General features: G+C 54.4%; 3 protein-coding genes and 1 non-coding gene across 60 annotated transcripts; all 4 read right to left on the bottom strand.

Moving 5' to 3' along the window:
* Window positions 1-17500: 17500 nt before the first annotated feature.
* IFI30 (IFI30 lysosomal thiol reductase) lies at window positions 17501-22134 on the bottom strand. Its single transcript, XM_015123340.3, has 7 exons — window positions 21974-22134; window positions 20697-20879; window positions 20534-20608; window positions 20222-20314; window positions 18327-18479; window positions 17854-17907; window positions 17501-17769 (listed from the first exon to the last, which is right to left on the bottom strand). The coding sequence occupies exons 1-7, from the start codon at window positions 22103-22105 to the stop codon at window positions 17707-17709; spliced, it is 753 nt and encodes a 250-aa protein (XP_014978826.3). The 5' UTR covers window positions 22106-22134; the 3' UTR covers window positions 17501-17706.
* A 3275-nt stretch (window positions 22135-25409) lies between these two features.
* On the bottom strand, window positions 25410-44560 carry PIK3R2 (phosphoinositide-3-kinase regulatory subunit 2). 8 transcript variants are annotated; one of them, XR_013408760.1, is made up of 16 exons: window positions 44429-44560; window positions 41503-42247; window positions 36535-36627; window positions 36128-36178; window positions 35907-36038; window positions 35600-35813; window positions 35050-35135; window positions 34791-34899; window positions 34595-34693; window positions 33953-34133; window positions 33712-33837; window positions 30161-30303; window positions 28703-28879; window positions 27437-27512; window positions 27041-27254; window positions 25410-26929 (listed from the first exon to the last, which is right to left on the bottom strand). XR_013408760.1 is itself a non-coding variant. In XM_077976764.1 (16 exons), the coding sequence occupies exons 2-16, from the start codon at window positions 41822-41824 to the stop codon at window positions 26689-26691; spliced, it is 2184 nt and encodes a 727-aa protein (XP_077832890.1). In that variant the 5' UTR covers window positions 41825-42285; window positions 44409-44560; the 3' UTR covers window positions 25410-26688.
* A 1788-nt stretch (window positions 44561-46348) lies between these two features.
* Window positions 46349-103864, bottom strand: MAST3 (microtubule associated serine/threonine kinase 3). 50 transcript variants are annotated; one of them, XM_077978338.1, is made up of 29 exons: window positions 103811-103864; window positions 94311-94342; window positions 90882-90971; window positions 78901-78989; window positions 78752-78824; window positions 77914-77992; window positions 77279-77436; window positions 77021-77096; window positions 76510-76719; window positions 76292-76393; window positions 75884-76016; window positions 72144-72202; window positions 71651-71736; window positions 69855-70063; window positions 68448-68586; window positions 63573-63705; window positions 63302-63467; window positions 62466-62567; window positions 60921-61043; window positions 59172-59281; window positions 55844-55977; window positions 54173-54417; window positions 53488-53715; window positions 52963-53189; window positions 52326-52448; window positions 51153-51316; window positions 50725-50906; window positions 48434-48852; window positions 46349-46708 (listed from the first exon to the last, which is right to left on the bottom strand). In XM_077978338.1, exons 1-29 carry the CDS (start codon window positions 103847-103849, stop codon window positions 46523-46525), a joined length of 4116 nt encoding a protein of 1371 aa, XP_077834464.1. In that variant the 5' UTR covers window positions 103850-103864; the 3' UTR covers window positions 46349-46522. The 50 variants fall into 50 exon arrangements, with proteins under 50 accessions (XP_077834464.1, XP_077834465.1, XP_014978817.2 ...); XM_077978339.1 differs by having other exon boundaries at window positions 78752-78821; XM_015123331.3 differs by lacking the exon at window positions 90882-90971 and adding an exon at window positions 78547-78567.
* On the bottom strand, window positions 63468-63572 carry MIR1239 (microRNA mir-1239). Its single transcript, NR_032308.1, has one exon. It is a non-coding gene; the product is annotated as a microRNA mir-1239 (primary transcript).
* Window positions 103865-104649: the final 785 nt, after the last annotated feature.

Here is a 104649-nt window from a genome sequence, read left to right as displayed (position 1 = left end):
GGCAACAGAGTGAGACTCCATCTCAAAAAAAAAAAAAAAAAAAAAAAAGGCTGGCACGGTGGCTCATGCCTGTAATCCCAGCACTTTGGGAGGCCGAGGTGGGCGGATCACAAGGTCAGGAGATTGAGACCATCCTGGCCAACATGGTGAAACCCTTGTCTCTACTATAAATACAAAAATTAGCTGGCTATGGCGTCAGATGCCTGTAATCCCAGCTACTCGGGAGGCTGAGGCAGGAGAATCACTTGAACCTCAGGAGGTGGAAGTTGCAATGAGTCGAGATCACACCACTGCACTCCAGCCTGGTGACAGAGCTAGACTCCATCTCAAAAAAAAAAGAGTAAGAAAAAGAAAAAACCTGATTAACTTCAGGTTACTTTTTTTGGTAAGTGTTAAAGCAGAGGGGACTTCCTTATTGGGCTAACTCAGGTAGACTAAAATCAATTTTTAGGAAAGACAGCCGGGCACAGTGGACCCTGCCTATAATACCAGCACCTTGGGAGGCTAAGGCAGGAGGATTGCTTGAGGCCAGGAGTTCAAGACTAGCCTGGGCAACTGGGCAGAACCTCATCTCTACAAAACAAATATTTTTTTTAAAAATAAAAAACTGATCTGTTTGGGATATGTCTGCTTCCTCAAAGTTTCAGTTTGATTATGTGGCACTTAGCACAAGTGACTCCATTCTTATTTCATCTGGTCTGTTGGCGCCTAGTGCAGGAGCTCAGTCCAAAACAGTGGTCTCCCATAGTTTTGTTTGACATTGATCTGAACATTTGGTAATCTATAAATGGATTACTGGTTGCTGAGAGACACTGGTGGATAAATTAAGAATTTATTGCCTGGGCACGGTGGCTCATGCCTGTAATCCCAGCACTTTGGGAGGCTGAGGCAGGTGGATCACTTGAGGTCAGGAATTTGAGGCCAGTCTGGCCAACATGGCAAAAACCTGTCTCTACGAAAAATACAAAAATTAGCTAGGTGTGGTGGTGCATGTCTGTAATCTGAGCTACTTGGAGGCTGAGGCAGGAGAATTGCTTGAACCTGGGAGGCAGAGGTTGCACTGAGCCGAGATCATGCCATTGCACTCCAGCCTGGGCAACAGAGCAAGATTTCATCTCAAAAAAAAAAAAAAAAAAAAAAAAATTTATTGCTTGGCTGGGCTCAGTGCCTTATGCCTGTAATCCTACCATTTGGGACCTGGACGCGGGATGATCACTTGAGGTTAGGAGTTGGAGATCAGCCTGGGCAACATGGTAAGACCAGGTAACATGGTAAGACCGGATAACAAAATCATCTGGGTACGGTGGCGCACACCTGTAGTCCCAGCTACTTGGGAGGCTGATGTGGAAGGATCGCTTGAGTCCCAGAGGCTGAGGATTCAGCTGGCTGAGATGGTGACACTGCACTCTGGCCTGGATGACAGAGCGAAACCCTGCCTCAAAAAGTAAAATAAAAAATAAAATTAAGAGAATTTATGGTACTGGGTGCAGTGAGTCATGGCTGTAATTCCACCACTTTGGGAGGCCGAGGCAGGCGGATGACCTGATGTCAGGAGTTCGAGACCAGCCTGGCCAACAAAGTGAAATCCTGTCTCTACTAAAAATACAAAAATCAGCCAGGCATGATGGCAGGTGCCTGTAATCCCAGCTACTTGGGAGGCTGAGGCGGGAGAATCACTTGAGCCCGGGTGGCAAAGATTGCAGTGAGCCAAGTGTTAGGCAGGGATCTAGACCCGACATGGCAGCGCCACCTGGCATAGCAGGCCCTTTGTTAGAGACTTCCCTTCCTCTTTGAACACACCCGCAGACTTGCATACGTCAGAGGTTCCAGCTGGGCAACCACACTTCCCCATGACCTGCAGCTCACCTGCATTTCACAAGTTCGTAAACAGCAGTTTCGGTTAACAGTTTCCAAAGACCCCTTCCTCATGACCCTTACTCGACTCCTGCCCTAGTAGTTTCAAGACCCCCCAGGCTCTGTTTGTACAACCAGCTTCCCTACCTCTCGGGCTATAAAAAAGACCCTACCCTCCTCCCTCAGAGCGACTTCCTCGGCCCGCACCTTTGGACCGAGGAACCTCGCCCACGAGTCCTAATAAAGGCTATTCTCACTGCCATTTGCCTTGTGTCTTTGTTCCCGGTTTGGCTCCAGCCTCAGTTTACCTTTACATTTGGTGCCGAAACCCGGGAGGAGACCCCTCCCCCAGACCCCTGCCGGGTTGGGCAGGCTCTCCTCTCCCTGAGCCAGGACCTTCTTTCCGAGCCAGGAGCCGTTTCACCAAATCCAAGACTCAATTCGATCACTGCTGGGTAAGTTTTCCCCCGTCCTGTAGGCCCCCTCTGGGAAGTCCCTGTCCAAAACGCGTGGCCATGTCGGGGGCTCCCTCTGGTCAACTGTGACCTTGGCACCGGGGACAAGGAGACATCCAACCTCCCCGGAAGCTGCCGTACCCCGCACTCCGCGTGGCAGTAGGAGGACGCTCCCATTGCCTCCGGACTGCCTGTCTTAGGACCATGGGAACTACCCAGTCCAAACCAGACCGAAAATCCCCTCTGGGGTGCCTCTTGGCGAATCTCCAGACTTTAAGTCTCAGCCAAGACGTAAAACAAAAGCGGCTCATTTTCTTCTGCACAATAGCATGACCGCAGTGTAAATTGGATGATCAGTCTCAGTGGCCTGCAGAAGGCACTCTAGACTTTAACATCCTCATGGATCTGACCAACTTCTGCAAGAGACTAGGCAAATGGCACGAGATACCCTATGTTCAAGCCTTTTAGGACTTGCGTTCTCGCCCAGATCTCTGCGCCCAATGCTCGTTAGCTCAGGTTCTACTCGCAAAGTTTCTTCCCTTGAGCAAGGAGAGGGATGATTCCTCCTCTTTTTCTGAGCCTCCTGACACCCTATCCCGGCCACCCCTCCGGTCTCCCACCCAACCTCCTCCTTACCCTGACCCACCATTATCCCCGTCCTCGTCAACGCCTCCCCTCCCTTCCACCCCTCCTGTGCCCTTACCAAACCTGACAGATTCTGTCTCCCCTACCTCCACCTCCTCCCCTTCCTCGCCTGTCTCAGCCCATACTTGGTCCAGGACTGACCTCCTGTGTCCCTTGTGAGAGGTGGCAGGTGCCGAAGGAGTAGTCCAGGTCCATGTGCCATTTTCATTGGCAGATTTGTCTAAGGTTGAGGGGCGTGCAGGCTCCTTTTCGGCCAATCCTACTCATTATATCAAAGAGTTCAGGTATCTGTGCCAGGCATATGATCTCACCTGGCATGACCTCCATGTCGTTATGACCTCAACCCTGTCTCCTGAGGAGCAGGAGCGCATCCTAGCGGCAGCCAGGCAGCACACTAACCAGGTTCATTTAACTGACCCCGCGATGCCAGTTGGCACCGAGGCAGTGCCCTCGGCTGAGCCCTACTGGGACTACCAGGTAGGGCAGGCAGGCCGCCGCCACTGAGACATGATGGTTCAGTGCCTTCTTGCTGGCATGCAGGCAGCCTCTAACAAATCAGTCAGCTTTAACAAACTAAAAGAGGTAGTCCAATGCACAGATGAAAATCCGGCCGTTTTTCTTAACTGGCTGACTGAGGCACTTATTTGGTACACCCGCCTTGACCCTGCCTCCCCTGCAGGAGGAACTGTGTTGGCCTCATATTTCATTTCTCAGTCAGCCCCTGATATCCAAAAAAAAATTTAAAAGGTGGAGGAAGGCCCTCAAACTCCCATCCAGGATTTAGTCAAACTGGCCTTCAAGGTCTACAACTCCAGGGAGGAAGCAGCTGAGGCCCAACGACAGGCCAGGCTAAAACAGAAGGTACAACTCCAAACCCAGGCCTTGGTAGCAGCCCTGAGGTCAGCCAGCTCCAGGAACTCCCAGAAAAGAGGTACTACCCGCACACTTTTGGTGCCTGCTTCAAGTGCGGCAACGATGGCCACTGGGCCAGGCAGTGCCCTAACCAAAGGAGCCAACTCACCCCTGTCCAAACTGTCGGCAGATGGGCCACTGGAAGTCAGACTGCCCTGACCTAAGGATGGTCGCTGCGCCTCCATGTGACGACCCTCCTCCAGGTATTGGAGGCGCCTTCCAGCTCCTCGACACCGATGAAGATTGAAGAGGCCTAGACTCGGGGACCCCTCTCACTCTCGCCGAGCCCAGGGTTATGCCCCAGGTAGCAGGTAAGTCCATCTCCTTCCTTATGGACACGGGGGCTACCTACTCTGTTTTGCCTTCCTTCAGTGGCCCCAGCCACCCCTCCACTGTCACAGTCATAGGAATTGACGGCACTCCCTCCACCTACCGCCAGACTCCTCCTCTGTCTTGCCGCCTGGATGGCTCCCTCTTCTCACACTCATTTCTTATCATTCCTTCGTGCCCAGTCCCCTTGTTAGGACGAGATCTCCTCTCCAAGCTAGGGGCCTCAGTTCACTTCTGACCCAACCCCTCCCCACACCTCGCATTCCTCTTCCTCCTCTCACCTGACAAACCCCTCCAGGCTGACCCCCCACTCCTGTTTCCAGTCCCCATTAACCCTAAGGTGTGGGACACCTCCACCCCGATCATTGCCCAGCACCACACTCCGGTTCGCATCTGGCTAAAAGACCCTTCCAAGTTCCCCTCTAGACCCCAGTTCCCTATCTCCCTTGAACACCGACAAGGACTAAAATCCATCATTACACGCCTGCTCCGGCAGCACATTCTAGTTCCCGCCAACTCACCATGTAATACTCCTATCCTGCCTGTACGGAAAAGCTCTGGGGCCTATTGCCTCGTACAGGACCTACGCCTCATCAATGAGGCAGTAGTCCCTACCTTTCCAGTTGTTCCTAATCCATATATACTCCTCTCGTGCGTTCCCCCTGACACCACTCATTTCACTGTCCTTGACCTGAAGGATGCCTTCTTTACCATCCCTCTACACCCAGACTGCCACTTTCTGTTTGCTTTCACATGGGAGGACCCAGACACTCATGTTTCTTCCCAGCTGACCTGGACTGTCTTGCCTCAAGGGTTCCGAGATAGCCCCCATTTTTTCAGACAAGCACTGGCACGGGACATCCTCCTCTGCCCCCTAACCCATAGCACCCTTCTACAATACTAGATAATCTATTACTATGTAGTCCTTCCCGGGAGTGCTCCCTTGCAGACACTGCTACACTTTTAAATTTTCTAGGTGACCGAGGTTATCGGGTTACCCTGGCTAAGGCTCAACTTTGCACCCCTACTGTCGCCTACCTAGGTATACTCCTCACACCCACTACGAAAAGCCTCACGGCAGATAGAATGAGCCTCATCAAAACTCTCCAGCCTCCTCAGGATGCAGAAGAGATCTTGTCCTTCCTAGGACCGGTAGGGTATTTCAGGCATTGGATTCCCAACTTCGGGGTCTTAGCCAAGCCCCTCTACCAGGCTGCCAAGGAGACACCCATTGGACCGCTGTCCGACCCCTCCTTAGTTGCCAACTCTTTCAAGAAGCTTCAGGACTGTCTCCTTTCTGCCCCTGCTCTCTCTCTCCCCAACCCCCTTCGGGCCTTTCATCTATTCACCGAGGAGTGCCAGAAGATAGCTACTGGCCTCCTAGCCCAGCCGGTTGGATCCACATACCAGGCTGTGGCCTATTTCTCCAAGCAGTTAGATCCCACAGTCCAGGGCTGGCAACCTTGTCTGCGAGTCCTGGCGGCTGCCACAGAACTTACCCAAGAGGCCCTCAAGCTTACCCTAGGGCATCCTCTCACAGTCTACTCTTCTCACCGACTGTCAGATCTCATCACACACGAGTGTCTCAGCCATCTCACCCCATCCCGGCTTCAACAGTTCCACCTGCTATTCATTGAAAACCCTCACATCACTCTCACCACCTCACCCCCTCTAAATCCTGCTACCCTCTTGCCCACTCTAGGATATTATTCCACCCCCGCACATTCCTGCCCAGAAGTTCTCACCACCCTGCCACCCGCCCGCCTTGGTCTTTCCGAACAGCCATTAGAACACCCAGACCATACCCTGTTCGTAGATGGGAGTTCTGTCTTAACCCCCAATGGACGCCAACAGGCAGCATACGCTGTTGTAACAGCAACCCAAACGGTTGAAACCAGGCCCTTGCCTCTAGGCACCACCTCCCAGAAGGCTGAACTCACTGCCCTTACCCGTGCCTTACTTCTCTCCGAAGGATAGAGGGTTAATATCTATACAGACTCTAAATATGCTTACCTTATTGCACATACTCCCTCTATTCTCTGGCAAGAGCGCGGGTTTCTTACCACCAAAGGGACGCCAGTAGTTAATGGACCACATATAAAGAGGTTGCTTGATGCTCTCCAGGCCCCCAAAGAGGTAGCCATCATCCACTGCAAAAGCCATCAGCATTCTAAGGACCCTGTGTTGCAAGGTAACAGCCTAGCTGACTCCACCGCACGGGCCACTGCCCTCACTTCCCCCGCTCCCCGAGCGCCTTTACTCTTTCTTTCCCCCACATATTCCCCCGACTACTCTTCCCAGGAACTTCAAACCCTGATGGCCCACCCCAGTGTTACCCAAAACAAGGATGGGTGGGTGTTCATTGACAGCCGAATAGCGCTCCCTCAGACTCAGGCAGTACATATACTAACTGACATACACTGCTCTCGCCACATAGGACCCAAGGCTATGTATAACTTCCTAGAACCCATCTTTCACCTTCCCTCACTGCAGGCCCAAATTAAGAAAGTACATCAGCAATGTGCCACCTGTTCGGCCACTAACCCCCAAGGTAGGCTTAGACACCCAGGGCCTACTCATCAGCTAAGAGGCCACCAGCCAGGAGAAGATTGGCAACTTGATTTTACCCACATGCCCCGACATAAAAAATTTCGCTACCTGCTAACCTTAGCTGACACCTTCTCAGGATGGATTGAGGCTTTCCCCACCACTCGAGAGACTGCAGAAGTCGCGGCAACTATTCTCCTAGAGCACATCGTCCCCAGGTTCGGTCTCCCCATCCAATCAGACAATGGTCCGGCTTTAATTTCCAAACTCACCCAGCAGGTGGCAGCCGCACTCCAGATTACCTGGAAGCTCCACATTCCCTACCATCCGCAATCGTCTGGTAAGGTAGACGTTCCCATCTCCCTAGTCCCCAGCCTCACCCCGTACAGTGAAGCTGAGCTATCCTGTCTTCTGTCCCTTGCCCTCCCCCGCCAGGCAAGGGCAGTATTCCTTCCGCTAATAATTGGAGTCTCTTTAGCTGCATCCCTCATGGCCTCTGGCCTTGGAACTGGAGCCTTAACTCATTCTGTCCGATCCTCTCAAGACCTTACGGCCCGATTACAAGTAGCAATCAAAGCTTCAGCAGAATCCCTGGCTTCCCTCCAATGACAGATCACCTCAGTTGCCCAGGTGGCAGCCCAGAATCGCAGGGCACTCGACCTCCTTATGGCTGACAAAGGCGGGACCTGTATGTTCCTTAATGAAGAATGCTGCTACTACATCAATGAGTCAGGACTAGTAGAAACCAAGCTCCTCACTCTAGAAAAAGTCCAAGAAGGACTCCACAAAAACCCTTAGGATTAGAGTCCCCATTCGGGTGGTGGCAGTTGTCCATGGCTGGCTGGGTCATACCCTTCCTAAGCCCCTTACTAATCATTGGCTTCTTTTTTTTAATTTTTTTTTGAGACAGAGTCTCGCTCTGTTGCAAGGTTGGAGTGCAGTGGCACAATCTTGGCTCACTGCAACCTCCGCCTCCCGGGTTCAAATGATTCTCCTGCCTCAGCCTCCCGAGAAGCTGGGCGCCCGCCACCACGCCCAGCTAATTTTTTTTGTATTTTTAGTAGAGACGGGGTTTCACCGTGTTGGCCAGGATGGTCTCGATCTCCTGACCTCGTGATCTGCCTGCCTCGGCCTCCCAAAGTGCTGGGATTACAGGCGTGAGCCACTGCGCCCAGCCATCATTGGCTTCTTACTACTCATAGCTCCCTGTATCCTCCGCTTCATCCAGGACCTCATGAAAGAAGTCTCCCAGGTCACTTTCAATCAGATGCTGCTCCACCCCTATACCCGAGTTCCGACCTCCGAAGAACGCCACGACGACCCATACCAGCAGGAAGCAGCCAGATGAACATGTAGCCCCTTTTTTCTTATTAGAAAGAGGTCGGAATGTTAGGCAGGGATCTAGACCCGACATGGCAGCACCACCTGGTGTAGCAGGCCCTTTGTTCGAGACTTCCCTTCCTCTTTGAACACACCCGCAGACTTGCATACATCAGAGGTTTCAGCTGGGCAACCACACTCCCCCATGACCTGCATCTCACCTGCACTTCACAGGTTCGTAAACAGCAGTTTCGGTTAACAGTTTCCAAAGACCCCTTCCTCATGACCCTTACTTGACTCCTGCCCTAGTAGTTTCAAGACCCCCCAGGCTCTGTTTGTACAACCAGCTTCCCTACCTCTCGGGCTATAAAAAGCCCCTACCCTCCTCCCTCAGCGCGACTTCCTCGGCCCACACCTTTGGACCGAGGAACCTCGCCCGCGAGTCCTAATAAAGGACTGCCATTTGCCTTGTGTCTTTGTTCCCGGTTCGGCTCCAGCCTCAGTTTACCTTTACACCAAGATCTTGCCGTTACACTCCAGCCTGGGTGACAGAGCCGGGCTCTGTCTCAAAAACAAAAAAACAAAAGAGACTTTATTGCTTTCCAGGAAGAACACCTTTTGATACCTGGCTGTGATTTTTATATGTTTCTGTTGATGGTGTTCAGGACATGTCACCCATAACATGCCAACCTACAACTTTGGCATATTGATATGGAGAATTTTGAGTTAAACACATTTGCAAACAGTAGATGCAAGAAGGGCTCTTATTTATTTATTTATTTATTTTTTGAGATGGAGTCTCACTCTGTTGCCCAGGCTGGAGTGCAGTGGCATAATCTTGGCTCACTGCAACCTCCACCTCCTGGGTTCAAGTGATTCTCTTGCCTCAGCCTTCCAAGTAGCTGAGATTACAGCCTTGCACCACCATGGCTGGCTAAATTTTGTATTTCTAGTAGAGACGGAGTTTCACCATGTTGGCCTGGCTGGTCTTGATCCCCTGACCTCAGTTATCTGCCCACCTTAGCCTCCCAAAATTCTAGGATTACAGGCGTGGACCACTGTGGCCGGCCCAGAAGGACTCTGTGATCTTCCCTTTTATTTTCTCTTTATTTTTGAGAAGGAATCTCACTCTGTTGCCCAGGCTGGAGTGCAGTGGCATGATCTCGGCTCACTGCAACCTCCGCCTCCTGGGTTGAAGTGATTCTCCTGCCTCAGCCTCCCAAGTAGCTAGGATTATGGGTGCCTGCCACCATGCCTGGCTAATTTTTGTATTTTTACTAGAGACGGGGTTTCACCATGTTGGCCAGGCTGGTCTTGAACTCCTGACCTCAGGTGATCCCCCAGCCTCCGCTTCACAAAGTACTGGGATTACAGGCATGAGCTACTGTGCCTGGCCAAAATTTTTAAAAAATTAGCCAGACGTGGTGGTGTGCAACTGTAGTCCCAACTACTTGGAAGGCTGAGACAGGAGGATTGCTTGGGCCTAAGAAGTCAAGGCTTCAGTGAGCTGTGATCACGTTACTGCACTCCAGCCTGGGTGACACAGCAAGACCCTGTCTCAAAACAAACACTTCGATCTAGTTACTTTTTTGGGTCTCCATTTTTCTCATGAGGGCTCCCATCTACAATGAATAAGCTTTGTGTGCTATTGTTTTGTTAATCTGTCAGTCTGAGCCAGACACCAGAGAGAGGAGGAAAACTCTAGTCCTGCTACTGTTTCTGGTGACAAGGATGGGTTACAATTGGCTGGGAAAATCTGCTCCCTCTGAGGTCTGCAGGGGAGAAATCCTGGGACCTGACTAAGCCAATGCAAAGTAAGAATTCAACTGAACCCGGTGGCTCATGCCTGTAATCCCAGCTTTTTGGGAGGCTGAGGTCGGTGGATTACTTGAGGTCAGGAGATCAAGACCAGTCTGGACAACATGGTGAAACCCCATCTCTACCAAAAAATAGCAAAATTAGCTGGGTGTGGTAGTGTGTGCCTGTAGTCCCAGTTACTCAGGAGGCTGAGGCACGAGAATCACTTGAACCTGTGAGGCTGGGGTTGCAGTGAGCTGAGATAGCGCCACTCCACTCCAGCGTGGGCAACAGAGTGAGACTTTGTCTAAAAAAAAAAAAAAAAAAAAAAAAGGCCACGTGGTGGCTCACACCTGTAATCCCCAGCACTTTGGGAGGCTAAGGCAGGCGGATCACGAAGTCAGGAGTTCGAGACCAGCCTGGCCAACATGGTGAAGCCCTGTCTCTATGAGACAGGAGAATCGCTTGAACCTGGGAAACAGCTGCAGTGAGCCGAGAAAGTGCCACTGCACTCCAGCCTGGGCAACAGAGCGAGATTCCATCTCAAAAAAAAAAAGTACGAATTTTTACCAGGCTGGGATTATGGCTCATGCCTGTGATCCCAGCACTTTGGGAGACTGAAGCAGGAGAATCTCTTGAGCTCAGGAGTTTGAGATCAGCCTGGGCAACATAGCAAGACCCCATCCCCACAAAAACTAAAAAAATTAGCTCAGCTTGGTGGTTCATGCCTGTAGTCCCAGCTACTCAGAAGTTTGAGGCAAAGAGGATTCTTGAGCCCAGGATTTGGAGACTGCAGTGATCTATGATTACATCACTGCACTCCAAGCTGGGCAACAGAACACGACTCTGTCTTTCAGGAAAAAGAAAAAAAAAAGGTGCTGTATAACACCACCAGCTCACCCTTGGATTCTTTCCTAGAAGAAGCCAAGAGCCCTCCTGGGCTAAGCCCAAAATTTGGGGCTCCCCTGCAATGGACTGAAACTGTGTTCTCAGAGGGCAATTAGGAAACCAGTTGGCAAGTGAAAAATTTTAATAGTCTTCATAAATGTTAGAACAAAGCTTTCATGATCTGAGTAGATAATCGTAACTCGTTTCATCTGGAGAGACAAATTGGATCTCACTTATTTATTTATTTATTTTTATTTTATTTTATTTTTTTGAGACTGAGTCTCGCTCTGTCCCCCAGGCTGGAGTGCAGTGGCGTGATCTCGGCTCACTGCAAGCTCCGCCTCCCAGGTCCACGCCATTCTCCTGCCTCAGCCTCCCGAGTAGCTAGGACTACAGGTGCCCACCACCACACCTGGCCAATTTTTTGTATTTTTAGTAGAGACGGGGTTTCACCGTGTTAGCCAGGATAGTCTCGATCTCCTGACCCTGTGATCCACCCACCTCGTCCTCCCAAAGTGCTGGGATTACAGGCATGAGCCACCGTGCCGGGCCTTATTTATTTATTTATTTATTTATATTTTTTGAGATTGAGTCTCACTCGGTTACCCAGACTGAGTGCAGTGGCACGATCTCGGCTCCCTGCAACCTCTGCCTCCCGTATTCAAGTGATTCTCCTGCCTCAGCCTCCCGAGTAGCTGGGTTTACAGGCATGTGCCACAACACCTGGCTAGTTTTGTGTTTTTGGTAGCAACAAGTTTTCTCTATGTTGGTCAGGCTGGTCTCGAACTCCCAACCTCAGGTGATCAGCCCTCCTTGACCTCCCAAAGTACTGGGATTATGGGCGTGAACCAATGTGCCTGGCTAATTTTTGTATTTTTAGTAGAGATGGGGCTTCTCCTTGTTGCCAAGGCTGCTCTCGAACTCCCTGGCCTCAAATGATCTGCCCGCCTCAGCCTCTCAAAGTGCTAGGATTACAGGCGTGAGCCACCGTGCCCGGCTCCACCATTTTTTTTAAACTAGTGAGTTTTGTATTATCACACCTGTCTCACAGCTATAATTTTAAAATGAAAGCTCTAAGATTTCTGACTGCACCTGTCTATTTATGTTTATATGTGTATGTTATAGGTGTGTAACACTTTCTCCCTCTTGATGGAATTCCTAAAGATTAACTTGTGAAGGAGCTCTATTTCATTGACTTTAGAAAACCACATTCGCTTATGTAAATTAAGACTAGTCAAACAGGCTTATGTTATTTTTAGACGTTGAAGATTATAGAAGTGTAAACTGTAAAACTGTAAATTAAACCTGAGAACAATACATGCAATAAAAATGAATTGCTTCTCCAGGTGGTGGCTCAGCTATGTCATCCCAGCACTTTGGGAGGCTGCTGGAGGCGGGTCATTTGAAGCCAGGAGTTCAGGAACAGCCTGGGCAACATGGCAAAACTCCATCTCTGCAAAAAAAAACAAAAAACAAAAAAAAACCCAAAAATTTACTCTGCGTGCTGGCTCGTGGCTCTCGCCTATAGTCCCAGCTATTCGGGAGGCTGAGGTGGGAGGATCGCCTGAGCCTTGGAGGCGGAGGTTGCAATGAGCCGTGATCACATTACTGCACTCCAGCCTGGCTGACAGAACAAGACCCTGTCTCAAAAAATACATAAATTTTTACAAAGTGAATTGAGGGTGGGCACGGTGGCTCATGCCTGTAATCCCAGCACTCTGGGGGGCCAAGGCGGGCGGATTGCTTGCATCCAGGAGTTTGAGACCAGCCTGGGTAACACAGTGAAAACCTGTCTCTACTAAAAATATAGAAAATTAGCTGAGTGTTGTGGCTCGCACCTGTTGTTCCAGCTACTCGGGAGGCTGAGGTGGGAGGATCACTTGAGCCATGGAGGCAGAGGTTGCAGTGAGCTGTGATGTTACCCCACTGCACTCCAGTCTGGGTGACAGAGTGAGACCCTGTCTGAAAAAAAAAAAAAAAAAAAAAAGGTGACTTGCTTAATGGATGTCAAGCCTGACAATAAATTAATTTTAAAAAGTAAAGGAAGGCCGGGCGCGGTGGCTCAAGCCTGTAATCCCAGCACTTTGGGAGGCCGAGACGGGCGGATCACGAGGTCGGGAGATCGAGACCATCCTGGCCAACATGGTGAAACCCCGTGTCTACTAAAAAATACAAAAAACTAGCCAGGCGAGGTGGCGGGCACCTGTAGTCCCAGCTACTGGGGAGGCTGAGGCAGGAGAATGGCGTAAACCTGGGAGGCGGAGCTTGCAGTGAGCTGAGATCCGGCCACTGCACTCCAGCCTGGGCGGCAGAGCGAGACTCCGTCTCCAAAAAAAAAAAAAAAAAAAAAAAAGTAAAGGAGAGACCCATATGTGGGTTTGTTTTTTTTCTTTTTTGGTTGCTTGGATGGTTATTTTTTTTTTATTTTTTTTTTTTGAGACGGAGTCTGGCTCTGTCGCCCAGGCTGGAGTACAGTGGCCGGATCTCAGCTCACTGCAAGCTCCGCCTCCCAGGTTCACGCCATTCTCCTGCCTCAGCCTCCCACGTAGCTGGGACTACAGGCGCCCGCCACCTCGCCCGGCTAATTTTTTTTTTTTTGTATTTTTTAGTAGAGACGGGGTTTCACTGGGTTATCCAGGATGGTCTCGATCTCCTGACCTCATGATCCGCCCGTCTCGGCCTCCCAAAGTGCTGGGATTACAGGCTTGAGCCACCGCGCCCGGCCTGGATGGTTATTTTTTGAGACAAGGTTTTACTCTGTTGCCCAGGCTGGAGTGCAGTGGCATGATCTCAGCTCACTGCAGCCTCCCAGGTTCAAGTGGTTCTCACGCCTCAGTCTCCCAAGTAGCTAGGATTACAGGTGTGAGCCACCATGCTCGGCTAATTTTTTTTTTTTGGAGATGGAGTTTTGCTCTTGTTGCCCAGGCTCAAGTGCACTGGCGTGATCTCGGCTCACTGCAACCTCTGCCTCCCAAATTCAAGCGATTCTGCTGCCTCAGCCTCCCGAGTAGCTGGGATTAGAGGCACTCGCCACCACATCTGGCGAATGTTGTATTTTTAATGGAGATGGGGTTTCTCCATGTTGGTCAGGCTGGTCTTGAACTCCCGACCTCAGGTGATCCACCTGCCTCAGCCTCCAAAGTCCTGGGATTACAGGTGTGAGCCACCATGCCCGGCCACTTTTTGTGTTTTTTATAGAGATGGGATCTCATTATGTTGGCCAGGCTGGTCTTGAACTCCTGGCCTCCAGTGATCCCCCCCACCATGGCCTCCCAAAGTACTGGGATTACAGGTGTGAGCCATGGTGCTGGGCCCCCTATGTTTAATTTTTTTGGTTCTTTGTTTCTTTGATTTTTGATACTTGATTTGTCAACAAGAAAAGTAACTTAAGATGATGGTGATTTTTTCAATGTTTCTTGAAATGTTCATGAGTAATTAAGCATAATTGTTGAACACAAGTTAAATGAAAGTGAGATGAAAGCTTATAAATAAGCTTTTCAACAATAATTATGTTTTATAATATGCCTGCTTAAATATTGTTTTCAAAATCTTTTTGTAAATGTGTGCTTTGGGGTGGGGTGCAGTGGCTCACGCCTGTAATCCCAGCACTTTGAGAGGCCAAGGTGGGTGGATCACGAGGTCAGGAGTTCAAGACCAGCCTGGCCAAAATGGTGAAACCCTGTCTCTACTAAAAATATAAAAATCACCTGGGTGTGGTGGCGTGTGCCTATAATCCCAGATACTCGGGAGGCTGAGGCAAGAGTAATACTTGAACCTGGGAGGCAGAGGTTGCAGTGAGCCAAGATCGTGCCACTGCACTCCAGCCTGTAGTCCCAGTGACTTAAGAGGCTGAGGCAGGTGGACTGCTTGAGTCCAGGAGGTCATGGCTGCGGTAAGCTGTGATTGTGCCACTGAACTGCAGCCTGGGCAACAGAGCCAGATCCCGTCGAGTAGGAAAGGAAGAGCTGGGCGCAGTGGCTCACGCCTGTAATCCCAGCACTTTTGGAGGCCAAGGTGGGCAGATCGCTTGACCCCAGGACTTTGAGACCAGTTTGAGCAACATGGCGAAACCCCGTCTCCACTACCAATACAAAAATTAGTCAGGTGTGGCTGGGTGCGGTGGCTCACGCCTGTAATCCCAGCACTTTAGGAGGCCGAGGCGGGTGGATCATGAGGTCAGGAGATCAAGAGCATCCTGGATAACACGGTGAAACTCCATCTCTACTAAAAATACAAAAAATTAGCCGGATGTGGTAGCACCCGCCTGTAGTCCCAGCTACTCTGGTTGAGCCCAGAAGGGAGACGCTTCAGTGAGCTGAGATCGCACCACTGCTTTCCAGCACGGGTGACAGAGCAAGACTCTGTCTCCAGAAAGAAAAAAAAAAAAAAAAGGAAGGAAGGAAAGTGAGGGTGGGGAGACAGAGAAAGAAAGAAGAAATGCTCATTAAATGCCTGATGGCTCGCACCATTTAGAGATCTGACTTAGATAGGTTCCCAACTCCCTCCTAAGCCACCCCCTTCTAAAATGAGACACAAGGGCGGGCACACTGGCTCATGCTTGTAATCCCAGCACTTTGGGAGGCCAAGGTAGACAGATCACTTGAGGTTGGGAGTTCGAGACCAGCCTGACCAACATGGCGAAACCCCGTCTCTACTAAAAATACAAAATTAGCCGGGCATGGTGGCGCATGCCTGTAATCCCAGCTACTCAGGAGGCTGAGGCAAGAGAATTGCTTGAACTCCGGAGGTGGAGTCTGTGGTGAGCCGAGACCACAGTCGCACCATTGCACTCCAGCCTGGGCAAGAATAGCAAAATTCTGTCTCAAAAAAATAAATAAAATAAAATAAAATAAAATAAGACACAAGTGTGTAACCAAGCTAACCTATTCTCAGGACAAAGATACTGATTCGACAATATTTGGCATAGTGTGCTTACATTTATTCCTATTTGTTCTAATCTGTCTTTTTCTACCCCTTCTATGGATATCTTACTTCAGAACTTCTACCCTGAATTTCTGTCCACTACCCACCAATTCAGCCAGGGAATGAGGAAGTTCAGGATATGCCACCTCAAAACATGCCACCTTTGCTACTTGATGATTTTTATTTATTTGTTTATTTATTTTGAGATGGGGGTCTCTGTTGCCCAGGCTGGAGAGCAGTGGCATGATCTCGGCTCACTGCAACCCCTGCCACCTGGGTTCAAGCCATTCTCCCATCTCAGCCTCTGGAGTAGCTGGCATTACAGGTGTGCACCACCACGCCTGACTAACTTTTGTATTTTTTAGTACAGATGGGGTTTCGCCATATTCGCCAGGCTGGTCTCGAACTTCTGACCTCAGGTGATCTGCCTGCCTGGGCCTCCCAAAGTGCTGGGATTACAGGTGAGCCACCGCGTCCAGCCTAATTTTTGTATTTTTAGTGGCTAATTTTTGTATTTTTTAGTAGTGACGGGGTTTCACCATGTTGGCCAGGCTGGTCTTGAACTCCTGACTTCAAGTGATCTACCCACTTCAGCCTCCCAAAGTGCTGGGATTACGGGTGTGAGCCACCATATTCTTTTTCACTTTCCCTGTTCTACTCTTTGGAATCTAGTTACTAAATCCAGTTCACTATCAAGGTGGTTGTAGGGCCGGGCGCACTGGCTCACGTCTATAATCGCAGCACTTCAGGATCCTCAAGAAGGATCCTTGAGCCGAGGAGTTTGCGACCAGCCTGGGCAACACAGCTAGACCCCATCTCAAATTAAAGAGAAACAAAGGTATTTGTAGGGAGTGGAATTAAGCCTCACCTCTTTGAAGGAAGAATATATACATCTATGATTTGACCAGTCCATCAGCAGGAAATAATATAACACTGAACATGCTCTTTCCTTTCTTTTTCTTTTAAGAGGTAGAGTCTTGGCCCGGTGCGGTGGCTCACGCCTGTAATCCCAGCACTTTGGGAGGCCGAGACGGATGGATCATGAGGTCAGGAGTTCGAGACTAACCTGACCAGCATGGAGAAACCCCGTCTTTACTAAAAAGACAAAATTAGCTGGGCGTGGTGGCATGTGTCTGTAATCCCAGCTACTCAGGAGGTTGAGGCAGCAGAATCGCTTGAACCGGAGAGGCAGAGGTTGTGGGGAGCTGAATCACACATTTCCCTTCAGCCTGGGCAACAAGAGCGAAACTCCATCTCAGAAAAAAAAAAAAAAAAAAAGAGGCAGAGTCTTGCTCTCTGGCCCAGGCTGCAGTGCAGTGGCGTAATTATGGCTCACTGCAGCCTTGACCTCCTGTGCTCAAGTGATCCTCCTGCCTCAGCCTCCCGAGTACCACAGTTGCTCACTGCCATGCCCCGCTAATTCCTTCTATTTTCATGTTTTGTAAAGACAGGGTCTTGCTCTGATGCCAACCAAAGCTGGTCTCAAACTCCTGTCCTCAAGCAATCCTCCTACCTCGACCTCCCAAAGCACTGCAATTATAGACATGAGCCACCTCGCCTGGCTACAACCAGTCACTTTTTTTTTTTTTGAGACAGAGTTTTGCTCTTGTCGCCCAGGCTGGCGTGCAGTGGTGCAATCTCGGCTCACTGCAACCTCTGCCTGCTAGGTTCAAGCAATTCTCCTGCCTCAGCCTCCCGAGTAGCTGGGATTACAGGCATCCGCCACCATGCCCAGCTAGTTTTTCTATTTTCAGTAGAGAGGGGGTTTCGCCAGGCCTGGGGAAGGGGGAATGGCTGACTTATCAAATTAATTACACCATCCAGAAGGGTTTATTAAACTAGTTTTACTTTAGCACCGTTCTTAGTGGAGCAAGATTCGTGATTATGGGGTGGAATTTTGTGTATCTGGTCTTCATGGGATGCATAGAAATTTTCCAGTTGGTAAGAAGCAGGTGCCGAGGGTCCGGATCAGAAAAAAAGGCAGGAAGCCGGGTTCCCACTTGCCTTGCATCAGCTCTCCACAGCGCACCGGCCATCACTTGAAGCAGACACCCCTGAGGGAGTGGGTTGAGGGAGGGCAGATATCCGGCTTCTCACCCTGGAGGGGAAGGCCACAAGTTGGAGTCCTGGAAGCAGACCCTACCCCCACCACTTGAATCCCACTGCTCCCCTCCCAGCTTACCTGGTACAACTGGCAGACGAGGGTCAGGAGCTGGCTCTGATCTTCCAAGGGTTTCTGCACAAAGCAAGACAGAGGTCACACACTCCCAGCAGCTACCCCAACCCATGCACCCTGGTTCCAGCCCAGAAAGGGCTGCACGTGTTCCCAAGTCTGGCCCCCGCCTCCTGCCTCGCGAATCAGTGGCACACCTGTCCCAGCGGGGGTGGCTATCAATGTTTACCACTTCGAATTAATACATACATTTTTTTGCCTGATGGACTCCTACTCACTTTTCAAAACTCCAGCCCCAATGCCCCTTTTCCATATGCAAAGCCATCAAGTTTTGCTCTTGTCGCCCAGGCTGGAGTGCAGTGGCGCGATCTCGGCTCACTGCAAACTCTGTCTGGGCTCCTTTATCCCTGGTCCCTCTGTCTGGTCCATCCCTGACTCCATGGGACTATGAGTGTCAAGCTGAGGGCTAAAAAGATTCTTACCCCATTGACGGTGACCCAGGGCACATATTCGTGCGGTGGCTGAAGAGCATCTGTCCGCTGGGCATTGGCGTGCATGAGCTGCATGCCGCGGTCCCCCGTTGCACACTCCATGATAGTGTCTGGCGACAGCCCTGGGGCGTAGAGCTGCAGGCACTGGGTGGGTGGGGAGCAGGGGGTTGCCTCAGCTTCCTCCCCGTTATCTCAACGGTCCCCCCACCAGCTCTGAGTCAAGCCTGTTTCGTCACTGAGAAGAGGGTTGGCTTCACAGCGATGCGAAAATGCCCACAAACAGCAGACGCTCAATACATGCTTGAGTGGAGGCCCCTGAGTCAGGGCTGAGGCTGCTCCTGCCTCCTAGCTCCCTTGTTTTCATCCCTAAGACCAGACCCACTGTCTCTGACCCCCATGGTATCTCACTTTACTCAGGGCCTCCACACAGGCTGATCCCTCTGCCAGGAACACCCTTCCTCCTCCGTCCACTGTGTCTCCTCAGTGCCCTCTCCTCCTTGCCACTCTCTCAGCCCTGATCTAACCCTGCAGGACTAGGGTATCGCTAGGTGAGGCCTCTTGGGTGACCCGGAATTTTTTTTTTTTTTTTTTTGAGACGGAGTCTCGCTCTGTCGCCCAGGCTGGAGTGCAGTGGTGCGATCTCGGCTCACTGCAAGCTCCGCCTCCCGGGTTGACGGCATTCTTCTGCCTCAGCCTCCCGAGTAGCTGGGACCACAGGCGTCCGCCACCACACTCGGCTAATTTTTTGTATTTTTGGTAGAGACGGGATTTCACTGTGTTAGCCAGGATGGTCTCGATCTCCTGACCTTGTGATCCGCCTGCCTCGGCCTCCCAAAGTGTTGGGGTTACAGACGTGAGCCACCATGTCTGGCTGGGTGACCCAGATGTTTGATGAATGAATAAATGATTGGAGCCGATGAGTCACTTCTCTGGAAGTCATTCTTCACAATCCCCTGAGGAAGTAGGTGGGGTCTGTCCTATCATCTCCACATCCTATCATCTGTGTCTCTGCACATTCCTGCTCATCCTTCCATGACCAGCTCAGAAATGCCTCCTCCAGTAAGTCCTCCGTGATCACTCATGCTCCTAAGAGACCTGCATTCATTCCCCTGATTCAGAGATGGAAGTTTCAAGAGGGGAGGCTGGGGCCAGGCGTGGTGGCTCACACCTGTAATCCTTTGGGAGGCTGGGACAGGAGGATCACTTGAGGTCAGGAGTTTGAGACCAGCCTGGCCAACATGGTGAATGCTGTCTCTACTAAAAATACAAAAATCAGCCGGGCATGGTGGTGCGCGCCTGTAGTCCCAGCTACTGGGGAAGCTGAGGTGGGAGGATCACTTAAACCGAGGAGACAGTGGTTGCAGTCAGCCAAGATCGCACCACTGCACTCCAGCCTGGGTGACAAAGCAAGACCCTGTTTCAAAAAAAAAAAAAACGGCCGGGCACAGAGCCAGTAGCTCATGCCTGTAATCCCAGCACTTTGGGAGGCCTAGGCGGGCGGATCACGAGGTCAAGAGTTCAAGACAAGCCTAACCAACATGGTAAAACCCTGTCTCTACTAAAAATACAAAAATTAGCCTGGTATGGTGGCACAGAACTGTAATCCCAGCTACTCAGGAGGCTGAGGCAGGAGAATCACTTGAACCCGGGAGGTGGAGGTTGCAGTGAACCGGGATTGTGCCACTGCACTGCAGCCTGGGTGACAGAGCGAGACTCCGTCTCAAGAAAAAAATAAATAAATAAATAAAATAAAGAAGGGTAGTTGTTTTCTTGGGCTGCACAGACAGCAGTGGTCAAGGCTGAGACTTGAATTTGAGTCTGCCTGGGTGTAGGGAAGGTTACCACCCTTGTCCCCCTCCTCGTGGGGAGTGAGGGGCGTCACTCACTAGTGGCAGACTTTTCTCCATGTCGTCAAACTCTTCCATGCAGACAATGGTCAGGAAGGCTAGATCCATGTCAAGCATATCCAACAGGCAGGCCTGGGGTTTGGAGAGGGGGCAGGAGAGGGCATGAAGGGGGCCCAGGGTACCCTGACACCCTCTCGTAATAATCACCAGTACCCACCCAGGAGATAGGGAATAAAGATGTGATTAAATGGGAGCACACGAGGCAGAAGACAGAGCTGGCATCCTCATATTTACCTCCTGTACATCGGACGGTTTTCCCCCACCCCGGTGTGGGGCCCTGGGGATGCTCACCTCCACCTTGTTGAGTTTGCACTCCTCTTCTCCATGCTGGCACTTGAACTCCCATCTGCCGCTGACATTTTGTTCCTACAAGGCAGCAGGGTGAGAGCTGGCTGGCAGGCTGGGTCCCCTGCTCCCCTGCCCACGTGCCTCAGTTTCCCCAGCGCCCATGCACCTGTGCATTTCCGTAGGGCACCAGCGTGACATTGAGGATCTCCATGACCATCAGCCACGTTGGGAAAAGCTCTCGGACCAGGAAGGCGCGGCAGCCACCGCACAGTGCTTCATAGTAGAGGGTCACGTTGACAAGCGGTGCGTTGGACTTCTTGACGGGCCCCCGCAGGTATAGATTGCCCATCTGTGGATTAGGAAGGGGTGTGAGGCAGGTGTAGCCCTGGGCAGTTCCCCACTTCTCTGAACCCCACTTGGTATTCTTGTAGAAAGGGGGCTGTCATAGGCAATTCATCTTGCACACCTTCCAGAACTTGCCAGGTGGAATCTTGACTTTGAGACTTTTTTTTTTTTTTTTTTTTTTTTTTTTTTTTTTTTTGAGACAGCGTCTCTCTCTGTCGCCCAGGCTGGAGTGCACTGGCACCATCTTGGCTCACTGCAAGCTCCGCCTCCCGGGTTCACGCCATTGTCCTGCCTCAGCCTCCCAAGTAGCTGGGACTACAGTCCCGAGTAGCTGGGACTACAGGCGCCGGCCACTACACCCGGTTAATTTTTTTGTATTTTTAGTAGAGACGGGGTTTCACCGTATTAGCCTAGCCAGGATGGTCTCGATCCCCTGACCTCGTGATCCGCCCGCCTCGGCCTCCCAAAGTGCTGGGATTACAGGTGTGAGCCACCGCCTCCGGCCTTGGCCCATGCCCATTTCTTGCCACTCCACCAGGAGACTTTGACTCTGAGCTGAGCAAGGAACCCACGTGAACCCTTTCCAAGTCCGACCAAACAGAGGCGGCACCTAATAGGTGCTGACTTCCGGCTTCAGCTGAGGGGTGGCGGGCGGCCCGTGTCGCTGGATCCCTGAGCAAGTCGCTCAGCTTCTAGGGCATTTGCCTAATAGGTCCCAGAGACACGCAAGCCCTGCCCTGGCTGGAATGAATGCACCAGGGGTAGCAGCAAGAACGCATGCCGGTGGCCCTCGGCCAGCTGCTGAACTTGTGCCCTGGACCATAAAAGGAGACCCCAGCTCCTGCCCCAAAAGTACACAATAGGCGCTCAATGAACCCTTGGGCGGGACGAGGCGGTGGAAGCAACTGCGCGTCTCAGATGCGGGATGCGAAAGCGAAACGGCACGGAGGGACTCTGGCCGCAGTGCCGGGAAATGAACGGGGTTTTTCCAGTCGGGGCCCTGGTCTTCCCCTGTGAAGTCTGGGGAGAAAGAAGGAGCCGCCTGCCCCGACAGGGCGCCTGTCCCCTCCAGTCTGCCCGCCCTGTCGCCGTCCCTACCTTGTAGTTAACTGGCGGCCCATTCCCAAAGATGTCTAACGTTTGCAGAGGGGACGCCTGCACCGCTGCCGTGGGGTCGTCCAGCAGCAGCAGCAGCGGTGGCAGGAACAGCAGAAGTGGCGACAGGGACATCGCTGCGGGGCAAAAGTGTGGCGGCTGGGGCGGCTGCCTGGGAAATGAGCGCCTTTAACCAGGGCCACCCTAACCCGGGCCCGCCTCCCGGTGCCCACGCCCCTGGGCCCCGAGCCAGCGTCCCTCCCTCCTCCACTCCTCCCTCTGGGTGTCCCACCCCCACCCCTGCCAGGTGCTGGGTCCCCAGTCACGAGGTCACTGGGCCCCTTGGCAATCAGCCCTGCCTAGGCATGTGAGCCCTGGCGCAAGAGGACCTTTAGGGGAGGTGAGGTGGGGTCTTTGAGATAGACACAAAGAGGCTGAGAGGAATGGTGGTGTGTCCATGCACTCCTAGACTTTCTGGGGGCGGCTAGGGGACTTGAGGCCTGGGACCCACTCTCAGAGTGGGCCTGTGATCTAACGGGGTGACGTCGGATGGAGGCTGGGGATGGGATGGAGGCTGGGGTGTTGGGGGAGTAACAAATGTTCAGCCCCCTGAGAGTGGGCAAGCCCTGTGTGGCCAGGTTCCCTCCCTCCAGCCTGGCCCGTGACCTCCCTCACGCCCAACCCCCACGTCCTGCCCCTTGATCCTTCCCCCTCAAGCTCCTGAGCCCGATGCTCCAGACCCGGCTCCGTGGTCCCGTGGGACTGACTCAGGCTTGACCACAGCCATGCCAGAAAGCAGAAGCTGGCACAGGGAGCGGCATGTCATTTCTCTAGGGTACCCCCCCTCCAGTCCCACTTCCGACTTGGGGTGAAGAGAACTGGCCTTCCTTCTTTTCACCATCTAAGGCTTGTGGAGGGTGGGGGCAACCTGGCCTTCAAGGGGCACCCATGGGGGAAAGCAGGGGCCTGTGCTGTCTGGGATAGGGGTGGGACGGCTTGGAGTCCGTCTGGCTTTGGATTTGAGTGACGGAGCCTTAGCTTTCCCTTCTGTGTAATGGGGAGAAGGATAAGGTTTGGGGAACAAGAGTCACCATGGAGGGCTCAGAGGCAGGTGGGGGAGAGTTGTCCCAGGTTGGGGCTTCCGGGTGGCATGGTCAGGCCTTGGTGCCTACACAGGACAGTGGCCCCAGCAGTGAAGGCAGAGAGAATAGCCTGGAAAAAAGGCCCAGATGGAGGTTGGAGTGTTGGGGGAATAATTGAGACATTCAGACCCTGCAGGGCCTCACATTCAGGGCAAGACACACCTGATCCTAAGGAAGAAAATGTCCCAAAGACGGCTGGAAGATATAGCTGAGTCCCCAGCTGTGCCCCCTTCTAGCTGTGTGGAAGACCCCGACCACGCACACGGCAGCTGGTTTGGGAGCCGGAGTTTCCCTGAAGTCCCGGGGGCTGGATGGTCCCCAAGCCCATCCCTCAGACAACCAAACCGTTGGCAAAGCCCTTTTCCTTCTCAAAGCCTCCCCAGGACTCACCGCCTCAAGTCTGGTGCTTACCCTATGCCGGGTGGGATTGAAGAAATAACCATAAATATAATCGCTACAATTTTTCCAGTAGTTACCAGCCCAGCCCTATTGGAAGAAATGGTAAATGTAACCCCACAATGTATTGCTGTCTGGCTTGCTGCCAGGCATAGAGTGGGCCCGCAACCCATTTTATCATTGAACCCTCAGAAGCATCCAGTTGGGGCTGCGGGTAGGGGCTGCTGACTCCAGTTGGTAACAAATAAATGGCTGATCAGAGAGGGAAGGCTATCTTGCCAAGGCCACACAGCTAGTGGTTGAGTGTTTTTAGAAGCCACACAGGCAATTCTCTTCCACCCCGCCATGAAGATGGCAACCTTTCTCCTGTGAGAACCTAAGTAGTGAGAGGCACTATCTGGGCTGGAGTTATTTACGGGGTGTCTCCAGACAGGACACATAGCAGGGACAGTACCTGGCAAGGTTGGGGGGCTCTGAGACTAAGGGAGGCAGCTCCTGTCCCAAGGTCCCAGCAGTAGACTGGGTCAGAGGGGAGGTTTGTTTACGCACTTGCCCCAGGTTCAGCCTTGTAGGGCCTTGAGAGGTGGCTGTACAGAACAGACAAGAACAGCAAGGCCCCAGGGTTGGGGAGGGCTGAAGGGACAAGGACATGGCAGTGGTGGTGTGGATTCTGGGTGTGATGGGAGGCTGGTAAACAGGAGTCCAGGTCAAAGATGCCATGAGGCCACACGTGGTGGCCCATGTGACTTGGGGAGGCTGAGGCAGGAGGATTGCTGGAGGCCAGGAGTTTGAAACTCACCTGGAAAAGGGTAAGATCTTTTTTTTTTTTTTTGAGACAGAGTCTCACTCTGTCACCCAGGCTGGAGTACAGTGGCACAACCTCGGTGCAGGGCTTGGTGCAGCGTCGACCTCCCAGGTTCAACCGATTCTCCTGTCTCAGCCTCCCAAGTAGCTGAGATTACAGGCACGTGCCACCAAGCCTGGCTAATTTTTTTAATTTTTTAAATTTTTAGTAGAGACCAGGTTTTGCCATGTTGGCCAGGTTGGTCTCAAACTCCTGACCTCAAGTGATCTGCCTACCTCGGCTTTCTCAAGTGCTGGAATTACAGGTGTGAGCTACTGTACTCGGCAAGATCTTGTTTTTTAAAAAATTTAAACACAATTAGCTGGACATGGTGACATGCACCCGTAATCCAGTGACTCAGAAGGCTGAGATGGGAGGACTGCTTGAGGCTGGAAACCAGGAGTTTGAGGCCGTGAGCCATGAGCGAGCCGTGTTCACACAAATGCGCTCCAGCCTGGGTGACAGAGCGAGACCTTGACTCTTTAAAAAGAAACACAAAAAACCCCACAGGGCTTCTGCTCAGCGTCTCCTGGGACCTGGCGGTCTGTGCACGGGAGGGGGTGAGGAGAGATCAGAGAAGAGCCTCCAGTGCTGGATGGAGGTGCCGACGCCTTGAGAACATCAAAGACACGGGAGACCCCTCCCTGTGGCATGGGAGGGTTGTGTCTTTTGACACCACTTGGCAATGAATGAGGAAGCTGTGGATCAGGGAGGGGATATGACTTTTCCAAGGACACAGCTGATGGCTGCGACAGGATTCAAGTTTGGGGGTGGTGGAGGGGAGCAGCTTGGAAGCACTTGAGTGGCTGGATGGGGTCTGGGGTCCCCTGAGCAGTCGGGAGCTCAGGATTTGAATCTCTCTCCTGTATGACCTTGGGCACTGCCTCAACTGCTCCGGGCTTGAGCAGCTAAACTGGGGGAGGGAGGGGTTGTCGGGTCTCAGAGGTGGCTTGGAGTTAAACCCATGGGCCCGACCTGCTGTGACCCCGTAAACACCACGGTCCCCGACACGCAGAGATGGTACTGAAGCCCAGTCACTGACAACAGAATCACCCACGACGTTTGATGTTTTATATCATATCAATAACAACGTACCGTACAAAACCTGCCTCCCAGCTCGCCGGGCAGGCAGTGTGGTGGCCAAGGGCAGCGTAGAAAACCAGGGCTCTTGTCCCAAAAGAGGAAAGGAAAGAGGGTTTTGCAGTCAAGGAAAAACAGAGTCAAAACCCAACATGATCGAAGAGAAGCCCTGAATCTGCATCAGGCGGAAGGGCCGTGGGCAGTGTCGCAACTTGGCCACTGCGGCGGCACCAGTACGGGGAGCTGTGATTCCTAGCGGGGGGGTTGGGACCAGCTCACGAGTTTGTTTATTTATTTTTTTGAGACGGAGGAGTCTCCCTCTGTTGCCCAGGCTGGAGTGCAGTGGCACGCTCTCTGCTCACTGCAACCTCCATCTCCCGGGTTCAAGAGATTCTCGCGCCTCAGCCTTCCAAGTAGCTGGGATTACAGGCGCCCGCCACCAAACCCAGCTAATTTTCGTTATTTTAGTAGAGACGGGGTTTCGCCATTTTGGCCAGGCTGGTCTCCAACTCCTGACTTCAAAAGATCCGCCCGCCTTGGCCTCCCAAAGTGCTGGGATTACAGGCGTGAGCCAAAGCGCCCGGCCTGCGAGTTTAATTATTTTTTTAGGGGTGGGGGAACTTCTCGCAGTGGCCCCATTTGTGGGGATAACTCGGTGGCGGGTTTCACTTCGGGGTTTGGAGGGGAAGTTGGAGTCTGTGGGGCGGGTCCCGCCCGGCCCCGAACGTCACGGCCGAGGTTCTCGGAAGCAGCGGAGTGAAGTTCCTTCCTGCCCTGACCCCAGGTCTATGGCTTAAAAATCAGGGTGCCCAGGCTGGGGCCGCGCAGCCCAGGGGCCCTCTGTAAACATGGCAGGTGCAGCCAGAAGGGGCTTCCGGGGCCCCAGGGGACCTGCAGTGGGCAGGGCAGAGGGTCAGGGTGACCAGAGCCATGGAGAGGGCAATGCCCGGGGAACAGGGAGATATGGGGTCGGGGAGGCAGGACCCCCAACATGGAGAAAGACAAGGGCCGAGAGAGAGAGAGAGAGAGAGAGAGAGAGAGAGAGAAAGGAGACAGGAGATCTGGAGAATGGGGGAGGGAAGGAGAGAGGCAGGGAAGGAGAGAAGGAAAGAGGGTGAGAGAACCCCAAACAAAAGCCAGAGCCATAGAAATGAAGACCCCTGGATGTGGCTGGTCTGGTCCGTGGCTCCTGCTGCCGCAGCGTCCGGTGCAGACGGGCCCAGGGGCGGCTCCGCTTGGGGGGGGGTCCTCGGCGCTCAGCGGGCGGCAGGCGGCGGGCCGGGGCCCGGGGCGCGTACTGGGTGCGCCAGGGTGACGGTGAGCGCGTCGTTGTGCTGCACGAGCGAGGCGTGCTGGTAGTGCAGCACCAGCTCCTTCAGCGACCCGTACAGGTTGTAGGGCTCCGCGAAGCCGAAGCCGGTGGCCGTGCGGTAGATGACGCAGTGCTTGGTGTCTCCGTCCACCCTGTGGGGGCAAAGGAGAGGGCGGGTCGGGAGGCTGGCCTCCCCGCCAAGCTTTCCCCGCCCCAGGGCCGCGTGCTCCCCTGTGCCCGATGACCCCACCAGGGACTCCTCAAGGCCTGGCACGCGTCAGGCATTAAATGAGAGCTCTGGGAGGGACGCGGGGATCCCCAGCGCTACGGTCCACTCACACCACGGAGCAGGCGTAGCAGCCCCGCTGGCTGCTCTCGCGGATGAGGAAGGTGCCATCCCGCTTGCCACTCAGCATCTCCTCTGCCTGCGTGCGGTTGATCTTGCCCACGTACCAAGTGCGTTCCTCGTGGTGCGGGAGATCGTCCTCGTCCTCCATCAGCGCGTACTGGCTGGGGTCGGGGCGTGGCGGGGGATGGTGGGGAGGGCCCCGGTCACTCATCTGCCAACTTCCGAGGCTCCCCAGCTGCCTGGACAACTCTTCCTCCCTGGTGAACTCCTACTCATTCTTCAAAACCCACCCCAATGGCCCCCTCCTCTGGGAAACCCTCCCTGCCTCCTTCCAGGTGGTCACTCACTCCTCAGTCTCATTTTTGATCCCCAGCCACTCGTTGATTTTCTTCTGCCGGGCGCCTTTCTGGGTGAGCCACCTGAGAAGCAACAGGAGAAAGGTGGGCTTGTGCAGTTGTGTGGGTGCTGAGCCCACAGTGGGCCTGTCCTGTGGGAGGCAGGGTCTGGCTGAGAAGAGAGGGTTCTGGGTACAATATCTCCGGTTGCCACAAGAGGGCAGCGCTGACCTGGCTCAGGGCAGCCTGAACCCAGGGTGGCTCCCCCAGCTCTGCTGGGGAACCCTGACCCACACCCCTCATTTTTCTGTTTCTGTTAATGCTTGTGGAGCCCCCCAAGAAGATGCCAGCCCAGGCACCTCATCGTCACCAGAGGCTCACTCCAGCACTGCTGGCCTTTGCACAGGGCAGCTGTAGGTTCTGCATCTCAGTCTCCCCAGCTGTAAAAGGCAAACTTTACAAAGGGCTTGGAAAGGACCAAATGAACTCATAACAAGCACGGTGCTTAGCATGGCACCTGGCATGCGACAGTGCCTCCCCTGAGGCTCAGGAGGGAGGTGGACACTCTGGCTGAGGTCTTCAGGAGGTTGGTGGGTGGAGGCAGGATTTGAACTGATTTGAACCCAGGACAGGGCTGCCGCAGCCACCCAGCGTGGTAGGATACACAGCAGGCGATTTTTTTTTTTTTTTTTTTTTTTTTTTTGAGGCAGAGTGTTGCTTTGTTGCCCAGGCTGAACTGCATTGGCGTAATCTCCGCTCACTGCAAACTCTGCCTCCCAGTTCAAGCGATTCTCCTGCCTCAGCCTCTTGAGTAACTGGGATTACAGGCGCACCCTGCCATGCCTGGCTGGTTTTTGTATTTTTTATTTTAGTAGAGATGGGGTTCCACCATGTTAGCCAGGCTGGCCTCAAACTCCTGGCCTCAAGTGATCCATCCGCCCGCCTTGGCCACCCAAAGTGCTGGGATTATAGGTGTGAGCCATCGCGCCCAGCCCAGCAGGAATTTTTGTAGAAAGCTCCCAGCTTTCCACAAAATGGAATGGGATAGGAGTGACGCTCCCATTGCACACATGTCTAAGCTGAGGCTGACCTATGGGAAAACTTTCAAGAGGCCCAGGAGGAACCGAGTTTTGGACCTGGTGGAGAGGAAGAGGGCTTGTGGAGAGATAAGGTGTCTTGGGGCCCAGGAAGGGCCACTTGGTGGAGAGGGAGAGACTGAGACGCCTGGAGAGATCTCCAGGTGCCGCAGCAGTCATGGGGGAGCCGCCACTTACACGAGGTACTGGTCTCGGATCTTACGCAGCTGCATGAGGTCTGGCTTGAGGCTGTTCATGCGCTTGTCGATCTCCCGGTTGTCCGAGGCCTGGGCTCGCAGCTGCTGCTCCAGCTTCGTGCGGCTCTCGTGGATCTCGGCAATGCGGGACTTGAGCCGCTCAGAGTTAAGCAGGATCCTGTGGGAGGGGTGGGGTGGCGCAGAGGCCTCAGGGTTTTATCTCAGCTCACTGCACCCTCAAACTCCTGGGCTCAGGTGACCCTCCCACCTCAGCCTCCCGAGTAGCTGGGACCACAGGTGTGCACCACCATGTTCAGCTAATAGTTTAATATTTTTTGTAGAGATAGGTTTTGCCATGTTGCCCAGGCTGGTCTCAAACTCCTGGGCTCAGGCAATCCTCCCACCTTGGCCTCCCAAAGTGCCTGGAGTTGCAGGAATGAGCCACTGCACCTGCTCCAGGATTTTCTCAAGGACCTACTTTGCACCAGACTATGTGCTTCCAGTCTCTGAGCCTAAGCATATGCTCTTTCCTCTGATTCTCTTTCTTACAAAGTCCTATTCATCCTTCAAAACCCATTTCCTTTTTTTTTTTTTTTTAGAGACAGAGTCTCGCTCTGTCGCCCAGGCTGCAGTGCAGTGGCATGATCTCGCTCACTGCAAGCTCCGCCTCCCGGGTTCACGCCATTCTTCTGCCTCAGCCTCCTGAGTAGCTGGGACTACAGGCGCCCACCACCACGCCCAGCTAATTTTTTTTTTTTTGTATTTTAGTAGAGACGGGGTTTTACCGTGTTAGCCAGAATGGTCTCGATCTCCTGACCTCATGATCCGCCTGCCTCGGCCTCCCAAAGTGCTGGGATTACAGGCGTGAGCCACCGCGTCCAGCCTAATTTTTGTATTTTTTTTTTTTTTTTTTTTTGAGACGGAGTCTCGCTCTGTCTCCCAGGCTGGAGTGCAGTGGCCGGATCTCAGCTCACTGCAAGCTCCGCCTCCCGGGTTTACGCCATTCTCCTGCCTCAGCCTCCCGAGTAGCTGGGACTACAGGCGCCCACCACCTCGCCCGGCTAGTTTTTTGTATTTTTAGTAGAGACGGGGTTTCACCATATTAGCCAGGATGGTCTCGATCTCCTGACCTCGTGATCCGCCCGTCTCGGCCTCCCAAAGTGCTGGGATTACAGGCTTGAGCCACCGCGCCCGGCCAATTTTTGTATTTTTAATAGAGATAGGATTTCACCATGTTGGCCAGGCTGGTCTCAAACTCCTGACTTCAGGAGATCCACCCACCTCAGCCTCCTAAAGTGCTGGGATTACAGGCCTGAGCCATCGCACCAGGCCCAAAGCCCATTTCAACAGACTACTCTTCGCCTCCAGGTGGCTGGTCTCCTTCTACTTCCTTCCCTTCCCCGCTTGTACCACACCAGATCCAGGGTGGGGTGGGGCAGGGCAGAGGCGCCAGACTTACCTCTGCATCTCTTTCTCGTTGCCCTCACGCCGGAAGCGCTCCAGGTATTCCTTGCTGCACTTCTCTTGAGTCTGGCCCTGCTCTTCAAAGATCTTGATAGTCTCATTGAAGGCCTCAATCGCGGTACGCTTCATCTGCAGCTCCTGGAGGAGGGGGCGCAGCTCAGCACCTCCTGGGACTCCCCAAAAGGCCCTCGTGAGGGGTAAAGGCACATCTCAACTCTGATATGGAGACTGCTCAAGTTGGTCCCTCTATTGTAGTGTCATTCTTCTAACTCCTGCTGTACCAAATGAACTCCTATTCAGCCTTCAAAACCCCACCCCCTAAACCCTCTTCTTCTTTACATCCTCCTATAGGTATCCACAAACACCTGGACCTGTTAACACTGCTGGGAATGAATGAGAGATCTAGTTGCTACAGCTCACAGTGCTTCTTGGGGGAGACGCTGCACTAGGACTTTCCTTACATTGTCACATGGACCCTTCCAACAACTCCCAACAAAGTAACAACTATTAACAGGGAAACTGAGGCTCAGGGCCAAAGCCAATTCTGAAGTTACAGTGCTCCTAACTGATCCTGGACAGCTGTCTTGTCCATTTAGAGCCTCAGCTAACACATCAGTAAAAAGGGGACAGAGGCCAGGGCTGGTGGCGATTGCCTGTAATCCTAGCTACTTCGGAAGCTAAAGTGGGAGGATCTCTTGAACCCTGAGGAGTCTGAGGCCAGCCTGGGCAACATGGTGAGACCGCACCTCAAAATTCTTTTTTGTTTGAGATGGAGTCTCGTTCTTGTCACCCAGGCTGGAGCAGTGGTGTGATCTTGGCTTACTGCAACCTCTGCCTCTTGGGTTCAAGTGATTCTCCTGCCTCAGCCTTCCAAGTAGCTGGTATTACAGGTGTGCGCCACCATGCCTGGCTAATTTTTTTTTTTTTTTTTTTGAGATGGAGTCTCGCTCTGTCCCAGGTTGGAGTGCAATGGTGTGATCTCGGCTCACTGCAACCTTCACCTCCTGGGTTCAAGCTATTCTCCTGCCTCAGCCTCTCAAGTAGCTGGGATTACAGGTGCATGCCACGATGCCTGACTAATTTTTTGTATTTTTAGTAGAGATGGGGATTCACCATGTTGGCCAGACTGGTCTTGAACTCCTTACCTCATGATCCACCTGCCTCAGCCTCCCAAAGTGCTGGGATTACAGGTGTGAGCCACTGTACCTGGCCCAGCTAATTTTTTTGTATTTTTGGCAGAGATGGGGTTTCACCATGTTGCCCAGGCTGGTCTCAAATGCCTGACCTCAGATGATCTCCCTGCCTCAGCCTCCCAAAGTGCTGGGATTACAGGCATGAGCCACTGTGCCCGGCCCATCTTTTAATTTTATTAATTTTTTTTTTTTTTTAAACTTTAGGAGGCGGAGGCAGCCAGATCACTTGAGGCCACCAGTTCAAGACCAGCCTGGCCAACACGGTGAAACCCCGTCTCTACTAAAAATACAAAAATTAGCCAGGCATGGTGGCATGTGCCTGTAGTCCCAGATACTCGGAAGGCTGAGGCAGGAGAATCGCTTGAACCAGGGAGGCTGAGGTTGCACTGAGCCAAGATCATGCCACGGCACTCTAGCCTGGATGATAGAGCAAGACCCTGTTTCAAAAAAATAAATAAAAAAGAGGACAGAAAGAAAACCCTTAGGGTGCTAGGGAGGACTGAGGAATTCCCAGCTGTTCCATCTGAATCTATTCCCTCTTAACTTGCAAAAGAAGCTTATTAGCACAGTCCTGGAGTGACAAAACCTCTCGCTTAATTTTTATTTTATTTTAATTTTTTTAAGAGACAAAGTCTTGCTATGTTACCCAGGCTGGTCTTGAACTCCTAGGCTCAAGCTCAAGCGATCCTCCTACCTCAGCCTCCCGAGTAGCTGGGATTAGAGGTGCACGCCCTGCACCTGGCATGATTTCATCTTGAATAACATCTTGGTTGAAGGGGACGGAAGTAATCAAGATCCATGGTTCCATTCTGCAGATGGGAAAACTGAAGCCCAGCCAGAGAGAGGCTCATCCTGGACACTCCCCAGGTCCTGGCTCAGCAACTCTTGTGAGGCTGGTTGGGCCCTTCTCATCTGTCCTTTTTTGGTTTTGTAAAAGCTCGTACACTTATTTATTTTTTATTTTAATTATTATTATTATTATTATTATTTTTTTTTTTTTGAGATGGAGTCCGGCTCTGTGGCCCAGGCTGGAGTGCAGTGGCACGATCTCGGCTCACTGCAAACTCCACCTCCCGGGTTCATGGCCTTCTCCTGCCTTAGCCTCCTGAGTAGCCGGGACTACAGGCGCCCGTCACCGCACCCGGCTAATTTTTTGTATTGTTTAGTAGAGACGGGGTTTCACCGTGTTAGCCAGGATGGTCTTGATCTCCTGACCTTGTGATCCGCCTGTCTCGGCCTCCCAAAGTGCTGGGATTACAGGCGTAAGCCACCGCGCCCGGTCTATTATTTTATTTTTATTTATTTTTTTTTTTTGAGACAGAGTCTCACTTAGTCGCCCAGGCTGGAGTGCAGTGGCGCCATCTCGGCTCACTGCAAGCTCCGCCTCCCGGGTTCACGCCATTCTCCTGCCTCAGCCTCCCGAGTAGCTGGGACTACAGGCGCCTGCCGCCTCGCCCGGATAATTTTTTGCATTTTTAGTAGAGACGGGGTTTCACCGTGTTAGCCAGGATGGTCTCGATCTCCTGACCTCGTGATCCGCCCGCCTCGGCCTCCCAAAGTGCTGGGATTACAGGCGTGAGCCACCGCGCCCGGCCTATTATTTTTTTTTAGACGGAGTTTTGCTCTTGTCACCCAGGCTGGAGTATAGTGGCATGATCTTGGCTCACTGCAATCTCTGCCTCCCAGGCTCAAGCAATTTTTCCTGCCTCAGCCTCCTGAGTAGCTGGGATTACAGGTGTTCGCCACTACGCCCAGCTAATTTTTGTATTTTTAGTAGAAACAGAGTTTCAACATGTTGGCCAAGTTGGTCTTGAACTCCTGACCTCAGGTATCCATCTCGGCCTCCCAGAGTGCTGGGATTACAGGTGTGAGCCACCCTGCCCAGCCTTGTACACTTAATTCTGTTTTTATTTGTTTTTAGAGACAAGGTCTTCCCCTGTCACCCAGGGTGGACTGCAGTTGTGTGATCACAGCTCACTGCAGCCTCAAACTCCCAGGCTCAAGGGATCCTACCACCTCAGCCTCCTGAGTAGCTGGGAGTAGAAGCGTGCATCACCACACCCAGTTAATTTTTAAATTTTTTTGTAGAGGGGTCTCCCTATGTTGCCTAGAATGATCTTGAACTCCTGGGCTCAAGTGATCCTCCTGTCTCAGCCTCCCAAGTGCACAGATGTGAGCCACTGTGCCTGGCCTTATTTCTATGTTTTTAGAACAGCCCTTGGTGCTAAGTGCCTGCTCTGTGACCTGCAACCGGATGTTCATCCTCAAGGCCTCTGGGGTTGGTCGTCCTGCTCTCGGCCTTGCCACTGGCCCTCTATGCCTTGGTTTCCCTCATGTGCGGGGCCTGGAGTACCTGGGAGGTCCGTGTGTACTCTTCATAGAGCTGGTCATACTCGCGGCTCTTGTCCTGGTACTGCTGGTGATAGACCTTGAGCTGGGCGCCCACCGCCTCCACGCTGTCCTCCTTGACGATCTGGTCCTGGAGATACATGGGGGAATCAGGGGAGATGCATGGCCTGGTTGGGTCTTTCTAGGAAACTGAGGCCTGGGGCCGGCCAAGTGCTACCCTCCCTGGCTCCCAGGTCAGCACGGACCTGCTGGTATTTGGACACAGGGTAGAGGAGCCGTGTGTCCAGCTTGGCGTTGTATTGGGCCAGCGACTCGTGGCGGTAGTGATTGATGAGGTCCACGACGGAGCAGAAGGTGAGTGGCTCTGAGAAGCCGTAGTGCCCATCTCGGTGGAAGACCTTGATCAGTTTATTGTTCCCGCCTTTCCTGGTGTAGGAGAGGGGGTGTTGGCACCCAGTGGGACCCAGCACCTGACCCTCAATCCCCATCCCCCCTTTTTTTTTTTTTGAGACGGAGTCTTGCTCTGTTGTCCAAGCCACAGTGCAGTGGTGCAATCTCGGCTCACTGCAACCTCCGCCTCCCGGGTTCAAGCGATTCTCCTGCCTCAGCCTCCCAAGTAGCTGGGATTACAAGCGTCCACCATCATGCCCGGCTAATTTTTTTATTTTTTAGTAGAGACAGGGTTTCACCATGTTGGCCAGGCTGGTCTTAAACTCCTGACCTCAGGTGATCTGCCAGCCTCAGCCTCCCAAAGTGCTGGGATTACAGGTGTGAGCCACTGCATCCAGCTCCCCATCCTTGAAACCGCACATGTCCCATCATCCCTCTGAACTCCCAGTCTCCATGACCTGTGACCCCCGGCTATCCTTGCAGGGACAGGTCCCCACCTGAGGGTCAGCGTGTACTCGCCCTGGATCTTGCTGGAAGCATCTCGGACTAGGAAGGTGCCATCGGGAGTGTCTCGGAGTTTCTCGTTCACCTCCTCCCTGTGGGGACATCCAACATTGGGATTGCTGAGCTACCTGGAGACCCTGATTGACCTGTGACACTTCCTTGGTCCCTGACCCCCTGCCAGCAACCTACCTTGAAATGTCCCCCCAGTACCACTCGGCATCCTGCAGGGAGGGTGGACTCCCTCCATTCGCCAGGCCTGCAGGGGCCAGCTTTGCCTTGGGGGGTTTAGGCGGCAGCGCTGAGGGACAGGAAAACAAATGCATCCTGAGCACTGACTGGATACTGTGGCTGCCTCCCACTGCGACCGGCCTGCTGACACCGGCGGCATCCAGGAATCAGCAATCACGGCCCTCAACGGGAAGAAATGACAGCAATATAGGGGACTCACCTGGGGGCGCAACCTCCTGCTCTTCCAAGTGTTCCTGAAGCAGCTTCTCCACCAGCAGTGCCGGGAAGTCAGGACTGGGCTCACTCCTTAGGGGGAAGGGGAGTGCGGTGAGGGCTGGGTGGGGCCTGTCTGCCCACACATGTGCACAGGCGTTTGCACGCCTGGGGATATATACGAGACGGTATGTGCAGGGGGGAGGAGGAGATGATACAGGCACAAGTGCGAGGCCAGCTCCCTCATAGCTGTATGCAGTAAGTGCTCCATAAATCCTCACACAAAGGCGAGCAAGAGAGTAGTACTGGAGCTACAATGAGCAGAAGGGAAGGTGCAGGCTCCACCCACATGCTTCGGGACTAGGCCCCTTCACCTTCTGTCTCATGACTCAGGAGCCCAGGTGCCCTCTCCGTCATCACAAGAACGCAGCTTCTCACTCACTCTGGACCCCCTCCCCTCCCTTCTTAGGGTCCAGACGCTGCTCACTCTGGCCATGCCCCACCCACCCCATCCCAAACTCCACCCCTGCTCGCTCCGGCTGCGCCCCGCCCCTCACCCGTCGGGAGCGCCCCCTGGCGGCGGCGAGGACGGCGGCGGCGCGCGCAGCAGCAGCGGCCCAAAGGTGGCGCCCAGGGCCCGGACCGCGGGACCCAGGGCCGGGGCGCGGCGGGCCACGCGGCCCAGGTGCTGGAGCAGGAAGCGCAGCGTGAGCGCGCGGTGCAGCGGCAGCGTCGGTGGCTCCAGCGCCGGCCCCACAGGCCCCGCGGCCTCTGCGGACAGATGGCCAGGGCAGGGTGAGCCGGGCCTGGGCCCTCCCGCCCGCTACAGGTCCCTCCTTCCCCTGGGCTCATCGCCAGGCTCACCCCGCAGGGCCCTGCGCGCCTCAGCCGAGGCCTCGGGGGTCACGAGCGGTGCGGGCAGTGCCAGAAGGAAGCTCTTAATGCCGTCAGCCAAGGCGGTCACGTCCCACTGGTCCACGTCGCTCAGGGTCCAGTCTGCGGGTGCAGTGGGGGGGGGACATGTCCAACTCACGTATACTGCGGCCCCCAGGCTCCCCCCCCACCCCATTGAGGCTCCCCTTCACCTGTACGCGGTGTGGGCAGCTCCGGCCGGTAGTGAGATTCGCTGTCCAGCCCTGGGGGTGAGGGGAACAGGCGAGTCAGCTCTCAAATGCTGCCCCAACCCCCTTGAAGCCTGGGCTGGCCGCTCAAATCCCCTGCAGTCTCGCTTTGCCGCCCAGAGATAAGGGCATGGGAGGGGTGGGGAGGGAGAGCTGTGAGAGGGCACAGCACATGCAGTGGCCTGGTCGTGTTCACCTTCCCATCTTCCCTTAGGAGTCACTCTGTGCCCTAGTCAACACAGAGGCCCAGGGCATCCATGCTCAGCCTGTTTCCATGCAGCATGAGCTTGGAAGCCCTGTGAGGGCATGAGTCGCCTGTCACTAGAGGTAAGCAAGCAGAATCCAGGGGCTGCAGCCAGACTGGAACTCACCTGTCCTTTCAATGGCCTCCACAAGCTTCACCAGAAGAGGGGGTGCCACATCGGGTGGGGAGAACTGCTCAGGCAAGTCGGGGAGTGTGAGGCCTGGTGGGGGAAGAAGGGAGGGTGGCCTGTTGGTGGGGTTCCTGGAAGGAGCCCTGCCCCTCTCTTGGCCGGCTGGACCTCAGCTAGGGCAGTTTGAGGCAGGGCCCAGCTCAGGCAAGTGCCTGGCACCTTGACTGCCATCTGCAGGAGGCTGTAAGACCTTGGGTAGAGGGGCTAGGAGAGGGCAGAGTTGATGGGACACAATTTTCTGGGTTAAAATACCAGGAGTTCACACAACTTCACAGAACAGGTGGACTGCGCTAAATAATGTCCCCAAAAAGGTATGTCCAAGTCCTCATCCCTGGTACCTGTGACCTTATTTGGAAATAGGTCTTTGCAGGTGTAAGGAAAGCAAGGATCTGTACATGAGACCAGCCTGGCATTAGGGTGGGCACTAAACCCACTGGCTGATGTCTTTGTAATAACAGAAAGCCGGCCAGGATGGGGCTCATGCCTGCAATCCCAGCACTTTGGGAGGCCGAGGTGGGTGGATCACCTGAGGCCAGGAGTTCGAACCAGCCTGACCAACATGGCGAACCCCTGTCTCTACTAAAATCAGAAAAATTAGATGGGCGTGGTGGTGGGTGCCTGTAATCCCAGCTACTCAGGAGGTTGAGGCAGGAGAATCGCTTGAACCCGGGAGGTGGAGGTTACAGTGAGCCAAGACTGCACCACTGCACTCCAGCCTGGGCGACAGAGCAAAACTCTGTTTCAAAAATAAATCCGCCGGGCGCGGTGGCTCAAGCCTGTAATCCCAGCACTTTGGGAGGCCGAGATGGGTGGATCATGAGGTCAGGAGATCGAGACCAGCCTGGTTAACATGGTGAAACCCCGTCTCTACCAAAAAAAAAATACAAAAAACTAGCCGGGCGTGGTGGCAGGTGCCTGTAGTCCCAGCTACTTGGGAGGCTGAGGCAGGAGAATGGTGTGAACCCGGCAGGCGGAGCTTGCAGTGAGCTGAGATCCGGCCACTGCACTCCAGCCTGGGCTACAGAGCGAGACTCCGTCTCAAAAATCAATCAATCAATCAATCAATAGGCCGGGCGCGGTGGCTCACGCCTGTAATCCTGGTACTTTGGGAGGCTGAGACCAGCAGGTCACTCGCTTGAGGTTAAGAGTTCAAGACCAGTCTGGCCAACATGGTGAAACCCCATCTCTACTAAAAATACAAAAAAAAAAAAAAAGCCAGGTGTGGTGGTGCACGCCTGTAATCCCAGCCACTCAGGAGGCTGAAGCAGGTGAATTGCTTGAACCCAGGAGGCGGAGGTTGCAGTGAGCCAAGATCACATCACAGCACTCCAGTCTGGGTGACAGAGTGAGATTCTGTCTCAAAAAAAAAAAAAAAAGAAAAGAAAAAGAAAAAGAGAAAGCCAAGGCAGAGATTGGAATAATCAACCCATGCATGAGACGAATGAATGCCTGGAGGCACCAGTAGCTGGAAGGAAGGAAACTTCAGAGGGGGCACGACCCTGATTTTGGACTTCCAGCCTCCAGAAACCTGACAGAATAAGTTTCTGTTGTGGCGGGGTGCAGTGGCTCATGTCTGTAATCTCAACACTTTGGGAGGCCAAGGTGGGAGGATCGTTTGAGTCCAGGAGTTCAAGACCAGCCTGGGCAACAGAGTGAGACCCTATCTCTTAAATAAAAAAAAAGAGGCCAGGAGCGGTGGCTCACTCCTGTAATCCCAGCACTCTGGGAGGCCGAGGTGAGCATATCACTTGTGGTCAGGAGTTTGAGACCAGTCTGACCAACATGGTGAAACCCTGTCTCTACTAGAAATACAAAAATTAGCCAGGCGTGGTGGCGTGTGCCTGTAATCCCAGCTACTTGGGAGATTGAGGCAGGATAATCAGCATCCGGGAGGCAGAGGTTGCAGTGAGCGGAGATTGTGCCATTGCACTCCAGCCTGGGCGACGAGCGAAACTCCATCTTAAAAACAACAACAACCACCAAAAAAACGAGGAGGTTGAGGCAAGAGGATAGCTTGGGGCCAGGAGTTCAAGGCTGCAGTGAGCTAGGATTGCGCCACTGCACTCCAACCTGGGTGGCAGAGCAAGAACCAGTCTCAAAAAAAATGAGAGGCAATGTCATTGGCCCACTTTTCTTTTTTTTTTTTTGAGATGGAGTCTCGCTCTGTCACCCAGGCTGGAGTGCAGTGGCCGGATCTCAGCTCTCTGCAAGCTCCGCCTCCCGGGTTTACGCCATTCTCCTGCCTCAGCCTCCCTAGTAGCTGGGACTACAGGCGCCCGCCACCTCGCCCGGCTAGTTTTTTGTGTTTTTTAGTAGAGACGGGGTTTCACTGTGTTAGCCAGGATGGTCTCGATCTCCTGACCTCATGATCCGCCCGTCTCGGCCTCCCAAAGTGCTGGGATTACAGGCTTGAGCCACCGCGCCCGGCCCCACGTTTCATTTGAAGGAACTGAGGCCCAGAGAGGGCAGGTCCTGTGGCCAAGATTGCACAGCAGGTTGTGGCAGAGCCCAAACCTGCTATATGACTTTCAGTGGCTGCCGCAAAAAAATTACCAAGTAGGTGGCTTCAAACAAGGGAAATGTATTTATTAATTAATTTTGTTTTGTTTTGTTTTGAGATGGAGTCTTGCTCTGTCGCCCAGGCTGGTGTGCAGTGGCATGATCTTGGATCACTGCAAGCTCCATCTCCAGGGTTCAAGCGATTCTTGTGCCTTACCCTCCCAAGTAGCTGGAATTATAGGTGGGTGCCACCATGCCTGGCTAATTTTCGTGTTATTTTAGTAGAGACGGGGTTTCACCATGACCAGGCTGGTCTGGAACTCCTGACCTCAAGTGATCCTCTCACCTTGGCCTCCCAAAGTGTTGGGATTATGGGCGTGAGCCGCTGTGCCCAGCCCGCTTCTCCCTTCTTGATGCAAACAAAAAAGTGGATGAAAGGAAAGAAAAGGAAAATATACCAGCCTGGGTCAGAACAGCTTCCTTCCAAGGACCATGACCCGTTTTCTTAATCATTTTGCTTCTAAAAAATTATTTTCTCCAGAAGTTAAAATTTAGAAAAGAAAGAAAATTACTGCTCCCCTTTTGGAAAACCGAAACCCCTCCCAGCGGGTGCCGGCGGCATCCTGGGCCCAGCCCCCTCCCAGCCCTGGCTTCCCAGCTCTACAGGGCCTTTTGTGTGCAGCATCCCCGCCTCAGCAGCACGCTGTCTGCCACCATTGGACGCTGCTCTGGCCCTCGGCGGGGACGCCCTGGCACACAGCAGGGGCAAGCTGGGGCCTGTGAGGCCTCCCTGAGTGATGGGCCAGGTGGCGCCTCAAGCTGGAGAAAGGCCCAGCTGCAGTGAAAACGCCAAAAAAAAAAAAAAAGAAAAGGGACAAGGGGAGAGGAGGTGGGTGACATTCTGGCCGGTGGGTTGGGAAACTCAACCCTGAGAGTGGCCTGGGATCAGTTTGCAGAATGGGGAGGGGGTTCCCATCAGAACTGCATCAGCCCGACTTCATAGGTGAGGAATTGTGGCTCAGAGGGGCTGCAACCTCCCCCGTGGGTGCACAGCCAGGTGGGGCTCAGGTGACTTCACATTTCCGAGGGGTTGGGTCCCAGCATCCCCAGGGACCAGCCCTCCTGTTTCCAGCTGAGGAAACTGAGGCCTCGAGGGGGCGGGTTCTGGCCGAGGTCACATAACCCTGGAAGATTCAGAGGGTGGGGCTGGGCAGCCGCCCCACGTGGGGCCGTGTATGGTGGCTGGACAGAGGCCAGGCAGAGGAGGGAGGTGGCTGTTACCAGGGGGAGAGGCAGATTCTGGCTGGGAGCCCGGACGGGGCCACCTCCTGCTCCTTCAGGCTGAGGCAGGACGCAGATCTGGACCCTAGAGATACCAGATGCCGGAGGCCGGGGCCAGTGTCACACCACCTCGGCACCCCCTATTCCGCCCTGCGCTGAGGGACTCTGATTTGCCTTTGGGCAATGTCACCCTGGGACAAAGCAGGCCTGGCACCTCCCGGGGCTTTGGCCTCCCTGGGTGACCAACTGGTTCCAAGTGCAGCATTTGATAGCCAGCCTTGCGCTCAGGCCTCCCGGTCTGCACATAGGGCCTTTTGCTGGGCTGCTGGGAGGGTCAGAGCAGACCCTGCTGGGCATGCAGTACCCCTCCGCCTCCTTCTTGCAACCGAGCCTCAGTTTCCCCGGCCAGAGCCCACACTCCCTGCCCATCAAACAGCAATCACTGAGTGGGCTTGGTGCCCTCGATTCTCCACATCTGGCACATCCCTGGCAAGTGGCAATGGCCAAGGGTCTTTGGGGAGGGATGTGGGGTCCTCATACTCCACTGTGTTACGTGGCCTCAGCTGAACAGCCCACATCCCACTCTCCTTGTGGCTTCATTTTGGAAATCAGGGTCTCCAAAGGGGTTCTTCAAGGGACCCTGTCTGCAAAATGCAGGATGAAGCTAGGCTGAGCCTCTGAATCCTACTGAACACTCTCCATTGTCCTCAAAATCAATCCCACCAACTCCTTGAGGCCGGCGCACATTGCCCTCCCCTTCCTCCCTTCGGTCCTTCTGCTGGCCATTCCGGCCATTAGAGTTCTACTCTACAGGCTCTGCCCTCGCTGCCCTCACTGCCTGGAGTCTCCACTCTCGCATCTTTCCATGCAAGCCCCCTTCCTCATGGTATGTGTCACCTCCTAACACACTCTCATCCCTTCTTGAACCAGAAGCTCATGAGGGCAGGACCAGGCCTTGTGTCCACCGCTGAGCCTAGCACTTGACAGTAGCGAAGACATCTGTCAAATGACCAAATGTCCCTTTTCCTCCTTCCTTGGAGATCCCATTGCCTCACTGGACAGAAGAGGAGACCGAGGGTCCAAGGGGACCACCCCCCTTCTCCAGTGCCCCTGATTGCTGCTCACCTGGCTCAGGGGCCCCATCACGGGGCCTGGCGGGCAGTGGGCGGGGGCCCCGTGGGCGAGGGCCAGGCCGGGCCAGGGCCACGGGCCCCAGGAACTCGACGTAGGTGCCAGGGAAGTCACCTCGCTGCCGTGTGCGCTCGTTGAGGCCGGGCATCCAGCCCACATTCTGTGGGCAGCGCTCGCCACCCTCGGCCACACCCAGTGCCTGCAAGGCCGCCCGGCTCACTACCAGCACATCGCCAGGCAGCAGCTCCAGGTCCTCTGGCCGCTCCCGGCGGAACGGGTACAGAGCGCGGTACTGGAAACCCTCAGGGCCCGCCATGGCCGCGTGGGTGGGGTGGGGTCTGGATGGTTAGGTGGCTGCTTGGAGTCCCACTGGCCCCATTGGCTGGAGCAGGGTTGGGAGGGTCCGCTGGGTTGGCTTGGGGTGCTGGGACCTCTATCTCCAGCAGTCACAGGCGACCACGGGGGCCGCTCATGCCTCGCTTCAAATTATTCCATGACCCTTACAAGGGCCACTCGTCGCTGGGTCCACCATTCGTCAACTGGTGGGAGGGGGTCGGTGGCGTGGTGTCAGGTCACTGGGCCACTGAGTCCTCCATCAGCAGGTGAGGCTGGGGCAGGCCGCTCACGCCCTCACATGGAGGGCCATGGGCGCCCAAGGGTGGCGGCTCTGCTGGCTGCACCAGACGAGGGAGCCAAGGGTGCAGGCTGCCACCATGCTCGGCCCGCCGAGGACGCCGACCTAGGGAGACAGGGATAGGGCAGCGTTAGCCAGGCCAACTCCTCTCACCCCCAACACGGAAATGGGCCCAAATCCTGATTTGGAATTCCCTGAATCACTGAGTGACCCTGAGGTCAGTCCCTCTCAGGGCCTCAGCTTCTCCATGTGTAAAATGGGTCTACTGACAGCCTTCCCTTGGAGCTGCTGGGAGTAGAACTCCCAAGAAACTGCCCCAGGTATACTACATGCTCAGTAAGTCAGTTTTTCTTTTTTTTTTCTTTTTTGAGACAAAGTCTTGCCCTGTCGCCCAGGCTGGAGTGCAGTGGCGTGATCTCAGCTCACTGCAACGTGTCTCCCAGGTTCAAGTGATTCTCTTGCCTCAGCCTCCCAAGTAGCATGCCACCACGCCCAGCTAATTTTTGTATTTTTAGTAGAGATGAGGTTTCACCATGTTGGCCAGGCTGGTCTTGAACTCCTGACCTCAAGTGATCCGCTCGCCTTGGCCTCCCAAAGTGCTGGGATTACAGGCATGAGCCACCTTGCCCAGCCTGTTTTTTTTCAACAGAGGTGGGGTCTTGCTATGTTGCCCAGGTTGGTCCCAAACTCCTGGGCTGAAGTAGTCCTCCCGCCTTTGCCTTCCAAAGTGTTGGGATTGCAGGCGTGAGCCACTGCACCCGGCCAGTAAACAAGCTTTTCATCGCCCCTGTTACAGAAGGGGAAACTGAGGCTCAGAGCAGGGAGGTGTCTAGGGCCGTGCGGTAGGACAGGAGGAAGCCAGGACTTACACCTAGATCTGCCGACTTCAAGGCCCAGTTGGACATGAGGGGGCAGCAGCCAGGTGGCCAGATACCCAGGTGGCCAGATACCCAGGGTAGGGAGGACACAATGGGGCCCACTCCGGTTGCTTTGGGAGCTCCATGGAGGGGTCAGGCCAGCTGAACTAAGAGGTAGGGAAGGAAGTCCAGGAAGAGGCCCCTGCACAAGCAAAGGCCTACAGGTGAGTCCAAGCAAATGGACCTCCAGTCTCTGCAGAGGAGGAGTGAGTGGGCTGGCAGGTAGCTCCAGCCTGGGGCCCAGAGGAGGCGCAAAATGCAGATGGGGAGGTGCTTAGAGGGAACCTTAGCCCCAGGGAGGGACAGGGAGCCAGGAGAAGGTGGGGGTACTGCAGCTGAGGAGGAGGGGAGGCTGCTGGCCGCAGGGCATTGATCATTTCCCCAGGAGCCCCAGTCTGGGGAGGCAGAGATGGGCACAAATTCCCAGCCTAGCCCTGCAGGTTCAGACCTCCTGTGATGGACAGGGCTAGGGTGACGGATGGATGTGCTGTTCTGGAGAATGGATCATCACAGTGGATAGGAAGGTGCGCTAGGCATAGGGAACGGCACATGCAAAGGCTTGGCAGCGGGTAAGCTGCTTGTCAAGGATTCAAGGTGGCTATAAGGATAGGTGCTATCCACTAAGGGGCCCGAGTGTCAGGTGGAAGCTCTGAGCATCCTTCAGTCATGGGGAGCCCCAAGAGGTGTCTGCGCAGGGCGGAGGGGCGCCACATTCTCGGGTGCCCAACTTACCCACTCCCAGGTCTCTGTTACCCTCGTTCTACAGGTGGGGAAACTGAGGCCCCGAGAGGGGATGCCCAGGGAACCGCCTGGATCTGCCTGCCAGCCCGCCCCCACGCCCCGGTGTGCGCGCCCCGGGAGCAGCGCTCCCCGAATCCGGGAGGCGGGAGGGGCGGGGCAGGCAGGGCTGGGGGCTCCGCGGGTGAAGGCAGGGCCTGCGCGCTCACACAGACGCGCACTTGGGTCTGCATGGACCCGACTACCCGGCTAGGGGACCGGAAGTGGGATCGACCTTCCCCCCGGCCCTCCTGCACCCTATCCTGCCCCGCACAATGCCTGGGCGCCCCTCGGTACTATTCGAAGCCCCATTCCAGGCAGGGCCTCCCTTCATTTGGGGCCGCAGCTCCAGTCCGGTATCTTGGACGCGGGGAATACCCCTATTCTGCCCCGACCGTCCCAGGGAGGCTGCACCGCTGCGGAACCGAGCCCGAGGCCCCCCCCTTGCCTGCGGCCCCCCCAGTTCCCGCGGGGCCCGACGCAGCCTGGCGCTTGCGTTCTGGCTTCCACCGGGGCCCCGCACTGTCCCCAGGCGCCCCGCGTTTAAGCACACTCCCAGCCGCCCCCGCCACGAGGGCCAGTCAGGACTCACCTGGTCGCGGCCGCCACCGCCGCCGCAGTCGCCGTCACACCAAACCGAGCCCGCCCCGTGGCTCCACCGCGGCCACCGTCGCCGCAGCCGCGGGATCCCCGCCTCTGCCGCCGCCACGGTTCCGAGCGGCCTGGCCCGCCCCCGGCGGAAATGCCCGAGCGTATTCGGGCCGGGCTGGTGAACGGAGGCCGAGGCGGAGTCTGAGGGGAGGGGGCACCCGAGTGTTTCCGGAAGTAACCGAACGTAATCCCGCGGGACTGGTGGACTAGAGGGAGCCCCGAGTCAGCCGAGCATTTCCGGAGGTAGCCGAGTGCAATCGGGTCGGCGAAGGCTCCGAGGCTAGGCTCGGCTGAGCTCGGCAGGGCTTAGAGACGCCCGAGCACTTCCGGAAATGGCCGAACATTCTCTCCCGCTGGACTGGCACAACGGAGGCCGATCCCCGAGACCGCCGAGCGTTTCTGGAAATAACCGAATGCGCTCAATGCCCAGTGGAGGCCTTGGGAGTTTAGACTCAGAGGGACCGCCAGCTTATGGAAATTGCTGAAGCATAGATGGTTCCGAGGGCAAATGAGGCGTTCTCAAGCTCAGCAAACAGGGGGCACTGGACTGGGGAAAGGGCCTGAGGCAAAAAGCAGAGGTCCGAGACAGCCAGGGTTGAAGGAGTTTCCATGGCAACCCAGAGCGTCCGGAAACAGCCAACGATCTCGACCCTTACGGGCACTAGAACTTAGCGGACTTGAGCCCAGATGCCAGCTGTTTCCGGAAATAGCCGAACGCTCTCGGAGATGGGGGTGTAGCCAAGAAGATTTGCAAACCGGCTGAGCGCCCCGGAAGTAACGGATTGCTCTAGGGCTGGGCTGCGTTCGGCTACAGGAAGTTTTATGGCAGAGCGCAAGCTAAGACCAGGATAGAAAGGACGCGACGATTGCTTATTTTATTATTATTATTTTTTGAGACGGAGTTTCGCTCTCGTTGCACAGGCTGGAGTGTAATGGCGCTTTCTCGGCTCGCCGCAACCTCCACCTCCAGAGTTCTAATGATTCTCCTGCCTCAGCCTCCCTAGTAGCTGGGATTACAGGCATGCGCCACCACGCCCGGCTAATTTTGTATTTTTAGTAGAGACGGGGTTTCTCCATGTTGGTCAGGCTGGTTTGGAACTCCTGACGTCAGGTGATCGGCCCGCCTCGGCCTTCCAAAGTGCTGGGATTACAGGCGTGAGCCACTGCGCACCGCCGCTTATTTATTTTATTAACATAGCTCAGGGCGTCCAGGAGGTCGAGGCTGCAGTGTGCCGTGATGGCGCCACTGTACTCCAACCTGGGTTACAGAGCGAGACCTTGTCTCAAAAACATAAAAATAAAAAACATAGGCCGGGAGTGGTGGCTCACGCCTGTAATCCCAGCACTTTGAGAGGCCGAGGCGGGCAGATCACGAGTTCAGGAGATCGAGACCATCCTGGCTAACACGGTGAAACCCCGTCTCTACTAAAAATACAAAAAAAATTAGCCGGGCGAGGTGGCGGGCACCTGTACTCCCAGCTACTCGGGAGGCTGAGGCAGGAGAATGGCGTGAACCCGGGAGGCGGAGCTTGCAGTGAGCAGAGATCGTGCCACTGCACTCCAGCCTGGGCGGCAGAGCGAGACTATGTCTCAAAAAACAAAACAAAACAAAAAAAACATAGCTCAGGGCCCAGATGTCTGGAGGAAGCTTTTAAGGGCAGAGCTATGATGGAGTACTCATAGGTAGCAGGAGGCCACTACCAGCGATGGCATCAGGAAGAATCTCAACAGCAAACTCCCAGGCAGCCCTCAAAACCCACTTGCAATGACTTTAAGCCATGGGTCTATTTCACTCCCCTCCCCTCCCCACTCTTCCCTTCCTCCTTTCTCAGCCTCACAAATCCAGACGTTGGAGCTCATCTTTGTAAATACGGGCTTTTATTCACTGCCAGCTCCAGGATGGAAGGAGGGGGTGAGTCATGCACAGCCTTGGTCTACCCTCCAACACTAGGCAGTGCTGGGCAGGGGACTCAGAAAGGGACGCAGAGTGGGCTGTTGATGTCTGGAAAGCTCCCTCACCAGAGTGCCCAGTGGGTCACACAGCATCATGGGGGATGAGCTGGGGCTGGAGTCGGCTGTATCTGACACCAGACCCTCCATTCAAGCTCCCTTGATGACAACGCCCACAACAGGGTCTGGCTGATGCTCCATTCTGCCACGACTCCTGCTGGGTGATCATTGGACAGGTTTCCGCCCCTCGCTGGGGTCTCAGCTGCTTTGTCTGTAAAACGGAGGTGATGATGCCACCTCCAGCCTTCTCAAGGCTGGCTGAGGGAGAAGCCACGTAAAAGCGCTTGGCACACAGTAGGTGCTTAATAAACAGTCAATGGGATTAGTCTTGTAAACACAAGGAAACTGAGGCACAGAGTGGGAAAGCCATTTTCCCAGAGCCACACAGTGAAGCTGAAATTCAAACTCGAGCCTCAACTGGGTTTTCTTGCTTGAACTTCATCCCAGAGAGGCTCTGACATATGGAGGGAACCCCTAACAGGTGTTTCAGATACATCACGGCCAAGGGCTCACTCTGCTGGGCCTCAAACACACGGCATCTTGTCCAGGGTAGACTAGACAAAGTGAGGCCGAGGCAGAGCCTGAGGGGAGGGGACACCGACTGTTTCCGGAAGTAGCTGAACATAATCCCGCAGGACTGGCATACTGGAGTGTGCCCCGAGACAGCTGAGCATTTCCGGAGGCTGCCTTGGCAGTGCCAGGTGAGGCCTATGCCTTCCTTTATCAGTGCCCACCTTTGGAGCAGATGACCCCTCTGCCCAGATCCGGTGAACACCTATTCATCCATCAAAGCCCCAGCTCCCACATCCCTTCTCCAGGCTGAAGCCAGGGGGATTGGAGGCAGACTCTATATATATAGAGTAGGCACTGCCTGGGGATGGCAGCTATGACGGTGGGAAGTGGACTTCAGAATCCAGTCCATCGTTGGGATTACATTGTTTTGTGGGTGAGGGGAATCGTTTACGGACACTCCAGGTTGTATCCAAACTGGGCTAGTACAGGTGACTTCAACTCAATCCCCTCAAATGGGTGGGTGTGGGGAAGGGAATGAGACCAGGTAACATAAAACACTTAAAAAGTACAGAAAAACTAGAAAACACACACACAGATGACTTGTCCAAAGTGCTTCCTTCTCAGCCCAGAGGGCAGGGCCTGCAAACAGGGTCCCAGGTGCCTGGGGCAAGACCTGGCGGCCGCCTGCAGGGGGCGGCTCAGTCTGGCTATCGCTTATAAAAAGTAATAAATTAGGCTGGGCCCAGTGGTTCACGCCTGTATCCCAGCACTTTGGGAGGCCGAGGTGGGCAAATCATGAGGTCAGGAGTTCAAGACCAGCCTGACCAACATGGTGAAACCCCCATCTGTACTACAAATACAAAAAATTAGCTGGGCATAGTGGCGGGCGCCTGTAATCCCAGCTATTTGGGAGGCTGAGGCAGGAGAATCGCTTGAACCTGGGAGGCGGAGGTTGCAGTGCGCCGAGATCACGCCACTGCACTCCAGCCCAGGCAACAGAGTGAGACTCCGTCTCAAAAAAAAAAAAAAAAAAAAAAACGAAAAAAAAAGTAATAAATTAGTTGCAGGGATTTGCTGCTATTTACAAAGCTACCCTTATCCCCCATTCCTGCCCCATCCAGCCCCCTGATTGACACCAGAACACAAGGGAAGTGATATCTCCACCTCCCAGCAAGGACCAAGATGGCTTCTTGCTTTCTGGGTGTCAGGCTGGTGGCTCGGTCCCCATCCAGGCGTGACTTTACAGAAAAAACATTGCACAAGGAAACGTGTGACTTTGAGGCCAGGGAGAGACCTGGCAGGGGGATCAGTCTCTCCCGGTGGGCCCGAGAGCTACTGGCACGGCTTCCTCGCCCTCCACGGCAATCTGTGGCACTGAGGCGGGCAGCCCAGTGGCCTCCTCCTGCGGCTCATCGAAGCTAACCTCCTGCACGGCCTCCTGCTTCTTGAAGGAGTCTCGGCGCTCGGACAGGTGCAGCCGTCGCATGACCACGAGCTCGGCTTCTGGCCCACGACTGCGCCGCCCTGCCTCCCCATCCAGCCGCTCCCCTGTGCCCAGCTTGTCAGCTGACTGGCCTCGGCGCAGCCGCGGGGATCGGGCAGGTGCGGGTGGGTGCCCGGGCAGGGGTGAGGGCGAGCGGGGTGGGGGTGCAGAGATGGGCGGGCAGGCCAGCGGGGAGGGTGGGATGCTGCTGGTGGACTTGCGACGGCCCGTCTTGGGGCGGGGTGGCCCAAGCTTGGCAGCCAGGCCATGCAGGGAGCTGGGGCGGGTGTGGCCGGCAGCAGCTGGGGAGGCGGGGCTGCTGGAGCTCGGGGATGCGCTGGGTGGGGATGCAGTGGTATCTGTGGGTGATAAGTATAGGTCAGGGCTGCTGGCCTCAATGTCCCCAGTCCGGAAGTGGAGCTGTGGGACTGATGAAAACTGCTAAAGCCCACATCCTTCCATGTGGCCACCCATCACGCCTGGTTGTTTTTGTTTTTGAGACAGGGTCTTGCTCTGTTGCCCCGGCTGTAGTGCACTGGCTCAATCATAGCCTCAGCCTCCTGGGCTGAAGCGATCCTCACAACTCAGCCTCCTGAGTAGCTGGGACAACAGGTGTACACCACCATGGCTGGCTAATTTTTTTTTTTTTAATAGAGTCTCGCTCTGTCACCCAGGCTAGCGTGCAGTGGCGTGATCTTGGCTCACTGCAACCTTCACCTCCCAGGTTCAAGTGATTCTCATACCTCTGCCCCCTGAGTAACTGGGACTACAGGCATGTGCCACCATGCCTGGCTAATTTTTGTATTTTTAGTAGAGTTGGGGTTTCTCCATGTTGGCCAGGCTGGTCTCGAACTCCCGACCTCAAGTGATCCGCCTGCTTTGGCTTCCCAAAGTGCTGGGATTACAGGCGTGAGCCATCATGGCTGGTTCATACCAGACTTTTCTGCCTCCTGCTCAGGGTTGTTGCCTTGGCCTAGCCCTGGTGAACTACTTACCCATCAAAGCCCCAGCTCCTACTCCCCCTCCTCCAGAAAGCCTTCTCTGTATCCCTTCTGGTTTTTTTTCCCTTTTGTTTGAGACGGGGTCTCAGTCTGTTGCCCAGGCTGGTGCAATCATGGCTCACTGCAGCCTTGACCTCCTGGGCTCAAGTGATCCTCCCATCTCAGCCTCCAGAGTAGCTGGGACCACAGGTGTGCACCACCACACCCACCTATTTTTTTTTTTTTTGAGACAGAGTCTCACTCTGTTGCCCAGGCTGGAGTGCAGTGGCCGGATCTCAGCTCACTGCAAGCTCCGCCTCCTGGGTTTATGACATTCTCCTGCCTCAGCCTCCTGAGTAGCTGGGACTACAGGCGCCCGCCACCTCGCCTGGCTAGTTTTTTGTATTTTTTTGGTAGAGACAGGGTTTCACCATGTTAGCCAGGATGGTCTCGATCTCCTGACCTCGTGATCTGCCTGTCTCGGCCTCCCAAAGTGCTGGGATTATAGGCTTGAGCCACCGCGCCTGGCCTTTTTTTTTTGAGATGGAGTTTCACTCTTGTTGCCCAGGCTGGAGTGTAATGGCGCGATCTCAGCTTGCTGCAACCTCTGCCTCCCGGGTTTAAGTGATTCTCCTGCCTCAGCCTCCCTAGTCGCTGGGATTACAGGCATGTGCCACCACACCCAGCTAATTTTGTATTTTTAGTAGAGACAGGGTTTCTCCATGTTGGCCAGGCTGGTCTCGAACTCCCGACCTCAGGTGATCCACCTGCCTCAGCCTCCCAAAGTGCTGGGATTACAGGTGTGAGCTACCGCGCCCGGCCTCACACCCACCTAATTTGTTAATGTTTTGTACAGATGGGGTCTCCCTGTGTTGCCCAGGCTGGTCTCAAACTCCTGAGCTCAGTGATCCTCCTGCCTCGGGCTCCCAAAGTGTTGGGATTACAGGCGTGAGCCTCCGTGCCCAGCCTCTTCTCAGTTTTCCCGCCCTCCTGTCTAGTCCCATTTGTCCATGATGTTTCCTCTGCTGGGCACATCCTTCCCTGGCACCTGCACTCATCTCTGAGTACTTCCAGGTTCCCTGCTAGACACCAGGATTCTGGAAGATGTTCCTTCTGGTCATATCTTTCCCTACATCGCGTCATTCCATCCCCCATTCCATCCTCCAAACCCCTTCCTCCCTCCTGGGGCCCACCAGCCCTTGCCCCCAGGGTAGCCGGGGCGGCAGGGGGCGGGTGGGGGGGTGTACCCACCTGCTGGGACATCAGGGGCTGGGCTTCGGCAGGGAGTGGTGGGGCTGGGGGAGAGGCTGTGGGTGGGCGAGCCAGGGAGGCTCTCGCTGGATGACAGTGAGTGGTGGAGTCCGGAGGAGAAGCTGCGGCTGGTGTGAAGCACGGAGGTCTGCTTGGAGATCTTCTTGAAGAGCGACTTCCGCCTGGGGTAAGAAAATTGGAGGCTTCAGAACCCCTGCTCCTGACCAGGCACGGTGGCTCACACCTGTAAGCTACTTAGGGGACTGAGGCAGGAGAGTCGCTTGAACCCAAGAGGTGGAGGTTGCAGTGAGCCAAGATCATACCACTGTACTCCAGCCTGGGCGACAGAGCAAGACTCCATCTCAAAAAAAAAAAAAAAAAAAGAAAAGAAAAAAAGAACCCCTGTCCCCAGGGCGTGCCCCGTGTACCGCTCCCTGGTGGCCACTGCCGCGCACCGGTCCTGGGTCTCCCGCCGACGGCTCCGCTTGCTCCTGCGCGCCATGCGGCCCTTGGCCACATTCTTCCGTGCGGGGCCCACCTTGATGGAGGTGTTCTCCAGGGCCGTGGTCCGCAGGGATATCTTGTTGCCGCTCTGTGGGAGGGATGGTGAGGGGTTACCTCGGTGCCTCTCCCAGGGCCCAGCACTTGCCAGGCAGCTGCTATGTCCCCTTCACTCTGGGCACCAGCTAGGACCCACCACCCTAACATCCATTCATCTAGCCAGCCAGTGACCTACCCATTATATCTGGTCAAACAATGGCCCAGGGAGCACCACCCCTCCTGCCAAGATCCTTCCCTCTGTAGTCAACGCCCATCGAAGCCTGCCCTCTTCACTCTCCACCCTCCCGGGGTCTGTCACCCACCTCGCTGGTATCCACCCATTAACCACCCCAACATCTCTCCATCCCCCAATCACTCACCTAAGGGCCCATGAGTTATTAGGCCAAAGACACCTGCCCACTGTCCGTCTATCCAATGAACCACCCATGCAGCTGCCCACATGAGAGCCCTCTTTTTTTTTCAGAACCAGGGTCTCACTGTCTCCCAGACTGGAGTGCAGTGTGGCACGATCACGGCTCACTATGGCCTCGACTTCCTGGGCCCAAGCGATGCTCCCACCTCAGGCTCCCAAGTGCCTGGGACTATAGGCGTGTGCCACCATGCCCAGCTCATTTTATTTTTTAATATTTTGCAGAGATGGGGTCTCGCTCTGTTGCCCAGGCTGGTCTCAAAGTCCTGAGCTCAAGCGATCCTCCCACCTTGGCCTCCCAAAGTGCTGGGATTACAGGCATGTGCCACCACGCCCGGCCCTTCCTCCTGTCTTGAGCCCATCTCCTACCTCCAGGCTTCAGGCCAGAGGGAGGAACAGATGTAAGGGTACCCAGGGAGAAAGGAGGGCTTCTTGGAGGAGGAGTTCTGAGGGGTGATGTTGGGGGCTGAAGAAGGACACGTGTTCTGGGGAGAAGGAAGTGGGTGTGCCAGGCCTGGAGTTGACATTGAATGTAGGGTTGTGTGTCTGGGTGGGGAGAACCACAGGGAACCAGCAGCTGTGGCCAAGGGGTGCCGGGGAGCCCTGAGGGTGGGCAGTGGGGGCGCCGCACCTTCAGCAGCAGCTCCACGACGTCCATGTGCACCAGCCCCAGCACCGACTCCCCGTTGATGTGGGTGATGAGGTCCCCGGCCCGCAGGCCAGCCTCCTGGGCGGGGCTTCCATCCTCCACACTCTGGGGGCAGACAGGGGAACAGTGGGGTTAATGGCCTGGGCCCCACATCTGGAGACCCCAGCCCAGGCTGGGTCTGCTGTGAGACCCCAGCAAGCTGCTGCCTCTTGTGTTGCCTCCGTTTCCCTGATCCTGGGGAATTCCTACTCACCCATCAAAGCCCCAGCTCCTATGCCCCCTCCTCCAGAAAGCCCTCTCTGTTTGTTCAGGGAGCAACCAATAAGGAGGGCATGCCCCGACGCCCCTGGGCTGGGGGAGGGAGGATAACACGCCCAGTGCGTCCCCATATGGAGCTGGGAGGTTAATGTCACTTGGGATCTGTGAGCCTCCATCCATCCATCCCTGTCTCTCTCATCCAACCTCCTCCCTACCAACTGACAGGGACCAAGATGAACTTGGTGGCACCAGCTCTGTCTCCCTAATCCTGCCAGGCTCCAAAATGCAGCTCTGAGAAGGGGCGCGACCGGGCAGAGTCAGACTAGAACCCGGGTCCCTGCCATTCCCACTCGGCACTCACCCAGACGACGTGGTGCACAGCGTAGACGTCGCTATCACCCATGTAGACGCGGATTGCCCGCAGGCTGAAGCCGTACTTCTTGCCGGAGCTGTGGATGACGATGGGGGGCCGCAGGTTGCCACACACGGGGGACGGGTCTCGGCTCGGCGAGGAGTCACGGGACGACGGGTTCGAGGACAGAGAGCGCGGGGACAGGGGGCTCATGAGGGGGCCGCCGCTGCCATCATCTGCAGGGGGTTAGGGAGGGGGTCACCCATTCCCTCGCAGGTCTCCCCTGGGGCCCCCTCTTTCCCACCCTGGCCGCTTTGCTATTGCTTCAATGTCCCAAGCATGGTCGCCCCAGCAGGCCTTTGCACGTGCAGTGCTCTCTACTGGGAACACCGTCCCCCCAGCTCTCCCTGTGTCCTGTTCCTCCTCCCCTCTCCTGGGGCTCATCCCCAGCCTCCCCTACTCAGGATAGGCTCCCACTCTGTAGGTTAAAATGGGTGCGGACAGACAAAGGTGAGAGCGGGCCTTGGGCATTACCTGCCGTGATGATGAGGGACAGGGCAGAGACAGAGGCCGACTTGGGCACACGGCCCCCACCGCCGCCACCACTGCCACCGCTGGAGGAGGCTCTGGACTTCTCAGGGGCTGGGTCTCTTGGGCCCCCAAGGCGGCGGCCCCGGCCGGCATCGAGAGGCCTCGGTGTGGAGTGTCGGGCGCCGATGCTGTTGCTCCGTAGGCGGGCGTGGCTGAGGGCAGCTGTGTCGGCTAGAGGGTCAGCAGGGTCAGCCGGGAGCCCCTCAAACTCACCACGTGGTCCTAAAGAGACCTTAAGGCCCTTCCTCCCTGGTTGCTATTTACACAGGCCAGACTCCTGGCCTTTGCTCGTGCAGTTCCCTCGTCCCGCACACCATTCCCAAATTATTCTCTATGCAAAAGTCTTCAAGCCCCCTCTTCCAGGAAGCCTTCCTCCACACCCATTTAGACCCTTAGTTCCCCCATCTTGGGAGCTAGGGGTCCCATCCCAACTCTATGAAGCTGGGGGCATTACCCTAGACTGGGGTTCCTTGGAGGCTGGATATCTCTCTGGGACCCTGGCTTCTCCTCTCTTAAAGCCTTTGTTGGCTCTGGAGAACTCCTACTCATCCTTGAAAACCCATCTCAAATAGCCCCTCCTCTGGGAAACTTCCATGACATCATCCCTCTTACTCAGGGTCCCACTTACCGGAAAGGCTCGAGGGCTTGGGCATCACTGGGGTGGCTGCTGGGGGTGGGTCAGGCTCCCCTAGAATGAAGACAGGCCTCTTGGGGCCTGCAGGGGCCGGGCCTGCCGCCTCATCCTCTGATGAGAAGGCAAACTTGGGCATTGTGTCCAGGCTGATGGTATTCAGGAGAGATGGGCTGGGACCTCGCTCGGGCTGGGACGAAGATGACTGACAGGAGGATCCAGAGGATGTCCAGGACCTCAGCCTGCAGGGAGGAAGAGCCTGGGTCACCCCTGCCAGGCACCTGCACCCAGTATACTCAGCCACCTTTCATGGCCACATCTTAATTCTCAGTCTGCAGTCAGGGGCAGTTTGCATAGACAAGTTCCCTCTGTCTGCACTGTCCTCTCTGTCCACCTGGAGACTTCTCAGTCACCTTTTTTTTTTTTAAAGACAGGGTCTTGCTCTGTCACCCAGGCTGAAGTGCAGTGGTGCAATGTCAGCTCACTACAACCACTGCCTCCAGGGCTCAAGAGATTCTCCTGCCTCAGCCTCCCAAGTAGCTGGGATTACAGGTGCCTGCCACCACACTGGGCTAATTTTTGTATTTTTAGTAGAGACGGGGTTACACCATATTGGCCAGACTGGTCTTGAATTCCTGAGCTCAAGTGACCCGCCTGCCTCAGGCTCCCAAAAGTGCTTGGATTACAGGTATGAGCCACTGTACCTGGCCTCGTATTCAACTTTTAAAACCCAGCTTCCAGGCTGGCTGCAGTGGCTGACACCTATAATTCCAGCACTTTGGGAGGCTGAGACAGGAGGATTGTTTGAGGCCAGGAGTTTCAGACAGGCCGGGCAACATAAGGAGATTTTATCTCTATAATTTTTTTTTTTTTTGAGACAGAGTCTCACTCTGTCGCCCAGGCTGGAGTCCAGTGGCATGATCTTGGCTCACTGTAACCTCCGTCTCCCAGGTTCAAGCAATTCTCGTGCCTCAGCCTCCCAAGTAGCTGGGATTACAGGCGTGCACCACTAAGCCCAGCTAATTTCTTTGTATTTTTAGTAGAGACGGGGTTTCACCATGTTGACCAGGTTGGTCTTGAACTCCTGACCTCAGGTGATCCACCCACCTCGGCCTCCCAAAGTGTTGGGATTACAGGCATGAGCCACTGCACCCGGCCTACAAAAAATTGTTTAAAAAATTAGCCGGGTGCCGTGGTGCACGCCTGTAGTCCCAGTTACTTGAGAGGATCTCTTGAGCCCAGGAGTTTGAGGCTGCAGTGAGCTATGATCATGCCACTGCACTCCAGTGTGGGAGACAGAGTGAGAACCAGTCTCTTAAAAAAAGAAAAAAAACAAGTCCAGCTTCCAACACCCATCCTCTGGCAGACATTGACTATTTCTGTTGGGTCTGAGCTTTGAAGGATGAACAGGAGTTACTAAGCAAAGGGCATTCTGGACAGAAGGAAAAGTGTGCCTATCAGCATGATGGTGCACAGCTGTTTTATGTTTGCATGGTGAGGAACACAGAGTCAAAGGGAGCAAGGTTGTCAGGGACCTGATAGGTTGGTCAAGATGTTTGACCCTTTTCTACTTGGCCACTAGGAAGCTCCCTTTGCATCAGATTTTGTGTCTCTAACTCCCAGCAGGCTTGGAAGCTGGATCTGCCTACACTTCCCCAGGCCACCTACCGGATGTCAGCACTCAGCCGGCGGCCATAGTCCACCTCGCTGCGCTCCCATCCCTCCTCCCGGTCTTCACTGAAGCTCCTTTCAGCGAAGGTAGGAGTGGGCTGGACGGCCAGGAACTCAGAGCTGCTGTAGACCTGGGAGGCAAGACAAAAGAATGTTAAGCCAGGTGCGGTGGCTCATGCCTATAATCCCAGCACTTTCAGAGGCCCAGCCGGGAGGATCACTTGAGCCCAGGAGTTTGAGACCAGCCTGGGCAACATAGCAAAACCCTGTCTCAAAAAAAGAAAAAAGAAAAAAAGAAAGAAACCCAAACAAAAAAACCAGTAAAAACAAAGGTGGCAAGAAAGCTGGCTTAGACTGGGTGTGGTGGCTCATGCCTGTAATCCTAGCACTTTGGGAGGCTGAGGTGGGTGGATCACTTGAGGTCAGGCGTTCAAGACCAGCCTGGCCAACATGGTGAAACCCGTCTGTTCTAAAAATACAAAAATTAGCTGGGTGTGGTGGCGCATGCCTGTAGTCCCAGCCTCTTGGGAGGGTGAGGCAGGAGAATGGCTTGAACCTGAAAGGCAGAGGTTGCAGTGAGCCGAGATCGTGCCACGGCACTCTAGCCTGGGAGACAGAACGAGACTCTGTTTCAAAAAACAAAAAAGAAAGCTGGCTTAGTTGAGTGATTCCTACGTGCCAGGTGCTTCAGTATGAGTCACTTCCCTAAATCCTCACTCCCCACATCCCTAAAAGAGCATAGACTTTAGCCCATTGTACAGATGGAAAAACTGAGGCTCAGGGGCCAGGCTACCAGGCTGGGTTTTTGCTGCTGACTAGAAAGTCCTGCCTGGGGCCCAGGCCTAAAGCAGAGTGGAGCGTTTTTTGATCAAATCATAAACAAAGTAGGGAATGTGAGTTAAGCTCATGAGGTTATAAAATAACACCCAGGGCCAGGCTCGGTGGTTCATTCCTTTAATCCCAGGGCTTTGGGAGGCTGAGGTGGGCGGATTGCTTGAGGACAGGAGTTTGAGACCAGCCTGGCCAACATGGTGAAACCCTGTTGCTACTAAAAATACAAAAATTAGCCGGGTGTGGTGGCGTGCACCTGTAATCCCAGCTACTTGGGAGGCTGAGGCAGGAGAATGGCTTGAACCCAGAAGGTGGAGGTTGCAGTGAGCTGAGATTGCACCCTTGCACTCCAGCCTGGGCAAGAGAGAAAGACTCCATCTCAATAAATAGATAAATAAGTAAATAAAATAAAAGAACACCCAGCATGGCACCTGTATTCACAAAGTGGAATAGACCCAAACTTGCATCAAAGGATGGGTGGATAAACAATGTGTTCCATCCATATGATGGAATATTACGCAGCCATAAAAAGGAAGCAAACACTGGTCCACACTGCAGCAGGGATGAGCCTTGAGTACACAATGCTAAGTAAGAGAAGCCAGACACAAAAGGCCACATAGTATGAGATCCCATTGATATGAAATGCCTGGAACAGGCAAATCCATAAAGATGGAAGCTGAAGGAGGATGAATGGGGAGTGGTTGCTAATGGCTACAAATTATTTTTTGGGGGGAATCAAATGTTTGAAAGCTAGATAGAGGTGATGGTTGTACAACATTGTGAACGTGCTGAATGCCACGAAATTGTACACTTTATTTTACTTTATTATTATTCTTTTTTGAGACATAGTCTCGCTCTGTCGCCCAGGCTGGAGTGCAGGAGTGTGATCTTAGCTTACTGCAGCCTCCACCTCCAGGGTTCAGGCAATTCTCTTGCCTCAGCCTCCCGAGTAGCTGGGGTTACAGGCACCCACCACCACGCCCAGCTACTTTTTGTGTTTTTAGCCGAGACAGGGCTTCACCATGTTAGTCAGGCTGCTCTCGAACTCCTGACCTCAAGTGATCCACCCACCTCTGAAATTGTACGCTTTAAAATGGCTAAAACAAAAGCATAAAAAAGAAAAAGAAAAAAAAAAAAAAAAAAAGCCGGGCATGGTGGCTCACGCCTGTAATCTCAGCACTTTGGGAGGCCGAGGTGGGCAGATCATAAGGTCAGGAGATCGAGACCATCCTGACTAACACAGTGAAACCCTGTCTCTACTAAAAATACAAATAAATTAGCCAGGCCTGGTGGCAGGCGCCTGTAGTCCCAGCTACTCAGGAGGCTGAGGCAGGAGAATGGGGTGAACCCGGGAGGCGGAGCTTGCAGTGAGCCGAGATCGCGCCACTGTACTCCAGCCTGGGTGACAGAGTGAGACTCCGTCTCAGGAAAAAAAAAAAAAAAAAAAAAAAAGGAAAGAAAAAAATGAAACAAAATGGCTAAAATGGTATATTTTGTTATGTGTATTTTACCACACTAAAAAAAAAATAAAAAAAAACAAGGTCGGGCGTGATGGCTCATGCCTGTAATCCCAGCGCTTTAGGAGGCCGAGGTGGGCAGATCATGAGGTTAAGAGTTTGAGACCAGCCTGGCCAACATGGTGAAACCCCAATCTCTACTAAAAATACAAAAAATTTACCAGGTGCAGTGGCTCATGCCTGTAATCCTAGCATTTTGGGAGGCCGAGGCAGGAGGATAGCCTGAGGTCAGGAGTTTGAGACCAGCCTGGCCAACATGGTGAAACCCTGTCTGTACTAAAAATACGAAAAATTAGGCCGGGCGCGGTGGCTCAAGCCTGTAATCCCAGCACTTTGGGAGGCCGAGACGGGCGGATCACGAGGTCGGGAGATCGAGACCATCCTGGCGAACACGGTGAAACCCCGTCTCTACTAAAAAAATACAAAAAACTAGCCGGGCGAGGTGGCGGGCGCCTGTAGTCCCAGCTACTCGGGAGGCTGAGGCAGGAGAATGGCAGGAACCCGGGAGGCGGAGCTTGCAGTGAGCTGAGATCCGGCCACTGCACTCCAGCCTGGGAGACAGAGCGAGACTCCGTCTCAAAAAAAAAAAAAAAGAAAAGAAAAATTAGCCGGGCGTGGTGGCAGGTGCCTGTAATCCCAGCTACTCAGGAGGCTGAGGCAGGAGAATCGCTTGAACCCAGGAGGCAGAGGTTGCAGTGAGCCGAGACCGCGCCATTGCACTCCAGCCTGGGCGACACAGCGAGACTCAATCTCAAACAAAACAAAACAAAACAAAAAAGCAATACAATTCCTAGCACTTTGGGAGGCCGAGGTGGGAGGAACACTTAAGCCCAGGAGTTTGAGACCAGCCTGGGCAGCATAGCGAGACCCCATCTCTACAGAACAAAACAAAACAAAACCAAAAAAACAGATAGGAAAGCAAATAGACATCATGCAATGTTTCCCGAGCAGTGGCTCCCTCCGGGGCCCAGGCCCACCTTGCTGAACCGGTGGGAGCAGGAGGAGAACTGGGGGATCTCTGTGGATGATTCTTCATCATTGGTTTCGTCGTCCTCGGAGCCCAGGTGGCGGTAACGTTCCGAACGGGCTGTGGGAGGAAGAGGCACGTGCAGCACGCCTGATGCCCAGAGATGATCTCGAGGGCAGTGTGGCGATGTAGGGAGGGCATCTCAGGACAGGGTCACTGCCAGGGCAAAGGCTCTGAGGTAGGACAGTGTCTGGTGTGTTTAAGGACCACAGGAGGCTTGGGGGACAGAGCAGATATCTGGGGATTAACACCAGCTGTGTCCCTAAAAAGTTGTGGGGCCGGGCGCAGTGGCTCACGCCTGTAATCCCAGCACTTTGGGAGGCCAGGGCGGGTGGATCACTTGAGGTCAGGAGTTCGAGACCAGCCTGGCCAACATGGTGAAACCCCATCTCTACTAAAAATACAAATATTAGCTGGGCAGTAGTGGTACGCGCCTGTAATCCCAGCTACTTGGGAGGCTGAGGCAGGAGAATCGCTTGAGCCTGGGAGGCGGAGGTTGTGGTGAGTCAAAATCGCACCACTGCACTCCAGCCTGGGTGACAGAGTGAGACTCCGTCTCAAAAAATAAATAATTAAAAAGTTGTGGGACCAATTAGCCAAGCATGGTGGCGGGCACCTGTAATCCCAGCTACTCGGGAGGCTGAGGCAGATAATTGCTTGAACCCGGGAGGCAGAGGTTTCAGTGAGCCGAGATCGCACCACTGCACTCCAGCCTGGGCGACAGAGCCAGACTCTGTCTCAAAAAAAAAAAAGCTGTGGGACCAGGGGTGGGAATTCCTATTTCTGAGCTTCAGTGATTCCTTGAGATGGGTCACACAGAATTAAGTAAAATTGTGCATCTCTTTTTTTTTTTTTTCTTTTTTGAGGCAGAGTTTTGCTCTTGTTGCCCAGGCTGGAGTACAATGGCACCATCTCAGCTCACCGCAACCTCCACCGCCCGGGTTCAAGCAATTCTCGTGCCTTAGCCTCCCAAATAGCTGGGATTACAGGCGCCCGCCACCATGCCTGCCTAATTTTTTGTATTTTTAGTAGAGATGGAGTTTCTCCATGTTGGTCAGGCTGGTCTTGAACTCCTGACCTCAGGTGATCTGCCCACCTTGACCTCCCAAAGTGCTGGGATTAAAGGCTTGGGCCACCGCACCTGGCCAAAATTGTGCATCTCAAACATAAAGGATGTTCCTCATTTTACAGAAGAGGAAACAGAAGCTCAGAGAAGACCTCTGACATGAAGCAAGTTCTGAAGGAGGGGCTGGACACTGAAGGGCAGGACCACCAAGTGGGGAGAGACAGTCATTCCTCAGAGCTCACCTACAGTGCCCCTGCAGGGACGCCTCCACTAAAGCTGCACGAGGCGCCCTACCCTCCTGGGTGACAGATGCGGCCCCATGCCTGGTCAGGGACGGACACCCAGGAGGCCCAATTTGCTGGGGAACCTCAGACAAGGGTCTGCCACACTTGGTGCCTTGGTTTCTTCTGAAGCCTGAGGGATGCTGTGGCCTCCTGAGCCCAGATGCACAAGAAATCCAGCCAGGGGGCAGCCGACACATGCCCTAGATTCTTGGAAGGCTCAGAAAGTCGGAAGCTCCAGGCCTAGGGTGAGGTGCCAAGCTCGGGTGGAACGCCTGGCACACAGCCCTCTGCACCCAGGGATTGAGGGATGGCAGAGCCCCCCACCCCCGCTGGGGGGACCCCTCCTTACTGTCAAAGTAGCTGGTATCATCCTCGGCTTCGAGCTGGGGCACGAACTCGGCTTTGTGTCGGAGAAGCCCTGCCCAGTCCAGGGCCAGGAAAAAGGGGTGCTGCTTCACTTCATGGGTGCCACCTGCAGATATGCCCAGCTGAGCCCTGCGGGTCCTCGCCTCACCTGCCACAGGATGCCCACCACCCCCCACTGCCGATGCTGGACACAGGGTGGGGACAACACAGAACCAGAAAAATGGGCTGGGCACAGTGGCTCACGCCTATAATCCCAGCACTTTGGGAGGCCAAGAAGGGAGGATCACCTGAGGTCAGGAGTTCAAGACCAGCCTGGCCAACATGGCAAAACCCCGTCTCTACTAAAAATACAAAAATTAGCTGGGTGTGGTGGCGGGTGCCTGTATTCCCAGCTACTCGGGAGGCTGAGGCAAGAGAATCGCTTCAACCTGGGAGGTGGAGATTGCAGCAATGAGCCAAGATAGCACCACTGCACTCCGACCTGGGCAACAAAGCGAGACTCCATCTCAAAAAATAACAACAACAACAGAAAAAAAAAAAAAGAAAAGAAAAAAAAGAATCAGAAAAATGGGAACAAAAATCCGCTGTCATTTAGGAGACTGGAGAGGGACCAAGTCGGGATTCAGACTCAGGCCAGCAGCCAAGCATGGTGGCTCATGCCTGTGATGCCAGTACTTTGGGAGGCTGAGGCGGGCAGATCACTTGAGGTCAGGAGTTTGAGACCAGCCCGGGCAACACGGTGAAATCTCGTCTCTACGAAAAGTACAAAAATTAGCCGGGCACGATGGCACATGCCTATGGTTCCAGCTACTCCAGAGGCTGAGGTAGGAGGATCACTTGAGCCTGGGAGGTGGAGGTTGCAGTGAGCCAAGATTGTGCAACTCCTCTCCAGCCTGGGTGACAGAGTGAGATCTAATCTCAGAAAAATAAAAAAATAAAAAAGCACCCAGGCTGCCCAGGTTCCAAAGATTCTGTACTTCTCTCTGCTCCCATCTGGGACCACACCACCTAGAGAAAGCCCAGGGCCTTACGAGGGCCTCCTTCCTGGGCTTCTCCCACTTGTTTCTGATCCACGGAGCAGGTGATGATCCCCAACCTTGGACTCAACCATCTCCCATAGCGAAGCTTCACTCATGAACAGGAGCCACAGTGGCCACGTGACGGGTGGCTGCATGAGTCTCAAAAGGTCCCTTAATGATTAACCAGGTGGCTGGGAAAACTGGGACAGTGGGATCTTCCGGGTTGGGCCTTTGACACAGGTCCTGGTGACTTCACAGCCTCACATACTTATTCAGGCTCAGTGCTCCTTGTGGGCACCAGACCCAGCTACTTCCTATTCTTTCCAAGGTCTTCTGATAGTTCCTGGAGACCTCCTATGTACCCTTCAAAACCCCAGCTGCAAACCCCCTCCTCCATGCAGCTTCCCAAGTAGAACTCTTGTCTACCCCAGGCACTATCCCTCCCCCTGTTTCCTGGGTCCCAGGGCCTGAAGGAGCCACCCACCTGGGTTCTCCCCCACACTACATACCAGTGCCCAGACGGTCCAGTGGGCTCTGCCGGAGCAACCTGGTGATGAGGTCCTGGGCGTCCGCTGGAAGGGCCTCGTCTCCCTCTGGCCACATGATCTCATCTAAAATGAGGGAGGGAGGGAGAAGGCAGGGGTACCACTTTCTAGTACCATCCACCATTTCCCCTCACTTCACTGTACTCCAAGCCACTGGCCTCCTCTGCCCCTTCAACGTGCCAGGCTCAGTACCCACTGACAGCCTTTGCCATGGCTGTGCCCTGTGCTCAGAGCTACCTTTCCCTTTTCTGTCTCTATGGCTTCCTCTCATTCTCAGGTTCTTGCAGGTCTCTGCTCACATGTCACTTCTTTTTTTTTATTTTTTGAGATGGAGTCTCGCTCTGTCGCCCAGGCTGGAGTGCAGTGGCACAATCTCAGCTCACTGCAACCTCCGCCTCCTGGGTTCACGTGATTCTCTTGCCTCAGCCTCCCAAGTAGCTGGGATTACAGGTGCCCGCCACTACGCTCGGCTAATTTTTGTATTTTTAGTAGAGATGGGGTTTCATGTTGTCCAGGTCTTGAACTCCTGGCCTTATATGATCCTCCCGCCTCAGCCTCCCAAAGTGCTGGAATTACAGGTGTGAGCCACCATGCCCAGCCTCACATGTCATTTCAGTGAAGACTCCATGACCCCATAATTAATCCAGCCATCCGTCTCACTCAGCACCCCGCCGCCTCCCCACCTGGCATCCAACTCCCTCCCATCTTCCTGCTTCTCTCCCTGACATGCGGGTGGAGGACCGCTGCCCAGAGCTCTGGTGGGGCTGCAGCTCAAACCCAGGCCCGTGGAGGAAACGCACCGCTGACCACCTGACCGAAGAGTTCCTCGGGGGTGTCTCCAAAGAAAGGCACGCAGCCCACCAGAAACTCATAGAGGACGACGCCCATGGCCCACCAGTCCACTGGCTTCCCATAGCCCTGGCGGAAGATCACCTCGGGGGCTATGTACTCCGGTGTTCCACACACCTAGGCCAGGCAGAATGGGGAAACTGAGACCAGCCCCCAGCCCGAGAGAGGCCCCAGGAGAGAGGAGGCAGCGTCCCAGGGCTTCCCACCCACCTGCCCACCCACCTGCTTGTCTATGAACTCTCGGGCGTCCTTCTCGATGTGGCCCTCGTAGAGGTTGGTGGCCATGCTCATGAGGCCGATCTTGGACAGGCCAAAGTCCGTGAGCTTGATGTGGCCAAGCGAGGTGATGAGCAGGCTGTGGGCAGGCAAGGAATCTGCTCAGGGCTGGGGAGCCGGGGTGCCTGGCCACTCCTTCTGCCCTAGACCTTGGCTCCACCTGAGATGGGCGGAGCTCTGCCTCCAATTCCTGGGCCCTAGGGATCCTCCTGATCCTCCTGCTCATCCTCCTGATCCTCCTGCTCAGCCTCCCAAGTAGCTGGAACTACAGGTGCACACCACCACACCCAGCTGTGTTTTTTTTTTTTTTTTTTTGTAGATCTGAGGTCTTGCTATGTTGCCCAGGCTGGTCTTGAATTGCTGGCCCCAAGCAATCCTCTCACCTTTGAAAGTGCTGGCATGACAGGTGTGAGCCAGCATGCCTGGTCTCTACTGTGTGTGTGTATATGTGTATGTGTATATATGTGTGTGTGTGTGTGTATGTGTGTATATATGTGTATATATATATATTTTTGGAAATAGCTTTGCTCTGTCGCCCAGGCTGGAGTGCAGTGGCACGATCTCGGCTCACTGCACCCTCCATCTCCCAGGTACAAGTGATTCTTCTGCCTCAGCCTCTCGAGTAGCTAAGGTTACAGACACACGCCACCACACCCGGCTAGCTACTACATATTTTTGTTCATGCATCCATTATCTTAACAAACTAAACACTCTGTAAGCAACCACTGTTTACATCCCCTATTGAAAAATGAACAAATCTCGAGCTCCTGATGTATACAAAAGCATTTCCATGCACTTTGTGAATGAATGCATTTTCTTTTTTGGATACAGGGTCTATCACCTAGGCTGGAAGTGCAGTGGCACAATTGCAGCTCACTGCAGCCTCAGCCTCCCAGCTCAATCAATTCTCCTGCCTCAGCCTCCTGAGTAGCTGAGACAACAGGCACATGCCACCATGCCTGGCTAGTTGTTCCAAGTCTTGCTTGGTCACCCAGACAGGAGTGCAATGGCGTGACCTCAGCTCACTGCAACCTCCACCTCCCAAGTTCAAGTGATTCTCCTGTCTCAGCCTCCCGAGTAGCTGGGATTACAGGCACCCACCATCATGCCCGGCTAATTTTTGTATTTTTGTAGAGACAGGGTTTCACCATATTGGCCAGGTTGGTCTTGAACTCCTCACCTCAGGTGATGCGCCCGCCTCAGCCTCTTGAAGTGTTGATGTTACAGGCATGAGCCACCGGGCCCGGCTGCCGGGTTAGTTTTTACAATTTTCTTGTACAGATGGGGTCTCACTATGTTGCCCAGACTTGTCTCAAAATCCTGGGCTTGGCCGGGCACAGTGGCTCATGCCTGTAATCCCAGCACTTTGGGAGGCCGAGGCGGGTGGATCACAAGGTCATGAGATTGAGACCATCCTGGCCAACACGGTGAAATCCCATCTCTACTAAAAATACAAAAAATTAGCCGGGCGTGGTGGTGGGCGCCTGTAGTCCCAGCTACTTGGGAGGCTGAGGCGGGAGAATGGCGTGAACCCGGGAGGTGGAGCTTGCAGTGAGCTGAGATTGCTCCACTGCATTCCAGCCTGGGTGACACAGCGAGACTCCATCTCAAAAAAATAACAAATAAATAAAATCCTGGGCTCAAGCAGTGCTGCTGCCTCAGCCTCCCAAAGGGTTGGGATTACAGGCATGAGACACAGCACTCAACCTGGATGAACTTTTTTTTTTTGAGACAGAGTTTCGCTCTTTTTGCCCAGGCTGGAGCGCAATAGCGCAATCTCAGTTCACCGCAACCTCTGCCTCCCGGGTTCAAGCGATTCTCCTGCCTCAGCCTCCTGAGTAGCTGGGATTACAGCCATGCACCACCATGCCTGGCTAATTTTGTATTTTTAGTCGAGGCAGGGTTTCTCCATGGTGGTCAGGCTGATTTTGAACTCCTGACCTCAGGTGATCCGCCTGCCTCGGCCTCTCAAAGTGCTGGGATTACAGGCGTGAGCCACCGTGCCTGGCGAGGGAACTCATTTTTTTTTTTTTTTTTTTGAGACGGAGTCTCGCTCTGTCGCCCAGGCTGGAGTGCAGTGGCCTGATCTCAGCTCACTGCAAGCTCCGCCTCCCGGGTTCACGCCATTCTCCTGCCTCAGCCTCCCGAGTAGCTGGGACTACAGGCGCCCGCCACCTCGCCCGGCTAGTTTTTTTTGTAGTTTTAGTAGAGACGGGGTTTCACTGTGTTCACCAGGATGGTCTCGATCTCCTGACCTCGTGATCCACCCGTCTCGGCCTCCTAAAGTGCTGGGATTACAGGCTTGAGCCACCGCGCCCGGCGGGAACTCATTTTTAAAACTCTCGCGCATGTACAGTATACACTGCTAGTTAGGTTTTCCTGTGGACTTAAATATATAAATGTTTCACTACATCACAGAGTCTTACGCACCAGCTGTATGAAGTCGCGTTTCCGTGCACCTTCTGGGTGCATCTGCCACTTAAAAATACATTCCAGGCCGGGCGCGGTGGCTCAAGCCTGTAATCCCAGCACTTTGGGAGGCCGAGACGGGCGGATCACGAGGTCAGGAGATCGAGACCATCCTGGCGAACATGGTGAAACCCCGTGTCTACTAAAAAATATAAAAAACTAGCCGGGCGTGGTGGCAGGCGCCTGTAGTCCCAGCTACTCGGGAGGCTGAGGCAGGAGAATGGCGGGAACCCGGGAGGCGGAGCTTGCAGTGAGCCGAGATCGCACCACTGCACTCCAGCCTGGGCGACAGAGCGAGACTCCGTCTCAAAAAACAAAACAAAACAAAACAAAACAAAAAAAAACATTCCAGAGAATTCACTGTGTATAACCATCATTTAATGAACTATGTAGTCAGTACCTCCTGTTTGCGCCAGCTCTGTAAAGAAACAATTCTGGGCCAGGGGTGCTGGCTCATGCCTGTAATCCCAGCACTTTGGGAGGCCAAGGCAGGTGAATTAGCTAAGATCAGGAGTTCGAGACCAGTCTGACCAACATGGCAAAACCCCGTCTCTACTAAAAATATAAAATTAGGCCAGGCACGGTGGCTCACGACTGTAATCCCAGCACTTTGGGAAGCCAAGGCTGGCGGATCACAAGGTCAGGAGATCCAGACCATCCTGGCCAACATGGCGAAACCCCGTCGCTACTAAAAATGCAAAAATTAGCTGGGCCTGGTGGCGCATGCCTGTAATCCCAGCTACTTGGAAGGCTGAGGCAAGAGAATCGCTTGAACTAGGGAGTCTGAGGTTGCAGTGAGCCAAGATCGCACCACGGCACTCCAACCTAGTGACAGAGCAAGACTCCGTCTCAAAAAAAAAAAAAAAAAAATTAGTGGGGTATGGTGGCACATGCCTATAATCCCAGCTACTCGGGAGGCTGAGGCAGGAATACTGCTTGAACCCAGAAGGTAGAGGTTGCGGTGAGCCAAGATTGTGCCACTGTACTCCAGCCTGGGCGACAGAGACTGACCCTGTCTCAAAAAAATAAATAAATAAATAAATAAAATAAAGTGTTCTGGGCCAGGTACACAGTCATTGCCTAATAACTGTTCTTCTGCCTATTTTGTACACACCTGGTGCCTAACAAGTACATGCCAACCAAGAAATTGTGATATAGAAACCCAACATTAGTGTCTAAGGAGTTATTCATACTTGAGTTCCTTAGAGCATCGAGCACAGGCTCAGGTACACAGCAGGTGCCAAATACATGTCTGTTTTCTAAGCCACTTGCCAACTGCAAAATGCCCTGAAAACATGCAAGGCGCTGTTTTTTTTAGATGGAGTCTCGCTCTGTCGCCCAAGCTGGGGTGCAGTGGCACAATCTTGGCTCACCGCAACCTCCGCCTCCTGGGTTCAAGCAATTCTCCTGTCTCAGCCTCCCGAGTAGCTGGGACTACAGGTGCGCACTACCACTCCCAGCTAATTTTCATATTTTTAGTAGAGACAAAGTTTAACTATGTTGGCCAGGCTGGTCTTGAACTTCTGACCTCAGGTGATCGTCCCGCCTCGGCCTCCCAAAGTGCTGGGATTACAGGTATGAGCCGCTAAGCCTGGGCTACATGCCACGCATGTATGTGAGAAACGTCAGTTCTTGCCTCATATCTCGAGGACACTTGATAAACGGGTATTCCTTTTCCCTGTACACAGGAGGCACTCAATAAATGCAGAGGAGAAAATCATACAGGGGTTTCAAAGCAGGTGGCCCTGTGTCTCCCACTTGCCCATAGAGGGTCTGCCATGCAGTAGGTGCTTACTACATACTAGAATAACATAAACATCCTAAGGCTCTCAGTAAACACGTTCTCTTCCTTGCTTTCCTGCACTAATTTACAGCAGGTGCTCAAGACATGCATGGTCACTGTGTTTACATCTAAGGTCTTGCAAATTGCATAATCCTGTTCTGTGTATGTAGCTGGTGTCTTATAAGTGCATGTTCTCTCCCCTTGTGCTGCAGCAGCTCTGGGTGCGCAGCCCCTTCTCCTATATACAGTGTGTGCATCCTAAGTGCACATCCTCTCCCCTTGATTGGCAGCACCTCCATAAGTGCACCGGCCTTCCCCTGCATACAGCAGACGCCTATTAAGTGTCTCCTCTCCTCTCCTCTGTACACACAAGATGTTCATCATGCGCTCATTCCCTGCCTTCTTGTCAGGAGGTGCCAACAGAGCTCAGGCTTCCAAAGGGTCCTGGGATCCACCTCAGAGGCTCCGCCCCTGATCCTCTCAGGCCCCGCCGTGATCTGCTCTGGCCCCGCCCAGATCCTCTCTGGCCCCGCCCTCCCCCAGGCCCCTCTCATGCTAGCTCAGCTCACTTGTCTGGTTTGAGGTCACGGTGCACGATGCCGTAGTTGTGCAGGTACTCGAGCGCCAACACCGTCTCGGCGAAGTACAGGCGGGCCATGTCCACGGGCAGCGGGCCCATGTTCTTCAAGAGCGTGGCGCAGTCGCCGCCTGGGAGAGGGGCGGATGTAGTCATGAGGCCCAGGCCAGCGCCTCGCCCCCGCCCCCAGATTATGCCCAATGGCTACGCATCTTCCTCACTTTACCGCCTGCAAAGCGTCCCCAGTTTGTTCTGTCTCAGCGGAGAGGGTCAGGGCAGAGGAAAGGGGCGGACCCTACCTTCATTTATTTTTTATTATTTATTTATTTATTTATTCATTTATTTTTTTTGAGACGGAGTCTCGCTCTGTTGCCCAGGCTGGAGTGCAGTGGCGCGATCTCGGCTCACCGCAACCTCCACCTCCCGGGTTCAAGCGAGTCTCCTGCCTCAGCCTCCAGAGTAGCTGGGATTACAGGCGCACACCACCACACCCAGCTAATTTTTGTATTCTTAGTAGAGAAGGGGTTTCACTATGTTGGCCAGGATGGTCTTGATCTCTTGACCTCGTGATCCACCTGCTTTGGCCTCCCAAAGTGCTGAGATTACAAGCGTGAGCCACCGCGCCCTGCCTTGGCCTCCCAAAGTGCTGAGATTACAAGCGTGAGCCACCGCGCCCAGCCTATTTTTTAAATTTTTATTTATTTTATTGAGACAGAGCCTCACTCTGTCGCCCAGGCTAGAGTGCAGTGGCACAGTGTCGGCTCACTGCAACCTCCGCCTCCAGAGTTCAAGCGAATCTCCTGCTTCAGCCTCCCGAGTAGCTGGGACTATAGGCGTGAAGAGGGGTTTCGCCATGTTGCTCAGGCTGGTCTCGAAGTCCTGACCCAAGGGATCAGCCTACTTCGGCCTCCCAAAGTGCTGGGACTACAGGCGTGAGCCAGCGTGCCAAGCTGAGACCCTGCCTTCTGATTCTCCCCAGCAGGGCAACAACTACGGCATGGTCTCTTTCCCTGTACACAGCTGGTGTTTCCTAAGTGCAGGTTTGCTCTCTAACCTGGGAGTACTTTGGTAATAGTGCTTTACCTGCCTGAACCATACATCTCCCTGCCTTCACTTCTGGCCTCCAGGCCTCTGCCCATCAGTTCCCCCAACCTAGGATGGCCACCCTCCTCTTGCCTCCAGGGTCCCATCCTCACACACTCCTGTCTGGGCTCCCCCAGCCGTGAACCCCCATCGCTGGGGTCCCTACCCCAGACTGGGGTTCCTGAGGGTTCCCCAAAGCAGGGTGAGATCTCATATAGAGAACAGAACAGACCTCAACTTGGTCTAAAAATTTTCTCCCAGGCATGGAGGGGTGAGCTCCCCATCGCTGGAGGCATGCAAGCCCCAGTGACCGTACCTTCCACATATTCCATGACCATACACAGGTGGCGCCGGGTCTCAAAGGAGCAGAACATGCTGACCACAAAGGGGTTCTCGGCAAAGGTGAGAATGTCACGTTCCACAAAGACCTGCTGGATCTGGTTACGCAGGATCAAGTTCTGTTTGTTGATCTTCTTGATGGCAAAGCGCTGCCGCGTGTCACGGTGCCGCACCAGGTAGACAGCCCTGGGGACAGGGGGCCAGGCTTGCTGGGACCAGAGATCGAGGCCCCAGCAGGCACTGCAGTTCAGCTTGAGCCCAGATCCCAACCTGCCTGGCCTTTGCCTGTGCTGTGCCCTCTGCCTGGGCCACCCTTTCTTCTTACCTGGTCTCCCTCCCAGAGCAGCCACCCTTGGGTTTAAGCTGCCATTGCTGGGGGTCATATAAATGGGCTGCACATGGCCCTTGTATATTGGCCTCTAGGCTGTATGTTTCTTTTATTTTTATTTTATCTTATTTTACGTTTTTAGAGATAGCGCTTCACTCTGTTGCCCAGGCTGGAGCGCAGTCATGAGATCATGGCTCACCATAGTCTTGACCACCCGCCCCGCGCAGGCTCAAATGATCCTCCCACATCAGAAGCCTGGCTAATGTTTACATGTTTTGTAAAGATGGCGTCTCGCTATGTTGCAGAGGCTAGTCTCAAACTCCTGGTCTCAAGTGACCTTCCCACCTTGGCCTTCCAAAGTGCTGGGATTATAGGTGAGAGCCACTGCACCTGGCTGCTTGTGTCTTTCTTTCTCTCTCTCTCTCTCTCTCTCTCTCTCTCTCTCTCTCTCTCTCTCTCTCTCTCTTTCTTTTTAGACGGTCTCACTCTGTCACCCAGGCTGGAGTGCAGTGGGGCGATCTCGGCTCACTGCAACCTCTGCCTCCTGGGTTCAGGTGATCCTCCAACTTCAGCCTCCCAAGTAGCTGGAATTACAGGCATGTGCCATTATGCCCAGCTAATTATTCTATTTTTAGTAGAGATGGGGTTTTGCCATGTTGCCCAGGCTGGTCTCGAACTCCTAGCCTCAAGCGATCCTCCTACCTCGGCCTCCCAAAGTGCCTCCGCACCCAGTCCAGCTCTTTTAAAAGCCTGCTAGCACCAAGCTCAAATTTTTAACCATCCGTTTGTTTTACACACAGCCCAAATAAGCAAAATTTTAGCCACTGAGAGCCTGTTTGCTTTGCAGACTCATGAAACTGCACCCACTATCTCTGAGTCATGGATAAGATGAACTTTGTGGATTTCAAGACCCTAAGCTGCTACTGCCCCGCAGGACTCTGACCCAGAGACTCCGTGCCTGTGCTGTTGAACAACATCACTTAGACACGTAAGCCCTCTCTCTGATTCCCGTCTCCCCGGGGAGTTCCCTTGCCGGCCTCTCCCTCTCAATGGTGACTCCTGGAACCTCAGCCTCCAAAGGGCTTATGCTGTGCGGGACTTCCCTTGTATGCAAGCCTGCCATTCAAAGTAGCACCTAAATAAAACCCACTGTGTGCTACTCCCACTGGGTGGGCATCTATTTCCTTGATCAGCCCCCAAGCTCCTAGAACGCCCTACACCTGGGGCAGGTAAAGGCCTGGCTCGTGGACAGAGCACACGTGAGGCCGTAACCTCGCTATGGCGTGCCTCCACTTCCCCCTCCAGGCCTCAGGTGCCCTCTCTGCCAATTCAGGGGTGAATGTGTGAGCCCTGCTAGGGTGGGAGGGGGACGCAGGAGCTGCCTGGGCCTCAACCATCCCCTCAGGCATCTGTGAAATGGGTCTATGCAGGACTCAGGGACTCACCCATAGGCTCCGTTGCTAATGAGTTTGATGGTCTCAAAGTCGCTTTCGCATGGCTTCCTCCGTGACTGGCCGACCAGGGCGCGGCTCTGGGGGACGGGAAGGGCTCAGGGTCCCGTCCCACTGCAGAGCTGGCCAGGCTTCTCCCGCCCCCAATCCCAAACCACTGGTCCTGGTGCCTGATGCTACCTCCTCCCCTGTCCAAACTTCTCCAACTCAGCTTCTGACTTTCTGTCCTTTTTTGCTCACAGCTGTGCCCTCCTCCTGGAAAACTCTTATACATCCTGCAAAACTCACCTTTCCGGTGCCCCTCCAGCACTGCCCCCACCCAACTTCCAAGGCGTGACAGTCCCACCTGCTGTCACCTTGCCTCCAAAGTCACCGATGCTAATTAAGCTACATGCAAGACCTCGGCAAACCCAGCCCTTTCTGCGGATGCCTGGTCCACTCTGGAAAGAACAAGATGGGCAGGGGCCCCCCAGCCTCTGCTACTCACCTCCGGGGACTCAGGTGCTGGGGGCTGTTCTTCTTCAAGGTGACTCAGTGGCACCATCTCTGCAAGATGAGGGAGGAGCCTCAGCTGGGGCCTCCCTGCCTCACCCTGCATCACCCAGCAATTTCCTGAGGCCTCTAGATTTCTCACCCCCGGCTGGGGATGCGGTGCCTCCTCTTTCCAGCTCCCATGACACTGTCATGAAGCCACACCGGGGAGGCTGGATGAAGCAATGACTGAGGAACCTTCTAGAAGGGCCAGTGGGCTGCCCTGGCTCTGAAGTGCTCAGTTATGATCAAACTCAGGCTCTGAGCCTTGAGCCTGTGAACACGGAATGTGACGCAGGCCCCCTGGGTGTCAGCTCGTAACATCTTCCTCAGCTCAGGATGCAGCCCAGGTGGAGGGTCCAGTATGTTCTTGCCCCAGGCCTTGGCAGAGGGGCAGCCCCTAGCGAATGCCTGGCAAACATGGTCCAGTCACAGACCACATGTGATCTGGCCTTAGGTACACCTGGGTTTGATTCCCTGCTCAGCCTTATCTGCCTGGAGCTTCAGTTTCCCCAGTTTTATTTTTTATTCGTATGATTATTTAATTTAATTTATTTATTTATTAGAGATGGAGTCTCGCTCTGTCACCCAGGCTGGAGTGCAGTAGTGTGATCTCGGCTCACTGCAACCTCCGCCTCTTGGGTTCAAATGATTCTCCTGTCTCAGCCTCCCAAGTTGCTGGGATTACAGGTGTGTGCCACCACGCCCAGCTACTTTTATATTTATATTTTTATTTTTTTGAGACAAAGTCTCGCCCTGTCGCCCTGGCTGGAATGCAATGTCGCGATCTCGGCTCACTGCAACCTCTGCCTCCAGGGTTCAAATGATTCTCCTGCCTCAGCCTCCCCAGTAGCTGAAATTACAGGCGCACGCCACCACACTTGGCTAATTTTTGTATCTTTAGTAGAGACGGGGTTTCTCCATGTTGGTCAGACTGGTCTCGAACTCGCAACCTCAGGTGATCCGCCCGCCTCGGCCTCCCAAAATGCTGGGATTACAGGTATGAGCCACTGTGCCCGGCCTAATTTTTGTATTTTTAGTAGAGACAGGGTTTTACCACGTTGGCCAGGTTCGTCTCAAACTCCTGACCTCAGGTGATCCACCTGCCTTGGCCTCCCAAAGTGCTGGGATTACAGGCGTGAGCTACCGCACCAGGCCAAGTATGATTATTTCAGAGACAGGCTTTGCTCTGTCACCCAGGCTGGAGTGCAGTGGTGCCATCACGGCTTACTGCAGCCTCAGCCTCCTAAACTCAAGCGATCCTCCCACCTCAGCCTCTCAAGTAGGTGGGACTACAGGCATTCACCACCACACCTGGCTAATTTTTAAAAATACTTTTTGTAGAGTTGGGGTCTTGCTCTGTTGCCCAGGCTGGAGTGCAGTGGTGCAATCATAGCTCACTGCAGCCTCAAATCCCTGGACTCAAGCAATCTTCCCACTTTAGTCCCGCAAGTAGCTAGGACTACAGGCATGTGCCATCACACCTGGCTAATTGTTTTGTTTTTTTTAATAGAGACAGAGTCTCACTATGTTGCCCAAGCTGGTCTCAAACTCCTGGCTTCAAGTGATCCTCCTGCCTTGGCCTCCCAAAGTGCTGGGATTACAAGTGTGAGCTACCATGCCTGGCTGCCCCAGCTTTAAATGGGGACAGTGGCAGCTCAGTCCCACTCCAGGTATGGTCCAATCTCAGGGTCTCTGCCTATGCTGTTACCCTTGCCTGTTTCACTCTTTCCCTTGGATCTGCAACCTGATCACGTCCTGCCCTCCAGGCCTCAGTTTGAACACTACCTCCTCCCAGAGCCTCCCCTGGCTACTGCTGGACCGGGCTAGGTCCAAGTTTAATGCTACAGCTTTTGCTTCCTCTTATCCTGGCTATTTGTGGAAATGTTGTTTTGTTTTGTTTTGTTTCCCTTTTTGAGACAGGGTCTGGCTTTGTCACCCAGGCTGGAGGACAGTGCTGTGATCATAGCTCACTGCAGTCACAACCTGCCAAGCTCAAGCGATCGTCCCACCTTAGCCTCCTGAGTAGCTGGGACTACAGGCACGCACTACTACACCCAGCTACATCTTTTTTTTTTTTTTTTTTTGGAAATGTAGGCTCACTCTGTCACCCAGGCTGGAGTGTAGTGGTGCGATGTTGGCTCACTGCAACCTCTGTCTCCTGAATTCAAGCGATTCTCTTGCCTCAGCCTCCCAAGTAGCTGGGATTTACAGGCACCTGCCACCACACCCGGCTAATACTTGTTTTTAGTAGAGATGGAGTTTCCCCATGTTGGCCAGGCTAGTCTTGAACTCCTGAGCTCAAGTAATCCGCCCACTTCAGTCTCATGAAGTGCTGCGATTATGGGATTACAGGCATGAGCCACTGCACCTGGCTGGCTGTGGGAGTTTTTTTTTGTTTTGTTTTATTTTGAGACAGAGTCCCGCCTGTCGCCTAGGCTGGAATGCAGTGGTGTGATCTCGGCTCACTGCAACCTCCACCTCCAGGGTTCAAATGTTTCTCCTGCCTCAGCCTCCCCAGTAGCTGGGATTACAGGCACACACCACCACACCTGGCTAATTTTTGTATCTTTAGTAGAGACAGGGTTTCACCATGTTGTCCAGGCTGGTCTTGAACTCCTGACCTTGTGATCCACCCACCTTGGCCTCCCAAAAGTGCTAGGATTACAGGCATGAGCCACCGCGCCCGGCCGGCTGTGAGAGTTTTTGACCGTCTTCTTCTATTTTTTTTTTTTTTTTTTTTTTTTGAGACGGAGTCTCGCTCTGTCACCCAGGCTGGAGTGCAGTAGCACGATCTCGGCTCACTGCAAGCTCTGCCTCCCGGGTTCATGCCATTCTCCTGCCTCAGCCTCCCGAGTAGCTGGGACTACAGGTGCCCACCACCGTGCCCGGCTAATTTTTTGTATTTTTTTAGTAGAGACGGGGTTTCACCGTGTTAGCCAGGACGGTCTCGATCTCCTGACCTCAGGTGATCCACCCGCCTCGGCCTCCCAAAGTGCTGGGATTACAGGCGTGAGCCACCGCGCCCGGCCCCAACTGTCTTCTTCTTACCTACGGGTTGTCCTGTTTGACTCCAAGTCCACTTTCTGGGCCATAGTAAAGGCCACAGAAATTAATAAAGCCATTTGTGAATTTGCAGGACAAAGGGAAGGCCACTGCTAACACTGGTCCCCAGGCTTCCCGGCCATCTTAATGTGGCATTTGAGGACACTGAGGCCCCTGGGCCCCAAAAGATCAGTGGGTCTCAGCAATTCCCACAGGCGACCAAAGAGCAAGGTCACAGAGAGACAAAGAACAGTGTGGTGGTTCTGGAGTCGGATGGGCCTGGGTTTGAATCCTGGCTTCATCTGCTCTTTTCTTTTTTTTGAGACAGGTCTCACTCTGTCGCCCAGGTTGGAGTGCAGTGGTGCGATCTCAGCTCACTGCAACCTCCATCTCCTAAGTTCAAGCAATTCTTGTGCCTCAGCCTCCCGAGTAGCTGGGATTACAGGCATGCGCCACCACACTTAGCTAATTTTTGTATTTTTAGTAGAGAGGGGGTTTCACCATGTTGACCAGGCTGGTCTCGAACTCCTGGCCTCAAGTGATCTGCCCGCCTCAGCCTCCCAAAGTGCTGGTATTAAAGGTGTGAGCCACCGTGCCTGGCCTCCATCCGGCCTTTCCCAGCCTTGGTTTCCTCTTCCCATCCCAGCTTACCCTCCAGGGGGTCCTTGGCCAGGCCCAGCTGCCCAATGATGTACTGTGGAAGGTCAGTCTTAATGCCTTGGCCCTCCCGCGCATGGCCCTCAGCCGCCTCCAGCAGGTGGTAAAACTCCTCAGGGTCAAACTCCTAGGGGCACAGGAGGGCTGGTCACCCGGGGCTTGGTTCCACCTGCAGGCCTCTGCACATGCTGTTCCCTCTGCCTAGAGCACCCTTCCCAGCTCACCCCCTGGGTCTCCGCTCCCGATCCCTCCTCAGGGAAGCCCATGCTAGCCCGACAGCACCCTGCGTTCCTCTCAAAGCCCTACACAATGGCAACTGTCACTTGTATCTCGGCAGGACTGTCGTGGTCCCAATCTCAGTTCTGCCCGGATCCCAAGTTGGCTGTACAAGAATAAACTTACCAGACACTCCAGCAGCCGAGCTGGCCGCGAGATGATGATTAGCAGTTTCCGGACAAGCTGGACAATGAAGCTGACCTCCTCACTGTCCGAGCGCTCATGGGCCTGGGGGAGGTGGGTCGTGGCATCACCCAGAGGTCCTCAGCACCATCTGGCCCGGGGACCCCCTTCGCTCCACGTCCCACTGCATGCAAAACCTCAGCATGCGAGAAACCACGCACATCCTGCAGAAGCCGCTCCAGCTTCTCCTGCATCTCTAGGAAGTAGCGGGAGGTGACGAGGTTCTCGCCAGACTTGGCCAGGCAGTCTCGGGCCAGCTCGACGATCTGGTGGTGGATGAAGCCCAAGACGCCATCAGCCAGCGCCAGCCGGGCGCCAGGCGCGTAGGCCGTCAGGAACTCCTGCAGACGGCCCTCCATCTGTGCTGTGGCCTGGGTGGGGTGAGACGGGGCGACCTGGTCAAGGGTGGGGCTGGAGTGACACGCACAGAACGGGGCAGGAGAGGCATGGTTGGGGAGAGAGGAGATGGGGCGATTGGGGCGATGGGGGCGATGGGGGCGATGGGGTGGGAGGGCTGGGGCAGGAGGAACAACATGTTTCAGTGGAAGGGGAGGGAAAGACAGAAATGAACAGACTGGCAAGGGGGACACAGCCAGGAAGACAGAGTTCCATGGAGGGACAGCAATGTGGAGAGAAGCGCAGGGGCTGGTCCAGCCGCCAGGCGCTGCCCACCTTGGGGAACCTCTCCCGGTACACATGGTTCATCATGACAATCTCATTGTCGAAGGTCCCCGTTGCGCGGCCCGGGCTGAAAGGAAGACAGCTGGCTTGTGATATGGGACCTCAGACCAACCCCAGGGGAGGATGTCGGGGCTCTGAGCCAGGGTTGAGGGACAAGAATCAGAGGCTAGGGTGGAGGAGGAGCCACAACTTGGGCCTCCACACCAGCCCAGGGAGGGGCCGGGGCTAGGGCCAGAGGTCGAGGCCCACCTGAGGCTGCGAGAGCGGGGGCGGAGGCGGGGTGACCGGCCGCCTTCCTCATCAAGCACGTTCTCTGAGCTGCGGAAGTGCTTGGACAGGAAGTGCAGCTCGTCTGGCGTCGGCTGGAAGGGAAGCTGGTGGAGACGTTCCCGGGAGGATGAGCTTGACTGGTAGAGAGTGGTGGGGATTAGAGTCATGAGTTCACTGTCAGTGGTGTGGCCAGGACCCCAGCACCACCCCTCAAGGGCCAGGCTGTCTGCTGGTCATCAGATGGCCATCAGATGGTAACATTCTTTCTCCTGTCTAGTTCCTATGCATCCCTCAAAACCCTAGCTCTGATGCCCCCTCCTCCAGGAAGTCCTCCCTGTCTGTACCCCTGGGCAGCCCCAAGTCCCCCTCTGGCCAGGCCCTGATCCCATAGGCTGGGGATATCTGTATCTCCCCGACTGGGGTCTATTTTGGGGCCAAGGCTGGGTCTTCTCAGGGGACCCTGCATTTTCCAGAATGGGGCATGCATGGAGGAAGTAGCTAGTATGGTTGCTGACCGCACAACTACCCAACACCTTGAAGAAAACACACAAAGATGTGTCCCCCCCCCAACCCGGCATCTGCCTGTCCGTCTGCCAAGGTGGGGCTATGGGTACCGAGAGGGTGGAGCTGGGTGTGTTGGTTCCATAGCCGGAAGATGGGAGAGACGCGAGGGACCATCTTCTGCCGTCTGCCCTGGAGAGGGGAACAAGAACAGATGGAAGGAAAGCCTGGCCCCTGTGGTTTGTGGGGACTAAGAGCAGACACTGTGGCCAGCCAGCATATTCCGGCCCTGTTGTAGGAAGGATCTCCTGAAAATAACCAAGAACCGAGACGCAGGCTGGCCAAATCCACTGCACGCTCTCTCTCTCTTCAGGTACCTACCTCTTCCAGAAAGCCCCCCGTGACTCCAACTGCCACTGTGTCCCCTGCCAAAGCTTCAACCTCTGAGCTGTAGCTTCTGGGGCACGCATTGGCCACCCCCTACCAAACGGAGGACTCCCCAGGGGCTCAGGGCCGGTCGCCCATTTGCAACCATGCCCTCAGCCTGCAGCGCAGAGCATACACACAGCAGGTGCTTAATGAACGTTGTTGTATGAATAAATAAATGAAATGCAAGCGTCTGGCACATGACAGGCACTCAATCAGCTCTTGTTAAGTGAATGAATGAATGATTTCTTTAGTGAGTTAATGATTCTTAGGGCTATATCCCCCCATGACCACCCACCCCCTGGGCTGGTTGAAATTACCTGTCTGTGCGTGGGATGTGGCTGCAAGATGGCATGCATTTGTCAGGGATGGGAGCCAGAGGGGGAGACCACCACCAGATGGGCCAGGGGAGGGGAAAAGGTGAATGAAATGAATGAGGGGCCAGGTCTAGCCCCCGAGCACGTGCCCCTGCCCAACCCCTGCCCGTGGTGCCCGCACTGTCTCCCAAAGCTGGCAATCACTCACCTCCGGGCAAAGGGGAAATTGAGGGCAGAGACAGCCGAGAAATTCCGAGGACTATCCAAGGGGCTGCTGCCTGCTGAGGAGGAGGTGGGAAAACTGAGTCAGCGGGGCAGAGGCAGGACACAGCACCCGCTGGCTGCTCCCACACTCACCCGTTGGGACTGACAGTGGCGACAGGGGGCGGGAGAGGGTCGGGGAGGGCGTTCCTACCACCAAGCTCTTGCGGTTCCCGCTGCGGCAGCTGTGGGGGGAAAAGGGGACAGGGTAGGCGGCTGCCCAGGGCCCTGCACTAAGCCACCTGCCCAGCCTAAATCACACAGGCAGCCCGTTCTGGAGAAGGATGGGATGTTGGACATGGCCACTCCCACTCTGCCCCCAGGTGGGTTCCCCCATGGCCCTTAGCCAGGTCTTTAAGGCCCAGGAGGGAGTCACCCCTTGACTAACATTCCTTATTATTGAAACTACTGCTGGCCAGGCATGGTGGCTCATGCCTATAACCCCAGTGCTTCGGGAGGCCAAGGTGGGAGGATCCTCTGAAGCTAGGAGTTCAAGACCAGCCTGGGCAATATAGCGAGACCTCGTCTCTATACAAAATTTAAAAATTAGCTGGCTGTGGTGATGCACGCCTGTAGTCCCAGCTACTCAGGAGGCTGAGGCAAGAGGATTGCTTGAGCCTCAGGAGGTCAAGGCTGCAGTAAGCCATGATCGTGCCACGGCACTCCTGCCTAGGTGACAGAACAAGGCCCTCTCTCTTAAAAAAACAAAAACAAGGCTGGGCACAGTGGCTCATCCCTGTAATCCCAGTACTTTGGGAGGCCAAGGTGGGTGGATCACCTGAGATCAGGAGTTTGAGACCAGCCTGACCAACACAGAGGAACCCTGTCTCTACTAAAAATACAAAATTAGCTGGGCATGGTGGTGCATGCCTGTAATCCCAGCTACTTGGGAGGCTGAGGCAGGAGAATCGCTTGAACCCGAGAGGTGGAGGTTGTGGTGAGCCCAGATCGCACCATCGCACTCCAGCCTGGGCAACAAGAGTGAAACTTCGTCTCAAAAAAACGAAACAGCCGGGCGCGGTGGCTCAAGCCTGTAATCCCAGCACTTTGGGAGGCCAAGACGGGCGGATCACGAGGTCAGGAGATCGAGACCATCCTGGCTAATATGGTGAAACCCCGTCTCTACTAAAAACACAAAAAACTAGCCGGGCGAGGTGGTGGGCGCCTGTAGTCCCAGCTACTCGGGAGGCTGAGGCAGGAGAATGGCGTAAACCCGGGAGGCGGAGCTTGCAGTGAGCTGAGATCCGGCCACTGCACTCCAGCCTGGGCGACAAAGCGAGACTCCGTCTCAAAAAAAAAAAACAAAAACGAAACAAAACAAAACACCCAAAAATTAGACAGGTGTGGTAGTGCACACTTGTAATCCCAGCTACTGAGGAGGTTGGGGCAGAGAATCGCTTGAACCCAGGAGGTGGAGGTTGCGGTGAGTTGAGATAGTGCCATTGCACTCCAGCCTGGGTGACATGAGTGAAACTTCGTCTCAAAAACAGTAACAAAAACAAACACAAACTATTGGCAGTGTTGTTATTAACAGCAATGGCATGAAGTGCTTCTAGCCTGATGGTGGACACTACATATGGCCAGGAGCCCCCGGCCCAGCTTTTCACGGTTCTGTGTTACAGTCCCACCCCCACACCTTTCCCTGTACCATGGCTACTGCCAGCAGCACCAGCAAATCACGTGGACCAACCACACCCTGGAGCCCAGATATGGGCTGAGACACCCCATTCTATACACCCCTCCTGAAGCCCCTGCTCCCATCTCTTGACAACCCTCCTTCTTCCCAAGATGCCCCTAAAATGCCAATGGGACTCAACTAGAAACCCTAAATGCAGTCTCTTTCACAGTCCTGCCTGTTCTGCTGAACTTTTGCCCACATGTTGTCCTCTTTCCATCCCAGTTCCCTTCTGGCCACCAGATACCTGGCCCAGGTCTCTGACACCCTGCCTGGCCTCTTCTCCCACCTGAGCCCTGGCCTCAGCCCACACCTTGACAGAAGGAAGTTGGGAGTGACACCATCTCCCGCCCCACCAGAGCAGTCGCCCGGCAACAGCTCTGCTCCACCAGAGCATCAGCCCACACACCCCAAGCCGCCAACACAGCTCAGCGGTGGGAGAACCTCGCGGGGAGGGAGAGATGAAGTCTCGGGGCCTCTGAGGTGCAGAAATGGGGTCCCAGGCAGAATGCTCAGAGCAGGTCAATGCATGGGAGAACAAGCATACGATCATCAAAGGACACAGGTGACAAGGTGGACAGGGAGAAGAGGCCCAGCCTGTCTACGTCTCCACATATGGCTGCCCCTTGAGCCTCAGTTTCCCCATCTCTACCTTGAAGGATGAAACCTACTACATCCAGTGCTCAGCTCTGGGCCAGACTCGGGTACATACGCTGTTGTCTTTGCCTACACAAGGCTCACAGGGCCTGGCTCACGCTGGGAGGGCAGGCAATGCTTCCTGAGTGAATTACATCCCCAACATGTGCCAAGCCCAACAAGCCCCAGAGTTGGGAGCGACCAGCTGAGCCCATTTCCCAGACTGGGAAACTGAAGCCACAGATGTCAAGAGTCACAGTGATTGTCTCCCAGCCTGAGCTGCAGAAGCAAAAGTGAAACCTGCAGGTTTCTGCAAAACTTCCTGCCAACCCCTCAATGCATGCTCACCTGGCTGTCTCCGCATCCTCTCCCAGCCCCTCACCTGGTTCCTCGCCCCCACACTGCACCACCAGCACCCTCCCTCCCCGATCCTGCTGTATCACTTGCTGCTTCCAAAAGCATTTGGGAAAAACACTGAGTTGCCCTCCCTCCTGTTCTTGGGCGAGGTCTTCTTGAAAACACGGCCAAGGGTGAGGCCTCAAAGGACAACCAAGCATCATCTGTTCACTTCCCAAGCATCTATGCAGGGCTGACTCTTTGTTCAACTCTTCCTGGAGGAGATCCAGGACCTCGAGAAGTTGCCATTTGAGAACCATCCTCTTGGTACCCAGGACACAACAGAGAGAATGTGGCAGAAAGCAGGGGCCTGAAGCCAGCCTCCTGCACCTCATCCCTCTGGTACCCATATCCCCCCTTCAGTGCTCCCCATGATCTTGGAGGGAAGTTTAAGCCCTGGACTCAGCATTCAAGGTCTTTTGGTAGCTAGTCCCACCACCCAGACTTTGCCCCAGTCCAGCACCAATGAAAAACCCAAGCACAGAGAGGTTAAGGAGCTACTTGAGGTCACACAGCCTGGTAGTGGCTGAGTCGAAATTTGAACCCAGGTCCGGTAGAATCCACAGCCCTCATTTATCCTCTCTGCTTTTCAAAAGAGGAAACTGAGACTCCAAGAGAGATAAGGCTTTGGAGGGGGTTAAACTCAATTATCTGGACTCCTGACACCCCACCCAAATGCCAGCCTCGTGCAGTAAATATTTGCTTCTGAGCCAACATTTCTGCTGAATGGGCCCCCAGGGACAGATCAGCCTCAGTTTTTCCAAGAAGTTTCTCCCTGGTTCTGCACAGCCCTGGACACCTGGGTTCAAATCCTAGCTCAGTCTCAACTCACTCCTGTCTGTCACCACCCCAGCTGCGACGCTGGCGGACAGACACCCCAGTACAGGGAACGAGGGGCGAAAGGAGGGTGCCAGGGACCCCAGGGGACACCTCGATCCACAGGCGTCCTCCCCCCTTCCCACTGCTGCCACAGACAGCCACTCGCCGTGGTCCCCGCCACGCGGCCAGGACACACTTCTGGCAACTCCTGTTTGCTCGGCCGGCCGCCGAGCCTTCGCCGGCGCCGTGCCCCCTACCTCTTGGAGCGCTGCAGCAGCGCGCCTTTGGCCAGGCGGCTGCGATGGCCGGGAGCCGCCACCGCCGTCCAGTAGCTGGGGTCGGACATGCTGCTTCCCTTTGTGCCGCCGCCGCCGCCCGAGGCCGGGAAGGCGCGGGGGCGCAGCCGGCGGCGGCGGGGCGCGAACCTCGGCGGTGGGATCGGCCCCGGGAGCCCCGCGGAGCCGGACAGGGAGGGGGGCGCACAGGGCTGCGGGGTTGGGGGGGCGGCGAGAAGGAAGCGCGCGCCCCCGAGCGCGGCCTGGAACTCCGCCCAGGCGAGTGCGGGGGCGGGGCCGTTGGGGGCGGGGCCTGCCGGAAGGCGGAGCGAGCGACGCGGAAGCGAGGCCCTGGGACCCGCGTGCGGGCGAGTGGGCGGGGCGCTGCCATGGCCGCGGGCGGAGAGGCGGAGCGTTGCTAGGGCCGCGGGCGGCTGAGGCCGGGCGTTGCTACGACCGCGGGCGGCGGGGGCGGGGAGTTGGCAGCACCTTAACCTCGAGCCAGGGATAGGCATTTTGGCTCCTTTCTGCTAAACTGTAAATCTAATTACTCCCTCCTTTTCCTCTCTCCCGGGGCACTGACCCCTTCTCAGTGCGGCACCCAAGACCCACCCAGCGTCCTGGCCTGGCTCATGCTACCACGCCCACCGTGGCCCCACTGCTTGGAATCTAGCTTGGCAAGACAGCGTCCTCTCCTCTGAAAAACCCGCTTTCGTGTCTGTCTGGCTCTGTTTTCCCCAGGTTGGGGACTCCTTGGGGTCCCAGCAGCTCCCAGCACCGGAATGGCACAGAGGGTGTGTTTGGCAAATTGAGTCGGGGCGTCTGACATGCTCTGCCTCTGTGTGGCGGGAACGGCCATCAGCCCTGCCTCAATTAGGAATAAGCCACCTGATTAAACTCCAGCCTCAGTCTCCTCAACTGTGAAATTGGAGGAAAACTGGACTGACAGTGAGGATTACACAAATCAGATGTAAGGGGGCGCTTCCAAGGGCACCTGGTATATGTTCCATATCTATATATAATTTATAAACGATAGCATCAGGCTAACTTCCAGGCCTCTGTTTCCCCATGCATAACATCCCCCGTATTGAAAATCTGAGACACAGAGCCTGGTACAGGGCTGAGGGTACAGTATGTGTTCACTATGGAAGCCACTATGGAAGCAGAAGTGTCTCCCACTGTAGGGACTGAATTAATGCTTCCTCCTGTCATGACAGCCCAGGCAAGTCAGGGGCAGTGTCATCATGAGGGGTGCCCCTTCCTGGGCCCCAGGACACTTTGGGACCCAGTCCAGGCCCGATGCTGGAGCCCGGGCTTCATATCTAAAGAGACGATTTTTTTTCTTTCTTTTGAGACAGAGTTTCGCTCTACTTGCCCAGGCTGGAATGCAATGGCGCAATCTTAGCTCACTGCAGCCTCTGCCTCCCGGGTTCAAGCGATTCTCCTGCGTCAGCCTCCCAATTAGCTGGGATCACAGGCGTGAGCCACCATACCCAGCCTCCATCCTGCTTTTCCCAGCCTTGGCTTAAAACCAGCCTGGGTGAGGCCAAGTGTGGTGGAGTGCAGTGGCGCCATGTCAGCTCACTGCAACCCCCGCCTTCCTGGGTTCAAGCGATTCTCCTGTCTCAGCCTTCCGAGTAGCTGGCATTACAGGTGTGCACCACCACGCCCAGCTAATTTTTTGTATTTTTAGTAGAAACGGAGTTTCACCATGTTGGCCAGGCAACTCAAACTCCTGACCTCAGGTGATCTGCCCGCCTTGGCCTCCCAAAGTGCCAGCATTACAGGTGTGAGCCCCCGTGCCCAGCCAACAGGAAACAATTCAATGAGCAAGATAATTTCGGCTGGGCCTGGTGGCTCATGCCTGTAATCCCAGCACTTTGGGAGGCCAAAGCGGGTGGATCACCTGAGGTCAGGAGTTTGAGATCAGCCTGGCCAACATGGTGAAATCCAGTCTTACTAAAGATACAAAATTAGCCGGGTGTGGTGGCACGTGCCTATAATCCCAACTACTTGGGAGGCTGAAGCAGGAGAATTGCTTGAACCCAGGAGGTGAAGGTTGCAGTGAGCTGAGGTAGCGCTATTGCACTCCAGCCTGGGCAACACGAGCAAAACTCTATCTCAAAAAAATAAATAAATAAAAATATGAAAGAAATAGCTGGGCATGGTGGCACGTGCCTGTATTCCCAGGTGCTCAGGAGGCTGAGGCAGGAGAATCACTTGTACCCAGGAGGTGGTGGTTGCAGTGGACTGAGATCTCACCAGTGCACTCCAGCCTGGGTGACAGAGCGAGACTCCGTCTCAAAAAAAAGAAAAAAAAAGAAAAAAGAAAAAGATAATTTCAAACACCAAGGCTGAGAAGGGAAAAGAAAGGACAGAACACTGCAAGGGGCGACTTTAGCCATAAGGCCTCTCAGAGGAGGTAACACTGCAGCCAGCCAGAAATGGAGGAGGAAGGAGCTGGCTATGCAGAAAGCGCATCCCAGGCAAAGGGCACAGCTCTCTGAGGCAGCACTGAGGGCAAAATGCCAGAGGGGCTGACCACATGAGTGTTGTGGGCTGCAGGGAAGAGTGCAATTTTATTGTAGGAGCAATGGGGAGCCATGGAGGGTGCTTGAGCAGAGAAGGGGTGTGATCTGGACTATGTTTGTAAACCCCCTTGTGTCTGCTATGGGGAGCAGACTGTTGGGGGACAGGAATGAAGGTAGCAGGAGGCCAGTAAGGGGCTGGGACAATGTCTGGGAGGGGAATATTGAAGCTATGGGGAAAAATGGGTGGGTTTGGGAGTGTTGAGACCAGGGGAGATGGTGGTTTTGAGACCACCAGAGATGGTAATGAGGATGGGAGTGGTCACCTATGACCCCCAGGTATGCAGCCTAAGCCTCCTGTGGGCTACAGATTCTCCTGAGTCTGGCTGGGGACCCAAGTGGGGATGGGACCACAGTCTCCACTTGCTGTCACTACGTGCTGAGCCACCCCATATGCACGGGGACACACCTTTGCATACACACACACGGCGCTGCCCCCTCGTCCCCAGCCACAGCTACACCCAGTAACACTTACACACCCCCTATTACATACACCCACTGCCCTGACATCTGTAGCAGGGAGAGAACCTTCTCTCATGCTCACTTGGCCTCAGTTTCCCCCTCTGCAAAACAGGGCTGCAGCTGACAATCCAGAGAGCCTGCTGCCACGGTGAAGGCCTTCTATGAAAGGTTGGCTGAGCCACTGATCTCTGGTGTCAGTCCACTGCTCCTCAGATCATGCCCTTGCCCTGCTCACAAACCCTCCATGGCTCCCTATTGCTCTTACAGCAAAACCACATTCCCGGGTGAATCCCTCTCCCAGGGGTCATATCCTAGCCCTGTCCCTGACAAACTCTGTGACAGTGACATTTGACTCTCCCTGCCTGTGCTCTGACTGTAAATGCCAAAGTCTCAGGTAGATATACAGACACCCCTCTTCACTGGCCCCTTTTTAGTGGGACTACCCCAGCGCTTCCCACCTGCCCATACATCTGTGCCCCTCCCAGCACCACACTCTATGGCTCCTAGTGCCCTAGGTAGAAAATCCACATTCTTCCTGCCCTTGGCATTTGAGGCTCCAGAAGGAATGTGTGTCTAACGATGCTGTTCCTGCCTGGAACAGCCACTTTGTCTATGAGCGCCCAACTCATCGCCTTCTTCAACACCACCCCCAACCCCCAATGCCATCACCACCACAAGGACAGCCCTCCCAGATACTGCCCATTCATCTAAGCCACATGCATTAACTGAGCACCTGCTGTATACACCCTGGGCTTGCCCTGAGGCTACAACATGACCAGGACAGATAAGGTATGGTCCCAGAGAGGCTGTCAAACCTCTGGGCGAGAAAAATAACTGGATAATCACACAAGACAATATGGAAATTGAATCTCTGGGGTTGGCTATGTGCCGTGGCTCATGCCTGTAATTCCAACACTTTAGGAGGCTGAGATGGGCAGATGGCTTGAACTCAGGAGTTTGAGACCAGTCTGGCCAACATGGTGAAACCCCGTCTCTACTAAAAATACAAAATTGGCCGGGCGCGGTGGCTCACGCCTGTAATCCCAGCACTTTGGGAGGCCGAGGCAGGCGGATCACGAGGTCAGGAGATCGAGACCATCCTGGCTAAAACGGTGAAACCCCACTTCTACTACAAATGCAAAAAATTAGCCGGGCGAGGCGGCGGGCGCCTGTAGTCCCAGCTACTCGGGAGGCTGAGGCAGGAGAATGGCGTGAACCCGGGAGGCGGAGCTTGCAGTGAGCCGAGATCGCGCCATTGCACTCCAGCCTGGGCAACTAAGCGAGACTCTGTCTCAAAAAAAAAAAAAAAAAAAAAAAAAAAAAAAAATTAGCCAGGTGTGGTGGCACATGCCTATAATCCCAGCTACTTGGGAGGCTGAGGCAGGAGAACTGCTTGAACCCAGGAGGTGGAGGTTGCAGTGAGCTGAGATATCGCACTACTGCACTCCAGCCTGGGTGGCAGAGCAAGACTGTCTCAAAAAAAAAAAAAAAAAAGAAACAAAGAAACAAAGAAAATCCCTGAGGTCTGGATAGGGAAATGGACACGTATAATGCATGTTATACTCCATGTTTGTGGGGCCTGGAAGGAGGGGGTGGTTGGGGAAGGCTTCCCATCTGAGGCTGAGGCCTTGATGAGGATGTGACGGAATAAAAAAGGAGGGAATGGAGTTCTGGGCAGTGGGGACAGCAGGTGCAAAGGCCCTGAGGCTGGACCAGCCTGCATTCTGGAGGATCAGCCCAGGAAGCCATGTGGCTGGAGCCAAGTGAGCAGTGGGGAGACGGATAGAGTGGAGGCAGGGAAGTTGCAAGGCCAAGCACGATGGCTCACGCCTGTAATCCCAGCACTGTGAGAAGCCAAGGCGGGTGGATCACCTGAAGTCAGGAGTTCGAGACCAGCCTGGCCAACATGGTGAAACCCCATCTCTACTAAAAATACAAAAAATTAGCCGGGAGTGGTGGCAGACGTCTGTAATCCTGGCTACTCACGAGCCTGAGGCAGGAGAATCACTTGAATCCGGGAGGCGGAGGTTGCAGTGAGCCAAGATCGTGCCACTTCACTGCAGCCTTTGCAACAAGAAGAAAACTCTGTCTCAAACAAACCAGTAAAACATCCAAATGTTAGCTGGGTGTGGTGGTGCATGCCTGTAATCCCAGCTACTCAAGAGGGTGAGGCAGGAGACTTGCTTGAACCCAGGAGGCGGAGGTTGCAGTGAGCAGAGATCACACCACTGCATCCCAGCCTGGGCAACAAAGCGAGACTGTCTCACACACACACACACACACACACACACACACACACACACACACACACACACACACAAAAGAGGCAGAGGAGTTGCAGAGGCTGGATCCTGTTGGGACAATTATGAGCTTATTCCTAGGATGCTTGGAACACATGGCAGGCAGGGACCCATTTCCCTGCCAGGGACCCATTCCCCCTGGCAGGCCCAAGGCAATGTGGCTCTGCTGCCCCCTGGTGGTGAGTCAGGTAGCCTGGTGGGCTTTCTCAGCCCCAGACACTTCCTCCTTTCCCTCCCAGTTAAAACTGGTCAAATCTGCTCAGTGGCCTCCAATCCAAGGGTCCCTCCCTTCATCACATCCTCACGTGGGATGGAAGCCAAGGATTTAGACAGTCAGATCTGGCCTGAAACCTTCCTAGGATGCTCCCAATAACACATTCTGAGGTCCTGTGCCCCCGTTTTCTTCATAAATGGGGGTGATGGCAGTCTCTGCTTCCCATTGGATGCCTCAACTTGGTCCTGGATGTTGTCCTAGCCACCTCCTTCTCTCTGGCCACTCCATTCCTGGCCCCAGCAGACCTTTCTCCCCTCAAGGCAGCCACAGAGGCTTAAAAAATATTTCGGGGGGGTGCAGAGTGGCTTATGCCTGTAATCCTAGCACTTTTGGAAGCCAAGGCAGGTGGATCACCTGAGGTCAAGAGTTCAAGACCAGCCTGGCCAATATAGTGAAACCCCACCTCTACTAAAAATACAAACATTAGGCCGGGCATGGTGGTTCAGGCTTATAATCCTAGCACTTTGAGAGGCCAAGGCGGGAGAATCACTTGCGGTCAGGAGTTTGAGACCAGCCTAGCCAACATGGTGAAACCCCATCTCTACTGAAAATACAAAAATCAGCTGGGAGTGTTGGCATGTGCCTGTAACCCCAGCTACTAGGTAGGCTGAGGCAGGAGAATCACTTGAACCCAGGAGGCGGAGGTTGCAGTGAGCCGAGATGGCACCACTCGACTCCAGCCTGGACAACACAGCAAGACCCCTTCTCAAACAAATAAATAAACAAACAAAAAATTAGCTGGGCATAGAGGCACACCGGTAGTCTCAGCTACTCGGAGGCTGAAGCAGGAGAATCACTTGAACCCAAGAGGCTGAGGTTGCAGTGAGCCGAGATCGTGCCACTGCAGTCCAACCTGGGCGACAAAGTGAGACTCTGTCTCAAAAAACAAAAACAAAAACCCCACCACTTCGGTCCTGCCACAGGACATTTGCATATGCAGTACCCACTGCCTGGTGCCAATCTTCCTTTAGCTGTGCCCAGGCCTTGGCTCAAACATCACCTCCCCAAGAGGTCCCTGTCTGAATGTATCTTGTTTATCCATTCGTTTTATCACTGAATTCCCCAAGCGGACTGAGAAGCCATTGATGGAGGGACTATGTTTTCTTTATAGCAATGCCTTTAGCGCCTGGATCTCAGTAGGTATCTCATAGTGCTTGGTGCCCGAATGAAGCTACCTCCCTGTTGCCCAGCACGCAAATGTGGGCTCCATATTGTTCACTCTTCTCCCCATTAAAGGTCTGTGGATGGCCTGCCGTGTGGCTTATACCTGTAATCCCAGCACTTTGGGAGGCTGAGGCAGGTGGATCACTTGAGATCAGGGGTTTGTAACCAGCCTGGCCAGCATGGTGAAACCCCATCTCTACTAAAATACAAAAGTTAGCTGGATGTGGTGGTAGGTGCTTGTAGTCCCAGTTACTTGGGAGGCTACAGCAGGAAAATTGCTTGAACCCGGGAGGTGGAGGTTGCAGTAAGCTGAGATTGCGCCACTGCACTCCAGCCTAGGGGACAGAACAAGACTCTACCTCAAAAAAAAAAAAAGGCTGGCCAGGCGCGGTGGCTCAAGCCTGTAATCCCAGCACTTTGGGAGGCCGAGGCGGGTGGATCACGAGGTCAGGAGATCGAGACTATCCTGGCTAACATGGTGAAACCCCGTCTCTACTAAAAATACAAAAAACTAGCCGGGCGTGGTGGCGGGCGCCTGTAGTCTCAGCTACTTGGGAGGCTGAGGCAGGAGAATGGTGTGAACCCGGGAGGCGGAGCTTGCAGTGAGCCGAGATCATGCCACTGCACTCCAGCCTGGGAGACACAGCGAGACTCCGTCTCAAAAAAAAAAAAAAAAAAAAAAAAAAAAAAAAAAAAAGGCTGTGAAAAGATTTAAGCAGCTCATTCATACTGAAGTGTAAATGGTTGATGGACCATATAATTCTAATAGACACCATTGACCTCACATCTGTCCCTCCCTAAATGTCCCCACTCCAAACCATCAGAGGAGCTCACAAAACTCCCTCCTGTCCTGAAACCTGGCCAGTCACAGAGTCAACCAACTGGCCAGTCAAACCCTCAACAGACCTGGTGGCAAAACTGTCCCTGACGCTTGGCCCCCAGAGGACGGACTGAATCAGAAAAACCGGCATCTCCTCTCTAAGTCTCAGTTTTCTTAATTGGGAAGTGGGGATCAGGAAGGGCTTATGGAGCCCTCAGTCATGCTGGTTCTTTTCTCCCAGCGCCACTTAGGTTAAGCTCAATTCACAGCACTCTCGTTGGTGGCCTCTCAGCCTTGGGTGTGCGTGTGTGTTTAGAGGGAGGAGCTTTCTCCCTGAGGTCACCACCCAGGAGTCCAGGCCGATTCAGCAGGGAGTGCCCTGAGCAGCTTGGGAATCCGGCACCTGTCTTGGGAAAGTCCTTGGGCAACAGCTTAAGTTCTTCCCTTCGCTTGGCCACCTGTCAGATGCTGGCCTGGCTGAAAGTGGAATTTTCCCATTAACCCCCTAGAACGGATCGCAGTGCCATTATGCGGAGGGGTAAACTGAGGTCCAGAGAGGTGGTCACCAACCTACAGTACCTTAGGGAGAGTGATGATTCTGGCAGGTTTCCAAGGCTCTGGGGTGCCAGGGCGATGTCTGCGACCCGCCCACAGGCGCTGTCACTTACCTCCAGGGGTGCAGGCCCAAGGAGGGGCTACAGGGGCTGCAGGGGCTGCTGGGACCCAGCAGGGACGGGCTCTGGCTGCTCGGAGACAGACTGCAAAGAAAGAGGCCGGGGACGGTGAACCTGGTGGCCGCCCCTTCGCGTGGCCGAATCCGGATCTCCGGATGGCGGCTGTGGTTCCCTCAGGGAGTAGGGGCCCAAGACCGGGGATTCTGGGTTCAGCTCAGGCCGTGAGGGCGGGGCCAGACCGATGGCCCGGGAGGACTCCCCGGAGGCGGCGGTGCGTTTCTGGGCGACACGAACAGATACGTGGGGGGAGGGTGGTTGTCATCCTGTCCTCCCTGCACCACCCCACACCCCCGCCCTGCCCCACACTCACTCGAGGGTCAGCGCCGGGATGTGCAGCTTGTCCCTACGGGACTTCATGCCGAGGCCGAAGCCGCGTCTGTGCGGCCGGGTATCGACGCCCCCTTGGTGGCCCCCGGAAGCCCTAATCGTGGCGCGATCGGACCGACGGACGGACACACGGACGCAGGGACAGACGCCTGGCGGGTGCGGCGGACTAGACGCGGGGGCTGGGCCGCTGGGGGCCGGGCTGGCTCCGCCTCGGGGCGGGGCTCGGAGCTCCGCACCTGCGCGCAGGCCAGGCCCAGCAGCGAGGGTCGCGCAGCCGGATGGCGGAGCCGCGGGTGCCGCCCCGTCTGCTGCAGGGACGCCGAGGCCGCCGGGTCGGGAGCCCCCGAGCTGCGTCCCGGAAGGGAAGGGCGGTCACTGGCTCCGCGGTCGGCGCGATTGCTCCATGGCCTGACCCCGCCTCTCCCCGCCCTGGCCGGGCCTCAGCCCTTGCCCCAGCCCTGGGGCTCTCTGGGAGCCAGGATCTGAGCGCAGTCCGTTCCAGCTCCCCAACCCCGCATCCCGGCCAGCCGCTCGGCACTGAGGTCCTAACCTGCTCGGGTCTCCGCATCCCCGCGCACACTAGAGGCTCTGACCACACCTCCAGTCCCTGGCTTCCAGCTGTTCCCTCTGCCAGGAAGGTCGTCCCCCTCACCCATATACGAGTCCAGCCCCACCAGCCCCTTCTCCGCCAAGCTGTCCCTGCACCGCCACCAGCACCAGGCGCCGCCAGCCCTGTCCTCCCTCTCTCTCAGCGGAAACCCCACGGTCTGGGGGTGTCTGTGTCTCACTCTGGCCCTCTAGAGGCCCCAGTGGACCCAGTGGGGCACAGGGAAGGTGGCAGGGAGTGGACATCCCTTGTGGAGTCTTTGGCTCTGTCCTGCCCCAAAGTCCAGGACTTTACCCTCTGCAGTCCTCATTGATTGACGGTCCACAGCTTGGGCCAACACTGCCCACAGCTTGGGCCAAGGTTGGAAACAGTGCCCGCTCTCAGGGCAATGTCCGAGTCCCCCGGCAACCCCCAACCACTGGGGCCTTCAAGCACCTCCCCACCAACTGCATCATCCCCACTGGAACAGGAGCAGATGGCCTGGGCTTGGGGGCCACTCTGACCCCATTCCCAGGACCTCCTCCTTCTCCTGTCCTTCCACCTCACCTCCACTCACCCCACTCAGCTACCCTTGTCTTCATGCTGTTCTTCTAATGCCAAGTGTGCTGGCACCCCAGAAACTTTGCCCACGCTGTTCCTGCTGCCTGGAATGCCATTCTCCCCAGACTTCTCCCTGCCAGCTCCTCCTCTTCTTCCAGATCTAAGCTCAAGGGTCACTTTCTCCAAGAGGCCACAGATCTTCAGGATAAAACCACCCCCAGCATCTCTGTCTCTTTCTCTGATTAATCTCTCTCCTGCATACAAAACTTCAACCCTTACTCTGAGATTGAATTATCTGTATCCCCTCTGCCTTCAGCAGGGCGCAATGTACAGTAGGTGCTCAAAAAAATGTTCGTTGAGTGATTCCCACCCCCAACTCAGGCAAAAGCAGCCCCCAAAGATAGGGTGTCCACACTCACACACTTCCAGACCACTAGCTTAAGGTAAACCCCTCCCCACCCCCGGGCTTTGGTTTCTTTCATCTGTAAATGAATGAAGGCATTGAACAAAAATGTTCTCTAAGCTTTGGGGATAAAAAACAGTAACCTAGACTGGGCATGGTGGCTCATGCCTATAATCCCAGCACTTTGGAAGGTTGAGGTAGGCAGATCGCTTGAGTCCAGGAGTTTGAGACCAGCCTGGGCAACAGAGTGAGACCCTGTCTCTACTAAACATACAGATCGGGTGTGGAGGCTCACATCTGTAATCCCAGCTACTCTTAAGGCTGAGGCAGGAGACTCTCTTTTTTTTTTTTTTTTTGAGACGGAGTCTCGCTCTGTCGCCCAGGCTGGAGTGCAGTGGCCAGATCTCAGCTCACTGCAAGCTCCGCCTCCCGGGTTCACGCCATTCTCCTGCCTCCGCCTCCCGAGTAGCTGGGACTACAGGTGCCCGCCACCACGCCCGGCTAATTTTTTGTATTTTTTAGTAGAGACGGGGTTTCACCGTGTTAGCCAGGATGGTCTCGATCTCCTGACCTCAGGTAATCCGCCCGTCTCGGCCTCCCAAAGTGCTGGGATTACAGGCTTGAGCCACCGCGCCCGGCCAGGAGACTCTTAAACCCAGGAGGCAGTCATTGCAGTGAGCCAAGATCACACTACTGCACTCCAGCCTGGGTGACAGAGCGAGACCCCGTCTCAAAAACAAAACAAAACAAAAAAGCCTACAGGAACACTGATGTGACCCCAAGAGAGATGATTTTTTTCTTTTCTTTTTTTTAGACGGAGTCTCACTCTGTCGCCCAGGTTGAAGTGCAGCGGCGGTTGCTCGTTTCACTGCAACCTCCACCTCCTGAGTTCAAGCGAATCTCCCGCCTCAGCCTCCTAAGTAGCTGGGATTACAAGCGTGCACTACCATGCCTGGCTCATTTTTTTGTATTTTTAGTAGAGACGGGGTTTCACCATGTTGGCCAGGCCGGTCTCGAACTTCTGGCTTCAAGTGATCCGCCTGCCTCAGCCTTCCAAAGTGCTGGGATTACAGGCGTGAGCCACCATGTCCAGCTGAGAGATGATTTTGTGCTAGTGTTCCCCAAAAGGAAGTGAGTTCCCCATCATGGGAGGCATTCAAGCCAGTTCTAATACACTTCAGTTGAAATTCAACATGCAGACTCTGGATTCCAGACAAGTTTCTCCCGTTCCCAGCTGAGTGCCCTTAAGCTGGTGATGAAACCCCTTTGCACCTCAGCTTCCTCATTTGCAAACTGGCATGGCCTCCCATGTGTGTGGCGAGAGGCCAGGTGCTTGTGAAGCACTTTGCAAACACGAGGGCAAGAATGAACATGAGACGTGTTACTGTAATTATTAAATACATTCACAATTCAGTGGCTGTTGCTGAAATATCCACTTCCAGGACCATCAGGGCCCACCCAGCCCACCAGCCCCAGGTGAACTCACCCACGTCCCCGGCGTGGCAGGCTCAGCTCCTTCTGCAATGAGACAGAAATGGAGAACATTCTCAGAGAGACTAGCCCTCAGAACAGCTGGCCTTTGATGCACCCCCACAATCCCCAATCCCCTGCCCCAACCAATGTGTCTACACACTGGGCTCAGCCCTGCCTCAGGGCGTTTGCACTAGCTGTATGCTCTCTCAGAATGGCCTTCCCTCCCTTCCGGCCCTAATTAACTACAGCTCATACTCCAGGTCTGAACTCAACATCCCTTTTTCCTGGAGGCCCCCCAGATTCACAATTTAATTCCCCACCCGGCTCCTACCATACCTGCATTAAAAATTATTTTAGGCTGGGTACGGTGGCTCACACCTGTGATTTCAGTACTTTGGGAGGCGAAAGCAGGAGGGTTGTTTGAGCCCAGAAGTTTAAGCTAGACTGGGCAACATAGCGAGACTCCATCTCTACAAAAATTTTTTTAAAAATTAGCCAGACTGGGCTGGGTGTGGTGGCTCGTGCCTGTAATTCTGGTATTTTGGGAGGCCAAGGCAGATGGATCACTTGAGTTCAGGAGTTTGAAACTAGCCTGGGCAACATAGTGAAACCCTGTCTCTACAAAAAATAAAAAAATAGTCCGGGCGCGGTGGCTCAAGCCTGTAATCCCAGCACTTTGGGAGGCCGAGACGGGCGGATCACAAGGTCAGGAGATCGAGACCATCCTGGCTAACACGGCAAAACCCTGTCTCTACTAAAAACACAAAAAACTAGCCGGGCGTGGTGGCGGGCACCTGTAGTCCCAGCTACTCGGGAGGCTGAGGCAGGAGAATGGCGGGAACCCGGGAGGCGGAGCTTGCAGTGAGCTGAGATCCGGCCACTGCACTCCAGCCTGGGCGACAGAGCGAGACTCCGTCTCAAAAAAAAAAAATAAATAAAAATAAATAAATAAAAAATAAATTAAAAAATAAATTAAAAAAAATAAAAAATAAATAAAAAAATAAAAAGTGAAAATTTAGCTAGTCATGGTGGCTCGAGCTTGTACTCCCAGCTACTTGGGTGGCTGAGGTGGGAGGATTGCTTGAGCCCTGTCTCAAAAAAAAAAAAAAGGCCTGGCCGGCCAGGCGCAGCGGCTCACACCTGTAATCCCAGAGCTTTGGGAGGCCGAGGTGGGTGGATCACCTGAGGTGAGGAGTTCAAGACCAGCCTGGCCAACATGGTGAAACCCCATCTCTACTAAAAATACAAAATTAGCCAGGCATGGTGGTGGGCGCCTGTAATCCCAGCTACTTGGGAGGCTGAGGCAGGAGAATCACTTGAACCTGGGAGGCGGAGGTTGCAGTGAGCCAAGATTGTACCATTGCACTCCAGCCTGGGCAATAAGAGCGAAACTCTGTCTCAAAAATAAATAAATAAATAAATAAATAAATAAATGAATACGAAGGGCTGAGTGCGGTGGCTCACGCCTGTAATCCCAGTACTTTCGGAGGCCAAGGCAGACAGATCACGAAGTCAAGAGATCGAGACCATCCTGGCCAACATGGTGAAACCCTGTCTCTACTAAAAATACAAAAATTAGCTGGGCGTGGTGTCACACACTTGTAGTCCCAGCTACTCGGGAGGATCTGAACCTGGGAGGCAGAGGTTGCAGTGAGCTGAGATTGTGCCATTGCACTCCAGCCTGGCAACAATGAGAGATTCCATCTCAAAAAAGAAAAAAAAAAATTAGCCAGGTATGGTGTCCCACGCCTGTAATCCCAGCTGCTCAGGAGACTGAGGTGGGAGGATTGCTTGACCCCAGGAGTTGGAGGTTGCAGTGAACTATAATAACACCATTGCACTCTAGTCTGGGTGACAGAGCAAGACCCTATGTCTAAAAATAACAATAATAATTTTATTAAAAATTACAAATTAGTTTTATTTATGAAGAAGTATGTCAGTAGTGGCTAAAAACTAATAATCTGTTGAGAAAATAGAGATTCCTGAGTTGTCCTATCCCTGTCCTATCTCAGATGTCCCTCTCCTCCTGGGTCTAGGTCTGAACACCATTCTCTTCTCACTTGCTGCAAAGTCTATGCAGGTTTGAGCCCTGGGTACCAGTGGGGGCGTGGAGAGTACGGCTGACGGGTGACTCCCTTTTGAAGACCATTTTAGAGCTCAGCAAGCCGATCTGCACTCTCGGTGCCCTCACCACATGCAGGATAGAAAGCCTTGAGCTTGTGTTCCACTGTGACCTCACAGTCCATCCTCAGACATGGTCTGCCCAAGAGGGTTTTGTTTTGTTTTGTTTTGTTTTTTGAGACAGAGTTTTTCTCTTGTTGCTCAGGCTGGAGTGCAATGACGCAATCTCGGCTGGATACAACCTCTGTCTCCCAGGTTCAAGCGATTCTCCTGCCTCAGCCTCCCGAGTAGCTAGGCCTTTTTTTTTTTTTTTCCTTTTTTTTAGTAGACACAATGTTTCACCACATTGTTCAGGCTGGTCTCGAACTCCTGACCTCAGGTGATCCACCCACTTTGGCCTCCCAAAATGCTGGGATTACAAAATGCTGGGATTACAGGCATAAGCCACCATGCCCAGCCAAAAAAAGTTTTTTCTGTGGTTGTTTTTTTAGATGGTGTCTCACTCTGTCACCCAGGCTGGACTGCAGTGGTACAATCTTGGCTCACTGAAACCTCTGCCTCTTGGGTTCAAGTGATTCCCCTGACTCAGCCTCCCGAGTAGCTGGGGTTACAGGTGTGCGCCAGCATGCCCGGATAATTTTTGTATATTTAGCAGAGACGAGGTTTCACTATTTTGACCAGGCTGGCCTCGAACTCCTGACATCAAGTGATCCACCGGCCTTAGCCTCCCAAAGGGCTAGGATTACAGCGTGAGTCATTGCACCTGGCCAATCAAGAGGATTTTTAAATTCTCAAAATGCCATGTGGCACAAGTTTAGAATCTGGGGACACCCAGACCTGGGTTCAGTTCAATTCTCTGCTTCTTCCTGGCCATGCAAGTTATTTGTATGCCCCCGTGCCTCAGTTTCCCCATCTGTAATCTGGAGATGACATCAGGAGGGTTCTGGGTTAATCACGATCAGCCATTACTATTGCTGCTGTTGTGAGCTATTGTACCATCGCTGAGTTCAGCAAGGGACTATGGAAGCTATCATAATACCTGATGAATGTCCTTGCATTTACTGAGCCACCTACTGTGAACCATGGGCAGGGACTGTTTTACTGGCAGAGAAACTTAGGTGCAGAGGAAAGCCGGCTGCCCACATCTCTTAGTGGAGTGAGAGGCAGGAAACTGGGTCTCAGGACACCCTCCCTCCACACACATCAGGGCGGCCACGCTGGGGACACACGACTATTTTTACTTTGGTGGGCTCCAGGCTGCCCACGTCCTGATCTGGGTGTTCGCCATGGCAACCAGTGACGCCATCGGCCCCCACAGCCAATTGGAGGGGGCCGGAAGCTGCTGGGCTGCTGGATGACCCAGCTGGGAGGGCAAGGTCTCCCGGGAGAAGTGGGGAAGGGTTGCAGGGGTGTGGTGTCACCCCAGGCCTGACTTCAGCTGCTCTGCGCTCAGAAAACCAAGCTGTCACGATGGGAGGAGAATAATCTACCACTCGGAGGTCTCCCTGACTGCTTGAATACGTCTGAGGATAACTCACTATGTTGAGTTCAAGCAGTCACAGTGATGGAACCATCACCACCATCATCGTGGCCATTAGGGTCTCGTTCTGGCCCTTCTAATAGCTGTGGGACTTTTTGTTTGTTTGTTTGTTTTTGAGACAGTATCTCGCTGTGTCGCCCAGACTGGAATGCAGTGGTGCAATCTTGGCTCACTGTAACCTCCGCCTCCCAAGTAGCTGGGATTATGGGCATGTGCCACCACACCCAGCTAATTTTTGTATTTTTTGTAGAGATGAGTTTTCACCATGTTGCCCAGGCTGGTCTTGAACTCCTGGTCTCAAGTGATCCACCTGCCTTGGCCTCCCAAAGTGCTGGGATTATAGGCATGAGCCACTGCACCCGCCAGTTGTGGGATCTTATACCACTTCCTCCACTACCCCACGTGAAACAGGGAGGGATTTGAACCCTGGTGGGGGGTCCCACTTGCACCCCATCCAGCACACAGTCCTAGATTCCCAGTTTGCCTCCCCCACTCCTGCACTGTGTGACCCGATGAGTGACTTAACCCCTCTGTGCCTCAGTTTCCTCATTTGGAAAATGGCCCAGTGACATAGGGTCCCTGGAGGAATCAACGAGTAGCAAGCTCAGGGCCTGGTGCTGGGGGAGACTTTGATGGATGGGAGTCAAGACAGTGATCAAGAGGTGAATAATAACCACCCGTTGAGAGTTGTTTCCAAAAGACAAAAAGATGTGAAGATTTTTCTTGTGGTTGTTTTTTTGTTTGTTTGTTTTTGTTTTTGAGATGAAGTCTTGCCCTGTCGCCCAGCATAGAGTGCAATGGCACGATCTTGGCTCACTGCAACCTCTGCCTCCCGGGTTCAAGCGATTCTCCTGCCTCAGCCTCCCAAGTAGCTGGGATTACAGGTGCCCACCACTACACCTGGCGAATTTCATATTTTTAGTAGAGATGGGATTTCACCATGTTGGCCAGGCTGGTCTTGACCTCCTGACCTCACGTGGTCCTCCCACCTTGGCCTCCCAAAATGCTGCATTACAGGCATGAGCCACTGTGCCCGGCTTGAAGATGTTTTTTTGAAAGTGGCAGAGAGAGGTGAGGCAAAATAGGCAGCTCCCTGCAAAGGCTCCCGGGGAAGCTGGACTACACGGAACTCTCCTGGCACCATTCCCGGACCCTTCAGTCCCCACACCATCTGCTTCCGCCCACAGCCCCCTCTGTGCCTGCTGTTCCCCTGGGAGTGGCTCCTACCCAGAGGAGTGGAGGTTGGGGAGGCCCCGACCCCCTGAAACTGCCCATTAAAGGTAATATTTATGGTATCCCCGTCTGTGCTTGCCCAGGCTGGGGGATGCTGCCTCCCCCACAAGCTTTAGCCCCACCTGAGGAAATTCCAGTTTGGAGAAGACATAGCAGAGCAGGAGCACCTCCATACTGGAGGGATTAAGAGAGAGACCCAAAGTGGCTGGGTGCTGTGGCTCACGCCTGTAATCCCAGAGGCTGAGGCAGGAGGATCACTTAAGATCAAGAGTTTGAGACGGGTGCAGTGGCTCACGCCTGTAATCCTAGCACTTTGGGAGGCCGAGGTGGGTGGATCACAAGGTCAGGAGTTCAAGATCAGCCTAGCCAACATAGTGAAACCCCGTCTCTACTAAAAATACAAAAATTAGCTGGGCGTGGTGGCATGCACCTGTAGTCCCAGCTACTCGGGAGGCTGAGGCAGGAGAATTGCTTGAACCCGGGAGGTGGAGGTTGCAGTAAGCCGAGACCATACCATTGCATTCCAACCTGGGTGACAGAGTGAGACGCCGTCTCAAAAAAAAAAAAAAAAAAAAGTTTGAGGCTATCCTGGCCAACATGGTGAAATACCATCTCTACTAAAAAATACAAAAATTAAATTAGTCAGGTGTGGTGGCATTCGCCTCTAATCCAGCTACTCAGGAGGCTGAGGCAGGGAGAATCACTTGTACCAGGTGACAGAGGCTGCAGTGAGCCGAGATCGCGCCACTGCACTCCAGCCTGGGCGACAGGGCAAGATACTATCTGAAAAAAAAGAGACTCGAAGGGAGAAGAGGGGTTGGAGGCACGCAGAGAGGAGAGCTAAGGGGCTTCCTGGAGTAGAAGGCGTTGGACAAAGCCAGTAGGCACATGGAAAACACCAGTCCATGCCCAGCAAACAGTACGTGCAAACGGAGCACTCGGCCTGCTGGGTACCAAGCCCCGTTGAAAGTTCAATGCCCCTGAAGTGAAATGGGAGAGAAGTCAGCATGGACCACATGGCACAAGCCCCAGGGCTTCCTGGAGGAGGAGGAGGAGGAGGGGGAGGAGGGGGAGGAGGAGGAGGAGGAGGAGGAGGAGGAGGAGGAGGAGGGGGAAAATAAATGGAAGCGGGCCATGAGAAAGCAGGATCACCTTTGAGGGCTGAACCTGAGGGAGCCACCCCAGTAGTGGCAGAGACAAAGTCCAGATACAGGCTCTAACCACCTTCTCTGCCAGGGGATGCTCTGTTTGTGGGACCTGGTGTTTTGAAATTCGGTCATGTGTAAAGCAAAAGTCCAAGTGGGAGATGATAAATGTAATAAGCTAATAGTAGTAGTAGTAATATCAGCTCACGTTACCCGGTGCCTGCACACGTTATGCGTGAGGCTGAGTTTAACCCAAACTGGGAAGGTCTCCACCTCCTCCCTGGACGCAGGGCTGTCGCAAACTGGCCGCCCGCGGGCCAGGTCAGATCCTTTTTCAGACCTCTCCCGCACACAGCCAACAGCACGCCCCACATTGTCACCACCGGAGAGGATGCCCTGGGCTATCCGTCTGGACTGGCCAGTCAGCACCCTTCTGTGAATGGACTCTTTGGCCTTTGGCCTCCAGGAAATCTGATTGGCTCTCATCAGCGATCTGCCCCCTGATTGGCTGGGATGCTCCTGGACCATTAACAAGGTTTCCAGTCAAAAAAGACCCCAAACTGCAGCACTTTTCAGATGCCAGATTGTTTAGAATTTCTCTGGCTTCCTGGTGGGTACTTCCCTCTTTGGGCCTCAGTTTCCTTCTCTGAAAAATGGAACTAATAAAAGCACTGACCACTCGGGCTGTTAGGAGAATTGAATGCATGAGAGGACTTAGCATGTTAATATGAACAGTTATTATCATTTTACTATTATTTTATTATTATTTTAATCTTCTCCCACTTGGACCTTTATTTTTATTTTTGAGATAGGATCTCGTGGTCATGGCTCACTACAGCCTCAAACTCCTGGGCTCAAGAGATCCTTCTTGGCTGGGCACGGTGGCTCACGCCTGTAATTCCAGCACTTTGGGAGGCCAAGGTGGGCGGATCACCTGAGGTCAGGAGTTTGAGACGAGCCTGGCCAACATGTTGAAACCCTGTCTCTACTAAAAATACAAAAATTAGCAGGGCGTGGTGACATGTGCCTGTAATCCCAGCTACTCGGGAGGCTGAGGAAGGGAGAATTACTTGAACCCGGGAGGTTGAGGTTGCAGTGAGCTGAGATTGCTCCACTGGACTCCAGCCTGGGTAACAGAGCAAGATTCCTTCAAAAAAAAAAAAAAAAAAAAGAAAAAGAAAAAAGAAAAAAAGAGAGAGATCCTTGGATCCTTCTGCCTCAGCCTCCTGAGCAGCTGGGACTACAGTCATGAGCCACCACACCTGGTACACTTAGAGTTTCATTCCATGCTCCTTCCTGGCTTCCTGACCTTTTTGATTCCCCGGCTCCTGTTCCTAGCCCTCCAGAGGAGTGTTTCCAGCCCCTCAATATGGATATGCCCTCTCCTGCTCCAGCACCTTCCATACATAGCTCCCTATCACCCTAGGGGGAAAGTCTAACCGCTTCAAAATCAGCACTGAAGGCCCTGGAAGCGTTAAGTCCTGGCCATCAGCCTCTAGTGCTAAGATATAGGTTCAAGTTCTTGTTTCCCCATATAAACAGGTAAGAAAGGCTACATGACTCTGGGCCTTTGCACGTACTGTGGCCTCTGCCCAAATGCCCTCATTTCGTCGGAATTCGTGCTCATCCCTCCACCTTTGCGGATGGATGCCTGTGCTGGGTTGGTCTGGAGAGGAAGCCGGAACTGCTTGGGTTCAAATCCTGTCTGACTCTGTCACCTACACTTTGTGAAACCCGGACAGTGTCTATGCTTCTCTGAACATCAGTTTCCCCTTTTGTAACATAGAACTTATCATCAGGAAATGTTTGACCCCCCCATGGAACAGGCCCCACTTCCTGACGTCAGCAGCACCCCCATTCGCCTACCCGGAGGCGGTTTCTCTATTTTAAGAGGCTGCGGGCGGGTTGGCATCTAACTGGGGCTGGAGGCGGGGCTGCCCCCCCCCAACACCACGCTGCTCGCCAATCCCGCCCCGCCCCCTCCTTTCCGCCCAAGTCCCCCACTCTTGCCTCTGGCCTCAGTGCTTCCAGTTCTGCCCCACCCCCGCGCGGCCAGAGACCGGGTGTCTCTGATCTGCAGTTCAGCCCGTGCCTTCCCTGACCACTCCCGACCTGGCTTCCCATCACCTGCAGAGTTCGCAGTCCCGCAGCTACCGGTGCGGCTCCAGGTTGGAGACCCGCCGGCCCCATTCCTCTCACCCCCTCAACCCGCCCGGAGCTAACCTCAGTCCACGACGCCCACCACACCTGCTCAGTCCTCCCTGGGTACCAGCTTCTGTCAACCTCTTTCATTTCCCTAAATACCGCCCCCCCGCTGCAATGCCCCGCCACCCTTGACTGCCTCCTCTAACCCAGGGCTCCCAGCAATGTCTGGGTCAGGCGCCTCCTTCACTTGCGGTGAGTCCCTTATCACAACTGACCACTCCGTGGGGTCACCGCTGCTCTGGCGTCTACCTTCCGGAACAGGTTGGGGTTTCTAGGAGGGCAGCTCCAGAGTTGCAGAACACTCTACTGCCTGTCCAGAGCCAGGCATACAGCAGGCGCCCCATAAATGTTCGTTGGTTAAGTGCTGAATCCCAGGTTCCCTACCTGAAAACTTGGTGGCTTCTTAAGGGTGTGGTCTAAGTCCCAGAGGAAAATGGCCAAATCTTAATTCTCGTTTTTCATTTCTTATGACGGGGAAACTGAGGCCCAGAAAAGTCAAGGGGTGGCTGTCCGGGGTCATGTAGCCCGTGTGTGGCTTCAAACTTAGGCTTCTGCTGTCCCCGACGCCGTCCTGATGACACAGCCTCCCAAACATGAACTCGGTAAAAGGAGGACCCTGTGGCCCGTTGGAACACTGAGGCCCGGAGAAGCAAGGGTGCCCTCCCCCCAGGTCACACTGCTGGTTGGCAGCGCCTTGTGCCCTAAGACAGCTGGTTGAGGGCGCAGGATCGAATCCCAGCTAGGCGACCTCTGGAGAGTGGCTTTTTGGGACTAGAACCTCAGTTTCCTTATTCTGACAAATGGGCGCCTGACAGCCCAGGTCGTCGTAGGGCTGAACTGAGGGGGGTACTGCGGTGCAGCGACGACCCAAGGAGGTATTAATACATATGAACTAATATTAATACATCGCTAGTAATAGGACTAAAACAACCATGAACATATGGTGAGTTCTCTGGCTGCTGTTGCTAGCATTATTATTAGAACAGCTGGTGGGGAGGGGCAGAGCCCTCAGCCTCTTCCTCCCACGCCATCGCTTGGAGCCTCAGTTTCCCTAGATGTCCAAGGGGGACACCTTCCCCCTACCCACCAGGAGAAAAAGCACTTTGAGAAGCGGGTGGTCAAAAAGAAGCGATCTGAGCGTTCCCCGCCTTCTGCCTCAGTTTCCCTACAGCCCGCGAAGGCCCCGCCCCCCGCCCCCCCCCGCACCTTTCAGGCCGCGTCCACTTGGCCGCGCCCTCCGCCTCCCGCCCGCCCGCGCAGGGCCCTCACCTGGAGCCCGCGGCGCCGCAGGAGGCTCGACTCGTCCATGGCCCGGGAGTCCGCGCCGCCAGGCCCGCCCCCGGCCCCGCCTTGGCCTGCCAGGCCCCGCCGCCGGGTGCCATTGGCCAGGCCGGTCAGCTGACGAGGCCTGGCCCCGCCCCTCCCGGGCGCCCGACCACAGGGCCCCGCCCCCACTGGGCGAGTTGGCCCCGCCCCTTCAGCAGAGCGCAGAAGTAAATATTTTACAATGAATCCTCTCAGAAGTAAGGGAGCATCATTCAGCCCCATTTTGCAGATGAAGAAACTGAGGCTAAGAGAGGTTAATCAACGTGCCCAGCGCATTGGCCGGGCGCAGTGGCTCACGCCTGTATTCCAGCACTTTGAGAGGCCGAGGTGGGCAGATCACTTGAGGTCAGGAGTGATCTGGCCAACATGGTGAAACCCTGTCTCTACTTAAAAAAAAAAAAAAAAAAAAAAATTGCTTGGGCGTGGTGGCGCGCGCCTGTAGTCCCAGCTACTCAGAAGACTGAGGCAGGAGAATCTTTTGAATCCAGGAGGCAGAGGTTACAGTGAGCCGGGATAGCGCCGCTGCACTCCAGCCTGGGTGACAGAGCGAGACTCTATCTCAAAAACAAAAACAAGACAACAACAAAAAAAGTGCCCAGTACACACAACAGAACGGGTTCTAGGGTGAGGCAAGTGAGGATCTCACCCCTGTGCAAAATTTAAGGGGGCCCCAAAAAATTCAGCCATCAAGAGAAATAATATTTTAAAAACATAAAATTAATGAAAACATTTATGATGAACAAAACATCAAAACTTTTATTTTTTATCTTATTTTTAGAGAC

The sequence above is a fragment of the Macaca mulatta genome, chromosome 19 (assembly GCF_049350105.2).
Source record: "Macaca mulatta isolate MMU2019108-1 chromosome 19, T2T-MMU8v2.0, whole genome shotgun sequence".
In the NCBI taxonomy this organism is placed as follows: Eukaryota; Metazoa; Chordata; class Mammalia; order Primates; family Cercopithecidae; genus Macaca; species Macaca mulatta.
The sequence above is the reverse complement of the archived record's forward strand: the minus strand, read 5'-3'. Positions and strand labels throughout refer to the sequence as shown.

What these genes read in the sequence shown, in the direction of transcription:
- IFI30 (XM_015123340.3), bottom strand. Translation starts at nt 22,105, where the DNA reads ATGTCCCTGTCGCCACTTCTGCTGTTCCTGCCACCGCTGCTGCTGCTG. An exon ending in TGGAGAAAAGTCTGCCACTA is followed by an intron (nt 18,480 to 20,221) that starts GTGAGTGACGCC and finishes CCACCCACCCAG; the next exon opens with TGCCTGCAGCTCTACGCCCC. An exon ending in CCTGGGTCACCGTCAATGGG is followed by an intron (nt 17,908 to 18,326) that starts GTAAGAATCTTT and finishes TGCTTTGTGCAG; the next exon opens with AAACCCTTGGAAGATCAGAG.
- PIK3R2 (XM_077976763.1), bottom strand. Translation starts at nt 41,824, where the DNA reads ATGGCGGGCCCTGAGGGTTTCCAGTACCGCGCTCTGTACCCGTTCCGC. An exon ending in AACGAGAAAGAGATGCAGAG is followed by an intron (nt 28,880 to 30,160) that starts GTAAGTCTGGCG and finishes CCCCTCCCACAG; the next exon opens with GATCCTGCTTAACTCTGAGC. An exon ending in ATCAAAAATGAGACTGAGGA is followed by an intron (nt 27,255 to 27,440) that starts GTGAGTGACCAC and finishes CCCCGACCCCAG; the next exon opens with CCAGTACGCGCTGATGGAGG.
- MAST3 (XM_077978338.1), bottom strand. Translation starts at nt 103,849, where the DNA reads ATGGACGAGTCGAGCCTCCTGCGGCGCCGCGGGCTCCAG. An exon ending in AATTTCCCCTTTGCCCGGAG is followed by an intron (nt 77,993 to 78,751) that starts GTGAGTGATTGC and finishes TCCCCTCTCCAG; the next exon opens with GGCAGACGGCAGAAGATGGT. An exon ending in GTCCCTCATCATCACGGCAG is followed by an intron (nt 53,190 to 53,487) that starts GTAATGCCCAAG and finishes AACCCCCTGCAG; the next exon opens with ATGATGGCAGCGGCGGCCCC.